Source organism: Patella vulgata, chromosome 5 (assembly GCF_932274485.2).
Source record: "Patella vulgata chromosome 5, xgPatVulg1.2, whole genome shotgun sequence".
NCBI lineage: Eukaryota > Metazoa > Mollusca > Gastropoda > Patellidae > Patella > Patella vulgata.
The window spans coordinates 63,934,405-64,078,583 of record NC_065883.2 but is presented as its reverse complement, the minus strand read 5'-3'; the positions used below and the strand labels follow the sequence as shown (position 1 = coordinate 64,078,583).

Here is a 144,179-nt window from a genome sequence, read left to right as displayed (position 1 = left end):
GGAACACAGCGAAATGGGTCTTTTAAAATGTTCACAAGTGTATCACAAGGAGGGTTTGCTTCTTCTCTATGGGACACCCGATACCACTTCTCAACGAGGAATTCAGTCACACAGCCAACACCATTTTGTATGTTTGTGTAATCTTTATTCAGTATAAATCAAGTAATACAAATAAAAAAATACTTGGATTGATGAAAACATAATTTTTGAGAGTTATTCATACATGTAGCATAATTGTTCTTATTTAAAAAATGTACATGATTACATGTTTGTCATAAACAACATTAAATAAACAATCATGTTTCTTCACGATAACAGTAACAGTATAACAATTGTATGAAATATATTTTCCTTTATTTTTTTTTATTTTTAGAAAGGCCACTTCCTTGGTTTAAAATATATCATAAATTGTAGTTATCTAACATATACTTCCATGTATGTTTATCTAACAGATTACCACGTCGCCTTATCTAACAGAGAGTAAATGGTATACAATATCAAATTATAATCTACCAGCATTACTTGTTTCAGTAATTTAATCGTGTGTTATTCTTGTATTTAAGTGAGAAGAGTGAATAAACTATCATGGGTTGAAACAAATATATTGGAGTAGAAATAAACATTGTATATTGGTTTGCAAATAAATAATTGGTACAGATAATGCAATGTCATACAACATACTTTTTGGATTCGGTACAAATACAACCTTTTTATCATCAATGAAAATAATGTGATTTCAAAGTAACGATGAATAAAAAAACATTGCTTATATAAAGTACATGTAATTGGGTTCATTTAATTCACTTTGTATCTATAATATACATGTAGTATTAAACAATAAATATATTGATTAATGCCAATTCTATACAAATCTCATAGTTGTATTCATGTTTTCTTTACCATAACAAGAAACAGTACAACAGATTTAGTAACAATATATTCCTTTCTACATCCGTCAGAGTGGTTGATGATTCATAGATTCTAATAACCCCTTTTGAAGTTTATATGAAAGCTTTGATATCTGCTATGCAGATCTAGTTATTATTATTATTATTATTATTATTACAGCATATTTATAGTGCACCCTTTCATATAACATGTTCAGGGGCACTTTACAAAGTGACAATGTAAAGCACACATAAACAACAAGATTATGGGCATGTTAACGATTGTATACAGAGTCAGTTAAAAGCCTGATTAAATAAATGTGTTTTAAGTTGTTTTTTTAAAGAATACAGAGATGTACAACATCTTAAACTAAATGGTAGATTATTCCATAAAACAGGTGCTTGATAACTAAAAGAGCGCTGACCATAGGAGACTAGTTGAACAGTTTTGGGCTTTAAAAGTAGTTTATCTGATGTACGTATAGGGGCCGCACCTGTACGTAAATAGTTTGAGTACATCAACAATTCACTTGGCTTGTCCATCATTTTCACCATTAGACGACCTTGACCTACGGACAGTTGTTTTTCTTTCAAAATGAAACTGAAACAAAGTGAGTGAGTCACATGAAAAATGGATTGCACATGAATTGCTTATTATTACGTCTTTACATTTCCTGCTATACACATGTAATTCAGTCATATTAACAGTTGATAAACTTGCCAAGAATCAAATTTAACACATTCTGTATTCCAATTGGTGATTAGCTTATTGTCCCAAAGGCCAGGTTTTCAGAAGATCCTATATCAGAAACGCATTAACAAAAGAAAAAAAAACTCTGGTTTTTAATTTGAATAGTTAAACACACAAAATTAGGCCTATCCATCGCAAATTTTATTTATTTATCAGGCGCGGATCCAAGGGGGGTCTGGAGAGTGCGCCCCCATTCTTAGGCTCAATTTTGGGACTCCTGACTGGACCCGAAATATCCAAAAATGGCGTCTTCATTCAGTGTTGCATTTTCCCAAATTTTGGGGGGTTGTATCTCGTCGTTCCATTTTGAAATAGGATCGCCTGCCTTACCTCGTGTGCCCCAAATTCCGCCTCACGAGTTTCACCAAAAACATGTTTTACAAACCTATTAAATATAGAAACTGTCAAGCCGTTTGGTTTTTTTTACGAAGACTAGTAAAATCCTTTGAGCCGACGTCACCTTTACCCAGTATATTCAACATATTGAGGGAGGGGGGGGGGCATTGGTGTATAAAAAAGATAAAATGGATTTGGGGCTTGGAACTCCCAGTCACATGTTGTCCACTTAACAGTTTTGTTTTTTTAAATTTTAAGTGGTTCCACAACTACCTTAAGTATAAATATAGAATTTATATAAATACAAATTATGCAATACATATTAAGGGATGGAGAGATTTATTACATTCTTCAAGGTTTGTCTCTATATCATATTATGGGGAGTTCACGGGAAAAATATATACTATTCAAAAAAAGTAGGGGATATTTGATTTTTAAGTGTTATTAAAGTCACCTAATGAAACTGACGAAGAAACAAATGACAAAATGAAATGAAGTTCACATTCATCGATTTATTCCAAATGATCGTTAGACTAAGTAAGGCACAGACTGACCATTATAAGGGTAAAATGATACCCGGGGTCAAACAGCAAAGTTACCACAGCATCACAACCAAGTCAGTAACGGGTAAATCCTCCTCTGTTTGCCAAACAAGCATTGATCCGACGTGGCATACTCCTAATGAGACGTCTAAGGTCATTTTGGTCCAGATTGTCCCATTCCTGTTGCAACGCAGCAGCAAGTTCTTGGACATTGGCAGGACGTTGTTGACGTTGACGTAACCTCTGTCCAAGCATGTCCCAGACATGCTCGATGGGGGAGAGGTCGGGACTCAGTGCTGGCCAAGGTAATGTGGTGATGTTCTGTTGTTGGAGGTAACCTGTAACGATCCTGGCCCTGTGACATCTTGCGTTGTCATCCTGGAAGATGAAACGGCGGCCATGACGTCGTGCGAACGGCACAACATGGACTGCCAAGATGTTGTCCCGGTAGTACTGGCCTGTAACACGCCCTGCAACAACATGTAAAGCCGTTCTTCCAGCAACAGTGATGCCTCCCCACACCATAACAGAACCACCCCCAAATCGATCATGTCTGATGACGTTAACGTCTTGGAAGCGCTCGTTTCGACGACGCCACACCCTCCTACGTCTGTCCAAAAAATCAACAGTGAACCTTGACTCATCTGAAAACATCACATTGCTCCAGCGTCGATTATCCCAGTGTTGACGATCCCTACACCAACGACGTCTTGCCTGAATGTGATGATCTCTCAAACAAGGGATCACGCGAGGACGTCGGGCGCGAAGGTGACCCCTATGCAGTCGATTCCGAATCGTCTGGCCACTCACTCTCACACCAGTGTCTGTTTGAAGACGAGCGCTGATCTGATTTGCTGTGATGACACGATTTCTCAAGGCCAAGGTACGGATAAATCGATCCTGGGCTTGAGTTGTCGCCCTTTGTCGACCTGAGCGTGGTCTGTCCTGTACAGATTGTGTATCACGGTATCTGGACCATAGCCTGCTTATGACAGACTGAGAAACATTCATCGGCCGCGCCACAACCGCCTGTGTTGTGCCGATCTGTAGCATGCCAAGGGCACGTAACCTTTCATTTTGAGTAAGCCGACGCATATCAAAATTTGTTTTCTGGTCACTAAAACAATTAAACTGATGTTTCCACCCTGGAATTCAATGCCACAATGACTGTAACATTCAAAGTCAGAGTCGTGCAAATCTTGGGTTGGACCCCCATGATGATCCCAAGCATCACCTGCATTCCATGCGGTAGCTATTGGTGCGTTTGGGCGTCACATGTAACTGGAAATGTTTCTTCTGTTAGGTTCTATAGTGACTTTTTTCGTAGTCATTTGCATATTTTAGTATTATGCCCCCAAAATCAAATATCCCCTACTTTTTTTGAATAGTATATATAGCGATTACGTGAAATTTCCCACAAACACCAATTTTAAAACTAGGAATGAATAAAATGTTTACCAATGCAATGACTAATAATGCCACATAGTAGTGAAATCTATAAATAGCAGATGACCTGATTTGAGGCTTTCACGCAGATACTTGTATATATTATCATTATGTTGTGGCAGGGGCGTGGTGACCCATGATTTTGCATAATACATGGTGATTCAAAGTTCTATTTTCGAAGCTACATTAAAATAATACTTCCGGTTTTCGAAGTTACAATTTTTCCGGTTTTGAGAAAACTGGGTATTCCGACACTCTGCGTAATCCGACATATTGTAACGATCCCGTACGATGTTTAGAACATGCTAGAGTCGATTTGTAGCATATCTGACCCACTGTATATGTTGGACACTGGTAAAAGCATTATGATTATGATTTTAATGTTGAAAACCGCATTGAAACCGCGTGATTTTTTGCCATGTGCGAGTGGGGCACAAAACCTCAAGGGGGTGCAAAAACTCAAAACCATGACGCAAAGCTCGTTATTGCGTCCCTCTCATTTAGCCCTTGATTTATATCCACTATAACTAGATAGAATAATTGGTATGCGTGATACTATTTGTTATACATCTAATAATATGCACCCTACTAGTATTTGGTTGTTGATTATCAAGTGGGCCAAGGGTTCTTAACCAATCGTCTTGAAACTTGGCGAATGTTGATTCCTTCTCCGAAGGGCGGTGCCACACCATATTCCTGAAGCAATGGTACCACACTAACTTTTTGTGTCTCGAGTATGGGCCTCCACTCATCTTGAAAGTTGACATACTTATTCCTTGTAGCCGAATGATGACAGCTATTGATTTGGGTCCATGCCCTATGCAGAGGGGTGTTGTCACATCCTTTTTTGGGTAAAATGGTGATTATTCAATCATATCATAGGCCTATTCCAGTCACACCAAACATCATTGATACCATTTTATTGATTCCGGAATTATAAAAAAACAAATAAGGGGTGTGCGGCCGTGTGTTGGTAACCCCGGACACATTTATGGTGTATAGAGTTCTAGTGTAATTATAGTCTTATGAAAATGAGTTTGGGAACTCACGGGTGTACTTGACCCCTCTCCTAGCCCAACGATCACAAAACTTGATTTACTCTGCTAAGAATTTAGTCAAATTACCATAGATCTTCTAGAGAGATTGCCAAGAAATTAATCAGTTAATTTTTCTCCCATATTTAGATTTAAGCTAATAAAATGCTCTTGAAATATGAGTGAATTCTTATCTGTTTAAACAAAAGTAAATTAAATAATTTTTGTAGCTCTGTGCCAGTTTTTACTAGAGGTTTGCCCATAAATCATGGCAACCATCAGTGTTGAAAACTGCATGTCTATCGGTGTGTGTTCGTGACTCGATGACGATTAGATCATCCCGCGTGGGATAACAATCTTTTATCACTCCACTTCCACGTAACAGCCCAGAAAATGCGTGTCAGTAGGTTAGTAGTGAAATCTATTAATAGCATATTACCGGATCAGACGTGACCTGGTTTATCTATGCTATTGAATATCACATTAATGAAAAATGAAATGAAATGGGGTTTAACGTCCTACTGTTCTGCTCCTAAACTGGGCTAATGAAAACGGGCATACGCCATACAGTGTGCTATGAGAGAAATTTTGCCCGGACAGCGGCACTACGGCCTACTCTTATATCGAATTCCAACTGTCAAGGGATCTTTTACGTGCACGCCAATATGTACACGGGAACTCGTTTTTTTGCCCCATCCCAACGACTAGACAGCTGTCCTTGTCAGGCCCTCCGTCCTGCATCACTGACAAGGGGAAACCACCCCGGAAAATCTGGATGAACTTTCTCGGCCAATGCAGGGATCGAACACCCGACCTCCAGGCTAGCGAGCCAGCGTCTTGCCCACTTAGCAACGTGATCCCCCACATTAATGAGAAATGGTTGTCATTTGAAATAATATCACACCACTCCCTTTCCTTTTCCTCGACACAAACAATTCCAAGAAAAATAAAAACTGAGCCCCGTCCAGTAATGCGCTGCATGGACAGCTGTCTAATCTGAAAGACATAACATATCAACTAATTCGACTCAAGTCAAGCCTGATTCTGCTTTATTCAAAACTAATCGGGCCGGAAATGACAGCTATAAATTCACAACCGTGAAAGATAATTAAGTTGATAAACATGGCCGTTATACATATCCATAAGTAAAATATGTATCTCTTGCTTATTAAAATTTGACGCACCTTAAATTTGTTTTTCGTATTGTAGGTATGTGTTTGACCTTGGGAAATGCCCGATTGTTGTTTACAGTTTAAAAATATTGGGCAAATAAGAAGGCTACAAATAGGTGGGATGATACTCTATTATTAGCTGTTATTAAATGACATAATTATTTCCTAAAATAGCTGGCGTGATTATATCCCATAACCGTCGTCCATCATTAAATGCCGCAATTTTATCATAAAATAAACGAGAATACAATAAAATATACATTTATTATACACAAAACAAACAATAAACAAACAATTTTTATATACATGAACTTAAAATTTGATCGATGATTAGATTGAGCAATAAATACAATTAAAAGAGTCATTTAAGGATGCATTATGTAAGATGTAGATCAAGAGCTGTATAATAGTTCAAAAATAGATAATGATATATAAAAATAAAGAAAATTTCAGTCAAATTACTTTATCCTGAGCGATGTTTTAAATGTTGGAAGATGTAGCGTAGATTATTTATTATTATAACAACTGCAATAGTCAAAATAGACTAATTTAAATTAAATCATTAAATGGCGATCATGTTTCAATCCGTTTAAATCTATGCCACCCGATGGTCTAAAGCGTAGATTATGTTTCTCATGTTTATATCTAAATAATAATTTATATAACATTTGGAGCCAAAAGAAAGGATTGTAATAGGCAGATTTGGCTCTTACATAATGCATCATAATATACATTTAATTCTAAATAAATAAAATGAAACACACATGCATGAAACAAATATAAAGATATTTATAAATAATGAATATTTACAATAAGCACTGACCATAATGACTATTCGATATTTAGTGAATTAATATTGTTTACTAAGTATCTTGAATATGTATGAACTAAAAATAAAAATTCATCTAATATCAGGGCCGTCGGAACGCCGGGGTGGGTGTGGGGCGAGGACAAGCTAGCAGAACCCCATTTTACCTAATTACGCTGACAGCACCCCTCCCCACCCCAATATGAATTTGTAAAAACTTATATATTTATAATTTGAAGATTAGTAATTATTAGTAATTATGTAATGATATATAGAACTTGGTTTTCTCTTTGGTCCACTAGTTTACCATGTTCCTGAAGCAACGATCGGGAGTTCTACAACATCTAGATGCACGGAGTTAAAGCGAGATCAAGCATTATATTAAAGATGCTAGTTTACATGAACCATGGGTTGTAGAGCTAAATTCCTATCAATTTATCTTTTAACAAAAATAATACTAAATTTTCAAACAGTTTGATTTAAACAAATCAAAGATGATATTTAAGACATGACATTAACTGAGTTTGATAACATGCAGGAATCCCTGAGATTTTTCTTTATCACCCAATAATACATTCTACAGTAGATATCACTTGTGTGATATATTTCATAATCTACTGCAATATCTCCTGAGGAGATATCGCTTTACATGAATTTGATTGGTCAGTTGAAAAGGAACTACTTTTTTTTAATTTCAAAGAACAGTTCATTTCTTATTAAAAGTAACTTTTTTTTTATTACAAATGAACTATTGTTATTCAATTGATCTTGATGGAAACACTATAAAGGACTTTGCAATGGTTGAATTGCGGTCAAAAAATGATGTATCACTACGCCGTAATGTTCAGTAAAAGTGAAATCTACAGCAAAGAATTATATTTATCAATTTGTGCATGTAAGAAGGGATTGGGTGATAAATAAAATCTCCTACTCGTCTTTTTTGATATCAAAAAAATATCAGATTCTCGTTTTTTGTTACTTTATCAACTTGTGTTGATATTTTTTGATATCAAAAAAGACTGGTAGGAGATTCTCTATTTATACATTGATACAATTACAATGCATTAATTAAGTGAATGCCATATCCGTTGACCTTTTCTAATCAAATTATGCAAATTCGACAAACAATGGTGTATTAGTTAACAGGCACATGATTGAATATGCATTTTTGTGAATTATAATGTATGATCTTATTATTTAAAAAAATAATTTTAGTATAGTGTATACGGTAATATAATGGTATGCGATATCACAGCGATGTCACTTAGGTTGAAGCGGACATTAAATAAAGCTATTTCACACACATTATAAAAGTAATATAAATGCACGGGAAAGGCATCACAAGATCTCATATTCTTAACCGTAGTTTTCCCTGAAACGGAAATGCCAATTTTTATAAATTATATCTATTATAGGTGACCTATTTAGTTTTGTCTAATCTTTATGGACAAGAAAACAAACGGGAATAACCAAATCTTATTATTCACTTTTCAAATTAGAAATATTACGCAACTCAGGTGGCATGCAATTTTGTTGGAGATAAATATTTGATAAAAATTGTTGACAAATCATAAGCCAATATTTTGATCCCAGAAAGGAAATTCAAGAAATATTTGTAATCATTTTACCAAATTAAAGCCCTTGTGGCTGCAGTAAATGTTAGAATTACTATATGACGTCATACGGATATGGCGTCAACATTTTTGGACTCACAAGTATCGACCGTCCGTAATACATTTATGGTGTTTAAAACCCAATAGTTTTAGAGATATTCGTGATTTTTGGTATACAGCCAGCATCTTGGATTTGACCCCACCGCCTTACCCCCTTTTTTAAAAAACAACTCAGAACATCATAATGAGTTAATACGGCTATAATAGATAATTTTATAAAAGTGGCCATCCTTAATTTCGTCACGGGGTCATAATGGGTATTTCCGTTTCAGGGAAAACCACGTTGCAATTTGTTCGACGTCAAATGGTAGTTTGACCAGCCGACGTGGGAATATTCAAGCTGAGAAGGTGTAACACTTAAGACGGTCATGAAAGAACAAGAGACATATTTAGGTCACACCAATTTGATTTTCAGTTTTTCTGGAAAACCTGTTACAATTTTGCTTCTTATTTCTTCAAGAAAAGGAATAATTTAAAAACCAAAAGTACTTAATTGCACGGTTCAAAATGTTTTAGCTGCAAATTTTAAGTTTTGAGATTTGAAAAAGAGCATAATTCACGAGATTTATTTATCATTATTCCGAAGAACTGAAAATTAAATTAGCTTTGCCTTAGGGTCTATTTTTGTAAATCAGTACTTCAATTTGACTATTTGTCAATGTTTTCATACCAAAGTACTGTGACTTTAAGAATTTATTATTGGCAGTTAGCATCTATTGACAGCAGTTGAGGCTATTTTGGCAGTAAATTTGTATCTTCAGTACTCATGCATGTCGTTAAAAACTCGATAATAAATACGGCTTTTCACACACACCGTTAATTTTCAGCGAAGAATAATTGTTTCTAAAACGACGATTAAATTTAGTTGCATAGAAAACGTCCTTGTCAGTTATGGTATTATTGTGAGTAAAATCGAATACGGACATATTGTTTTCGGTTTCTGACCTCACGGACGTAAAAATGACGACCCTAACGTTTCTCAAGTGTTTTAGACGACTAACGCAATACAGTTTGTTAGTTTTTAAAACTATCCTTTTAGACAGATTTTTCAGGCCCTTTATTGGTTTGACGTTCTTCATTGTAATAGTCTGGATAATACGACCGGCTGCTTTCTCGGTTTTGATGTCAATGATGGTGCCAACAAAACCTGAAAATAATTTTTAAAAATCATAGAAGTAAAGATAATAGATTATACACTAAAAACGGCTTGGGTGGCAAAAGGGACAAGATTATACCCTAATACAGGCATTAGGCGCATGTGGTATGATAAAATTTAATCTTAATGTCAATGGTTTCAGGTCAACTCTAACAAATTCAAGGAAACTGTTAACGGGCCTTACGCTATAGACTGTTTCTTAAAACCAGGTGACAAAAGTACTATCTTGAGAAGCTCTTACAACTTCCATGTAAAACGACCGAGGCTGGGTTATTATGAGTGCTAGATAGGCCTATACTTTTCCCCATGAAAGACAGATTACTTCCGGTTAAACAATCCACTCAAAATATTGGCATTTTCCTGTTTACATGACAACGTAGATTATAAATATATACCATGCAAAACATTGATTATACACAATCACTGAAATCGCCCAGCTCAAACTTATTTAGCACAGTTATCATGTAATATACACCTTGAGATAAATGGTATAGTGCCCATATCTGAATAACAGGGATGTTTAGCTTGAATGTGCTATTTAACCGAAGAACTGACCCGACATCTGAGCCAGTGCCGGTTTAAAACGGAAAACGGATGGGAATGGGGCCCTGACACGCGTAAACCCATACCCATACCCAAATACCCAAGTCCAAAAAAATAAGTTAAGTTTATATGGAAATTAAAGTTGAAATATAAATTTATAGATTTCAATATACGATATTGATTAAATAGCCAATGACCGAATGCTCAATGATCTGAATAGCCTGTAGTATGTAAACTTACCGTAAGACTGGAGGCAAGCTGGGGTAACCCACTCGAATATATCGGATCTCTTGTGAACCTTACTTAACCTACAAGTTGGAGTAAGGGGCTTATTCGGACACCGAGGACATGTTTTTCTTTTCACCACAGGCAGCAGCATGGAATCGCACCTTTTAAATCTAGGATCGTAAGGTAAGGTGTTGGCACAACATTTGGCTCGGTCTTTGCGTCCAATGATGAAATTATTGCAACATTTTGACCCGTATGGTATCACCTTGTTTCCGCAACATTTAGGAAATTTATTGTGGAGCCTTTTTGAATGAAGTCTGTTGTCACAATTCACAGCACAAGAACAGTTTTCATCTTGATAATGACAAGCTTCTAATCTGCAGCAACTAAAATAAATAAATCGCAGTGGTCTGGAATTATTCATTTTGTATTTTGTATCAATATAATTAAGCAAGCAGAGATTGGTCACTGTTCTTGCTTCTAGATTTCTATACAGAACCTATTTATAATAACAGAACACAGTTTTTATGGGATACAATCACTAGTTTATTCTAGAAGCACGACGTTTCGACAAGTATCCTCTTATCGTTATCAAGCACAAATGACAATTTAGTTAGTTAGTGTTAGTTGTATTTTACGTCCGCTTCCACCGAGGTGATATCGCAGACAATGACAATTTAGTAAACTTGTGGACAATATATATGAAATTAATAAGAAACCATCTGCATGGATTAAGAATAACAGTAATAGAAATAATCAAGGTGTAAAGGATATTTAACAATAACAACAAACATAACAAGGTAATTAGCTACTAATAAGCACTGATACTGCATGATTAGAGGGTTATTAACAGTTATGAAGCCCTTCAAAAGGGTAGCATGTATGGATAGTGGGAAGTTGATAAAGCACAGGTAGTGAGGCCATGTGCATGAAGTTAAATAAGATTTGCATTATATAAGTACAACTATAACAATACACAATTTGTACTAAGAAAACAAGAACAAAAATCCTCTAAAAATATAAGGGACAGGTTGGGAGAATCTATAATATCGAAAATTTATTAATGAGATGGGGTGGGGGCGGGGATTTTAGTACAACCAAAGATTAATAGTTAAATTATGTTGGGCATCTTAATTACATCATCATATGCCCTGGGGATGTAGAGCCCTAAGTCCCTATTGAGTTCAGGTGAATGTCTTCTGATATTTATAGCTTCTGATAATAGAGTATCAGGGATTTTTAACACCCGATCCTTCCCTCACCCCACTCCAAAAAAAACCCGAGGTGTGCCAGGTTTCTCTCCTTACATACAAGCCACTTGAACCAACTAAAGGGCACGTTTTAGTCCTTCCTCCCTCGCCCATTCGAATGTTTATAAACAAGATAATGGCGGTTGTTAGTCGTATTCAATGCGCAGATACTTGAATTTGAACGTAAATTACTTGAATTTAGACCGATGTAACCTGACATCTGGGCACCAAATCCACGCGAATTTCTTATTTTATTACGGAATTTTGCATTAACTTACATTCCATCTTTGGTTGGTATTTTATAAATCGTTTTACGGCAACACATCTCTATTGTTTCATCAATAGCGTCCACACCACAGCAAGTTAATCGACGACTGGTGTTAAAATGATGCAATACGTTGCCACAGCAAACCTTCTCAGACGGGGAATACTGATCAGAACCACACCATTCCCCTCCTTGCTTTTTCTTCACTGTTCCGTGATGACAGATCTGTTGAATGACAAAATATTTCAAAAATTAAAATTTAAGTAAAACGTATCATGCCATTTTAGATAAAATAACATTCCACCTGGAATGAAAAATTATATACATATTTCAATCTGAATATCTTAAGCAAGGCAATAAGGCCTTATCCTATTTTGAAGCCGCGGTGGGAATGTTCTGTGAGTATGGTGATGGCTCGCTTCTTCAGGATTGCCAACAGTGCAAGAGACCGAGTGTACCGTGTTGCTCTTGAAAACTGAATTCGAAATACGTTCTTTATTAATATTTTGGATTATAATGTTATGTGGGTGTGGGTGGGGTATTTAATCAAATCCTCTGATAGAAAGAGTATGGGTTGTTTATTAAATACCCCACCCCACCACATGGACCTGCATCAATCATGGACCTGCATACTGCACACAGAGAACTGTTTACTTCGAGATTAGATCTCTGCCCCAAATGGCCACCATATTGAAATAATACTATTTTGTTATATGGTTCTTATTCGTTTTACATCTTTACAAGACTAAATAAACATTTTTAGTTTCATTAAATATAAAAATTGAAACGGAATAAATATAAGTTTTTTTTTTACTAAACTTGCCGATGTAGGAGTTAAAATGTTGGTTAAGTAACTTCCCGACTGTTCTATAGCAGAGCTAATTATAGACATACAAGTTAGTATATCATACCTGATCTTTTGAATTAAATGTTTCCCCAGTAAATTTGAAACGATGGTAACAACAATCATCATCATCTGGTTTACTTTTCTTTACACCCTTTTCACCTTGACAACAGATTTCTCCTTCCTTTAACTCTTGTCCATTACAACATGTACTATTAATTGGTATTGGTGTTCGATCTGAAACAGTTATCAAATTTCCTATCATGTTTGTTTTAAGACGGCTGCACATCCGAGAAAACATAACAGAGTAAATGGCTTTAAAATTGCCAGTGTTAGGTGTGATCTTTTCTTTACAATATTTGGCCTTTGAAGATATCATTTATTCAACAGCTGACACAAATTTATCGATGGAACTCTAAACGAGATTTCCGCTAATGTATTTCTGCTTTCCTCCGCACAGTTTTAGCTAAGGGAGGGGGAGGGGGCTGTGGTCTCAAAATACCATGGCGGTCTAAGCTTAATTCTGAAAGGATTGGAGATTTTGGGGGGCATGTGTATCCAGAAGGTGATATCGTAGACAAGTTGTCTTATTTTTATTTTTTTATTATCTTAGCGCACGCGCAGGGGTCTTTCCTGTGGGAGGACACCGGGGTACCCGGAGTAAACCCACGAGGTTGGGAAGGCGCCCTTATCTCCAAGCCACATACACCCACACCAGGGATCGGAACCACAGCCGCAAGCCACAGGTCACCGACCAGCTACTAGAGGTCGAAGCCCGGTACTCTAGACCACTAGGCCACCCCAACCCGGATTCTGTCAGATCTTTACTAAAGTCTACACTGATATTCCTTTGATATTCCTACATGTGAAAATTTGCGGGTCTTTCAAGATCAAGCGATGAAAATACCCAGAAATGAAAAGACATCTGACATCACGGTTTCTCTATTGAAAACATTGTATGTACGAAATGGCATCTGCCATAAATGAACCCTTTTACTGTGATGGCGATATTTGTTTAAATTGTATTACCCTCAATTAATTGCCTAACCTGTGGGTTGTGTTTGAATATGGTTAATTACTATAAGTCGAAACCATACTTACGGGAGCAACATTTCTGTTTCTGTTTATCTTGTATAAGATGATATCCACAACGTTCCATCCCCTTCTTGTAAACTTTCTGACCAAGGCAAAGCGTATCATCACCATATATTTTATCTTTAGCTTTGCCGTTACAACACAACTGTGTATTAATATTGTATGTACCTTTTAAAACAACCATAAGAATGCAATTCATAATTATATATGCACGTCACTGTGTAAAACAAAATGGGTAATACGTATTCTTATCGATTATAGAAGGGAACGGCAGTTCAAGCGCTTCATTTGCCTGTTCATCCCTCACCAGTGAGTTTTATATCATAAGGTCTGTCAGTGGGTCCAGTGGCGCGGTTCCATTAAGGGATACGGTCGCCTGTGAATTATTGAAATAAAAAAGGCCTGCTTTGTGTTAAGTGAACGTTAAACCCTATTTGTTTATTTTTGAAAGTTTTAGTTTTACCTGTCCCACAACACTCGTCATATTCGTAACCTGTAGTCGAAGGCAGTTTGATAGAGATGGCTTTGTGGCAGCATTTATGCGTCGTGATATTTATTGCTGCTTTACCACAACATCCCCTGGTGTCATCAATTTCCGTCATACTATCAGATTTTCTGTATGGCCAGTCAGTCACGTGATCTGAAAAGGAGAACGCGTCACTTTATATATAATATGAATTAAGATAAGCCTACATATGAGGCCTGGGATTAGTGGTAGGTACAGCATACAGTAAAATGAAATGAAATGAAATGGGGTTTAACGTCCTACTGTTCTGCTCCTAAACTGGGCTAATGAAGACGAGCATACGCCATACAGTGTGCTATGAGGGAAATTTTGCCCAGGCAGCGGCGCTACGGCCTATTCTTATATCGAATTCCAACTGCCAAGGGATCTTTTACGTGCACGCCAATATGTACATGGGACCTCGGTTTTTCGTCCCATCCGAACGACTATACAGCTGCTCTTGTCAGGCCCCCCGTCCTGCATCACTGACAAGGTGAAACCACGTCAGAAAATCTGGATGAACTTTCTCGGCAAATGCAGGAATCGAACACCCGACCTCCAGGCTAGCGAGCCAGCGTCTTACCCACTTAGCCACGTGATCCCGTACAGCCTAAAACAGACGTAAAGGGGCCAGTTTGCTTCCAAATATAATCATTTAATAAATTGAGTGTTTTATGAACTTGCAATTGCGGCAAAAACATACAACAAATCCCTCATAATAAAACCTTTTTCAAATGCTCCACCCACGGAAAAAAGGTTGTCACTCAAATCGAGCAAAACAGACCAAAAAACTAACTAATCCGCGGTAAATTTTCGGTTGGTTGCTACTTAAGAAGGGTTTCGCATTGCGGTCCTTCTGTCTGCGATATCACCCAGGTGGAAGCGGACGTAAACCCCCACAAACGAACCTACGTTACGACCCTGGAACAGTCTGGCCCAAAATATAGGCATCCAAGTCACAACACTATCTGACTAAAATCAACTCTAGCATGTTAGGGGATGATATTCAAGTAAACATAACTACCACAGGATTTTTAGTTTTAAGACAGGCGTGAGATTGCGATTTGTAATCAGTTGTGTGTACAATTTATAGTTGTAAGAGATAACGTCATAGTCTAATAAGCCCAAAACGAATGATAATAAAAATCTTCATTACATTTTTCTATATCTAAGTCAGATTTCATTCACCCGTCTTCATTATAGCCTGGTTGAACAGAAAAATGGGACGTTAAACTCCATTTCAATCATTCAAGTCTACTTTTCTGTCCATTTCATATTTACATGGATAGATCAAAGAAATGCTCAGCAGGTTGTCTTACCATCACAGCAGGAGTTTTCATAGACGTTGATAGTCTTTGCGCCACATTTCAACTGTGACCGGGGCAGTAAATGGAGACCCTTTTGACACCAATGTGTCTCTAGATTGTATGCATTGTGTAAGCAACACTGCACCTTCTTTACTTTCTTTTGCTTGCTGTCCGGATTATTTCCACAGCAGATGTCTTTATCAGGATCAAGTAGGGTGTTGCCACAACATTCGTAACGCTTCGATGCATCTAAAAATAAATAAATAATGACAGACAATTATATATTGGTTCAACAATGATGAATTAAATGAAATGGTGTTTAATGTCCTACTGTTCTGCTCCGACTAGGCGAATGAAGACGGCATACGCCCTAGTGTGCGATGGGGGATATTTGTCCGGACAGAGACACTATGGCCTACTCTTATATCGAATTCCAACTGCCAGGGGATCTTTTACGTGCACGCCAATGTATACATGGGACCTCGGTTTTTCGTCACATCCTAACGACTAGACAGCTGTTCTTGTTAGGCCCTACGTCCTGCACTACTGACAAGAGGAGTCCACGTCAGAAAATTCCGATGAACTTTGTCGGCCAATGCAGGGATCGAATACTCGACATCCAGGTAAGCGAGCCACCGCCCTTCTCACTAATTGCCCCCTGACTCCATATATGTTCAACAAGTTACATGTATATTTATAAAATGTAAGACAGTAGATAATAGGGTGGGGCGGGTGATAGATGGAGAGTTGATCTGGGGTGGGAGATTGATGGAGGGTTGAGCTGGGGCGGGTGATAGATGGAGAGTTGATCTGGGGTGGGAGATCGATGGACGGTTGAGCTGGGGTGGGAGATTGATGGAGAGTTGAGCTGGGGTGGGAGATTGATGGAGAGTTGAGCTGGGGTGGGAGATTGATGGACGGTTGAGCTGGGGTGGGAGATTGATGGAGAGTTGAGCTGGGGTGGGAGATTTATGGAGGGTTGAGCTGGGGTGAGAGAGTGATGGAGAGTCAGTGGAACTGCGGATGGCAATATTACCCACTGTTAAATATTCATGGAATGCTAAGAGAGAGGGGGTGAACATATGCTGCGTCGTCAGGTTCTATAGTTGGGATAAATAAAAAATATTTTTGAAATGTAACGTATTTAACAAACCTGGAATGTCTAATGCCACTTTATCACAACAGATCTGTTCCTTATTAACGATGATTTTATTGTTGCAGCAGCTTATAGAATTATTTGAACTGTCGATTTTGTTGTATACCTTACCATTGCAACAAATACTGCTAACTTCATGATAAAACTCGCCTTTTCTATCATCTATAAATTAAAAGACACATGTAGCTATTTGATTATATTTATTAGTACAGATGTAGATACGTATCAGAATACAAAGGTCGTTGCGTATTAATTCAAATGTGAAAATGAAATGAAATGGAGCTTAACATTCTACTGTTTTGTTCCGACTGGGCAAATGGTGACTGGCGTACACCATATATAGGGCCTATAAGGGGAATATTGTCCTACTCTAATAACGAACTGCCAAGGGTTCTTTTACGTGAGCGTCAATCTGTACACGGGACCTTTGTTTTCCGTCCCATTCGAACGACTATACGTTGTCCTTTGTCATTAAATGTGCCTTTTCATGGAAGGGCGAATGAAATATTCAGGCTGAATTTAATTCAAAATTTAGATATGTTGAGTCGAACATACGGTTCATTTATCTTCTGTGGTGTGCAGTGGCGAACAAAGAATTAGTCATATCAAATATCCATTTAAAAATCCACTTTAAATGCTATAGTCTGGAATCATCTTTAAATTAGGAGCTAAATCACTAATATTTGGGACCTAGAAATTAACACAAATGGCGCTAGAACGCATTATGGTACACGGTTCGTGTACCAATGGTAAAAGGTTTATTTTGACTTAAATATTGGATATCAGAAGCCCATCTTTTCCAGGTAAGATCGCAGCATCATTCGTATTTTCAATGTCGAAGACGTTGGACGATTTTTGGTTAGAGACTTAGCTACTTTAAAGTAAAGAAAATCTAAGGTTTTGTGATCGCGTTGTATGACGTGATCAGTCAGTTGTTTATTTATTTCCGAATTATAAGGTCACCGGGAAAATATTTATTTATTATGAAGTCAGCATTATGTGACGTTTTGGTCAAAGAGGTGCGGAGTAAATCACGTGATCATATTATTTAAGTGCACGAGCAATGACCTCGAACTTTAGGAAGCGTGTAGATAAAACAATTAAAAAGGAAGTATTCTTTACAAAGGTGATAAGCATAGTCTACATATGACCTAGAAAGATCGTGACAACGGTATAAAAGAATGTCGGGTCTTTCAATAACATTTTTTTTTGTATTTAATACGATCTTTTAGAATGAAGTTACACTAGCGTAAATCGTGATATAAATGATAAATCTAATATATTATTATTGACATTTTTGATTACATAGATACACGACGTGCACAGGGTCAAAGATAACTTCCGCAAATGAAAAAGACATGACATATAAACTATATCAATATTTGCACTAAATAATACCCCCCCCCCCAAGATCACACCAAAATCTACCCCCCCACCCCACCCCAATACACACACGCACACAGAAACATTAATAAAACAAATTAAAAAAAAGCCCAAAACAACTAGCAAATCAAAACAAAAATCAAAACCCCAAACCACAACAAAACTAAAAAAATTCTTCTATTAAATGGTAACATATTAATTAATCAACTCACCTAATCTATCATAACAACACTTTTTCGAGGGTGCAGATTCTTCTATTTTGTCACAGCCACAACTTATCTCATGACTGCGTAGCTCCATTAAAGTTCCATTACAATGCTCACGAAGGTTACATAATACTCCTGAAAGATAGAAATGTATGGAATTAATTATATCGACATAATTCTTTTGAAGCCCAAAAATGGTAGCCTAATTATTGACACTATGATCGTTTTATAATTTTATAGTATTAAAAGTGAGTTTTCTCTTTCTGTTCATCTTTATCCCCCCACCCCCCCAAAAAAAATAGAAAGAATAAAATAAAAAAAAATAAACAACAACTCCCACCTCCAGCAATTAGCAATGATAATAATAATAATTAAAAAAAAAAAAACCCAAAAAACAAAAAAACAATCGAAATAAGAAATTAAACGTACATACTAGCAAACAAGAAATGAGGATCCGACTAATAATGGTAACAATTAAAACCTGAAATAGGCCTACTAATTCAGTGTAAATGGTAATTATTAGTATAGCCCACCTTTTATAACTAGGAGTATAAAAACAAGAAAAAGTTTCAGCTCCATCTTTACGTCCTGTGTATTTGAAAGTCTGAAGAAGTATGAATAATTGTGTAAATAAGTAAGTTCTTTTTACCTGTGGAATTTCCATTTTTCAACCGCGAGGTTGTGGGAGTCGTATTATCTATTTATAGACTGGGAAACCGTAGTGACGTCATGAAAGGGTTTCCCCAGATCTCCATATTGCTTTTTAGTTAATACGAACTCATCTCAATAATTTAAAATAATGAATGGTAAGCCTTATTGCCTATGTTAACTTGCTAAATTATAATGTATTCAGTTTCATGATGTTTTTAATAAATACGAGGCCATAATAAAATTTATATTTGATAAACAAGAAAGATAAAATGGCAATGATGAATGAGTTGACCCTGTCGTCAGACAACCAATCCATACAACTAGCACATACACTGTAGTTCAAAATGCCAGGAAAGAAACATACAGTTGAATTATATAATTGACGAAAAAACGATCCCTGATGGGAAATAGGCCTGCCTAATCATGCCACTGTAAAAAACAAAACAATATATTAATGGGGGGGGGGGGGGGCCCACAGGAAAAAAAGTAGTCGGTCGCAAAATCAGTGCAGTCGGTCGCAAAATAAGAGCAGTCGGTATCAAAATAAGTGCTCACTGCATACGTCACGTTACTCACGCAAAACTTTAGTATAAAATAACCTTGTGAACTTATCATGTTGTGTTGTGTTTCACTCTTATTCTGTTGTGAGTATGTTGGTCTAAGAACAAAATTTCCCCCAGGGAGAAAAATACATGTAGGCCTAGTCGGTCTCAAAATAAGTGCAGTCACTGCAGTCCGTCTCAAAATTATGCATCAGCAACTTTATGAATTAATGAGGTAAACAAACACTGTCAGAATAGATCCCAAATACTATGTATTTGCGTGAATGGGTGCAGGCTGTTTCGTACTTAGTTCATTCGTACCTCACTTCGTACCTCAAATTCGTTCGTACCTTTTCCTATGTTGTTGAAATCAGTTGAAAGAAATTGAAAATGCCAAACCAGAATTAGAATATGCACGAGATTTGTACCTCAAATTGATTAGTTCCTTTTCCTAAATCCAAAGGCTGCGCTAAATTTATAAAAATGGCTGCCTAACGAGAATTAGAATACACACGTGATTTGTACCTCAAATTGATTCGTACCTTTTCATATATGTTGTTAATGAATTTAAAGAAATTAAAATAAATATATATGTTGTTGAAAGAAATTGAAATAATAAACGATTACCTGCCTTTCTTTTAAATCTGATGTTGATTATTGAACCCATTCTGCTCAGTGAGTTGTGATTTTTGACGACAGTTGATTGGTGATTGTTAAAGTAGTTTAAAAAACGATTGAAAAGTATTTAATCTGGGGTTGATTATTGAACCCATTCTGCTGAGTGAGTTGTGATTTGTGATTATTGACGACAACTGATTGGTGGTTGTTAAAGCAATTAAAAATGATTGATTATACTAAGAATTCCAAAATCAATTTAACTCATTGTAAGGTGAAACTGCATGCTTTCTGATATGGTTGGGTTATTTGTGCCTAGAAACAGAACGCAGCAATTAAGTCTCCAAAATTAAGGTGCCTACATGTGAATATGGGCGTACCCGTTTCTTTCATCTGTTATATCATGGACCGTATATACGGTCATATCACAGGGTAATTCTGTTATTGAAACCCAACTGCATGAAAATGGCTTTCGATCGTAACCGATGTAAATTTAGTGAATGCTGAAGCAATCTAGTATAAATATATGTGAATTACTACTATTGGGCAGGCTGTGTAACATAAATTTAGCGTAGCCATTGGATTTGATCAAATCGTTTCACCTTTATTTCAATTTCTTTTAACTGATTTTACTGATTTCAACAACATAGGAAAAGTACGAATCAATTTGAGGTACGAAGTGAAGTACGAAACGACTCATGTGAGGTACAAATGAACTAAGTACGAAACCGCTAGGTTACGAAACAGCTGACATCTGCGTGAATCTGTGAGTGTGAGCCTAAATTGCACACGTCACACAAAACTATAGTATAAAATAACCATGTCTGCTTGTCATGTTTGAAAAAATGTTTGTCACTCTTATTCTGTTGTGAGTATGTTGTTCTATGAAATGTTTTTCCCCCATGGCAAAAAAATAATCAGTCTCAAAAAAAGTACTCACCGCAGTCGGCAAAAAAATAATCGGTCTCAAAAAAAGTACTCACCACAGTCGGTCTCAAACAAACAATCACAAAACGGGTGAAATTGACAGATAGGCCACAAGATTCTGTCCCATTTCTTATCCTCTCGTTAAGGAGAATTTGGTTCCATTTGCTATGACATTGACTAAAATTTTCAAGCCCAGTCCCGAAAAATTAAAAGCTTGGTTACATATCTTAAATTTGTTCGCGCCTGCGGCACTCGATTCCGTTATAACATCATTCTTCTACTCCTCTGTTGTCTTATACTGTCTCAGCACTATCATATTCACAGTTATAGTGAACTGCCTAGTTATACTAGTGTGTGGGTCGTGGGGCGTCATACTATACAAATTTTATGTCAACTCTTGCAAAACAGGCGGAATTGACAGGGGCAGATCTCGAGATTCTGTCCCATTGACTCACATTTCTGGTCCTCTCGTCCACAAGACTTTCTGCCAGCAATGACCTCAAATGCTAGGATATTGACTCAATTTTTCAAAATTTTCTCATGTTGCTCAGTGTTATAGGCACAATCATCATATATGACATAAACTTTATCTCAACTAGATCCGCTACTGCACATGGCCCCTAGAAAACTGGCACGTGTGGTGCACGGCTTAGACTGCGTCACTCGTACTGGGGGTATGTGCATCAGTCGGTTGCATTTTGGCTAAACCCCCCCCCCCCCCAAACAAAATCGTTATGTACGCCCCTGCCTGTATCATTTGAAAAAAAAAAACCTGTAGAAAAAGTAAAGGTTCCTGTAGAATTCTGTGTGATTCTATAGAATACTATAGGGAAAAAAAGAATTCATGCTGTAGCCAAGATTTGTTGACAATACTATATACAGATCTGAAATAATTTACTATACAGTAGTTTTGTAGGATCTGTAGTTGAGTTTTTCCAAGGATCTGTAGTTGAGTTTTTCCAAGTGTAATTTTTTATAGAATACTGTAAGAAACTATGGAAAAAAAATGAACCGATAGATTGATTTGTGCTGCTATAAATTGGTGGTAAAAACTATATTTTTCTATAGATCTAACTTGTATCCTGAAGTCTGTTGTGTAATCCTATAGTTTTCTATAACGATTTCTGATAATTACTGCCAGACTTATGGCCCTTGATCACTTTAAAAATATCTTGTGGATGCTCTATACAGACTACAGTTATTATCCGGAGGACGGATATTTCAGTGATTTATTATTGTTAATTTCAGATCGAGATCATTTAAGTATATCATGGCATGATACAGCTTGGATTCCGGTTTTAAATCAGAACAATGTACTTGATTATTTCTCGGAAAGATCTAATCCGTTCTATGATAGAATGTGTAATAATGAAATTATTAAAATGCAGCGTTTAAACACAGACCAGCTACAGTAAGTAGGCCTAGCATTATTCTAGAAAAAACTGAATTTATATTGATATGTACAAGCTTACGCATGGATTAAAATTTAAGTATGAAATCTTAAAGATTCAGTAGGCAAATGTAATAGCTAAATCTGCCTATTGCATGTCTTTTTTCTGGCTTCAAATATATACATGTACATGTATATTACTAGCAGATGACCCGGCACTGCACTGCTGCGTGGTTTGAAAGTAATCTAAGTACGAAACTGGAAGCAGTACCAGTAGGCCAATGCCATCTAGCCCATGTTACTCCCAGTCAGCCTCGGGACAGCCCTAGTGTAGCCACCAACCCTGAAATTCCTGAACAGACAGACAAACAAGCAGACAAACAAACGACAGTCACAAATATTAGTATAGATTATTTAGACATCATTTGCATAACAAGCCTATAATCAACTCTCTAAACCATCAGATATGGCTGAGATTTAAATGGATTTGAACACTTGAAAGATTTAAAAATGTAATAATTGTAGATCTTACATAATGCATCTTTTGCATGAATTAAAAAAAAAAAAATCCCAACAAATATTTGTTGAAAACAAGAAAATGGAAGAGAAAGAAATTTTTAGACTGTTATATAGTATGCAATAGTTAAAATAATTATTGGATGACGATTATATATAATTATGGCCGATTTATTAGTGCAAACTAGTTATTTTTATTCCATTCTTCAGAAATATGGTTGGAATAGAGTATGTTTTATTACATGTTCAAGAACCAATTCTTTATGTTATCAGAAAACAACATCGTCATTCACCCACACAAGGTATGGAATAAAATGGTGCTCATAATATTGAATGCTAGTTTTACTATTTGAATGTTTCAAATTGTGGAATTATTTGTCAGTTACACATTAAAGAATAATTATTAGCCAAGAATTATTTGTCAAGTACAGATTAAATAATATTATTTAACCAAGACACATGCTCACAAGTAATTCTACATTTGTACTATTTGAATATACGAATTGTGGAATTATTTGTCAGATACATAATAAAGATACTTTCCCACAAAAGTATTTATCGTGTGGTTATTTCCTATAAAAGTATGGCAATAGTTTAAAAATCCAATCTTACTAGAAAAAAAAACTGGATTCCCTGAAAAACACCATTAAGTGCACATAGGACAAATATATAAAATATAAGGGTTTCCCAAACTGGCAACCCGACGATTAAGGATGTCTGCTCAAGTCATGTTAAAGATTGCACACAAAGATTTTCTGATCTTTCAGCGTTAGAGAGCGCTTGTTGTATTGATAAACTTGATGGTGAGCTTAAACGTACAAGAGTTTCTGAGATAAAAAAAACACGGAAAAAGATGTGGGCAGTGGATAATCCGAGAATTTAATTTGGGTTTGATATTTATGATAAATGGACAGCGATTAAAGACAACATCGTCTTATATGCAATGAATTCTCCTTCAACTTCACACACGTTGCTTAGTACCGCATCAGCCAAGTCACATGACCCAAACATGACTTCTTTTAGATGATTTTTTATAGCAGGGTTGTTCCCTCACTAATACAATGTTTTGAGAAGGATTTAAAGCAAAATTTTGATAGATTAATAAGTTTAAATATGTTCCAAATATATCATTAAATCACCCAGTTTGTAAACAGGAAGGTATCTTTAAAGAATAATATTTCTAGCTAAGACATGACTTTAAATGATTTGTTTATTTCATCTTCACCTCTAGCACGGTGTTATATTATATTTTTTTTATTTCATCTTCATCACTAGCACGGTGTTATATTATATTTTGTTTATTTCATCTTCATCACTAGCACAGTGTTATATTATATTTTGTTTATTTTAACTTCACCGCTAGCACAGTGTTATATTATATTTTGTTTATTTTAACTTCACCGCTAGCACAGAGTTATATTATATTTTGTTTATTTCATCTTCACCCCTAGCATGGTGTTATATTATATTTTGTTTATTTCAGCTTCACCTCTAGCACGGTGTTATATTATATTTTGTTTATTTCAGCTTCGCCTCTAGCTCATTATTATATTATAGCTGGTATTGTATATCAAGCACCAGATCTATGTAGTGTTGTTAATTCCAGATTGGTACGTTTCTTTAATGTTAATTTATATTTAAAGGCATAATATGCCAGAATAAATGTCAAAAACTATTAGACCATAAAACAATACAATAAATGTAGTCTTGCTGAAAAAGCATATTGCTCCAAAAATGACTAAAATCACTCATTCCTAGCTAGTAAGTAGTAATTTAATGTCTTTGATTGGCATTTAGTAATTGATCATATTAACACAAGGTACAATTTTATGGATACACAAACAATTACTGAGTTTAATACAATGTGATGTTTCAGTAAACTCAGTAATTGTGTATCCATAAAATTGTACCTTATGTTAGTAATTTAATGCTTTGAGTCTTTATAATTAATTGCAATACTATTATGATTAATTTCTATTAAGATCACATTTTTTTTTTTTTTGCAGTTAAATTGTGTGTCTAGTTTACAGTCCGCTTTTGATGAAGGTAATTAAATATAACTCTAATTTAACCCGTTAAGTGTGTAGGTTGTTATATAACGTCCTGGACAACTGCCACTCACTGTGTGTAGGGTGATTATTATGCCTTGGAGGTATTTTCCCCAACCTATTCTTAGAATATAGTTCGTCACTTGGGAATTCCCCCTGGACAACTGCCACTCACTGTGTGTAGGGCGTAAAATAACGCCTTGGAGGTATTTTCCCCCAACCTATTCTTAGAACATAGTACATAGTTCTTCGTCACTTCGTCAAATTAATTACACAATAGGGGGTAGTTAACGTTTTAAAAACGTCGCCTGTCCAACCTTGTGGGTTTTTTCTGGGTCCTCCGGTTTCCTCCCACTGCTAAAGACCCTTACGCACAAGCGAATTATGTAAATAAAATTATACCATATGTTAGTCCCGAAATGACCTAGTTTGTGTCGAGTGGACGTTAAACCCCATTTCTCTCTCTCTCTCTTTAAAAATGTCACGCTTAACAGGTTAATAAAGAAAGAGATAAGCTGCCCTCATTTAAAGAGGCATTATAAATTTCAGTAAGAAAATAATTCAAAATTCATAATAACATATTCAAAATAACAGTCATCTGGGACTAATTATCATATATCCAAGCACTAACCTAGGTATACCTTATTCTGAATATGTTTGGAGGGGGTTGGTTGGCCGAATGGTTAACACGCCCGCGCTGTATCATACGGTCGGTCATTTGAGTCAACTGGCGGGGTTTCGATTCCCCGGTTGTACGTGACAAGGAGTAGGTCGCCTGTCCAACCTCGTGGGTTTTCTCCGGGTCCTCTGGTTTCCTCCTACAGCTAAAGACCCCTACGCGCAAGCGAATTATTGAAATAAAATTTAACCATGTTAGTCCCGAAATGACCTAGTTTGTGTCAAGTGGACATTAAACCCCATTTCTCTCTCTCTCTCTGAATATGTTTATCATTTTAGATTCTGAGTATTCATTGAAGATTAGGCAGAAACATTGCTATTATCTGCACATAGTTTCTCTCATAGCGTACTGTATGATATATGCCCATCTTCATTAGCCCAGTTGGTGTAGAAAAGTAGGCTGTTAAACCTTATTTCATTTCAACAGTTTCGATTTTTGGGGGTTTTCAAACTAATCACTTTTTAAACTTTTGTAATTCTTTATGATTTTTATTTTAGCTTCGGGTTATTCTAAATATTCGCCTTCTAAAGGATATTTTTGGCAGTTTAAAGAAAAAGAAGAAAAAGGTAACAAAAAAATATCATAAAATAAACAGTAAAATTATCATGGAGAACACTTTGACCTGATTGTAAATGACTGTGGTTGTTTGGGATGTTTTAAAATAAATTCTTTTGTATGTTTTTTTTTTTTTTTTAAATCCCCTTGACTTCCTTTTGTCAGAATATCAATGCTACCATTTAAATATTCTGTCTAGATTTGTACAAAACGTTTCAGTTGTGTCCCCAGTTTCAATGTAAAAGAGTTATTAATCATTCTAATAGATAGATTTATTAATTATTTTAATAGATAGATTTATTAATCATTCTAATAGATAAATTTATTAATTATTTTAATAGAGTTATTAATTATTCTAATGGATAGAGTAATAGAGTTAATAATTATTCTAATAGAGTTATTAATCATTCTAATTGATAGATTTATTAATTATTGTAATACATAGATTTATTAATTATTGTAATAGATTTATTAATTATTATAATACATAGATTTATTAATTATTCTAATATAGATAGGTTATTAACTATTCTAATGGATATAGTTATTAATTATTCTAATAGATTGAGTTATTAATTATTCTAATAGTTATTATATATTTATTTTGTGGATATTGATTATTACTTAATTACTTTTATAGATAAGTTAAGAGGTAATAATTGTTATGATAAATTACCATAATTAATAGATAAATTATGCTTATTAAATTAGAATTTTTGATTATTTTGATAGAGAAATTAGAGCACAAAGAAAAGAAGAAAAAAAAAGAAGAACCAAGTTCAACGTTCCAGAGACATCGAGTTGATTTATTATTGGGTGAACTGGGTAAAAAATTCCCTCCACCAACCATGGCACCACCTCCAGAGACTGTTATTAAAAGTAAGTAAAGCTTTGTTTATTATGTACAGTGTTTTACTATTACACTGATCTTTGAATCTTGAGGTTTACACCATGGTTTCTTCGTCATAATGCGGTTGGAACCATTATCTCTAGGGATGATAATTTTCCACTTCAGATGAAGGCAAATTCCATTTCAGATTTTAGTCACTTCTCGCCTTTTTAGCAGACGGTGTCAACTCTGTTCCTCATTCTTAAGCCAATGAAAGGCTTGCAAAAGTGTGACGTCAATGACCTCTAAGAATAGCCATGATGTACTCTCTCCTTGAGAGACAAGAAACTTACCTACATCATAGAACTAATGCCTAAATAGATAGTTTTGTAGGAATTTTGATAATTTTTTGGAAAAGACAAGTTTGATTTAGATGAGATTAAAATATTTTCTTCGGATGTTTCACTTTTACTGCTTGACTGCACATTTATTTATGAAATGTTTTGATATTATTACTTGACCAAGTTTGTTTAGCATTCGCTTCGTCTGTTCGGACTATGTGATGTTTCGTTTTCAAATTCATTGCACAGAATAAATTTCATTTTTGGACGATTCCGTGATATTCCGCGAATCCATTTGACAATGTGAATTCCACATTTTTTGCTGCTTTTCCATCATCCTCATCATCCCTATATCTCAAAATGTCACCAAAAACACTGGCAGACCATTATTCATTTTTCCAAATTTTTTCCAAATCTCCATTAACATGTGATGAATCTGTTCGAATCTTGTTGGCCTTACAGACATCCAATGGATTCATAAGAAGTAGGATTTTTAGTCTGGAAAAATTCACAAATATTAAGCTGCGGATTGCCATTTTTGATCCCTTTGCAAACGAAATATTGTGAATGTTTTTAATCTGTAAAAGGAATATATGTCCATTAATGGTTGAATTTTGTTCAAATTGTTTAAGTGGCATTTAGTAACTGAATGAGAACATAGTTCATTTTACCCACTGTTATAACTTCGTAACCTTTTGATGGTTTCCAAATGATTATCTCTGATGGTATATTAATGTTTTTCTTTGTTCCATATTTTGTATATATACTCTTAAAAAAAAGTAGGGGATATTGAAATGCAAATATCTATGCAGGTTATGATATGATAAATAGTCATGGATATTTGACATGCTTTGAGAGTATGTTCACAGATGAAGAACTTATCGCCCCAACAGTACCACTGAGCTGCATGTCAGAGGGGTTCATTGTCAAATTTGATACTTCAAGGAAGGGTTGATGAAAACTGCTGCTTGTGGGTTTATCCTATCCATGTTTGATTTCCTATCGGTTCTTGCATAAGATTTACTGGTTTTAGTTATCCTTTCTTTAGTGTGTTACGTTTAATTTGATCGATGTCAACGTCAACCGACAATACTGCAAGAATTGGCTGTGGCACTGCAAGAGGAGTGGGTCGGATTGCCCCAAATCATGAATGGATGGTTGATTAGGAGCATGTCTGAGCATTGGTTGAACAATTACTCATTATGTTAAGACAAAAATCAAAAATGTTCGTTTTCACTTTTGACAGTGTATCTCTTTGCGAGTGAAATGGGGCCGTCTGATAAGCCGCCCATATGAACTGTTTATGTTCATGTGTAGGCAATTGGCCTGTTATTAACATACACTGGTTACCTCTAATAAAAACAGCAGTGCATTTCCACAGTTTTGTATTGTTTCTGAATATCCCCTAGTATATATCTTCATTTGTACTATGGTTGTCATTCTTAGCTTGATGGGGGGTTGGATGGCTGAATGGTTAGTGGCGTGCGCTGTATCATAAAGTCTGTCATTGAGTCGACTGGCGTGGTTTTGAATCCCCGGTTGTACGTGACAAGGAGTAGGGTCGCCTTTCCAACCTCGTGGGTTTTCTCCGGGTCCTCCGGTTTCCTCCCACTGCTAAAGACCCCTACGCGCAAGCGAATTATTGAAATAAAATTAACCCATATGTTAGTCCCGAAATGACCTAGTTTGTGTCGAGTGGACGTTAAACCCCATTTCTCTCTGTCTCTCTTAGCTTGATAAAGACAGGAGAACCCTTGTCGAAACGTCGCTGAAATAAACTCTTCAAGTAACTTGTATTCCATATAATTGTGTCATGTGTTATTAGTTTTGTTTGTTTGTTTTTTACAAAGACGATATAATATACATGCAGGGCCTCATTTAATCCTAGTGGCCTAGAGTGTCAGGCTTCGACCTCTACTTGGCCGGTCACCTCTGGCTTGCGGCTGTGGTTTCGATCCCAGGTGTGAGCGTATGTGGCTTGGAGATAGGGGCGCCTTCTCAACCTCGTGGGTTTACTCCGGGTACTCCGGTTTCCTCCCACAGCAAAGACCCCTGCGCTAAGATCATTAAAATGAACTTGTCTGCGATATCACCTTCGGTGGAAGCGGACGTTAAACGCTAAGAACAACAACAAGAGATATTTTTTAAAAATTCTTAATTAAAACGTTAAAAATAACCAATTTGAATATAGTTTGAATAGGGAGCAATGGTTGCTCGAATGGTTAGCACGCGCGCGCTGTATCATACAGCCTGTCATTGAGTCAACTGGCGTGGTTTCGAATCCCCGGTTGTACGTGACAAGGAGTAGGGTCGCCTGTCCAACCTCGTGGGTTTTCTCCGGGTCCTCTGGTTTCCTCCCACTGCTAAAGACCCCTACGCTCAAGCGAATTATTGAAATAAAATGAAACTATATGTTAGTCCCGAAATGACCAAGTTGGTGTCGAGTGGACGTTAAACCTCATTTCTCTCTCTCTGCAAACCTGGAGGTCCCGTGTTCGATCCATACAGGACCATATATTTGTCAAATGGGACGAAAAACTGATGTCCCATGTACACATTGGCGTGCACATAAAATAACACTTGGCAATTCAAAATATCACTTGGCAGTTGGAATTTTATATAAGAGTAGGCCATAGTGCCACTGTCTAGGTAAAAATGTCTGTATGGCACAGACCCATCTTCATTAACCCAGTTGGAGCAGAACAGTAGGAGGTTAAACCCAATTTCATTTCATTTCATACAGTTAGAATAAAATATTATTCAGGATCAACGATTTTAAATGAAATCACTATATTGACTAATGAAGGATATTAATCATGCCTATTTTTAATATGTCAGGTGATATGGAGTCACCTAATATATTTCTCTTTAGTTAAAGATACATTATGGGAGATTTTTATAGAGAGTTGGCCATTCTTGCTATAACAGTTCAAAAGTAGATGATGAAAGAAGAATATATTGAAAAATTCAGTCAAATTACTTTATTCTGAACATAGTTATCATCGTTGTAATATTTGACTAAAAATGGTAGCGAAATGCGTCTTCACCTTCGCCGATCGTTTGATTGACAGGCGTTAACTCCACCTACATATCTCGATTATCAAGTAAAGTTTTCAATGGCATAAGGAAACGCTTTACAGCGGCCTTGCTAAGTACACTCTATCATTTAGCCTCGATCTAACTGACGTATTTTCATCACGTTACACCTTATTTGATTTAATCAATTAAAGAAATCCTATTTAAATACGAGCTGTAGCCGAGCCATCCGTGGGTCTACAGAGTTCATTTTCGTCTTGTTGTTTAAATAAAGATCTAATTTATAATTTCTATAACATCTGAAGCCTAAATTAAGACTTGCAATAATCAGATTTAGCTCTTGCATAATGCATGTTTAATGTTACTTTTTTTAATAGGTGAGGAGGGAAATAAACCAGAAATGAAAACAGAAATTAAAACTGAAAGACCAGATGATAAAAATCCTTCCAGTATGAAACCACCACCAGAAAAAAAGCCTAAAATGATGAGATGACATGAAATTGTCAAGGAAGTCTAAAGTCCATAATAAAGATATTGATCAGGAAACCATTTAAAGATGCATATGTAAGATTTAGATAAAGAGCTAGCCTTTCTTGCTATAATAGTTCCAAAACAAATGATTCCAAATTAATATACTGAAACCTTCAGTAAATGGCATTTACTAATTTAAAGATGCACATATGTAAGATTTAGATAAAGAGCTAGCCATTCTTGCTATAATAGTTCCAAAACAGATAATTCAAAATTAATATACTGAAACCTTCAGTAAATGGCATTTACTAATTTAAAGATGCATATGTAAGATTTAGATAAAGAGCTGGCCGTTCTTGCTATAATAGTTCAAAAATAGATAATGCAAAATGAATATGAAAGATTTCAAAATTTTAACAGTTGTGTATCAGTGCCACCATGGCAATATAATGCTTCATCGTATTTAAAGGAAAATGTAAATCCCTAGCTATCAATTGCTGCCCGGGCAAAATTTCCCTCATAGCACACTGTATGGCATATGCCCGTCTTCATTAGCCCAGTATAGGAGCAGAACAGTAGGTTGTTAAACCCCATTTCATTTCATTTCAACGATATATTGCAGTGTCATTGCAGAAACTGAAAAAAAATGAGTTTTAAATCATTTGAAGTTTCAGTGGCTTTGAAGTGGAATGCCCTGCTGTTAGCTTTAAAATCTGCTCCGTCATTTCCAATATTTAAATCTAAATTAAATAAAAGATTTTCCTGTTTTCTAAGTATATAAAAAAATACACAAAAGTTAACTCAGAATTAACTTTGTGTGCATTTTTAGCAGACTTTATTGTTTGGAGTTAAGCGCTATGTAAGAATCTTATTATTTTTATTATTATAATATATTGAAAATATCAATCAAATTACTTTATTCTGAGAAAATTTACCAAAGTTTGTAATTTTGACAAGATATGGCATAGAGTGTTTATTATCATAGCAAATGTACTTGTTAATCAAGACTTAGCCTCGATTCACGATTATCAAATTAAATCATTAAATGGCAATCATATTTTGATTCATTTAAATCTCTGCCATCTGATTATCTAGAGAGTTGATTATAGGCTTTTCATGTGAATAATGTGAATAAAAGTCTAAATAATAGTTAATATAACATTTAAAGTCAAATTAAAAACCTGAAATATACAGATTTAGCTCTTACATAATTGTTAATCTGGTCAGGAATATGTTACTCATCAGGGAATTGGCATTGTGAAATATTTAAATTAGGACAAATATGAAATTTTCCATTATAAAAAGAACTGTGTTCAGATCTAGTTAACTTGGTGGAAATTTCCGTTATAAAAAGCAATTATGCATGAAGTTATATAGTGGAACAACTGTTTAATAGTGCATGTACTATTAGATAATATTATCATATATCATATTTGTTAATATTCATTTATTCACATTCATTAAAATAAACACTTAGAAATGCATTGTTAGTTTTTGATAACAAGGATTTTATCTCTGTGAACAAGGGCAGATTGGGGAATGGGGAGCTCATTGCCCTCGGACCAACTGGTTTCCTTGGGCCCCTACAGCGATGAATATTACATGTAAGACGAGAAACTGAAACTAACTGATTCACCTTTTTTGCGCGTCACTCATAGATCATTCTTCATCTTCATTGAAAAACTATTAAGGGTTCTTTAATTTGCACACCAATTTGCACTTGCGGATAGTGGACCTTGGTTTTGTGTCCCTTCCAAACGACTAGACAGACTGAAAAATGCGAATCATGTTTTGAAAAACGGTGGACACTGCTCTACCACACAATCATCAATTATAGACCTGGTTGTCTGCCAAATCACATGGGCTCATACTCGACAGGTTGTCAGTGTATGCAGGCTAATCACTGAAATGAAGAAATTCTATGTTAGTCTCTGAGTGACTTAATGACATTTTGTTTTTCTTTGTATAATTCCAAACGGAGTGGTCAAGAGATCAGTATAGAATTATGTCATTACTGTAATTCTGAAAAAATGAGAGAGAGAGAGAGAGAGAGAGAGAGAGAGAGAGAGAGAGATCCACTTGACACAAACTAGAGCATTTTGGAACTAACATGGTTAAATTTTATTTCAATAATTCGTTTGCGCGTAGAGGTCTTTAGCAGTGGGAGATAACCAGAGAACCCGGAGAAAACCCACGAGGCTGGACAGGCGACCCTACTCCTTGTCACGTAAAACCGGGGAATTGATACCACGCCAGTTGACATAATAACAGACCTTATGATACAGCGCGCACGTGCTAACCATTCGGCCATCCAACCCCCCAGCTTACAGACAGATTTGTCAATTCCTATTTACAGGGGCTTACATAACGAATTTGTTTGGGTGAGGGGGGTGTTTAGCAAAAATATGACCGACTAATGCACATGCCCCTAATATGGTCAGTTGCCGATGCATCATTTTGAAACTGACTGCAGTGACTGCACTTATTTTAAGACCAACTATTTTTCACCCTGAGGGCAAATATTTTCTTAGACCAACATAAAACAGAATAAGAGTGAAAAACATTTTTTCAAACATGATAAGTTGACAAAGTTATTTTATACTATAGTTTTGAGTGAGTATTTTGATGTATGCAATTAAGGTGCACGAATTCACACAAATACTATTTTGTCACCCAACTCCCCCACATTTTCGTCCCTGCCTATTCATGGTATCTTTATTCATTGACAATAATAAGGTATGCCCAGTTTCCTGAGTCATTTTAATGACTTTGTAAATAACTATGTATAAAATGTATTCAAATCCACTAAAGATCCCAGGCTAATGATCTAATGTATAAAGACTTTGTAAATAAATATGTATAAAATGAACAACTCCAAGAGGGATTGTCACAAGTAATCAGGTATGTAAATATGAACAACAATTTACAAATTGTGTTATAAAAAAAATACCATGGTGCCGTATCAGCTTATATCTATTGAATAAAAACGAATACATTAATTTATGTGAATTAAATATGGAAAATATTCCGAATGGTGTACCTGTTTGTCGTTATTTTTGTGGTAATTACATGTAGTAGAATACGATATTTCTCAAAACAAATTACCAAGAATTGTTTTTGTTGAAGTCTGGTTATAATAAAGGGAATGGAAGCTTAAAATTTTAAAACCCAGTTCCTACCAGAACCTCATTTGACCCAATTCTGGCCTGTTTGTTTCAAAATGGATTAAGAACCCTGTGAACAACAACACCAAGAGGGATTGTCACAAAGGATCATAAAATTAATTACCCGTAATTCTTCTTTTTATACACCCATTTTGAAATATGGTTTAAAAAAAAGGTCATGGTATATCGGAATATTGATTGGAAGTCCATTCCTGAGCAATGGGGCTTGGATCGAGAAGGATTGCTCTCAATATGTCGATAGTCTTGCAGTTCGACGTTTGAGGAAATTTGGTTGTATATTGTTGTCACCCTCATCCGTTCTTCATCCGCAATTGGATGGGCTGAAATTTATGAAGTGTTTTATTGTCTTGATATGGATCTCATTGATCAGTTTGAAAAGCTTGGGGATGCCCTAAAAGCTAAAGTTAAGAGAGAGAGAGAAATGGGGTTTAACCTCAGCTGGACATAAACTAGGTCATTTCAGGACTAATATATAGTTCAATTTTATTTCAATAAATCGCTTACGCATAGGGGTCTTAAGCAGTGGGAGGAAACCCAGAAAACCAACAAGGTCACACAGGCGACTCGACTCTCTGTCACTTACAAGCGGGGAATCAAAATCAGGCCAATTGACTTGATCACAGACCTTGTGACTTCATGCACACATGTTAAACCACTAGACAACCCAACCCCGCTACCCGTATAACAAATAGGAAAAATTAGAAGCCAACCAAATTTTAATTATATCTGATAATTACTTCATTGGGTACTACTCTTGATCATATTTTAGTGTCTTTTAAATGCCCTATTACCTACAAATGAATTAGTGTGTTGGGAATATGTTAGGCCTGTGTCAAATGAAGAACCCCCACCCCTAAAAAAAAAAAATTGTGGGGTTGGGGAAAGTCTAATGACAGCCCTGTGAATAAGGTAACATATTTTAGTCTGAATACACTGATAATCACATCTGTTAATTTTGATATATTCGTACTAAATCACTTGTGGTAACACCTTAAAAACAATATGGGTTGATATTTAACGCTTGGAATAGTTCAACAAAATTTAAACCTATCTACCCAACCATACAAATGTATATCAATGGATAATTCATGCAATAGGTATATGCCCTGATTAATTTGCCACTAGACTATTGTATTTTAACAATGGATCACTTCTGACATCACAGTAAAGAGCACTTATATTATGATAAACAAAATTGATGCAATAAAAAGCAAAGACCTATACTAAACTGAGGCTGCCTGTCTACAGTTAGCTCCGCTTGAGAACAGGCACTAAGCTCTATATAGTTGACATTTTAAGTCCTAAATCAATGATTTTAGTCAAAGATATTAAGTATACATAAAGAAGTTTGAGAAATATTTATTTCGCTTACATTTAATTAAACTGAAACTGTTTATTTTATCGTGGTGTATATGACAGATGTATGTAAAACCACATTACAAAAAAGTATACTATTAAGTTTCTGATATGGTGGCCATTCAGGGAAGATTCTCGAAGTATGAAGTAGATATAACTGGGGTCCATATAATCCCTGAAAATTTGTTGGATATGTAAAATTTTGTAATATTTCCCAAGGTATCTGTGAGTGGAAAAAAGGTTGCAACTCATATTTAGGTTACAAATATACAAAAGTTTCACAAAAGAAATGATAATCTGCCGTCTAGGACATTTGAATCATTGAGTCACAGTGGCTCAGTGAGTAAGCCATGTTCGATCTCTGCCTTCATCAGGATATTCCGGCGTGGTTCCCCCTTATCAGTGGTGCAGGACAGAGGGCCTGGCAAGGGGGAACGTGTTGGACGAAAAACCAAGGTCCTGTTTATACATTGGCATGTATGTAAAAGATCCCTTGGCAGTTGGAATTTAATATAAGAGCAGGCCATAGTGCCGCTGTCTGGGCAAAACTTTCCTCATAGCACACTGTATGGTGTATGTTTGTCTTCATTAGCCCATTCGGAGCAGAACAGTAGGAGGTTAAACCCCATTTCATTCATTTTAGAAGCCAAAATTCTAATGATTCATTATGAGGATAATAATAATAAATGGAATGGGAAATCAAAACTAATTATTCTGCTTTTGTCAGCTTTCTTCACCAATTCAATTTTTCCATTTGAAAAAATCCCTTTTTAATAATCGGAGAGTTGTCATCAGGATGTTTTCATGTGTGTTTGAGGTGTTGCCATGACCGACAAATTATCACATGATTGACCAAAATGGAAGTTCCCTATGGGGAAATCTAAACTAATTATTCTGCTTTTGTCAGCTTTCTTCAACAATTCAATTTTTCAATTTGAAAAAATCCCTTTTTAAAAATAAGAGAAGTGTCATCAGGATGTTTTCATGTGTGTTAGTGTTGTTTGCGATGACTGACCAAAGTGAAAGTAGAAGTTCCCCACCTTTTTAAACAGATCCTGTTCAATAGATTGACTTGAATTGCACACAGGAAGAATTATTAGTGGATGTTGATTGGATGAGGGGCTAGCTATAAATAGCTATTTTCTATCCAGGAAGGGGTGTTTATTTCATTCAAAGGAAAGCCTTTATTAAATAAAGGTGTATTCTAAATATATTTGATACAAGATTTACTTTACAAATTAATTTTCTGACTGAATTCAAAAAGATATCTCAAATTATAGTTCAGAACTTTTCTGTTTTTCCTGGTGAAATACATTGATGTGTGATATAGATTATTAACCTTTTTACATAAAAACTTTACAACAATATATATTAATGGTAATGGTACCCGAGTTCAGTTAGAACTTTGCCTTACGTAGCACCATTTCACAAAATCTACTTGAATAGAATTGTTTAAATTTGAATAAATATGAATGAAGTGAGTCTCATATCCTACACTGTACTGAAATCAAAATTGGTAGTATGTTAGTTGTTATGGTTACTAGAGTTAGAATTTTGCCAGGGTAGCGGCATTTCAGGCGTTCAAAGGACTTTGATTTAAATAGTTAGCCTGCTCATTCAAACAAGTAATAAATAGAAATGGACATAAATGTCCTGTCGTACTTCACTTTCCTCAAATTATATTTTGACATAGCTGTCACAATTTCTGTCATCCTCAACTTTAGGAACCTGTCAGATAAATTTTGGGTTAAGTTTTTTTAAAACTTGGGAGCCATGGTATCTCAATGAATAAGACATTGACTTGCTAACCTGGAAGCCCTGTGTTAAATCCCTGCATCGCCAAAAAAGTTTATAGGGATTTTCCGGCTTGGTTTCCCCTTGTCAGGGGTGCAGAACAGAGATCCTGGCAAGGGACAGCTGCCTAGTCATTCAGATGGTACGAAAAATCAGAGGTCCCGAGTACACATTGGTGTGTAAGTTAAAGATCCCTTGGCAGTTGGAAATTGATATAAGCACAATTTCTCTCAAAGCACACTGTACGGCACATGCTGGCATATGCCCGTCTTCGTTGGCCCAGTTGAGCCAGTTTTGCAAAGCTCAAATTAGTCAATACTGTTATGCGTTCAGTAATGAAACAGAAACGCGTCAATGAACTAATGATTCTTGCGTGTGAGGGTGATCGGATGGACACTATTGATCTTGACAAAATTGCGGATCGATGGTCAAACTTGACTAAGCGTGGACACTTGATGAAAATATGAGGACATAGGCCTAGTCATATCTTTGCTAATTTATGTATATTCACCACAACAATATATTGAAGATATAAGTTCATGAAAATGATGTAATTATCAACACTTTCAGAAGTTGTCACAGATTCCCAGATGTGTAGTACACAATTTTACTCATGTTATAGGTTTTTTCTGACCATCAGAATTCTGCAAAATTTTCCGCCAAAGTCCAGGAAATGGCATTTCAGGGACTCTAGATGTAAAAATTTCCCGTGGGGAGCATGCCTCTGGACCTCCCTAGAAAGCTTGCATCTGCGGTGCTCGGCTTGTGGCTTCGTCACTTGTATCAGGGACCTGTGCATCAGTCGGTCTCATTTTGGCTGAACACCCCCCCCCCTCCAAAAAAAAAAAATTGATATGTATGCCCCTGATTCCAACTTGCAATGGATGTTTTACGTTCACAGTGATATGTTTAAGTGTGAAGTTCAGTTTTTCCATCCCATCCGAATGACTTGGCACATTTTCTTTGTTAAACCTGACAGTGAAAACCGTATATGAAAAATCCTAATGGTTCATCTCGGCCAACACTGGGTTTCAAACCAGGACTCAACAGACCTGCTACGACCCCCCTTTCTTTTACAATATAAATTTTCTTTATTAATCACACTCTGCACTTCCGCAGTTAAATTTGTTAATCGTAAAACGTTTTCAAACTAAAATGACAATTTAAATTGTTATATCATGATAAAATCTAATTGTTTTTACAACTCATACAGAAAAAGTAGGACCGGAATGTAAAATAAATCTTTAATGATAATTCTATGTGAAAAAATTCCATGATCTTTGACTGAGAACGGACGTGAGTCATATATTATATTAAAGATATAGGGTAACAATTTCTAGTAAACATATATAGGTACATACATACTATATCTATATAAGCATGATTTGAACTACATATATATCCAGGGGGGGGGGGGGCTAATGCATGTGCTTTAGATCATACAAGATCATACAGTATGTCATTGAGAGAGAGAGAGAGAGAAATGGGGTTTAACGTCCACTCGACACAAACTAGGTCATTTCGGGACTAACATATGGTTTAATTTTATTTCAATAATTCACTTGCGCGTAGGGGTCTTTTAGCAGTGGGTGGAAACCGGAGGACCCGGAGAAAACCCACAAGGTTGGACAGGTGACCCTACTCCTTGTCACGTACAACCGGGGATTCGAAACCACGCCAGTTGACTCAATGACAGACCTTATGATACAGCACGCAAGTGCTAACCATTCGGCCATCCAACCCCCCAAAAAAGTGAAACTAAAACAAAGTGAGTCCCTTGAAAAATGGATTGCATAAGATTGCTAACCATTCGACCATCCAACCCCCCATGTCACTGAGTTAAGTGGCATTTTCTCTCTGGGCCCTCAGTTTTCCACCCATTGCTAAAGACCCCTTTGTAAAAGCACATTATTAATAATAAAATTGAACTATATGACCTAGTTTATGTCGAGTGGATTTAAACTCCCCCCCTTTCTCTCTCTCTATCAAAATATTCATGAAAACTTATATATTTTATTTTGTTTCATAAAAAAAATTACCCCCAAAAGAAACATGCAAACTAGACAATTTTGGCTATAAAATGTTAGTTGTTGTCTTAGAGAAAAAAACCCCAAAACAGTCTGACTAATAAAATAATTTACTGAACTGGAAGTTCCAAAATTTTATTAACTACATATCCTGTTCTAGTATCCACACCCAGTTCAATAAAATGGTGTCAAAAACATGTCGATGATTCAACTTAAGCCCAGGTATATATATATATATATATATAGACATAGATCATGAATTACCTATCTATATCAGTATTAACATCCTGTTATGCAATATGTCAAAGTAATTGATATCAGTGACCCTGTATTCATTATGCATAGTGTACTTGTTTGGTGGGTCGAGTGATTACATTTAATCTTCTACCTACAGGTCTGTTCAATACTATATATAAGTCATGGGTTCAACTTCCATCCCCTGACAAGGACAGCTGTCTAGTCAATTGGATGGGTCGAAAAACGGAGGTCCCGTGTATAAATCGGCGTGCACATAATAGATCCCTTGGCAGTTGGAATTCGATATAAGAGTAGGCCATAGTGCCCCTGGTTGGGCAAAATTTCCCTCATAGCACACTGTATGGTGAATGCCCGTCTTCATTACCCCAGTCGGAGCAGAACAGTATAGTGGCAGGTTAAACCCTTCATCCTGCACCACTCACAAGGGGAAAAAACGTCGGAAAATCCTGATAACTTTCATGGCCAATCATGAATAAACCTTAGCGGTTTTCTTTGGTTATTCCACTTTCCAACCACTGTATACAAATCATGGGTTCTATTCTACACTTGGAATTTGACAAGGAGTGGAATCGCCTGCCTAACCTGGTCGATTTTCTTCGGGAATTCCAGTTTTCAACCACTGCATACAAGTGAAATACTGAAATACAGAGTATATGTCAGTCTCGAAATGACCAAGTGTTGAGGGGAGATTAAAGTAGTCAAGTCTTTAACTTAATTTTATCAACAGTCTTAGACATTGCAAACATGACTTATTGCTCAATTTAAATCAACATTGATGTTGTTATTTTATCTTAAAAACATTGACCTTATAAAAAGATAGGCTTTTGATATCTAATATTTAAGACACAGTAAACATTTTCAAATTGGCACACGAATCGCGTGCCAGAATGCTTTTGAGCGCTATTTGTAATGACGCGAATCGATAAACAAGGCTAAACATATCCCAGCGGAATACTGTCGAAGTAGACTGGCATAACAAGGCACCAAAGAATGCTACTCAGTCGGGACTCTTCGTGTATTTCGCTGAACATAACTGAATAGAAATTACAGTAAAAACAGAAACGATTGAATGAAAATCAGTTTATATACATTCATATTACATTATTATATGCGTTGCGACCCATTTGTGTCCATTTCTTGGTGCCAAAGAATAGCGATTTAGCTTCATTAAACACTCCTATCATTACAGAACATGGGAACTATAATCCAGATATTATTATACAAGACATAATAAACATTTTATTCAAGCAATCAATCAATAATTATAAAATCATGTATGTTTTTAAAGATAACCCTAAACAAATTTATGTCCCCTGACAAAGGAATTTAAAGCATTCATCTTGTACATCTTGTACATGTAAATAACCTGTCACTCATTAATGTCATGTATTGGATCTGAGTTGTAAATAATGTCCTGTTCTGTACTGTTTTTTTTTTAAGTATATCAAATCAAAGATACAAAATTTTATTAAAGATTTCTCTCAAAATACAAATTAGTAAATACCGTAAATTCCCCCCACCCCAACACTTATTAAAAATGAACTGAACAACTGAAAACTAAATGGGTAAGTGGAAATTCCACACCAATTTACTGACTTATCGCAACAGTTCATAGGGCACTGGCAGTACAAAATTTAGTAGTGAACAATTGAAAAAAACCTCAACTACATATATAGATATTTGATTGATATATATCCTAGTTTATAATTTATAGACTTAGATAAGATAATCCTTAATATACTAGAAATAAAAAATGTCATTGGACCTATTCCGGCTTTTTACCTCTTTCACTGTCATGGTCCTCTTCGATTGTTTTTGTTTCATACTGTTATGGCCCCCTTAGATGGTTTTTGATTGGTTCTGTTATGCCCCCCCCCCTCATCCCCATGATGGTTTTTGGTTGATTTTCTTGTGTCCATAATTGTCCAGACTACAGTCATGCCAAAAGTCCTGTTTCAGCTGCGGGGTCACGGTGGATAAGTGGGTAAGACGCTGGCTCGCTAGCCTGGAGGTCAGGTGTTCGATCCCTGCATTGGACGAGAAAGTTCATTCAGATTTTTCGGCGTTTTTTTCCCCTTGTCAGTGATTCAGGACGGAGGGCCTGACAAGGACAGCTGTCTAGTCGTTCGTATGGGACGAAAAACCAAGGTCCCGTGTATAAATTGGCATGCACGTAAAAGATCCCTTGGCTGTTGGAATTCGATTTAATAGTAGGCCGTAGCGCCGCTGCCCAGGCAAAATTTCCCTCATAGCACACTATATGGCGTATGCCCGTCTTCATTAGCTCAGTTTAAGAGCAAAACAGTAGGACGTTAAACTCCATTTCATTTCATTTCATTTCATTTCATTTCATGTTATCCCCTTGATATACAACCAAGGTTATAATTTATAGATTTAGATAAGGTTATCCTTCATACAACAGAAAAAGACATAATATTAACATGCAAACAATAACTCTAAATATTATTATATAAATGAAATGAAATGAAATAGAGTTGAACATCCTCTTGTTCAGCTCACACAAACACTCATGAAAACATCCTTATTTTTAAAAAGGCATTTTTTCAAATGGAAAATTACATACTTGAAGAAAGCTGACAAAAGCAGAAAAATTAGATTTGATTTCCCCATTCCATATATAATATATGAGACAAATTACTTGTTGAGGATGGGTTCCATATGGAAATTAATCATCCTCATAATCAAATAATGAGAATTCTCTTGTGGTTATTTTGGCTTCTAAAATGTAAGAAATGAAATGAAATAGGGTTTAACCGTCTGTTCTGTTCTGTTCTGACCTGCTCTGACTGGGCTAATGCACTATACAGTGTACTATGAGGGAAATTTTGCCCGAACAGTGGTGCTACTGCCTACTCTTATATCGAATTCCAACTACCAAGGGATCTTTTACGTGCATGCCAATGTGTACAAGGAACCTCAGTTTGTTGTCCCATCCAAATGACTATACAGTCCTGCACCACTGACAAGGAAGAACATTTCTCGGCCAATGTAGGGATTGAACATGGAACCTCCAGGTTAGTATGAGCCGGCACCTTACTCACTGAGCCACCTAAATGTTATAATAAGGGTGTAGAACAAGAAAGTCTGAGTAGCATTGAATAGGCTTTGGTGAAGGGGATGGAGGGTCATAGAGTACAGAGTATTACATGAATGAATTCATTGACTTTTCGTTCTAAAAATACCAAATTTGTCATTTATGATGATATTTTCTTGGAAAGGTTTAATCATAAAAGATAATTGAACCCAGTGATACTATAGTGTGTGTTTTAATTATGTGCGGTGGGGGTGGGGGGATATAAATTGAAAGATGACAAAATAAACCTTTGGCTGTCTTTGTCATTACATGTAGGAAATTTAGATGATGTAATTGTACTGCAGAGATAAATGATGTCATTGAGATTTATTTCATGAAAACAGGATGTTATTGTCAAAAGGATCATCGTCATATTAATTTTTTACCATGTTGGGTATTTAGAATGGGCAGCACCCAATCAAATTCCAAAATATGGATCCGGGGGGGGGGGGGGCTTATTCAAATAGGCATATTTTTATATACCCAGAAGAACCAGGTGTTATTTATTTGTGGGTGGGGTCGGGAGGACAGTCTTAGACATTGCAAACACAACTTATTGCTCAATTTAAATCAAGAAAGATGGGCATCTGATATCCAATATTTAAGACACAGTGAAAGTTTTAAAAAATTGGTACACGAATCGCAGTACCATAATGACTCGAATCGATAAAAAAGGCTAATCATATCCCAGAGGAATGCTGTCGGAGTAGACTGGATTTTATATTTATCCACCATGTTTACGCCTATACTATATATAATCGTTTCGATTGACTTTAGATTGATACACAGAGTTTGAGGTCTTGAGATGAACAAGTATATTGATTTTCATTGAATTTTGATAACTTTTGTCTTGAGCAATTAAATCCATGATATTAAATGTTTTGTATACTAAACGTTAGCATATGGGCCAAACAAATTCTAATGATTTTCTGATTCTTACTTAATGAGTTTAATCAGATTTTAGTGTATTATAAATGTTTCATTACCGACAAAAGTAAAAATACGCGACAACATACTCTTGTTGACTGCCCGAACGATTTAGCTGCTGAGGACGTATGTTTCGTTGACTGGCAAACGATCTTTTAATGTTTACAACCTAAAATCCTAAACAGGCTTAGATGGTATGCTATAAATGTATGTCAACTTTTGTTTGCTGCCCATGATGGGTGTAATGATGATACCATAAACTAATAAACTATTTCCTAATTGACTTTAATTCAAAGAATACCGGTACACGTGGTGATACTTTATAATTATAGCAAATAAAAAAAATCCCAGCTGTGTATTTATAGCAACCGCTACCGGCCGGCTGACAAACATATATTTCTTATTCATAAAAATAAAGTCGGTCAGCCGGCCTATTTTACACAAATCTAAATCACGTTAATTGCTGACTTGTGCATAGTAACTGCTTACTGCATGTTTCTATGTTTGATTTTATTCAGGTAGTTCATACATTTAAAGCCATTTCATTGGGTAATAATTAGGTATTAATTACTCAGCTGTATTTATAGTAATATTGCTAAATCATCACGTTACATTCTGAACATGACGAGGCCTTGTTCTTTTATTATGTCCGATTTTTAACATGACCGAGATATACTAAGTATGTCTTTGTATCAATATTATACCTCTTAATCATAGCCTATCCTAATTTGCACATCACCAGTCTTCAAGAAATATACCCTATTATCATCTGAACATTTTAAATCTTATTGAATTTAATTTCTTATGTCAACTATTAATAATTAATAAAGGAACGTCCCAATCCATTATTTTATTCATTTAAAAAAGTAGTCCAATATTGCAGTCCAATGTAGTTTTTTGAAATATAATTCCAGAGCTTCGCTTTTATCTGCACAGAACTAGGATAAATATTTGCATGGATCTTCCTAAATTATCCAGTTTCATCAGGGAGCCACAGTGGCTCAGTGAGTAAGACATTGGCTTGCTAGCCTGGAGGTTCTGTGTTGGTTCTCGGTATTGACCGGGAAAGTTCATCTGGATAATATCCAATGTGGTTCCCCTTGTCAGATAGGACCAAAAATGGATGTGCGATATACCTATACACAAAGGTTCACGTAAAAGTACCCTTGACAGATAGAATTCAAGTAAAGAGTAGGCCACTGTCCAGGCAAAATTTCCCTGATAGCATACTGTATGGTGAATGCCATTTCAGTAGTATGTTAAACAATAAGGAAGATCATTATTAAAGATAACATATTTATTCAGCATTGAAATAATAACAATTCAGATGAAATATTAATTATAATTTAATTTTTTAATAAAATACTTCAACAAGAAACATGTTTTAAAAAAATTAATAAGCTACCGAGACAATTCTTCATGTATCATGCATTTTATATTTGAACCAGATTTCAATGATATTTTCTTTGAAGACTGTTTTCAGATTACAAATGCCACTTATGCTATTTTACTGAGGAGACATAATGCCGCTGAAACTGGACTTATGGCATGACTGTAGCCTAGACAATTACGGACAGAAGAAAATCAACCAAAAAGCCAGTGTGTGTGTGTGTGGGGGGGGGGGTAACTTAACCAACCAAATACCATAACAGCAGTATCAAACGAAAACAAATGAAGAGGTCCATGACAGTGAAAGACATAAAAACCAAGTTGGGATAGGTCCAATGTTTGGAGATCTAGTACTCAGTTCGGCAGAGCGGAGTCAAGGACAAACGGTGTCGGCGCTGATGAACCCCTCACAGTAGCAGCTGTATGAGAAGCTGGCTGTATGTTATCCTGTAGGTATTGCTGGAAATGTGCCTGTCTTGTCAAATTCAGAATTGCAAGATTAAAGTGTTTCTCTCAACCATGGTTGCATTTCCATTGAGTCTGCCTATATATTATGAATGGAATGTACTTAGCATACAGTCGGGGCCTGGGATGGCCTAGTAGTCTAGCTGACCAGTCAGTAGTCACCTCAATTGTTTAATAACCTTAGCCTCTAGAGCATTCACAAAATATTTCAAAGTGATCAAGGGTCATAACTTTGGCAGTAATTAACAGAAATCTCTGAAAATCAATAGGTTTCAATCCCTGTAGTGGGTGTATGTGGCTTGGAAATTCGGGCGTGTTATTAACCCCAGTATCCACCCTGCCACAGTAAAATGAAATGAGAAATGAAATGGGGTTTAACGTCCTACTGTTCTGCTCCTAAACTGGGCTACTGAAGACGGGCATATGCCATACAGTGTGCTATGAGGGAAATTTTGCCAGGGCAGCGGCGCTACGACCTAATCTTATATCGAATTCCAACTGCCAAGGGATTTTTTACGTGCACGCCAATGTGTACACAGGACCTCGGTTTTTCGTCCCATCCGAACGACTAGACAGCTGTCCTTGTCAGGCCCTCCGTGCTGCATCACTGACAATGCCACAGTAAAGTTCCCTGCGCTGGATATACTACACTAAGACAAATTGTCTTCAATATCACCACTGATGGAAGCTGTCAAAGCGTACGAACAACAACTCAGCATCAATCCTGGACTCCATATGGGCTATAGGATAATCTACCATTGTAGGTATAACAAGATCTAAATAAAATAACTATTACAATTATCTCTCTCAACAAAAAAATATTTCATTATATTATTTAATTTTGCATATCTGTTTTAATAAACAATATTTTAATTAATTCTACAATTTTCAATGGAGAGTTGGAAAAACAGCCTATACACAAAACCCCTATCTCTAACAACATTGTAGTAATGTCTCATTTTTCAACCAAAAAAGTTGAAAAAAAAAAGCAGATCTTTATACATAAATAATGGTTTTATACGATATGTTTTATTCAAATAATACTTTAAATTATAATTATTAATGCTGTCTATAAACCCTATAACAACTTATTTGACAATTGTTTCAATGACATTTATTAATTAAACACATGACACAGTAATCAACAGTAATTGTATTCCATAGAACTGTGCCTTGTGTATAGCTTATTTATTAAACGTAAGACACAACAGTAATTGTATTCCATAGAACTGTGCCTTGTGTATAGCTTATTTATTAAACACAAGACACAACAGTTATTGTATTCCATTGAACTGTGCCTTGTGTATAGCTTATTTATTAAACACAAGACACAACAGTAATTGTATTCCATAGAACTGTGCCTTGTGTATAGCTTATTTATTAAACACAAGACACAACAATAATTGTATTCCATTGAACTGTGCCATGTGTTTAGTTTATTAAACACAAGACACAATAAACAGTAATCAACAGCAATTGTATTCCATAGAACTGTGCCTTGTGTATAGTTTATTTTATAGTGCTTAACAACCTTACTATCATTTCAAAACAAGAAAATTCACAGATATATTTTACTATGCTTAATAAACACAATCCTAAACATGAATATCAACTGACTGATTATGTATTGTATAGTCACAAAGCTTATCAACATTAATTTACTGATTACCTGTACCGGTATATGTATTGTGTAGTCAATTTAATGATTAGTGTCAACTTACTAATTGGTTTTAACACACAATATCAGTAGAAAAAATCAAATTGTTTGTGTAGTCCATTTAATGATTAATATCAACTAACTAATTGGTGTTAAACGAAAAACAACCAATTTCAGTAAAAAATTCCAATTATAGGTTGAAGATGCGGATCCCGATCGGGCATTTTTTTTGCTAATATCTAAATTTTCACAGCTCAGTCTACCCTTGAATGTACTCCTATTAATTATTTTATACTAAAGTATCAATGGTTGATAATTCCCTGTGTGGATTTGATTGGATTAAAAAAAGAGGCCCATCAAAAGATTTATAGATGCCACTTTAACAATACTGTAGTTTGCGAGAGATTATAAATACCTGAAACAATATCAGTAGCTTTAAGACTTCAAATATTTGTTGCGACGTGCCATAAAATTTGAATTTCAAAGAACACATTAAAATTGATTTATAAACTTTAGATAATGTCATATTCTGTTATAAAAAATATCTTACCAAGCTCAGCAGATAAGCCCATGAAGCCACAATATTGGCCAGCTAATAAAATCCTGATTATGTCAAATTTTCTCTTTCTAATTTTTAAAAGTTGGTACTGTGAATAAAGTACGCATATGTATGTGTGCAAGATATCTGTACAAATTAAATGTCAATGTGAAATTGTTCCAAGATACAAATGTAATACTGGGATAGGTTATCTCTCATGCCTATTAAAAACTATATTGGCTACTAAAAATAGGCCTACAGTATCTGAGAATCTGAATATTTATTTTATGTTGTCTAAAATGTGTGCACAAATTAATTTCTTTATTGAGTCCGTTTTAAGTTATGCAGCAGTATCAGAAAATTTGTATATCTTATTTTAATATGGTCTAAAATGTGTACAAAAATCAATTTCTTGTGTGATCTCGTTTCAAACAGTGTGTGTGTGTGTATGCACATGCTCACAGTTTAGATGGAACATAGGTAATGACGCATGTATGGAAGCGATTGTGATTTATTTTGTTTTGTTTGAATGAATGCAGTGATAAAATGAAGAATGTTTAGATGAATAAATATCCATGGAATAAATAGCTTATTGTAGTTCTTGTCCTTGGGTAACTTATCACATCACAGTCGATTAAGCTTCGTAACAATCAGAACACGTAAAGTTTGATCAAAAGCTGTGCACACACATAACCCTTCTTTGTCCGAACTCCAATCAAAACTACTGATTGGCTGCGTGGATAGATTGACATTCTGAAGAAGATTGACAGTTCCTGCTACTCCCTGTTCAACACCATCACTGTCTTTGGCTACTCTGTTGGAAGGATAGGAGCTAAAAGAAAAAGATATGTGAATTATCAAACAAGTTGATTTTCCAACCATTGTTAAATGAAAATTACATGAATATGAATAGGGGGTCTGACATAGGTATTTTGCCCATTTCCCGATTCATTTATATTGTATAAAAGATCTCTTACAAAAAAAGAAATGAAATGGTGTTTAATGTCTTTTTGTCTGCACCAGCCAGGATAGAGAGATATGGGGTTTAACGTCCACTCAAACTAAACTAGATCATTTTGGGACTAACATATGGTTTTATTTCAATAATTCGCTTGCACATAGGGGTCTTTAGCTGTGGTAGGAAACTGGAGGACCCGGAGAAAACCCACAAAGTTAGACAAGCTATACCACTCCTTGTCGTGTACAAGCGGGGAATCGAAACCACGCCACTTGACTCAATGACAGACCTTATGATACAGCGCACATGTGCTAAACATTCGGCAACCTAATCCCCCCCCCCCAAACCAGGCTAAGTGATATGCATAATTGATGAAGTTTACTATGAAGGAAATCAGATGGTTGTTCACTTGAACTTCAATAACATAAGAACATTCTACTTACTATTTCCAGAGATTTAATGAACCATTCCCTCCACATGTCATAAACACATCTCTATTCTGAGGTAGATGTCGGCCAAGCCATACTGTTGATTTATGTGCCTGTAAATTAAAACAAACATAAATAAAAAGATGAGATGAGAGAGACCACAATAGAATGTTGGAAGAAAGTTTATCTGGAACAAATATCTAAAGGAGCATCAATAACTTTGCCAATTGAAATAAAAAGATGAGACGAGAGAGACCACAGTAGAATGTTGGAAGAAAGTTAATCTTGGATCTAAAGGGACATAATAACTAGGCCAATTGACACATGTATTTGATTTTTCTTTAATTAACCTATCCCTGATCACGGCCCGATTTCACAAGACATTCTTAGACTTAAACATGCATTATGCAAGAGCTAAATCTGCCTATTGCAGGTCTTTCTTTAGGCCTGAAATGTTTTCTAAAGTATTAATTAGACATTAATTAACTGATCCAGGCCTTAATCAACCCCCGATGGCATCAGATTTCTCCGATATTAAATAGATTAGAATGGTTCAGCGATACTTTGATTTAATCAAATATGGAGGACCGAGACATAGCTTCGATCAACCATTACAGTGGTTGAAATTATTGCACACGTCTGTCAAACCTTCAAAGGCTAATATCTTCGCTTGCAATAGAGTAATTTGAATGAAATTTTCAAATTATTCATTTTACATCATCTACTTTCGAACTATTATAGCAAGAATGGCTAGTTCTTTATCTAAATCTTACATAATGTATCTTTAAGTTAAGAATTTACTCAACTTTCAATCACTGTTTATGACAAATATCTTTGATTTAGAAACCCCAAACTTTGCACATAGTTTCTTGTTGATGTATTTGATAGATTAAAACAACAAAAAGTTTTATAAAGGGCTATATTTTAGTTATAAAATAAGGCAAACAATTTTGAGTAAATTCTCAACTTAAGTCTGAGAATGTTATGTGAAACCAGGACCAGTATGATGTTTGAACACAATGTCAGCAGATAATGTTGTTGTCACCTCGGAACCCATGACCTTACCTTTTCTGACAAACTGGCAAATCCTTTTTCCGGATGTTGTGTCCTCATGTCAAATACATGAAACTTGGCTTCTAATGTAGCTGCTACTAATTTATTCATATTGATATCTTTTCTATCAAATTCAACACAACACACCTAAAATAAAAAATATCATTGTTTTATTTTATTAACTTTAAATTATGAATTTACAAATTATATTCAAATAACTAGACTTTAGCATACAAGGGAGATAACTCCAGTGGGGAAACCACGCCGGAAAATCTTGATGAACTTTCTCGGCCAACACTTGGAGCGAACCTGAGAACTCCAGAATAGCGAGCCAGCGTCTTACCTACTTAGCCATCGAGACTCCCCTTTTTTAGGGAATGCTCAATTGTCATTCCAGAATGTCCTGAATTGAAAGGGGTGGTGGGAGTAGAATCGTGACATAATTAAACACAACAATATGTTTCAGCATTGTAGCCCGAAATCACTGTTTTTCACCGGATTTTCAATATTTTGGGTGTTAAGAGAATTCAATTCCTGAAAGTTCAATCAGGTATCCCTTTAAGATAGCCCCTCTTTGGACAAGCAGAATTTAGTGCACACCAGAAGTGATTTGGAGGATTTGAATATACAAGGCATAATTTATGAACAAACTTGGCATTTACCATATTAACCATAAGATACTGGTTTATCAATTGATAAAAATACAGCATTTATTATAGATCCTAATCAAAGGTCTTGCTTTAAAATATAATCACTTACTCCATTTTTAATATTAGTTTCCCATCTGAGTGCCATTGCTCTTAAGTCAAAGAGTTTGATATCACCATTATCATAACCAGCACATACACATCTATCTTGAGCATTATAAGCATGACCTGAAAAATTTAAATGTTTAGTATAATGTATTGAGGTACACATAAATATATTCAATAAACCTCCAGTAAACAGTGGAAATAACATCAAGGAAATGCAATTAATAAAGAATCAAAAACAAAACATAATTGAGTCTACGGTACAATTCTGGATTCATTCGAATTTTCTTACAGAGTTAATTCCTGTAACTCATGGAAAACAGTATGTGTGGTACTTAAAGAAGCTAAGTTGCTAATATTTGGGACCTAGAAATTGATACAAATGGGTTGCAACGCATATCATAATGTAATATGAATGTATATAAACTGATTTACATTCAATCGTTTTCGTTTTTATGCTAAATTTATGTTCGGCGAAATACGCCAGAAGTCTCTATTGGCAATCTCCAGCGTCTTTTTATTTTGTCTTAAATATTGGATAGAAGACCATCTTTTCCCAGTAAGATCACAACATCAATGTTGTTTTAAATTGACAAATAATTTTTGTGTTCAATTTCAAAGACTTTGGATGCTATTGAGTTAGCGACTTAGCTACTTTAAAAGACTATTTATTATTTATAATTTTTGAAATTAAAACAGAGCATATGGCTTTTTTTAAGTGATACTTTTTTTTAGGTATCTAAGAACCAAGGTATTTTTTTTCATATGTTCTTGAAGCAGCTGACTGTCCCTGGATGGATTTGGAATCCCTTGCAGAATCATTATTTATCTACCGGTACTATTGACATTTTGGCTTTGTCATCTTAATTAAATGCTTAGAATCAAATATGATCTCTTTTGAAAATTGCAGGGGTTTAAGTGAAATTTATGTAAAACTCACCAAATGCTACAGACCAACAATCTCGTTTTGTTTCACCTTCACCAGGTTCCATGGTTGCCACAGGATCTGATTTCTGTCTTGGATCCCAAACTTTAACAGCACCTACAATTTACAATAAAATTTCCTTACGCATACACCTTATATTTTGTCATAGGAACACTATGATAAGCAGGTACATGCAGATATTATCACAAGAAAAAGGAATACAAATGACATAAAAATATTAGAAAATACTGTCGTCAAGTATTTTCTCTGCTAAATTCCAGCATGTTGTCAAGTACTGTCGACAAGTATTTTCTCTGCTAAATTCCAGCATGTCGTCAAGTACAGTCGTCAAGTATTTTCTCTGCTAAATTCCAGCATGTCGTCAAGTACTGTCGACAAGTATTTTCTCTGCTAAATTCCAGCATGTCGTCAAGTACTGTCGTCAAGTATTTTCTCTGCTAAATTCCAGCATGTCGTCAAGTACTGTCGTCAAGTATTTTCTCTGCTAAATTCCAGCATGTCGTCAAGTACTGTCGTCAAGTATTTTCTCTGCTAAATTCCAGCATGTCGTCAAGTACTGTCGACAAGTATTTTCTCTGCTAAATCCAGCATGTCGTCAAGTACTGTCGACAAGTATTTTCTCTGCTAAATTCCAGCATGTCGTCAAGTACTGTCGACAAGTATTTTCTCTGCTAAATTCCAGCATGTCGTCAAGTACTGTCGACAAGTATTTTCTCTGCTAAATTCCAGCATGTCGTCAAGTATTTTCTCTGCTAAATTCCAGCATGTCGTCAAGTACTGTCGACAAGTATTTTCTCTGCGAAATTCCAGCATGTCGTCAAGTACTGTCGACAAATATTTTCTATGATAAATTCCAGCATGTTCTCAGGTATTTTCTCTGCTAAATTCCAGCATGTCGTCAAGTACTGTCGACAAGTATTTTCTCTGCTAAATTCCAGCATGTCGTCAAGTACTGTCGACAAGTATTTTCACTGCTAAATTCCAGCATGTCGTCAAGTACTGTCGACAAATATTTTCTATGATAAATTCCAGCACGTTCTCAGGTATTTTCTCTGCTAAATTCCAGCATGTTACAAATATGTATGGAATTGTCAGCCAATTCAAGCAAGCGCAAAACTCTGCGGGCGAACTCCCTCATCTATATAATGTTAACTTACCATCTCTACTACCAGTAACAAGTTCTGGTGCACCTTCACCAATACCTAATCCACCAACACCATCTATAGCATTTATAATCTCACTATGTCCTGTTACAGAATAAACTGGTAATTCTGTTGACTCCAAGTTCCTGAAATACAATTAGGAAATTGAATGGAATGAAAATACCCATAAAGCCAACATGGCTCCCAATACAATTAGCGATACAAATAAAACAAATTGTGAATGATGACAGAGGTGATATTTGTCATTATGCATTCAAGATAATCTGTGTGTAGGTCAAATTAAATTATTATTATTTATTTTTTTTTTTTCCAACTTAAAGATACATTGTCCCGAAAGTACAGACACCCTATCTTACTAGAAAAATACTAGATTACCCAAGAAACACCCATGGCATGGGGCAAGCACTGGGCAAAAATGTCAGGGTATCACTAACTGGCAACCCGACGGCTTATTGTATACTAGCTTGACTGAAGAAGTGGTTGTTTTTATTTTTTGATCAAACGGTCAGGTGGTTTTGCGAACATTGAGGGGTGTAAATATAAAACAGACTCTGCAAGTAAACAGCAGAAAAAGAAGTTGACAGAAAATAATTCAAGAATTTACTTAGACCTTAATATGTTTGGTACAGGGACAGTAAGTAATGACACACATTCTAAAATGGCCCCTCCCTCAATCAAGTTAGGTGACAAACATGGTATCTCGCCACAAATACAGTTTTGAGAGGGATAGGGAGAGCAAGTCATTTCGGGAGTAACATATGGTTCAATTTATTTCAATAATTCGCTTGCGCGTAGGGGTCTTTTAGCAGTGGGAGGAAATCGAAGGGCCTGGAGAAAACCCACGAGGTTGGATGGGCAACCTTACTCCTTGTCACGTACAACTAGGGAATAGAAACCATGCCAGTTGACTCAATGACAGACTTTATGATACAATGCGCAAGCGCGAACCATTCGGCCATCCAATCCCCCGTTTTGAGAGGGACTTGAAGCAAATGTTTGGTAGATTAATTAGTTTGAATATGCTTTTAGTCCAAATACATCATCAAATAAACAGGAAAGTATCTTTAAAAATTTGGAGCAAAAGCTTTTGAGTAGAGCAACCAAGTAATTTATGTTTATTTTTAAATTAGCATTTTCCCCCAAAGATACATGAAATGAAATGGGGTTTAACGTCCTATGGTTCTGCTCCGACTGGGCTAATGAAGATGGACCAAAGATATATGATCAATAAGAAATGATTTTCTTCCTGAAGAACAAAAACTCAAATTGGCATATTAGCAATATATAGACAGCTTTGTACAAAAACTGATATATGTGTTTGACTCACATTATGTCTCATCAACATAATTTTGTAACTGAGTGTGACCCCTGTCATGTCTTTACAATGTTACAGAGAGAGAGAGAAATGGGGTTTAACATCCATTCGACACAAATTAGGTCATTTTGGGACTAACATATTGTTTAATTTTACTTCAATCATTTGCTTCCGTGTAGGGGTCTTTACCAGTGGGAGGAAACCAGAGAACCGGAAAAAACCCACGAGGTTGCACAGACGACCCTACTCTTTGCAGGGAGTAGTCGGTTTAGCAAATAAATAACATAATTACCAAATCTGAACTTTTCCATCAAAACCACCTGTAGCTAAATATCTTTGTTGTAGACTAGATGCTCCAAATGTTCCACATTTAAATGCTTTTGACTTCTCAATCTATTTTTAAAAAACAAAAAAGTTAAAACATCAAATTCTGATGCCCAGCAGCAGGTTTGTAAACAGAGGCACAAAAGAGGTCATAGAAATCTATTTAGTCAAAGAAGCAATGTATGTACCAATATACATGCGTTGTGTACAATAATGTTTTTGTGACAACAACAGCAATAAATCACAGCAATAAGTCTCTAACTCAATATCATCAAAAATCTTCGACATTGAAAACACAAACTATTTGTCAATTCAAATCAACATTGGTCTTGTGATCTTACAGGGAAATGATGGGCTTCTGATATCCAATATTCAAGACAAAATAAACATTTTACCATTGGTACACGAATCGTGTACCATAATGCGTTTCAGCGCCATTTGGAACAGGGGACTCAAAGAACAGGGCTAGACATATTCCACAAGTCATGTCAAATGGTGAGGCTATATTTTTATCTGGAGAGCATGCGCAATAAATACCATCGGTGTAGACTGGAAAAACCAGACGCTAAAGATTGACATTCACATGAGACTTCTGGTGTATTTCGCCGAACATAACTGATTAGAAATTACAGTAAAAACAGAAATGATTGAATGTAAATCAGTTTATATACATTCATATTACATTATTATATGCATTGCGAAACATTTTTGTCAATTTCTAGGTCCCAAATATTAGCGATTTAGCTCCTTTAACTATAATTTTCTAGAAGTTTTTTTTTTCTGACCAGCCAAACAATGCCGAAAAGTTTCCCTTAAGAAGTAGCCATAGCAAGAGAGAGAAATTGGGTTTAACGTCCACTTGACACAAACTAGGTAGTTTCGGGACTAACAAATGGAACTTCAATTTTATTTAGCAGTGGGAGGAAACCGGAAGTAGCAATAGCTCTGTACAAAATTACTTTGATTGGGTTCTTCCTTGTGATTAACTGAAAAAGTTTCAAAACCAAATACCAAACAGTAGGGCCTACACTCAAGTGTGAGTATGTACCGCCTACCGGTATCCCTTTTTCTGTTTATTTAGTGGAAGGGTTCACAAATGGGTCTTCCAGTATTAGCCTCCTATCATGTCTGTTAAATTTGTCTAGTTTCTATCTAATCTACGGTGTATGTCTACAAGAACATGAAAAGAATCAAATTTGCCAATCGGGTAAACACTTGTATAATATTAATAATAAAATAATGACTTTCTTTAAGAAGGGTTGAAGATTGGGCTATTGGTCTACGATATCACCCATGGTGGAAGTGGAGGAAAACTCTTGAACGAACGGGCTATATAAATATGAGCTTTTTACTAGTTTCAGACTCTACAATTACACATACAATTACAAGTACTCAAGTAGTGAGTACTGTACTGTACATAGTTATTATTGCAATATTTGGAAGAAATTTATAAATTGAAAAGAAAACAGAATAACCATTGCAATAATATTTTGAAGAAATAAATTGAAAAGAAACCAGAATAAGAATAAAGGTTATACTAACATCATGTACTAATTTTACGTCACCATGTGCTACTTCGTAAACTTGCATAGCTCCCGTACCTCTTGCATGGCTTCCCAACACAACAAATTTTGCACTGGACGGGATCCATTTTCCATCAAACAGGGTATAATTTACCGATTTTTGGATGTGTGCAATAATTTGTGGCTTATCCATCGTTGTCAGCGTTAGGATCTAGGGCAAATGAATTGTCTATTTCGTTTATAATGCCTAATAAACCATGTAAACAAATTTCACATGTTGAAACAAGAATTTTTCCAGTAAATTCTGGGATTTGTTTTCGTGTTTCTAATGAAGAGCGTCACAACAAAAGGCGTTAACTCAGCTAGCAAACCAGGGTAGTCTCGATTATCACGTCAATCATGATAAGGATTCAGACCGGTAGTTTACTTTCCATTTACTTGAAATCCATGTCATTTCGTATGGGCTGTGAGGTCGTTTTCGCACCCGATTTTACTAATTCATATCTGTTATAGGAGCTACCCCCTGAACCATCCGCCCTAAAATCATGAATATTCATCAAAACATTGGAGAAAATGTAAATCCAAGCACCTTGTGAACTATTTTCACAAAAACCCACCAATAACGGGAAAGACACGAAATACGCAATATGTGATATAAGATTTTCACAACCATCAAACAAAATTATAAATTGTACATCAGCATGAAAGTACCTAGCTTCTTTGGGCCAATATTTTGACAAAGTTATTTTTCAAAATAAAATAAGTATATCAAATTGTGTGGTCAAAATGTCCATTCCGTTACTTTGTAAAACTGCTCATTCTCAACTTTGAACTTGAAAATCTCAGTTAAAAATACATTAGCCATAAAACAGTGCTGAATTATAAATCGTCATATTAGCAATTTAAAGAAGAAATAACAATCAACTTTAATTATTGTTTCTGTCGAAATTTTGAGAACAGTTTGTCTTTCCGATAAAGATACATTTTGTAAGATTTAGATAAAGAACTGACCGTTCTTGCCATAATAGTTCAAAATAGATAATGTAAAATGAATATGAAAGATTTCAAAATTTTAAGATAGATAATGAAAAATGAATATATTGAAAATGTCAATCAAATTTCTTTATTCTGAGCAAAGTTATCAAAGTTTGTAGTTTTGAAAAGATGGGTGCATTGATTGTTTATTATCGTAACCACGGTACTGGTATCCTCGCATCTCCTTTTAAAAATTAAATCGTTAAATGACCGAGCTGTTCTAATCTACATAATATCGTAGCCATCCGATAGCATCGATGGCTGATTATGGTCTTGTCATGTTAATAAATGTTTAAATTAATCATACAGTATAATAATATATAATACTTGGGGCCTAGAGAAAGACCTGCAATAGGCAGCTTTAGCCCTGGAATAATGCCTCTTTAATGATTTGTTAGGGAGTTTATCATAGCCACATTATAAAGTTCTTCATCATGTGTCGCTATTAAATCAAAGATAGGGTTATAGTCAAGCAGAAAACACCGCATCATACGAAGAAAAAGTTTATAGAAAGGAAAATCCAAAAGATTATGTTAAACGCACACAGTTCACGCACAAACGATATGTCTCTTCGATTGACCTGTTTCAAGTCATAAAACACTGACTGATGGATACGTTTCCATTCAGAGAACCAGGAAATAAGGTTGTCAAATCACTATGTGAATATCATGCCTGTCTATGTAATGTGAATAGAAATGCTTCCACTACTGATGTCTTCCGTCTTGCTTCAGACAGGACGCGGCCGCAATATTTCAGCTATGTGAAGAGTTCAGACAACCAAAGTATGTCTTTGCCTTTATAAAACCAGCGGCTGCCAGGCAGGATACGCTCACATTTTCGAGAGATGGATAGAGAACAAGCTAAAAAGAAAGTGATTTTTCCTACAATCAAGGGCCATAATTCAGGAAATTACAATTCGATATGCGCATTACATTTCAAGTTTCAACAAAATCGGATAAAAATTGTGACCTCTATAGGGTCCACAACCTTGATATACCATATTTTTACGCTATTTGAGAACGAGGGGCGGCCATTTTGTCTGTCTGTTTTGGGCCGATTTTCACGAAATTCGAACTCAGCCGTCCTTATGGTTTAACGGTGATATAATAATACGTTTTTTTTTTAAATCGGATAAAAATTATGACCTCTATAGGGTCCACAGGCTAAAAACGCGATTTTTCGTACAATCAGGGGCCATCATTCAGGAAGTTACTTTCCGATATGCGCGAATATCGAAAGGAACCGAGATCTTTGGGTTATAAACTTACATTTTAAGTTTCATCAAAATAGGATTAAAATTGTGACCTCTATAGGGTCCACAACCTTGATATACCATATTTTTATGCTATTTGAGAACGAACGGCAGCCATTTTGTCTGTCAGTTTTGGGCCGATTTTTACGAAATTTGAACTCAGCCGTCCTTATGGTTTAACGGTGATATAATAATACGTTTTTTTAAATCGGATAAATATTATGACCTCTATAGGGGCCATAATCCATGAAGTTACAGTCCGATACATGCCAATATCGAAAGGAAGCGAGATCTTAGGGTGATAAACCTATATTTCAAGTTTCATTGAAATCGGATAAAAATTGTGACCTGTAGACTGTTCACAAACAATTGTGGACGGACGGACGTCCGGACGGACGGACGGACAGGGGCGACGACAATATACGTCGACATGAAAATGTGGGCGTATAAAAAATAATGGTAACGGAAAATAAAGCTTGTATCGGTATAGACAAAACAAATATTTTGTTAAAATTACATTGAGTAATAACGTTTGTTATGGTTTCTAATTCAAACATTTATTTTAAAAAAACTGGACTTAAATTAATGACTTTGAATTTTTGTCTTTTCCGTTATGTCTTTACTGTTTACATGGTTTTTCACATGATAACTGAAATAATATTCAGAAAATGTTTTGTTTTGTTACATTTTTTTTATTTTTAAGAGTCCAGCTGGGCTATTGCACAATATGCTTCTTCATGAAAATTTAATCAAAGAAAGTATGATTCCTTTTTAAAATTTGTCTTAACCGTTATTGGTTCGGGTTTTTTTTTGGCCCACATACCAAAAGCAAATCAACAACAATTGCCATTCCAAAGGGGTGGAAAAGCGAGAAAAGATAATTACTATAACCGCAAAGGAAACCTTGGCAGTTCAAATTCGTTGACGTTCAAATGCCGCTGTCCGGGCAATTTTATCTTCCCTAGCATTGCACACTAATTGTCTCTGTTAAGAGGCAAAGTATAGTCGTTCCGATGTGACGACAAACCGAGGTCCCGTGTACACATTAGTGCGCACGTAAGAAAACCATTGGCTGTTGGAATTCGATATCAGAGTAGGCCATAGCGCCGCCCCCTGGCAAAATTTTCTTCATCGCACACCATATGATATCCGTCTTCATTAGCCCAGTCGAAACAGAACATCAGTAGGACGCTAAACCCCCTTCCATTTCATTTCACCTACTTGGTCTTCGGCAGTTAAAGATAGGAGATTAGATAAAGAGCTGACAGTTATCACTATAATAGTTATAAACAGATAATGTTAAGGCAATTTGCTGAAAATTTCAGTCAAATTGATCTACTATGAACCAAGAATTAAGCGATTGAAATTTCGGCCTAGCCTCGATCAAAAACATACTTTCGATTATCCATTTCCAGATTAAATCATGAATGAAAGTTGAGCAGCAAATCAGATCATAATCCAATAAATATTACAGGCTAACGTTGACATCGAGAGTTGATTATGGTCTGGATAAGTTAATTAATGTCTAATTAATAATTTAGATAACATTTCGGGCCTAAAGAAAGACCTGCAATAGGCTGATCTAGCTCTTGCATAATGTATGTTTAAACAATCTCAGTGCTGTAAGAGTGTAAAATATATTGCCGAAATACATTTTAAAATACAGCTGGCTAAAATGTAAGGGCTGCACATGGATATTTTCCAGAAGTGATTTGAGACTCGATACACTCAGCACACCATTCAGTTAACACCTGGTACAATTTATTGTAATAAAAACTTAGAAAAGTATAAGGACATAGTTCAACTCGACTTAAGATTATATGCCTATTTATGAAACAAGTCTGTAGTCCAAGATCGAAAGCTGTAAAGGGCCGAGCATAATTTTGAGTTTACCATCTTTTGGACATTCGGAATATGGGTGTGCATACAATATAAAACGCGGCCATGTTTTCTCATGAATAAATAATAACACCTGTTCTAGTTGGCCACGTTATTTATATGACATGTATAAAACATTTAAATTCATTAGAATATTAGACCAGCTAAACAAAGCATAGTGTCGATGGAGGCTCCTAGGCTTATATATATGTGCGTCTGATTTCCTCAAACAATTTTGTTGTACAATTCTATCTACTCCACTAAGACCCGATACAATCTGGTTAAAACACAGATCCTATTTCGTTTCGTTTTTATAGTTCAAAATTTCGTTTTACATGTCTTTACTACACTTGTAGTGTAGGCGTTCGAAAGTATAAAAAAACGAAACGAAATATAGATCTGTATTTTAATCAGATTGGACCCGATAGAACATCCTTTCGAGTAAGTTGAATATTTTCACAAAGAGTAAACATTAACCAACATCTGGGCTTGCGCCCCTCGAGGACAGAATACAATATATAAAATTATAAAACAAAAGTACCGGCACAAACTGAGAGCACGTTCATAACCAGACAATACAAAGCACACATACAAGATTACATGTACGAGTATAAAAATACAGCCCCCCCCCCCCCGCCAAAACAAAAACATATGCGCCTATAAAATTAAGTAGCTAATGAAATGTCAATTGTCTTTCCGTAAAAAAGAAAAGTAAAAAGAAGGGATGCGTCACCTGGCGCTTTAATACACCTTTGGTTTGGTTGAAGTTGTGGTCGTTTATGCAGTTGTTCTTGTATGGAAGCCTATTGCGGCTGTTTTACAGATAGTTATATCAATTATTTAAAAAAAAAAACCCAAACAATTCAAGATAAAAATTCTTGAAAATTGGTCCACTTTGGTCCCAAAAACTTTTACAGACATCCAACAAGTCACATAATTCTAAAGATATTAATTTTGTAAACGCGGTTTTTATAATTCTTAAAATCATTTGTGTCATTTTAGGGCAAAAAATTTCAATTTATCAAAATAGCAAAAAGAACATGATTATTGACATAACGTAATTTGACCATTTTTGTTTAAATGTCACCAAAATTTAATATTTTTTGGACATAAATTTCTTAAAGTTGTTCATTTTACAGTTGACTCTTTCATATTTCTACTAAAAACGGAACCGCGTTGACTCGGCAAGTAAGACGTTGGGTAGCTATCCTGGCGGTTCCGTGTTCGATTCCGGTGTTGGCCGAAAAGTTCATTGGGGTTTTCCGGAGTGCCCCCCCCCCCCTTGTCGGTAATACAGAGCAGAGGGCATGGCAAGGGACAACGTATGAATAGTCGTTTGGACGGGAGGAAAACCCAAAATGAAATGGCCGCAACGGGCCTTCATTTAACCATAATAGCACCACGTACCTTTGCGCGTGTTAGTTCAGACTTTTCCTGTTAAATCCTGAGAGTATTATCTCTTTTCAATTATCTTACAAAGTCAAGCTTTGTGTCTTTTCTCTCTCACCTGTATTCATCAATGAACAATTGAAAAGTGCAAAACACGGAGTGAGAAACATATTAAAATCTGGTTCAATTTTCATAACACTACGGAACATCAACAAGGCCTAATCTATTTTAAATTACGCTATACTAGGAAGGAAAAGTGTTTGATGTCTCGTATCAAACTGATCTGTAGTGAATATTCGCTAGTCCTCTATATTCTATATTCATCATTTGACAACAATAAAACTTACTGACAAGCAACTGCTGTCCAGTAAAACATGTTTATCCAAAGTCACATTCACCGATGCAAACTTGAAAACCACTTTGGAATAGGTTGATCTATATATAACATCTTAAATATTTTACTCAAAACGAAATAAAATTTATATATAATGTTGCAGTGTTTTCGACGGTATGTCAGCCCGATCCATAGAACCAAATATAAATGTTTTTGGGACAATGTTTATAGTTACAATAATAAAGTAAATAACCTAATATTGAAAATAAATGAAAAATACTTAAATTTATTTTCGTGTGGATTCCTGTTTGGAATTTGAATTTGCCAGGTTTCAACAAGGTCGTTTCCTGTTTGATGGGTTGAAGGCGATGGATTGTTGGCAATCTCGTAAAATGACAGTAATAAAGATTTTGTCGGAACTACATGGACTGGATGTACAAGTTTAATGTGTTAGCAGTGTAGATAACTGACAATTGTGAATTTTACCCTCCGATGAAAGAAGTAAACTAGCCCTCTGCAAACCTCAGCAGATTCCGGTACCCTTCATCTAGCCTCGACTGTATGACGAAGTCTGCCATTGGAACTACTTTCACATTCCCGGATTACCAACGGCGTTTCCCATGACGACGACTTTGAAGAATGTTTTAGCATACAAATATTTCAAAGTCTGAAGCTGTTTTTCTTTCAAGTTTATCCGATTTTCCTCAAACTGAAATTCTACACATCCTTTAAAAGGACGCAATTTTGATAACTTCTTTTTAAAAGCGGCCAGTTTTCCTAACAAGTAAACCGGTGCCGCATCGTAATTGTATAGGTGTAGGTACATATCCCTTACCGCCATACAGCTAGGCTAGATAGTAGAGTAACGGAATCTGCCGAGGTTTGCCGAGTGATAAAGTACTAAAAGTAGTTATCAATTTTTGCGTCGAGCTTTTGAGTGTTTGGATGTTAGATGTTACGTCGCCAGAACATCTAACATGATGGATTAATTGCATGGCGTATGTCTATCTTCATTAGTCCAGTCAGTGCAGAGAAGCAGTACGTTAAACCCCATTTCATTTCATTTGACATTTAAACAGATTAGACCAGCATTATTATATTTACATTTGATTCAGAGCTGTACAAAGGACCGCCAAAATATCGTCGGCAGTACACACATCTTACTTACTTCCTAACTACTTTACTGAGGTGGGACTTTTTTTTCGAGTAAGTTAACAATTTTCACAAAGAATAAAGATTAACCAAAATCTGAGCTTGATCAATACCACTAGAACGAGCCCCATCAGCTGTAGAGAAACGTGTTTTATGACAAGCTTCACCAGCAAACAAAACAACTGGTTTGTTATCATCACTAAACAGGGGCTGACCTAAATCATTTCTTTTACTTTCACTTGATTCTTGTTTCATATAACTGTACGATCCACAACTCCATTTGTTACTATTCCATTTAGTTACTAAAACATCTCGAGGTTCTGGAATGGAATCATCATTCAGAAACATTCGTATCTGTTGAATACAAACTCGACTGACCTCTTCTTTATGTAAGTTTTCTATATATTTACCTTCTTCTCCTACGACACTACCAACTAAAACATGCGCATTGTTGTGGGGTTCATCGAAGGCGTGGATAGCTTTATACCATTCATCTTCACTTTTGATGTCTCTGTTTTTATCTGTCCACGCAAACCTGATGGTGCCTTGTCCTTTAGTCCAAAAGGGTTCATCATAATAAAGGAATATTTTATTGACGGTACCGTAACCTATTTGATATAAAGCTTGAGATTTATTTAAAGGAAGAGCGGGTTCAAATAAACTTTCATGATGCTTTTGAAGATAACCCAGTGAAAGCGTCACAATTACATGATCGGCGGAAAATTCAGCTCCAGAAGGGCAGACGATTCTAATTTCCGGTGTTGACCATTCGATGGAGGAAACTGGAGAATCGAGATGGACGGAATCTTTCGGTAAATAAGAAGCTAAAAGATCAGTGATTGTTTGAAAGCCGCCATTTGTGATGCAGACATCCTCGTCTTCGCCAACAGAAATGTATTGTCCAAAGTTATAGCTAGACAGAACCCGTAGATCATCTGCGTTGTCAAACCTGAGGACATTCAGAAAATAATTAAAACAAGCTTTTGCATGTTCCCTATCCTCTTTCCGAAATTTTGTGGACGCAAGTTTCTCAAATCGTCGGTCAAAATATCCGTATAAATATAAATCTTCTTCAGCTAACTTCTTTTTGGTTTTGAATTCTTCCTCAAGAGTTTCTTCAACTTCAAAAGCGAGATCCATAACCTTCTCTGAGATATCTTCGCTTATAACCTGGCCATGCTCAGTATTAAACTTTCCATCATACCTGTAAATAAAGTAGCAATGAATTGGTTCATATTTTCATCTATTGTAATTCGAGATAACGAACAGGGATGATTCAATAGTTGGACAAAATAGGTCGCTGGAACGTCGCCCAAATAAATTTGTAGGTCTTTTCCAAAAGTAAGCTTTCACGAATAAGACCTCTGAATCTCATCTTTCCGTTATTGTTATCACTTACCCTAGAATTCAAATGATAATTATTGCGTTCACAAATTAATGAGCCTCAACATAAATGGGGAGATTACACCGTCACCGGGCGAACAATTCCTGAAAATAAAACGTGAAAGGTTCTTCCAAAACAGACGTCCGTGGCCTCCGTGGCCCGTAATTTATAACGAATGCCTCTTACCAGTCTAATCTTATTAATGGATTTAAAAGATCATGTTCCATAGCAAAAGTATAAACTGAATTTTCTTTCCCTTCACCGTGGACCCACTGAGCGCCAAGTTCTATAGTTTCGGATTCGGTTTTTCCAAATGGAATAGTATGAATTCTTCCACCAATTCTGAAATACAAAAATATCATGTGGGTTTCGAGTGCACAATAGTCTCCTTCGCGTGAACCATTCTATTTTATTCCATACTAGCGGTTGACCCGGCGCAGGACGGATATATCCATAAACCGGAAGTAGCATACACCAAACTTTAGCCTTAATGTAGCCGCCAACACTCCACATACAGACAAGCAAACAAACGACAGTCACAAATATTATAGATTACCTTCCACCTGCAGGCTCGTCACGGGAGTTTCCCCGAAACGAGAGTGAATTTGATAATGACGAGGCCCAGGTTTGCTGTACAATTTTTTTGTAATGAGAAACATATGTGTAGACATATCATTGATAAATACAGCCCCAAATCAAAGTTCTGTATTAATAATATACAGTTTGGTTGCTGGGAGTTTTAAAAAAATGAAGCAACAAGATCAATGAATTCTTTGTTGTATTAAAACCAAGGTTACATATGCAAACATGGAATCAAGTAGATACGTAATTGAATGTTTTGTCACTCGGGTCAGAGCTAAAGCAGGTACTGAGTCAAACCGCAACACGGGGTTAGGGTCGGGCGGCGGGAGAAATTGTGGAGTGAGTGCTGTCGCCTGGGTCGGAAGAACAACAGAGGTCCCGTGTAAAGGATTGTGTGCACGTAAAAGAACACTTGCCAGTTGAAATTCGATAAAAAATTAGGCGGCAACGTCACTGCACAGGTAGGATATCCTTTCATAGTCCACTGCATGGCGTATACCCGTTTCATTACACTTGATTAACACGTTAGCGTGCACGTATCACAACCCTTGAAAAGGACACCGAATTTCACTCACAGCACACGGCATGATACCCGTTTCATTACACTTGATTCACCACTCACCTTGACGTTGCCTCTAAGATTGTTACGTTATTAAATCCAGCATCATGTAGATGTTTAGCTGCTGATAGACCAGCTATACCTGCTCCTACTATCACGATCTTTACATCGGCTTTACTCTTTATTCCTTTCTCTTCCATGACGTTGTTACTTTAATAGCTTTAATTCGTCTGTAGTTGATTTAATTCGTCTGTAGTTGCGTTACTTCGTTTGTAGCGTTAATTCGACTGTAGTTGCTTTTATGCTTTAAATCGCCTGTAGTTGCTTTAATTCGTCTGTAATTGCCTAATCCGTCTGTGGTTGCTTAATCCGTCTGTGGTTGATATAATTCGTCTGTAATATATGTAGTTATAGTAAGCAAAGATCGATAGTTAGTGTAGACTTCATTATGTGCAAAAATCGCCCAGTTGGGGGTTGGGGTAAGTTATCATATAGCAAAGTGCAAGGATATGTATAGGTAACCTACATTAAAATCACCTAAACCCACGAATTTGAATGTAGTCATTAATTTGCTTAAATTTACTATACGCCGCCATTTTGAAACATGTGATTTTCTTTGATTTTATTGCCCGGTCGTGGCGTTATGTGATTATTTCTTATATATTGTTTTTTGCTAGATGCTGTCACTAATCCCAATTTGCGAGCAGTACATGATAAACAAGAAACGTTAGATACACAAATCTGTTTCTGTTTAGTTGAACCAGCGTGGACCCGGCTTAATATGTGTCAATCCCAAGACATTGAAGATTAAAAACATTTCAGTGTGGATTGTATTACATATATATTATCGTATAATAGCTATACCGGTTTTGTTATTAGACTGTGTAATTGCAATCGAATGAAAAATTTAATATTTTCAAATATATATTTCTGTTGTCACCACCTGTCATGCCTACACGTAAATCAAATGAAAAATTTTTAAATTAAAATTATTTCAAACGAATATTGTTTCATCATAAATTCGATTATCTTAGAGAAAACAACGTACAACATTTTTGTCACTGCCTGTCATTCGTACAATTATACATCCACGTTTCCCCTCGCTATCGACCGACTAACTTTAAAATGGTTTTACTGTAAGATGGCTACAATTATATCCCGTAAAATGGCGATGTGTCTGTTATACAATATACTAGAGCGGTACAACAAACATGATCTAGCTAAATGTCATCCTTTAATCAGCTGTCTTTGACTTTAACAAGATCAATATGTGAATATGTGTAATTTATGTGAATTAATTACGTGATATTTCAGACTATATTTACCTGGTAAATCCTGATAGTTATGTATTTTATCGTACAAAGTACAGCTTTATATAGACCCTTAAATTTCAGTCTGTGACCCCATTTGATAAGAATAGGTTACCTTTAATAATATAAGCTATTTACACAGTACACACAAAGTAAGAAATATATAGCGACAGTTTAGTGGGGAGTACTACAGGGACAAACACAGACAGCGACAACTGTTGATAACTTTAATTGACGTGCCACCATTACAATAACCTAATAGATAACCCGGATGTCTCGTATCACGAGAACTAACAATGAACGAAGGGACCTGTAACCTACAGGGACTTGTAACATATATAATTAACTATAATGGCGCGACCCTTTTTTTCCTTTTCTTGTAGAACAATTTATGGAATTAAAAATAACTTTTAGACATGAAAACACTTAAAAGTCTTAATAAAGAACATAGTCTATTAGTTTTTTAGGCAACTGGCGTGTACGATTTCGTGGTAATCCTGGTATGTTAGAAGAAACACTTGTTGCTGTATTTGACAGGGTCTGGATGTTCAGGGTATCATCGATAAGATCAGATTCTGACGAACTGCTTGATGCTTCTGCCTCGCCACGGTCGGGTAGTTGAGCTGATGCAGTCGGGTCGAGTGGTGTGGTCAATACAGAAGGAATGATGACCGTATCATCTTCGCTATCATCTGAAGCAACGGAGCAAGCTGTGGGGGAAATATTTACCTTGTAAACCTCTGTAGGATGGACGGAGTATGTCTTCGAGCGGATTTGAGAGTTCCTCAGCTTATGAAGTTGTAGAAAGCCGTTCTGAACACCCGAGACAATATATTTGTCACGTGCCCTGTTTTTATCACGATCACAAAATAAATAAACTAAATCCCCAATACGGACGTTCTGTGGAGGACCAGACTTGCCAAGAGGGTTTTTTGACCGTTCACTGTAAGGATGATTTTGGTGACGTCGCACTTGTTGAGCATGTATGAGATTACTGTCATCGATGAGTAACTGCTCATTGGTGATTTGATCCCGCTTGCACCACATTTCCCTAGCCGACAAACCACTGGCCCGAAGACGAGAATTAACGCGCGCAATGACACAGCTTAATAAAACTGGGGTGATGGGGGATCCTGAAGGGTCCTGTCGGAGGATCTCATCCTCGATTTCTTGGATGGCGTGTTCAGCTACAGGGTTTTTATTTATGTTCTTTGTTCGGCCAAGTTCGACATAAACACCATGTTGGTTCAGTAAGCGGTCATTAACTATAGCTTGAAAACAGGGGCCTGGGTCACAGCGTATAATACTACAGCCTTCAACTGGTACCATCTCAATGCACAATTGGAGAAGGGCGTCCCGGATAGTTTGGTGCTTTTCATCCGGAACTAGGGTCGCAGAAGTTTTGGAGGTAACACATTCACGGAGTACGAGAATTTTCTGTTTGGCGCGACATAAAACATCTGCGGCGAAATAGGTTCCAACAGCTTTAGGTGGGGGTTCGCTAGTTTGTTGAATAATAGAAGATGGTATTTTGCGAAGAGCTGCACATTGTTGACAGTTTCTAGATACAGCGTCCACGGCTTGATCTAAATCCAATGCGTAGAAATATCTACGAACGATAAGACGTGTTTGGTAGCTTGAGGGGTGATCCAAACGAATGTGTAACGCAGTGAGTAGACCTAGTATCAGGTCCCTTGGGATGACGATTAAGTCTCGAGTCACAGCTAAAGGGTCAGACTTTTGAACGACTAGGGTTCCGTCTAATGCGATGGAGACGGTATTGAGGTACCGTTTGACGTCATGAATATTGGTAGATTTCTTTGATGGTCGAGTGCCCTGTGCAAGGTGGGCATGCACTCGACGCAGGTCCTTACAATCTTGCTGAGCCTGGCGCCACATGGAGCGATTAACAAATGGCAGCCTGACCGATCCATTCATAATATCTTTCACAGACACGGCACGAACAACAGAGTCCATGGTAACCGATATGAATGAGCACACTTGACAACTCATATCTTCACAATCTGGAGCATTTCGACTTCCAAAATCTGACGGAATGTTGACCTTGCCGGCTAGGTGGCGAATGAAAACTTGATATCGACTGGCAATGGATAGAAATGTGGTCACTCTTGGACTAGTAGAGTATTCACCCCTTTGTAACTTGGAATAAGCCTCAACACAAGGCTTACTGTCGGTAAGAATTTGAGCTACGTGACCAGACTGAATGATATAAGGAGCAAAGTGTTTGATGGATGCCGCAATAGATAAAGCTTCGATCTCACAGGGACTCCATCCATGTTTTCGTTCAGGGAGCTTCGCGCTGTAGAAACCAGCTAATTGTAGTTTGTCGTTTCTAATAAGGTATAATGTGGAGGCCAATCCAAAGCTTCTGACTGCCCCATCTGTGACTATCCATAACTGATCGTTGGGTCTTGGTAAAGTGATAGACTTCGCATCTTTTAAATATGCCTGTGCCAGGTGGAATGAAGCAGTCGTGTCATCCGTCCAGACGATTATATCTTTAGACTGAGCTCCTCCTCCCACTAGGCTATCGAGTGGACTCAAATATTTAGCACACTGCGGAAGTACACGTGAGAGGAACTTGTATGCACCTATAAAGGCTCGCAAGTCTTTAATAGTCTTAGGGATTGCACACGTCGATAGGGTGGCGATTCTGTGAGGGTTTGCAGTTAAAGATCCCTGACACCAGGTCCATCCAAGAATGGTAGTTTTTCTCGGTGCGATGATTGTTTTAGAGGCCTTTAAGTTGAGAGAGGCTGTGTGTAAGGCATTGAGAACAGCCTGCCAGTTCTTTAGGAGTTCTTCAGGAGTATTCCCCCCACAGTACAAATCATCGGCAATTTTGGCGACAAATCCCTGTTGTATCAAATCTCCCAGCACACGGCACATTAACTCTTCTAACGCTGTCTCTGAGCCCGGCATACCCATGGCACACCTAGTATATACCCGGATACCCTTAAATGGGGTAGCGACGCCGCAAAACTTCATAGAATCCGCGGATAAGGGAATTTGGTAAAAGGCATTTGACAAGTCTGTAGCAATTATGTAAGTCCAACTGGCAATTGACCGTAAGGTTGAATCGATATCTGGCATCAGGGATGGTTGTGGTTTAGCATACTTGCCGACTTCGCCAAACGCAGTCACCAGTCTGTATGTACCATTGGGCTTTTTGATCAAAAATGACGGATTTAAGTATTCGACTACCATATCCAGGTCCTCGGGTTTCCGGAAGACTCCGATGCTCTCAAGCTCATCAAATTTGGATTGTAGTTCATCTAGCTTATCTTTAGCATACTGGGGGACACGCCCTTTTCGTTGGGGTGGAAGGACTGGACCCATATTGACTTTTGCGGTGAAGTGACCAAATGCACCGTTATAGCCCTTGGGTGTTGTGCTGAAAACAGAGTCGTATTGTCGTAGTAGGGTGCGAAACTGCTTGTGAACAAGAGGTGACAGTATTTCATCCGGATCAAGCGTAACAGCAGATGAGGGCGGATTGGGCATGGATGTGGTCAGTGTGTGTATGTCATTGGCTGAATTCGGTGATACCAGGGGGTTATACACAGGTAGCACCTGAGAAAAGTGGCTGTTTCTGCGAACGATGATTGGTAAATCAGTAGAGTTAGGTATACGTAACTTTCCGCCTATCGGTCGTAAGACGGACGGAGCAGGCCATAATGCTTCGGTCTGATGGGGAGAGAGATCTAGCCGGGGTTCTACGGCCACTGTGTCGATGTTGTCGAGTTCAGCTGGGACATCTACTTCTATGAATTTACCAGGCCAAATAGTGGTAGCAGTATTCGATCTTAAAACAGAAGCTTGAGTGCGTCGTACCGATGGACTTGACTTTGGAGAAGAGGAACCGTATGGATATATATGGCCACCAATAAGTACGTGTTGCTTGGAAGGTCGCACGGCTACATCGTTGACAGACATGAAAGGGGTTCCTCCAAGTAGTTCCACATCCATAGAGGACACGACTAATGCGGTGAATGATAAGATATGATCGTCTCTTGTCAACTCAAAGCGAGTTTCTCCGACAACGTTTAACAATGTTCGGCCATCAGCCTGAGTAGCGTATTGTGTACTTTTAGTAACAGGAATGCCCAACTGGAGAGCGAGAGGATGACTTATCATATTCGTTTCGGAACCAGAGTCGACGGTTATGCGGATGGCATGGTGGTCGTAGAATGCATCAAGATAGGGAGACTGATCGACTTGGACTCTTCGTGATGAAACCGACAAAGTTGGCGTATCAGCATTATTGGCATCTGAAATGATATCAGTGTTCTCATCATCGTCAGAATCGACGATAACCTGCCTGGCTCGTGACATAAACTTTCTGTCGCTCTCGGGCAAATATGGACATAGACTGAGGTAATGGTCAGTGGAACCTCGGTTGGATTGTAAGCATAGAGGACACATTGTAGGCGATCTTTTTGTAACACGTTGTGGCTTTAAGGTTTGTGGCCTGGGCCTTGGCGGGGGGTTATGCAGTTTGGAGTCTGGGCGAAACGGTGGTCGGGAACCCATACGCATGCAACGAACCTCTTCAGCAGTTTCCACCTCTTCTAAAAGGGATGACAAGGCCATTGATATCTCTGGTTTAAGTGACGCGATAGTACATGTACGTAATTGGATTCCATACCGTTGCTTAACGAGCTTGGGCAAACCGGGGTGGATTAAACGAAGCCATAATACTGTTATCAGATTTTCTAAGGATGGAGACATTTCCTCCTCGGTAACTTGAGTTCCATAGTGTGTAAGACCGCATCCGACAGTTAATAGATTGTCATCAACGAAGGCGATCAGCCTCTGAAATAAGTCTTCTGGTTTTTCATCCATTTCTAGTTTCATATCACAGATGTCAAGGAACTGTGCCCCACTATTCTGAAATCCATAGTGAGCACGGATTGATTGCCAAACAGAGCTTATACTCACAGACTTGTGAATAATGGTGTTGCGGGCTATCACCGGGCAAAAATTGGCGATTTGACCCAACATGAGCTCTAAAAAAACCACCTTTTGTGCTGCAGTCTTCCCACGTTCGTCGGTAAAGCCTCGATTTGGGTTATCCCTGCTTTTCTTAGACCATACAATATCGGGAGCGAAGAATGGGGCGAAGTTGTCATCTAGAGATAAAATGTATGTAAGGTTCTGTTTCCAGGCCTCGAACGAGGTGATAGTTTCATCTTTTGTCAAAACACGCTGCTTTGGGGCGCGAGTTGAAGCCATTGATTGATAAATTGATGGGGGTTCGTCTTAAAAATAAAAATTATATGGCGCGCTTCTACGCGAGCCAACAGAAATCTATTTACAGTACACTGTAACCTGCCTGTTGAATGATATTTCTTGTTTGCCGAGTCCTGCAGTTCACGGAGACGTAAGGAATAAATCCACAATCAGCCACCACGACAGTTTAGTGGGGAGTACTACAGGGACAAACACAGACAGCGACAACTGTTGATAACTTTAATTGACGTGCCACCATTACAATAACCTAATAGATAACCCGGATGTCTCGTATCACGAGAACTAACAATGAACGAAGGGACCTGTAACCTACAGGGACTTGTAACATATATAATTAACTATAATGGCGTAGGGCAATCTCCGGTTCAAGTTTTACTATACTATGGAAAACCGACAATGTCACCTAATTTTTAGAATATGGATGTCAGGAAAGGAACAGAGATTGGCGTTTCGTCTATGCAATACTTCGGTTATTTTTGGACTATTGTACAGCTTCTCCTAATTATATTGGGCATGGTCAAATTTTAAATGCTTGGGAAGAGGATTTTGCCACTACAGCGACAGTCTACGTGCGAGCTAATCGTGCGATTTTCTCCGAATGTTATATATTGAAGTTACATTATGGGAGATTAGATAAAGAGCTGGCAGTTCTCACTATAATAGTTAAAAACTAGATAATGTAACGTGAATTTGCTGAAAATTTCAGTTAAATTAATTCTCTCTGAATTACTAAAGTCGGTACATAGTCTCGGTTATCATTTCTTGATTTAATCATGAATGAGCGCTGAGCAGCAGATCGGATACTAATCCAGTAAATATCGCATGCTAGCGATGACTTCGAGAGTTGATTATGGTCTGGATAAGTTAATTAATGTCTAATTATAATTTAGATAACATTTCAGGCCTAAAGAAAGACATGCAATAGGCAGATTTAGCTCTCGCATAATGTATGTGTACTATGACGACAAACTAAAGAAGAAGTCCCAGTTTTCACACAACCTCCAACAAACACCTTCATTAAGCCGAAGATGTTGAGATATAGATATAGCTTATTTACCTTGTTTGAAAGTTTCCGCTCAATGCAATGTATAATAAACACGGATAAAACATTTAGAGGCCCTTACCACTCAAAAGATTATAGTGCCCCTATCCAGATGGATTTCAATAAAAAGATACTAAGCCGTTAACAAAAATTAAACTAGCTTTATAAATAAACAATTATTATTAGTCGACTTGTTGTATGCTGTCTTTGGCTACACGTATATGAAATGAAATGAAATGAAATGAAATGGGGTTCAACGTCCTACTGTTTTGCTCCGAACTGGGCTAATGAAGACGGGCATACGCCATACAGTGTGCTATGAGGGAGATTTTGCCCGGACAGCGGCACTACGGGATGTTTTACGTGCACTCCAATGTATATATCAATATGTTTAATTTATTGTGGGTCTGGGATCGACTGCACCATATGCACTGCGGTAAATCCGGCACTGGTAAAAATACCGTCCTTTGATGCCCTAGCCACGTGAAGTTCGACAGGTTGTAAGCTATCCCTCGTATTGTGTCAACCCACACTGTTAAGGGGCCTAAAGCCCCTACTGCATCAGTGTAGATACAAAATGGCAACATACGAATTCATCGTTATACTTGTACACGGTATGAAATTTCTAGAAATAGTAAACATTTTCACATCAATGTAGAATTTTTTTTTTAATTTGTTACACCCTTTTTTAAATAGCCTATTGAAAATTAGGTGGCATACTACAAGTGATCTAGTCTTCCAACTGGCATCTTGGTTGCTACGGAAACAACTGTTGCCATTGGCAACCCATAATCAGGTTTATTTTAGTTCCCGGTCTACCTCCTAGATGTGTTGACCGATTAGAACAAACGTTTACTTGCCCATATGTCTCCCATATTGCTCTAACTTTTATCAAAACGAACTAGTCCTAATTCAATTAATCCAGGGGCATATTAATTTCGGAAGTTTCAACTGCAATTTCTCATTTCAATGGATTCGAAATAAACTGCACAGGAATGTAATAGATGATGTGTGGTAAAACATTTAATAAATTCAGATTTTCCAGCGTGGTTTCCCCTTGTCAGTGATGCAGGATGGAGGGCCTGACAAGGACAGCTGTCTAGTCGTTCGGATGGCGTGCACGTAAAAGATCCCTTGGCAGTTGGAATTCGATATAAGAGTAGGCCGTAGCGCCGCTGCCCGGGCAAAATGTCCCTCGTAGCACACTGTATGGCGTATGCCCGTCTTCATTAGCCCAGGTTAGGAGCAGAACAGTAGGACGTTAAACCCCATTTCATTTCACGAACCTTGCGGTTAAAGGTCTAATGTCAAATTATTGTGATTATCGCGAAGTATTCGCAATTCTCATTTACTACGGCGAAGGGTTTTACGGCTGGTGATCGAAGCTGTAGTCTTTTATCTATGTCAGCCGCTGTGCTTCTTTATTAATAAGTTTAGTGTCTCAAAAATAAAATATAGGTATTTGTATGGCTAATTAAATATGGCCATAGTAGAGCTACGGAACTTGCGCATAACTGCAGGTAGTGTCGTTAAGTTGAGTCACGCGACGTTTTTTAATTGTGTTTGAGACTCACCAGGCTGTGTATATTGCGTATTTTGATTGGCTGTTAGAGCAACATCTTCCGTTTTCGAATCAAAATGAAAATGTCTGCCTGATAACAGCTTCCCCGGTTCATGTCAGGTAGGATTAAATAATTAAATGAACTGTGGTGTTCAGCAAATGTCGCAGTGACTCATGTGAGCTAATTCCAGATAAAACCGATTTTGAAAGTTTCATGTATTTATTTCTTGATTCAACAGAGAAAAGGGATGCTGATTTACGTGTCAGTTAACAAAAAACAATGTTGATGTAGACAGGGGTGCCTAGGTTCAGATGTCCATCGGCGCAGATCCGAAATGAATTTTGACATATACTTTTTTTCAAAATAAATAATATTCATCTCCGTATCCACTGAAAAATATTATGGTCTATGAATTGGGTGCGGCAAAGGCGAATCCTGTTAGTTTCGTGTTCTGGTCATGTCACGTATTCTTCAACGTGATGGGGTACGTCTGAGGGCAGAGCTACCCAGTTCTTCCCTGGATATCAATAGATGAGTCAATTACCACCACGATATAAAGACCACCCCAGTATTAAGACCAATTTAGGCCCGTCTTTTCTTAACAGTGGGGTTTCACTGTTGGCTCGCTAACCTGGAGATGTCATTCCCATGTTCGATCCCTGTGTTAAGCGAGAAAGTTCTTCGGGATTTTGCGGCGTGGTTCCCCCTTGTCAGTGGTTCAGGACGGAGGGCATGGCAAGGGACAACGTACAGTCGTTCGGATGGCACGAAAAACCGAGTTCCCAAGTAGACATTGGCAGTTGGAATTTGATATAAGAGTAGGCTGTCCTGGCAAAAAGTTCCCTCAGTGCTTAACCTCATTTCATTTCCTTTTCTTACTGTTCCTGGCCTCAAGTGCACTTTTATAACTATGGATTTGTACGCAAATAATATCATCTGTGTAGGAGTGGTTTACTCGCATTGTTGCTTTTACATATCATAGTTACAACTTGTTGTGCAATCCGGGATGCACTGATAATCTAGGGTATAAATATATCCTGAGTTTTAAACGCACACAACTTCACTATCCAGCTATATAGGTTATTTCATATAAAACTATAGGCTGTATTTACACAGTGAGTATTAATTGTGTCGTGGTTTGATTGAAAAAAAAAAAAAAAACACGTTCTGATTTTCAATTATTTTAAATAGAGACATGACAAGAGAGAGAGAGAGAGAGAGAGAGAGAGAGAGAGAAAGAACTTGGGTCAGTACTGTTTATTTAAATTCCATGCATCATTGATATTCTACATGATAGAAAATCCATTAAAATCTCACACTACATCATCATGGCTCTCCTACAAATCAATGGGATCTACTCAATTCAGGTGGTGTCTCTTGAACCTCAACGACATCTCCCTCTCTCAATGCATGTCTCCTCTCTAAGAATCTAGCTGCTGTCTGTCTATCACCCGGAGCTCTGATGGTTTTCTACCCTTGTGTTTCAGCATTCAATTATCTAATTGGCCAAATATGACGTAATTAATTATAATGATTGGTTACTTGCCAAATGATGCAATAGTAATTTTCCTATCATAAGTGATCTGATTGTGGAAAAAAAATAATTCTGTCTGTTCACTTTTTAAAGGCCAATATTGGTGTCAGTCATTATCATATATGTGATAGAACTGGTTTAACACGTTCTATCATTGCTACGATAGATGCGTAATGAAGGTTTCAACAAACGGAAATGACGAACGCAAAAGGAAAGCACGAGTTATCGTTCTATATAACTGACTGAAGTGACGAGTGATATACGGGCAAATTTCTGCTCACTAATAATTCCTTTTGTTTTTCCATTTGTTTGCTTGCTTAAAATTTTCTGTCAAAATCGTGTACATCTGATTATTATTGCATGAGTAAAACTAAAATGTAGTACATGTATTTTGTTAGTGTTGTGTTAAATCTATGTGTCTGTGTTTTAGCAAAGTGACCTCCATTTTCCCAGATATACGCCAAAATGACGCCGTATCTTTTAAAAATCTTCGAGAACCCCTTCCACCCGCTGAGTTGCTTGTCCGAGGCACGGAGGGTCCTATGGCGGACCCTGCATACTTTTATAACTACAAATTATTAAAATTGGCAAAACAAATCAAAAGACTGCATCTTTAATCAAATCGACCTACTTTAATTTGTCACCCATTTCGTAGAGGTCACGTCCTTTTAAATGAACTTGAAACCTTTACTGTCAGTTGTCAGTTATTGTTGCATCTCTCATTAATGGGCGCCTAGAGTAATATTTATTATGTAATACCTCCCAATAACGTGTAAATGATTATAGTAAGTAAAATTGTATAATCCGTTATGACAGTCATAAAAGGCCATGCCAATTTGATGTTTAGTTAGTTGGGATGTTAAACATTCATTAATTAATTTGAAAATAAGCTAAAGGGTCCCATTTAATTAAGATCAAGGGAGGTAACTTTTGAATTCACTATTCGTCATATGGATTTTGTCTATGGGAGTAATTGTTTTTTTAACGCATCAACTGGGCTAATGGAGACGGACATATGCCATGGGGGATATTTTGCTCGAACAGCGGCGTGTCCACCTACTATTTATCAAATTCCAAATACCGGGGTTCTTTTACGTGCACGCAAATCTATACACGAGATCTCGGCTTTCGTCCCCGTCGAACGATTATAGGCGATGTTCCTTGACAGGGTCCCCGTCCTGCAACACAGACGAGGAGTTTTCTCGGCCCACACCGGTACCGAAACCTATATCTCCTGGTCAGCGAGCCCGTGCCTTACTCACTGAACGATCGCGACTCCTTTCATGTGTAAATACAATTAAACACAATCACATTGACACCCTTTTTATTACCTGGGCTTTTCCGGTGTAGTTTCCTCTTGTTAGTGGTGTAGGACGAAGGGCCAGGGCAAAAACAGTGGGGTTTAACGTCCACTCGACACAAACTAGGACTAGGTCATTTCGGCACTTTTATTTCAATAATTCGCTAGCGTGTAGAGGTCTGTAGCAGTGGAATGAAACCAGAGGACTCAGGGAAGCCCCACAAGGATGGACAGGCGACCCTACCCCTTGTCACGTACAAGGGGGGATCGATACCACTCCACTTGACTCAATGACAAAACTAATACAACTCGTACTCGTTAACCATTCGACCACTCAACCCTCCTCAATTCAGAGGAAAGGAATCTGTGGGGTTTAAACGTCTACAACAAGTCAACAACATATTGGGTCATTTCGGGACTTAGATACCGTATTTGTTATTTCGATATTTAGCTATAAAAAAAATCGAAGAAACCAAACGAGATGAGGCAAGTGTGCTTACTCCTTGGTAGATACAGTCGTGGTATTTAAATCAACATGAACCATCCTGAAGAATTTTAAAAACTCTAATTGGTATGGCCTTTGGATTTTAATTATGCATTGTATTAAAAACAAACATTACAGACCCCCCCCCCCCCAAAAAAAAAAAAAAAAAAAAATGTGACTTCGGTCAACATATATAGATAAATACATAGATGTCATTAATTATCCTAAACGTCAAGATAACTAAAACCAACAAATTGGCAGATGACCCTTGAACGACAATTAAATGAAGCATTTCTATTGGTCGATCGATTACCACCGCTCCGATCTGACAAGGTGTTACTAAGAATAGCCTGACAGTTCTAGTTAAAACCAGTCCACAGTGTTCTATCCTGGACGTTCTACTGCTATCTTTTCGTTTCAATTTGGGGTTTTCTTCAAAATTCGCCCAAACAGTTTAGTCTGTGTATTGTGAACAAATTCTAACTTACATTTTAGTTCCGATCATAGAATATTTTCATTGAACTGTGCTATTCTCGGAGGAAAAATCTCTCTGTCAAATTGTAAACACACGGATTTCTCAGTAAGTAGATGCTGCTTTGATTTTCTTCTCCCTTGAGAATGAGATTTTGCTATCATTTACTAAGTTTTATTCAATATTAAGTGTACATTTTATAACTGGAGATGGTTTAATTGTAAAAAAGCTTTTTATTTTCATTGAAGACCTTAGATAAAATCGATACGTAGAGTAGCGTACATGCTATGACTAAATATGGCACGCACGTCACATTGTTAACACAGATAAGTAAATCGGTTAGAATCGGAAAACAGCTGTTTCCCTTTAAAACGGGGTTGCTTCCCTTTAAGCGTAGATCTAACAACTGTTCAACAATAATTACAGACATTTTGTGAAACAGCATATTGGAATCAGGTCCATGGTTTTATGAAATAACATACCAGATTACATTACCATACCTTTGCTTAAATAATGGCTATATTTTGGTGGATATTTTAATCCGTAAAATCAAACGTAATGAAGAAGATATATTCAGTGTCTATGCCATCCCGTGATATAGTCCATAACCCGTGTTCTATATTAGTCAGACGCGCCATCTCGAAGGATAAATCTCATTGTGGATGCAAAATCCGTCTGACTGACCAATCCATCCATATAAAGTAGAAATACTTGTAACAGAAATCTATTTGATCAAGGACAAAATGATCGATTTATGTCTTGCAGAAAATCCCGCTTCTTCCAAAAGACTTAACAAAAATCGATATGGTCAACAAATAAACATTTGCCACCAATATCACCCTAGGGTATTATGGCCTACTTATATCTAGGATAGACCATTATCACGAGAAACCTAATTTCACAGTAACGTAGTCTTATTTTAGCTTCCTTTAAAACCTTAGGTAAACGAGAGAATAAAGTTTCAATTAAATAACATCAAGGCCATATACAGTGAAAAGTACTCTTAATAAAACTGTTCAGTTCTAATTATTCCAACAGCTAAATTCTAACTTAATAGTAAGTGCAGGGGGACTGCACCACACACAAACAAATTCACGGACAAAACACAATACGCAGAAATCACAAACAAACGTACATATCCGATTAAGTGAATGGATCCGGGGACTAGCCGTAAGCGTCCACTGCGCTGTACAGTCCCGGACCTTTAATGTTACAGACTAAATAAGAATAAGGAGGAATAGTTACCAAAACGTTGTATAATACTAGTAGTGCGAGCCATGATCTGCTATATGCCACATGAATTGTGTGTGAAATAGCTTTATTTAACGTCCGCTTCCACCGAGTTGATATCGCAGACAATTGCATGTTATATGTACATTATAATGAACTTATTTACAATGTGATTAGCGAAAAAGAATTAAAGGGATTATTAGATATTTATATATATGTACAGATAAAACAATAAATAACGGGACGTTATATAACAAGTGCTAATAAAAGAAGTGCGAATAGAGACATGGATATTTTACAGACAGACACACATCGTACAGTACAACACGAACATTTGACAAAGCAAACATGAATAGAGTCGAACATTTAGACAATTAAACATAGATTGTATACATATATATTTGTATAAGTCGTTTCTGTCGGTCTGGTCGATTTGTCCGGTTGAATGGCAGAGCGGTGCAACCGTTCCTTGGGACTTTTTGTTGAGTGTGGGGCCTGGTCCATTTTTCCTTCTATTTGGTCTTCTTGTTCAGTATGGTAGTTGATTAAATCTTTGTTTCTGTTGTTTGTTCCTTTTGTTATTGGTTCTCTGAAGGAAGAATTCGGCACCTGAAAAGATAAGAGATAGAAAAAAAGAGAGTATCTGGTATTACATTGATAAATGACGTTTAATAAGGGGCCCGGGGAGAGATGGGGTGTGTGTGTGGTGGGGGTGGGGTGGGGGTGATGGATAGACAAATAGAAAGTTAGAAAATATGAATATAAGCACGTTGAGGACAAATACCTAACAAGTAATAGCCATTAATTTAATGTTGTTTACATAAGTATATTGCCGTGAAATTAATTAACCATTTGTTTTTCGTACAAACGAGCCAAGCCCATTCCTCATGAACTTTTTTTTGTAATCTGGTGTAGTTATATATACTTACTTAAAGATACACTAGTTAAGAGTTTTATAAAGAGTTGGCCATTCTTGCTATATTAATTCAAAAATAGATGATAAAAAAAGAAAATGTTGAAAATTTCAGTCAAATTACTTTGTTCTGAACGGAATTGTCACTGTTGGAAGTTTGGACTAGAAATAGGCATCAATTGTATCTGCACCGTCTATTAGAATTGGCGATCGTTTGATTGACAGACGATAACTCCACCCACGTATTCTCGATTATCAAGTAACATACTAAATGGCTATGGTAGCCTCGTTTGACAGGTCTTTCAACACCAGTTTCCGGTAGTGACATCAGCGATTAACGGTAAACGTTAGCTTGGTCCGCCATTTATTGATTTAATTTTAAATGGACGACTGTTTAAATCCAAACTGTATCCAATCCATCCATGGGTCTACAGAGTTGATTTTGAGCTTGTCGTGTAAATAAAGGTCTAATTAATAATTTCTATAACATCTGAGGCCTAAATAAAGACTTGCAATAGGCAGATTTAGCTGTTGCATAATGTATGTTTAATATAGCAGTGTTTACATTAAATTTGTAAAGGTTTGTGCCTTTAAAAGAGGAAACATAAAATGAATTGTGGTTTAATGTCTTATTTTTCTTCACCAAACAAGCTAAATAGACGATTAATAGAAGAAAAATGCATCACAAGCCTAAGTTTTATGGATAACCACTAGTCAATATAGGGAGAGCAACTATTTCGTAAAGACAACCGAATCGTTTCGAAATATTGATTTGAATGAATTCACTAGTTTATATCCATAGTATCGTGCTTTGCAATTAAATTTTATAATTTAAAAGAGATGTTTTGGCACAGGGTTAGCGTATTAATCGAAATTTCGGAGGAAAACCCAGTCCACCAAAAAATGATGATAATAGCTAAATTAAATCGCCGCCTACAACTGACAGATTACCAAATGCTGACTGTGCAAATGTTTCTTGCCTTTTATGGTATTAACCTGAAATTCCTTCTATATAAACAGCAACACCGTGCGTGCTGAAGTGAATTAAAACCATTCTGTTCATGCTATACTAATGTTTATAAATAAGGCGAGTCTTACAACTCATGGCTAAATCACACATAAGAAAACAAAGTAAACAAAAACTAGCTCATGTAACAGTTATAGCTGCGTTTCCTATTGATTATTCGTGCCTGATGTTATCCCTTGCTGAATCGACATATTAAATAAAATTGTAAAAAGTCCTCGAGCAGATGGATCGTACAATTTCCACCCACTCGTTTTATCAGGACGAATATGAAAACGTGAGCTCTTAAATTGCTGATTTAGAATTGACAAAATTAGCCGAGAGGTTTTATCATTTCACAACGAGCCAATATAAAACCCGTAACTCCGGAATTATTCTCGGGCTTATCTCTCTGAATGAATGACAGTATTAAAAGTAGTAAAAGTCTGAACCGCGCTGGATCTTCAAGATGCGCATCTTCAAGATGGAACCGATTGTAAGCAATATGCGTATGTAATTTGCCTAATTCAGCCGGCCGAATGGTTAACGCGTGCGCTTTGTATCATAAGTCTGTCATTGAGTCAAATGGCTTGGTTTAGATTCCCGGTTGTTCCTGACAAGGAGTAAGGTCGCCTGTCTACCCCCGTGGGTTTTCTCCGCGTCCCCCGGTTTCCTCCCAGTGCTAAACACCCCAACGCGCAAGCGAATTATTGAAATAAAACTGAACCATATGTTAGTCCCGCAATGACCTAGTTCTCTCTCTGAATTTCACCAGTTCGCACGCGCAGGATTTCATGAATATTAGTTCGGATGTGACCTGGATGTTCTGAATGGAATTTAAACCGGAAGTGATGAGACAGTTTGTGTTACTAATTGCTAGAAACTATCTAAAACATTCAATAGAGAATATCTTTACGATGCAAATAGTCTCCACTCAAGAGTTTAGAAATGGATCGAAGAGACGCCACAACAAAAATGGACAAATGAAAATGGCAACCAAGCCTATTAGTCGTAAATGGATAATAGCTTGTTGATCTACAAATATATAATTTGAACAAGTGTGCGATTTGCTTTTCCAGATAAAATGGCTTCTAAACGAAAATCAGAAGTAAAAGTTGTTATTATTGGTGCGGGCATTGCTGGGTTATCGGCTGCTCAACATCTTCAACAAAATGGCTTCCAGAAAATAACCATATTAGAGGCATCAGATAGGTATGTTAACTTTAATACATGGTATACCATATTTTATTGTGGTGCTCGAGGTAGGGCATGCTGCCAGTTTCTAGGTCATCTGAGACCATATCTCTTTTATACACAAATCAATGGACAAACAGTGGGGTATATGGCTAGGGGCAGGTTGAGTCACGTTCTCTCCACCACCTCCACCAAAAACGTTCTTAACAGCCCCCGAATTAATGTAATAATATTGCTTTTATACGCCCACATATTAATGTGGACGTATATTGTCGTCGCCCATGTCCGACCGTCAACATTAATCGTGGACCCTCTAGAGCTCACAATGTTTATCCGATTTTGACGAAATTTGAAATTATAGAGATATACAACCCAAAGATATTAGCGCATATCGGACTGTCACTTAGTGGATTATGGCCTTGGCTGTAAAAAAAATTCAGGTGTTTTGTTGTTTTTTTTTTTTTGGGGGGGGGGGGGAAACCTCTAGGGGCCACAATTGTTATTTAGATTAAAAACCGTTCAAGTATATCACCGTTATAACCAAATGTCGATTGGGTTCGAATTTCGTGAAAATCAGACGGAAACTACCCGACAATATGGCTGCTTCCTGTACGGAAATAGTGTAAAAGGATGTAAAATCAAGGTTGTGGAACCTCTAGAGGTCACAGTTTTGATAGGGGATCACGTGGCTAAGTGGGTAAGACGCTGGCTCGCTAGCCTGGAGGTCGGGTGTTCGATCCCTGCATTGGCCGAGAAAGTTCATCCAGATTTTCCGGCGTGGTTCCCCCTTGTCAGTGGTGCAGGACAGAGGGCCTGACAAGGACAGCTCTGCTGTCTAGTCCTTCGGATGAGACGAAAAACCTAGGTCCCGTGTATACATTGGAATGCACGTAAAAGATCCCTTGGCAGTTGGAATTCGATAGTGCCGCTGCCCGGGCAAAATTCCCCTCATAGCACACTGTATTGCGTATGCCCGTCTTCATTAGCCCAGCATAGGAGCAGAACAGTAGGACGTTAAACCCCATTTCATTAAATTTTCACAATTTTGATGAAACCTCATGTTTATGTTTATTCGCATGTACATTTCCATCTACTTTTCCACCAAGGATTCTTTATTGTGCACATCAACGTTTATACGGAACCTTGGTTTTCCATCTTATCGGAACCACTAGATGCTGTTCCCTGCCAGACCTACGTCCTACCCCACTATTAAGAGGAAACCACGCTGGTAAATCCGGAGGAACTTTCTCGGTCATCAACAAGATCTAACCAGGAATCTCTTAGTTAGTGAGCAAGATCATACTCAGTGAGTCACCGTGGTTCCCGATATTGGAAACCTGAACCACGAGTTCAATTATTCCACAGAAATTAACACGATACATTTTGACTTTGAATACTATTGTCAGAGTTTAAAAAGATCAGATTTGAAAATGACCCAACAAATATCATGGCCATTTTCCATTTATTATATTTTTTAAAACAATATTTGCGTTCTGTATTAATATATATACATCTAAAATTTATTCTTGGCTTACAGAATTGGAGGAAGAATTCACACAATGGCATTTGGTAAAAGTGAATCAGATTTAGTAGATCTGGGCGCTCAGTGGATTCATGGCGAAGGCAAAGAAAATTCTGTTTATAGACTTGCTAAGAAATATGGAATGTTGAAACCATTGATACGTCTCGAATGGTAAGTTTTATTTTTGATTTTTATGCACCCACATTGAAATGTGGTCGTATATTCTCGTCACTCCTGTTCGTCAGTCCGTCCATCCTCCATAATTGCTCGTGGACGCAATTTCCGATTGACTGAAATTATATAAACAGTGTTTAAGTTCACGGGACGAAGAAGTCTATTGTTTTTCAACGATTTCCGATAATTACTGACAGAGTTATGTCCCTTGATCACCTTTTTAAATCTTAGGGTATTACATGTTTTGAATATTAAACGTTAACACGAGTCATAACTAAAAGCCAAACAAATTCTAATGATTTCTGAAAATTAGTTGTTAATCTTAATCATAACTCCACATTGAACAGAGAGTCAGCCCGCATTGAAAGTGACAAAAAGCTATGGCTTTTACAAACAGTTTTCCTCTCGCGGGCAAGATTTTGATCATATTTTGTCTTTTATCTGGACTAAGGAATGAAATAGGGTTTAACGTCCTATGAGTGGACTATGGGGTCAATTGTTTTGTCCAAACTTCGGGGTTATATTTTGTATTTTATCTAAGTAGTAATACAGAACTGCATCACCTGCCCATTCTTCAGTCATGTCTCGGGTTTGAATCTGGGTGATATGGATTTGGTCATTGACCGAATAATTGAATAACTGTGAGGTTTGCGGGCAAATAAACGGGGTGGATGTATTTTACCAATCATCTGAATCCATAAGGGTAGCCCAATTCCTCCAAGGAATATTTACAACGGCAATTTACAAATCTGTTTTTTTAGAAATTATTCCCTATCAAGGATAAATGTCAAATCGCGTATTTCACTCGTAAGCCCGGAAACTTGGTCGAGTGAGAGGTGCGAGCCAGCCCACTTCCCTAATTGAAATATCCTGGCGCCGCAACAGGATTGGCCGCATCATCGTTAGCCATTATATAATTGTTTTGTGTTTTCCAGGGGAACCGGGGTGTGTTGTAACGAGGAAGGTAAAGAGATCCGTCAAGAGCTGGTTGACGATGCTATTGATAAAGGTTTTGAAATTGAAACTGAGCTGGAGAAGGTCTACAGAAGAAATAGACACCTTCCAGAAGACGAGTTGACCATTCAGGATTTTTACAACAAAAGATTTGACCAGATCGTTGCAACGGAATTCCCCGAGGCAGATCGAGAAGACGCCAAATCTGTGTTTAATTATTTTCTCAACTTGATGAGGTTCGATAATGGCGACGATCTCCGCCATCTTTGCAGCAGAAATGTAGGCCAATACCGATCTATTGGCGAAAAGGAAGACGTGTGCTTACCCTATGGCTTTCAGTCAGTGATCAACGCGTTGTTGAGATTAATGACTAAGGTTAAGATAATCTTAGAGCGTGCGGTTGATAAGATTATATGGATAGATTCTAAAAATAGAACTAACGATGTCAAAATAATATGTGCTGATGGAACCGAATTTATAGCAGATCACGTGATTGTCACGTGTTCCCTTGGTTATCTCCAAAAATATCATGAAAGTTTATTTGAACCCGCTCTTCCTTTAAATAAATCTCAAGCTTTATATCAAATAGGTTACGGTACCGTCAATAAAATATTCCTTTATTATGATGAACCATTTTGGACTAAAGGACAAGGCACCATCAGATTTGCGTGGACAGATAAAAACAAAGACATCAATAATACGGATGAATGGTATAAAGCTATCCACGCCTTTGATGAACCCCACAATAATGCCCATGTGTTAGTTGGTAGTGTGGTAGGAGAAGAAGGCAAATATGTAGAAAGCTTGGATAAAGAAGAAATCAAAAGAATCTGCACCGTGCAGATACGAATGTTTCTGAATGATGAATCCATTCCAGCACCACGGGATGTTTTAGTAACTAAATGGAATAGTGACAAATGGAGTTGTGGATCGTACAGTTATATGAAACAAGAATCAAGTGAAAGTAGAAGAAATGATTTAGGCCAGCCTCTGTTTAATGATGATAACAAACCAGTTGTTTTGTTTGCTGGTGAAGCCTATCATAAAACACGTTACTCAACAACGGACGGAGCTCGTTCTAGTGGTATTGATCAAGCTCAGATTTTGGTTAATTTTTACACCAATCAATGTAGACGATCTTTTTAATTGTTGATATTTGTTACCCGCCATATTTACCTCTAATTTAGTACTAGGAATTCAGATCTATTTCTTAGCATAGAGGTAGGTGTCATTATGGTTATGGAATATCTCATCCTTCAGCATTAGGGAGAATGGGTTGTGTGTTCTATCATCTGCCGGTTTACATGATCTTAGTAACTGTTAGAAAAGCACCCTACCTTCCCTCTTTGTTAGTCCAGTAGGCCATCTACTCAACGAACTTTTGTCCTCACTTCTGTTCAGCTAAAACAAGGAGAGTTTTAACTTCTTCACGCAAACCTTAGTAGGTGTGTGGTGTTTGTACATTTAAGTGGCTCATTTGGTTATCTTAAAGTGTCTGAATGGCTTTCTTTCAAATTTTAGTAGGAATCAATTGATAAAGATAAAAGTGTGTTAGATAGAAAGAGTTTGGCCCTAATGGAACGTGTATATTTCAGGAAAGTTTTTTTTATGGTGTTTTTGACCATGTTTTATTGTCACTTTGACTTAAGCAAGAAATTTGCAACGAAAAAGTCTAGGTATTCATATTCATACATACACTTAACAAAAAGGCGAAATTGTGTGGAATTTTTGACTCCTTGTATATTCTCCTGCGACTTTTTAACATTACAACGAATTAAGTAATTAATCAATGATTTTAAATCCAAACCAGTAATTTACTTTATGGATCAGGTTGTCCTCCCTAGTGGTGCTTAGTTTAATGCTCGTCATAAATTGTCCTCCACTTAATGTCACATTATTTGTTTATTGATAATATTGTGCTACTGACGCATTTAGTTCACAACGTTGCATGTTAAACGGAACATTATAGAATTTACTGGGTTTTATAGTGCAAGTATGAGTGTGTGTATATATATATATATATATATATTTAATTTTTGTCTGTTTTGTATACTGTTGCATTTTGAGCGTTGTATTCACTCAGGAATTATTATTTAGATTCCACCATTGTGCACACTGAGAACTATCCACTTCAAGACTGTACCTCGGCCCTGAATAGCCGCCATATCAAAAACAATTAGTCTACTATTTCATAACACCCAAATCAAATAAACCTTTTCAATTTTATTAAATGGGGCCGGAATAAAATTAATACATCTCGGAAGTCTCGTGTTTTCGACTAAAATCGTAGATTAAGGACTTAAAATGTCGGTCAACTAGCTAAGTGTTTCTTCCCAAGCGGAGCTAATTGCAGAAAGGCAGCGTAAGTTTAGTATGAGATTCCACTGGTTCATTATAAATTAAACATAGCATCACGACCTTCCACATTGCCTGTTATACTTTATATATACATGAATTTGGTAAGTCTGTGGTTATTTTAAAATCTAAATATATTGGTTTCTGATCGGAAGAACTAAAACTAATGGTATGGTGTTTAGTCTTGATCATATCCATCATCCAGTAAGACGATACATATCGCTCCAGCCCTACCAATGTATAGCTACTGTATATAAGCAGACACATGGGAGGCTAGGATAACTCTAGTCTGCCAGATTTAATCCATTAGAAATCAATGTGCACAATTTTCCCGCCAAAACTGGTATACAGATGAAAGTACTGATATTACAAAACCAAAGACGTCAATATTGACCAAGATATACAATATTATATATACATGTTTTATACATAAATTTGTTATGTTTTTATGATGTTAATAAAATATATTAGATTAATTCCTTCTGTTTGTTAGTAAACAAGGACAATAACCAAGTTATTGAACATATTATTATCCTTAATCGCTGTTGGGGGGTGCGGTCTGTGGATCGGTTTGTATGACTTAAGCTCGCTGAAAAGGATTTCGCGGGTTTAAATATTAAGGATTTTCCAGTCTGGTTGTCAGCGGTGCAGGATGGAGGGCTTGGCTAGTAAATTGGACTAGGATTTTGATGGGACGAAATCCTAGGTCAGTTTCCTCGATCATCACGAATACCAAGTCTCGCGCTTTCCAGTTAAAATGTCTGCCTGTGATAATCGAAGAGCAAAGTTCAAGGTTCGTTCAATGTCACGATTTCGGTGGTGTCGTCACATTTTTGGTTTGAGTGTGTTGTGTCACAGCCTCCGATTGAGCACTATCATTCACGTGACTGCATTAAAAGGGAGATAACGTAGCTATAAGTTCGGGAATTGCAGACAAATCTAGCAACGTCTAGATGTTGTAAAACTCGCGGTTGTTGCTTCAGGAACAGGAGGTCCGGTGTGCACGTTATAGAGACCTTGGTGTAGAAAAGTAAGCTTTTTTAATTTTTAGTTAATTGCAAAGGTTCAGTGCCGTATTTTGTGTGGAGACCGAGAGGTACATATCGCATCGCAATTTAAATGTAAAATGAAATGGGATTTACGTCATACTGTTCTGCACCGACTGAGCTAATGAAGACGAGTATACGCCAGTAAGTGTGCTATGAGGGAAATCTTACCCGGGTAACGACCTACGGCCAGCTGTCAAGGGTTTATTTACGTGCAAGTCAATGTGTGCACGGGACCACTGAAGTACTTTCTCGGTCAACAACGGCAGCGAACACCGGGCCTCTTGGTTAGCGACTCCAGAGTCTTACTGGGCCACCGCGGCCCCTTTGTCGTAATTTAAAGCGACTTGACTTTTTTTGTTTGGGGTAAAAAATAACAATGTCAATTTAAATCACTTTGAAGTGTTGATTTGATTGGGTAAGCGAGCCTTTGTCTTCGTTTCGATTTTTTTTGTTTTGGGGGGGGGGGGGGGGGAGGGGGTGACCGAATGCCTTGTATCATAAGGTCTGTCATTGAGTCAAGTGGCGTGGTTTCGACTCCCCGGTTGTACGTGGCATGGAGTGGGATCGCCTCTCCAAACTCGTGGGTTTTGTCCAGGTCCTTCGGTTTCCTCCCACTGTTACAGACCCCTACGCGCAAACGAATTATTGAAATAAAATTGAACCATATGTTAGTTCCGAACTGACCTAGTTTGTGTCGAGTGGACGTTACCCCCCCCCCCCCCTCTATCTGAAGCAAACAGATACCCCCGTGTAAATCCCGTGAGCCAATGATAGCTCCGTGAGTATGACCCATACGCACAAGCGAATTATTAAAATAAAGCTGAACCATATCAAGCTGAACCCAAAATCAAAATGATCTAGTTTATGCAAAATGGACGTTAAACACATAATACCAACAAACTAACTTAAAACTTAGAATATATGCAAAGGAGGTGAGATTTGGATGTCAATCAATCAAACACCCGTAAGCTACACATTTATATTGCTTTGAACCTGTGTTTACAAATATCAAAATAAAGAATAAATTGTTGATATATGTCGTACTAGTCTCGGTCACCCAGAACCTCCTAGTCTTCAACATACGGAGGGTCTGGGAAAGTTGTCAATATTTGACGTAAAGTCCATTGCCCATGCGTAACCGGGAGTTTGGTTTTTAATGTTGTTGATTATCTAGTCTCTTTAGCCAAGTCAAGTAAGAGTTGCGCCCCTTCCCACAATAAATCCCATAATTCTTGCATTAATAATATAAACAAACATGAATCGTGACGACGAATTAGGATTAATTTTCAAAGCATAAATATGGCCCATGAAGAGAGAAATTTTACAATAAAAAATTAAGAGTGTTAGATATTGAACTCGCATGCAATAACATGGATGTTTTGAAATGACATTCTTAAATTAATTCCATGGGTGTAAACATCTTGTTTAAAAGGAGTTACCTCCCTTAGACGTTGTTTATGGCAATGTAATAGACCGGATTATCTAGCCAATTTTTCTCAAATGTTGACAACCCATTCAGACTAATATTCGTAGAATATTTTTCTGGATGATAGAAACTAATGTCGTACCGATCTTTTTCAAAGGTTCAATTTCCTGTCTGTACTGAAACTTTAACCATGCGCTAAATCTATTTGTAAAGGCCAGCTCAATTTTTGTCATGGTCGCTGAGAGCTATAAGAAGGTTATGGCACGTGATTGTTGGCGAGATTGTAGGTTAGGGTTAGGGTAAGCATTGGGGCTAGGTCCAGGGGTAGGGTTGTGATTAGCGCTAGCCCTGTTTACATCTCGTGACCTAGGACGAAAACTGGCCTTACCATTTAGCACTAACATTTGACCATGCGTTGTGTGACAACCAATGTGCCACCTATAATAATTACGACCCTGTCTATATGTGACTAGATCTATTTCTTAAGGCCAACTCAAGATTTCGTCAAGGCCACTGAGATGTAAATAAGGTTAGGACACGTGATTGTTGGCGAGATTATAGGTTAGGGTTAGGGTTAGGGTAAGCGTTAGGGCTAGGTCCAGAGTTGGAGTTAGGGTAGGGATTAGCGTTAGCCCTGTTTACATTTCGTGACCTTTGACCGAACTTGAAGTTGGCCTTAGAAATAGTTCTAACCCCTTCTATATGAAATTCTTTACTTCATTTTTTACTTCCTATTACCGGGTTATTGAGTACTGTATTATGTATATCTGCCATTTTGATAATTGCACAACAGTCACCTCTACATGAGGTGACGAGCGTATTATATGAACCAAGAGCTGAGCTTGACGTCATCGCAATCATCCTAGAATTGTGACGTCGAAGTCTGTCAATCGATGCCCAATTGTCCAAGGAACGATCATGTTAAGTTTCAAGTCGATCGAGAATTTGAATTTTTTTTTTCGAAGAGCGTTGATCCTAGAAACAACAAGAACAACAAGAAGATGAGTCCCTGGTCCAAACAGTTAAAGTACCTAACCAAACCGGGTATCGGGAAATGAAATGAAATGAAATGGGGTTTAACGTCCTACTGTTCTACTTTACCTGGGCTAATGAAGACGGGCGTACGCCAAACAGTGTGCTATGAGGGAAATTTTGCCCGGGCAGCGGCGCTACGGCCTACTCTTATATGGAATTCCAACTGTCAAGGGATCTTTTACGTGCACGCCAATGTGTACACGGGACCTCGGTTTTTCGTCCCATCCGAACGACTAGACAGCTGTTCTTGTCAGGCCCTCCATCCTGCATCACTGACAAAGGGAAACCACGCCGGGTATAACCACGCCGGGTATAGGGTTAAACCGCTTTACATATCCACTATCGTCACTCAAGGATTTTAAATGTATTAAAATACCACAATACACCTACATATGACAAATCGGTTATAAATAAACAATAAGACAATAAGACGTTGTAACACAATTATACCAGGAAATTTAATTATTCTGTTGAGTGCCACAGACTTGACACAAAGGTGTGTCATATATTATATATATCTATTCATATATATTTAACGTTTATTATAATTGTCCTTGTACCTACCAGCCTTGCCCACATACATACGTGACGTAAGATTACAAGTTTATCCAGGCGCTTTTTTAGCTCTTTATGACAGACAGCAGATCAGAAATTAATTGACTCAACTGTAGCTTCTACGGGTGTACATAATAGTGGCAATCGATATTTTCTAAATCACTTTTCATTGATTTTCATTCGCTTTGTTCGCTGGCGGGCAGGAGGTCACAGCTTGAGACTTGTAATTCGAGAGTGATAACAGAGTGACAGCCGAAAGAGAACGTGTCTTAGAAGGGATTGTTTGTAAAAGGTAGTTTACATTGCTTGTTAGCTGATGATATGGCTAAGAGAACAACGGCTGAAATAGCACATATCGTTGTAAACGTTGTGTGCTTTGTAATAGGTAGGTACCGTATTATACTAGTGAATAATTATATGTAATTAGCTTGTATCATACCCACATATCTCGTATGTAATGTTCGATTGTTTTAGTATACTAGTATACTATATACACCCTTATCTATGTGTTATAAGGGCACATATTACAAGTAGGTCATATTATTTACAAATTTAGGTCTACATATGTCAAAAATATATATATATGTGTTTGCTCTTATGTTACCTTGGTTTATATAGTTTTGACTAATTACATAGCCGTTGAATGTCGTATGGGTTCTTCATTGTGAAATATATTTATATTTCTTATAAGGTGACACGCTTCATTGATCTTTCGGTTGACCCCGTTATAAGGCTTTTCTCATTTGTCACAGTCCATGTTAGCCCACTCAAGAAAACGTTGAAAAAAGACATTTAAGCCGTATAATTAATTATTTTATTTCTTGTAGCGTGGAAGAATGGCAAGATTAATTATTGACGTCTTAAATTCTATATTTAAACCATGGCAATCCGAATTCTTACATGTTTAAGTTTTAGCAATATATCCGATAAATTAAAATGTTTATTGTATCGTTATATTCACCAAGGACAGCATACACAAGTGTGCCGTTGAAACAGAAGTCGATCATTATATATGAGATAGCATCTGTGGTGATCATATATGGATGTAAATAAACATCAAGGGGTTTATATAATTAATGAGAATCAATATAGAGCTAAACACGAGAATTATCTAAACTAACCTAGAAAGTAAACAACCTATATATAGAGAGAGAGAAATGGGGTTTAACGTCCACTCAACACAAACTAGGTCATTTCGGGACTAACATACGGTTTAATTTTATTTCAATAATTCGCTTGCGCATAGGGGTCTTTAGCAGTGGGAGGAAACCGGCGGACCCGGAGAAAACCCACGAGGTTGGACAGGCGACCCTACTCCTTGTCACGTACAACCGGGGATTCGAAACCACGCCAGTCGACTCAATGACAGACTTTATGATACAGCGCGTGCACGCTAACCATTCAGCCATCCAACCCCCCAGCTATATATACCTCGGTAATTAACGATACTAATAGTGTGTAGTAACCCCCCCCCCCACCCCACCTCCAATAAATAATTAAATAAAAAACAAAACAAAAATATATCCGAAACCTATAACACCGGGATGTATGGGCATGCATCCCCCCCCCCCTCCATTTGCACCTCAACAAAAAAAAACCCCAAACAAAACAGAAAAACAAACGAAAAAAAATAAACCCCAAAAGTAATTCCCTTATTAGAAAATGGTGATTTGTAATGTCCAATGAGATGTCTAAAATATAAGTGAAACTCGATGTCGAGTTCGTACACTCCCTTCAATGCGATGTCCATCTAAATACCGCAAAAATAAGGAACCCCCTTATTAGAAAATGGTGATTTGTAATGTCTATTCAGATGTCTAAAATATAAGTGAAACTCAATGGCGAGCTCGTACACTCCCTTCAATGAGCAGAATGCTCACGACCAAAGCTACAATGTAATGGGGTAAGATCTAATATTAAAACAGTGAAATGTCATTAGGCTATGTCTTATCTGTATATGTAATGATTAATTTCCCCCCAGTTTTCCCCAAGATAAAGGGTTAATTTAGTTATCTTGTTTATCTAAATATATTCTAGAAGCACGTGATTCAATTATAAATATGATAATTATAGTAGGCTAATAGGAAATGAATTTAAAAAGGAAATATTAATAAAAATTTTTGAAACACGTCATTTGATCATAAAATGATTCCCCCCCCCCCCCCAGTTTTCCCCAAGATAAAGGGTTAATTTATTCATCCTGTTTATCTAAATATATTCTAGAAGCACGTGATTTAATTATAAATATGATAATTATAGTAGGCTAATAGAAAATGAATTTAAAAGAGAAAAATTGATAAAAAATTTTGAAACACGTCATTTGATTATGAAATGATTCCCTCCCCCCTCATCTTGTTTATCTAAATATATTCTAGAAGGACGTGATTTAATTATATGATAATTATAGTAAGCTAACAGAAAATGAATTTAAAAGAGAAAAATTTATAAAAAATTTGATCATGAAATAATTTTCCTCCAGTTTTCCCCAAGATAAAGGGTTAATTTATTTATCTTGTTTATTTAAATATATTCTAGAAGCACGTGATTTAATTATTAATATGATAATTATAAATAAATTTAAAAAGAAATAATCGATAAAAAATTTTGAAACGAGTCATTTGATCATGAAATAATTCGACAAAGTAAGTCTATATTTATAGAGCTTACTCAATTGATTATTCTAAATCAATTTGCATTCTCTGTGAATTGAGATATGAACTGTTTATTATAGTTTAATCGAAGTATTTACACAGAGATTTATGATAATAAATAAACTACTAAGTGAGAGGTAGAAATGAAATGGGGGTTTAACGTCCTACTGTTCTGCTCTGAACTGGGCTAATGAAGACGGGCATATGGCATACAGTGTGCTATGAGGGAAATTTTACCCGGACAGAAGTTTGCCCCAACATCGACGATATGACCCACTCTTATATCGTATTCCAACTGCCAAAGCATTTTTTACGTTCACGCCAATGTGTACATGGGACCTCGGGTTTCGTCTCATCTGAACGACTATATATACGTTTTTCCTTACTCCCTGTGTCGTGTACGATACCATGACTACATAACGGATCAGTAGTTCGGACCAGGTTTATTAATCCAAAGCATTTGTGTAGAAAGCAAGACATAAAAACACGACTTGAACTAATTCTTCATATTTGTATATTATTTCAGTTGTATTGTTAGCTGCATTATGTGAAACGATCCACATCGAACCCTTTAAACGAGGGTTTTTCTGTGATGATGATACTATTAGATATCCCTATAATGAAGATACAGTATCAGTTGGACTGGCGTTTGCTCTAGGTTTCATCATACCTATCCTCTGTGTAAGTTAAATAATGTACATTAATTAGTTATCCGGAGAGCGATGGTTGGAGGGTTATCGCTTACTTTCAAACTCCTAGGACAGGGTTCCCAACTCTAGGGGGTCTTTGGCAGTTCTATCCCTCAAGCGCACGAATTTGTAAAATATGACTGTAAATGGGGCTTTCTATAGAACATATCTTGACGTTTCTAGCTCATGCACAAATTTAGGAAGACATAAAAACGGAACCAAATTCTGCCTACTAATAGACAGTTCAGCAGAACTGCACAAAAATCCATAGACAAATAGAATGACACGGGAACACAACATAATTAGCTACATATCTACACAGAGAAGGCAATTTAATTAGAAACCTAACATATACTTCTTTTAGGGACAAAGTTGTCCCGATGCGTTTGAAATGCACAATGTTTATAAACATAAATCCATCGCCATGACAACCAGATAGTCCCTATAATATACTATTCAAAAAAAGTAGGGGATATTTGATTTTGGGGGCATAATACTAAAATATGCAAATGACTACGAAAAAAGTCACTATAGAACCTAACAGAAGAAACATTTCCAGTTACATGTGACGCCCAAACGCACCAATAGCTACCGCATGGAATGCAGGTGATGCTTGGGATCATCATGGGGGTCCAACCCAAGATTTGCACGACTCTGACTTTGAATGTTACAGTCATTGTGGCATTGAATTCCAGGGTGGAAACATCAGTTTAATTGTTTTAGTGACCAGAAAACAAATTTTGATATGCGTCGGCTTACCCAAAATGAAAGGTTACGTGCCCTTGGCATGCTACAGATCGGCACAACACAGGCGGTTGTGGCGCGGACGATGAATGTTTCTCAGTCTGTCATAAGCAGGCTATGGTCCAGATACCGTGATACACAATCTGTACAGGACAGACCACGCTCAGGTCGACCAAGGGCGACAACTCAAGCCCAGGATCGATTTATCCGTACCTTGGCCTTGAGAAATCGTGTCATCACAGCAAATCAGATCAGCGCTCGTCTTCAAACAGACACTGGTGTGAGAGTGAGTGGCCAGACGATTAGGAATCGACTGCATAGGGGTCACCTTCGCGCCCGACGTCCTCGCGTGATCCCTTGTTTGAGAGATCATCACATTCAGGCAAGACGTCGTTGGTGTAGGGATCGTCAACACTGGGATAATCGACGCTGGAGCAATGTGATGTTTTCAGATGAGTCAAGGTTCACTGTTGATTTTTTGGACAGACGTAGGAGGGTGTGGCGTCGTCGAAACGAGCGCTTCCAAGACGTTAACGTCATCAGACATGATCGATTTGGGGGTGGTTCTGTTATGGTGTGGGGAGGCATCACTGTTGCTGGAAGAACGGCTTTACATGTTGTTGCAGGGCGTGTTACAGGCCAGTACTACCGGGACAACATCTTGGCAGTCCATGTTGTGCCGTTCGCACGACGTCATGGCCGCCGTTTCATCTTCCAGGATGACAACGCAAGATGTCACAGGGCCAAAATCGTTACAGGTTACCTCCAACAACAGAACATCACCACATTACCTTGGCCAGCACTGAGTCCCGACCTCTCCCCCATCGAGCATGTCTGGGACATGCTTGGACAGAGGTTACGTCAACGTCAACAACGTCCTGCCAATGTCCAAGAACTTGCTGCTGCGTTGCAACAGGAATGGGACAATCTGGACCAAAATGACCTTAGACGTCTCATTAGGAGTATGCCACGTCGGATCAATGCTTGTTTGGCAAACAGAGGAGGATTTACCCGTTACTGACTTGGTTGTGATGCTGTGGTAACTTTGCTGTTTGACCCCGGGTATCATTTTACCCTTATAATGGTCAGTCTGTGCCCTACTTAGTCTTAACGATCATTTGGAATAAATCGATGAATGTGAACTTCATTTCATTTTGTCATTTGTTTCTTCGTCAGTTTCATTAGGTGACTTTAATAACACTTAAAAATCAAATATCCCCTACTTTTTTTGAATAGTATATAGCATAAGATTAAAAGGTATACAGTAGTCTCCTAAGTCACGGATTAAAAAAAAGAGTTTCGGACACTAAGGATGACCCTAAAATTTGTAATCTAAGTGTATCAATAAAACTTAATCCTTTTAGGTTAAACTTGTCTATGAATCGGGAGCCACGGTGGCTCAGTGACTATGACGTTGGCACACTAACCTGGAGGTCCAGTGTTCGGTTCCTGTGTTCACAAGTTCATAGATTTCCCGGCGCGACTCCCCCTTGTCAGTGATGCAGAACGCAGGTCTAGCAAAGGCCAACTGATGGTTAATCGGACGCCCCGTGTACATATTGGCGTGCACGTAAAAGAACCCTTGACAGTTATAATTCGATATAAGAGTAGGCCGTAGTACCGCTGTCCGGGCAAAATTTCCCTCATAGCATACTGTATGGTGTATGCCCGTCTTCATTAGCCCAATGGCTACAGAACAGCTATGAAGCTGATATAAAAATATATTTTGTATATTTAGATTTTAGCATGTGAGTGGATCAAGTTCACTAGTAGAAGAGAAGAAGAAACCAAACTACATTATTACGGACGATTTTTCTGGACTTTATGTGTAGAATTTGGGATTTTTTTGTTTGGTGGAGCTTTGTGTCAGTTATGCGTCAGTATCATAAAGTTAACAGTTGGACGGTTGAGGCCTCATTTTGTAGCAGTCTGTAACCCGGATTTTTCAATTATAAATTGTTCAGTTGGCTACGTCACTAATTTTGTCTGTCGTGGAAGTGGACCACAGCTCCGCGAAGCAAGGTATGTCTTCGTCATCTGTTTTATTTCTGTTGTTTCTTATTCCTGGGTCCTGTTTCACGAAATTTTAACTAAGATAAAATCCAAATTTTAGTAATTTGATTGGATAATATTAAATTGATTTTAGTGCTTAACCAATCAAAATTGAAGTATCTACTAAAATTGGATTTTATCTTTAGTTAAGATTTCGAGAAACAGGGCTCTGTTAGGATTAGTAAATCGCAGTTTTAGTTCATTACAACGTATGTTATTAATCTATAAAGACTTTGGCAAGTGGATTTTTTTCCCATCCGTATCAGGTATCCATATCGTCACGTGATACGTCGCGTCAATGTAGTTTTAGAGTTTTGACATATTTCTCACCGCGTACGTATGCGTAGCTGAGATGAGCTTAGTTCTATTACAGTATGATGGCAGTTATCTACCAAGATCACCATCAGTACTAGTCCAGTGAACTGGCCTACACATTTCTGGAGGGAGTAAAACTCGCTTGACAGTCGCTTAGCTATTAAAAAACATTTAATGTCGAATCTTTTTAAACTCGATTTCGATTCGACAGCAATTTTTGGTTTCACTAATGTATCATTTCAGAAACTTTACACCCCTTTATCATAGAATCACGTCATTTGCAGATTTGCAAGGTCCCACCTCCCTCAATTTGGCACGTAGATCAACTAGCATGCAAACAGACAGAAAAAATATGAAAATTCTGAGAAAAACTCATCATAAATAATGATTAAATTCCAGTCTTTATCATGGTTAAAATCACATCAAATATACACCTTTGTGTTTTAGGATACACATAGATTCATAAAAACGCTATGGCACAACATTCCAGTGTCTAAAAGTAGCAAAAAAAGACGGTAAAAAGATGATGATGTTATACGGACATTTTTCGTATGAAAGCTGTTCGATACAAATTTCTGTATCCGTGTGCCGTATCGTGTATGAGAAATACACACACATTGATGACGTCACAAGCAAAATCGATACGGGAACGTGATAGGGACCAGGAATTTACCTTGCCAAAAGTCTCTAACGAACAACCTGTTGGGACCGTATAGTAAACTTCTCTGATCGTCATCAGCGAGTGTTATTTACAAAAATGATGAGTTGAAAATTTGTTAACGTTCGGTATCCACTGCAGACGAGAGGGTGCAGTTAAATCGAGTCAGCGCCACTTTTGATAAAATGTCTGGAGAGGCAGTGTTTGATCCGATTACTTAATTCCCAGTCGGAACCTTATCTACCATCGATGTGTTGATTAAACCGTGTAAACTTAGATCTTGTCAGTACCCCCCCCCCCCCCGCCTCTCCCCTCAGCATAAATGTTGTCTCTCCGAGTCGAGTATTGTTCAAATGTAGTCGGGGTTAACGCCCTACTTTCTGAACCAACCAGGGGGTGGATGGCCGAATGGTTACCGCGTGCGCGTGGTATCAAAAGGTCTGCCACTGAGTCAACTGGCGTGGTTTTGATTCCCCGATTATACGTGACAAGGAGTAGGGTCGCCTGTCCAATCTCGTGGGTTTTCTCAGGGTCCCCCGGTTTCCTCCCACTGCTACTATAGACCCCTACAGGCAAGCGAATTATCGAAATAAAATTGAACCATATGTTTTCCGGAAATGACCTACATTGTGTCGAGTGGACGTTAAACCCCATCTCTCTCTCTCTCCTATATATAAGTGAAACTGTGGATATTGTTTTAAAATGGCGCCATTCAAAGGTAGACAACATCAGTGTTCTCTAGGGCATATTTCTATCTGGTTAATTCTAAGTCTTATTTAGAACACTTATTGTTTAGACAATCTGATTATAATACAGATCTATATTTCGTTTTGTTTTTTATACTTTCGATGGCCTTACAGTCCTACACTACATGAAGATCTGACCGGTTGTAGCGATAGGCCGCGTCAGAGGTCATGCTGGCGGCTTTTGACCTATGACGTCAGACATTTGATTAACCAATAAGTATTGGTGTTACTGGTGAATTACCCACAGTTCCGTGCAAAACACGCCTAAAGCTCGCCGTAACAGACCGTTTCATTAGCTAATAGCTCAAATCATTTGTCTGCGATATCACCTCGGTGGAAGCGGACGTAAAATACAACTAACCCATCATCATCATTCAGAACACGTCAACGATAACTCTTTCAGATCCTAGTATAGTAAAGTCAGGTAAAACGAAATTGTGAACTATAAAAACGAAACGAAATAGGATCTGTGTTTTAATCAGATTGGTTGTTTAGACAGATAATTCGATCATCTAGATTTTTATTTGATTTCGGATTCACTGATTTGGGTATCTGGATTCCGATATGAAACAAAAAGAATAGATTCTGAATCCACCAGAAAGAATCTGTTTGAGTCGTGCAACCAAACAGAAATATGTGATGATTTTCGTCATAAAGATTACACTTTCTTTTTTAATTTTCAGATTGTCATTCCCCAGTGGTCATTCCAGTTATATCGGTTACACAATGATGTTTACAGTGGTGAGTTGCTGAATCTATTAATTTCGGAGTTACCCCCCTTTGATCTTTATACTTTGTCAGTACATTTTTTGTCTGGAAGAAAAGTTTGACGCTTTAATGTCTGTTCGCCCTGCACCAACCAGACTGACAAATCCTTATGAGCCTTCTCGGCTATCTCCGGAATCGAAGCAAGCACTTCCAAGTTAGTCTGAAAGTGCAATAGGGACCTACTCACCGAGATTCTTATTTGAATTTCCCATGTAAGAATTTGGAAATGCTGTGATGTTTTCTAATGAAATGGGGTTTAACATCCTACTTTTCCGCTCCAGTCGGGCGAACTAGTTAAATAGGTGTAGGCCTACACGGGACCACGGTTTTCCATTCCACCCGAACGACTAAAGGCTGTTTCTTGCCAGACCCCCCCCCCCCCCCGTTCTGTCCCATTTACAAGGGGAAACGATTCCGGAAAATCCCGAAAAACTTTCTTGGCCAACACCAGGATTGTACGCGTGACCCCCAGGTCAGAAAACGATTGTCTTGTTCACTAAGCCACCGACTTCAGTGCCTGGTTTTACTTGAAACGTCATAATATTATTATATTCCATAAACATTCAAGAAGATGTTGTATTTCTTATTATCGCGCATGATTTCTGCATCTTCAGTCTTTTTGTTGATTTATATTTCAGTTATATTTACACGTAAAAGCTGAAAGACGACATTGTGGTTTAGTGAAACACGTCATACAGTTCGGAGCGGCCATGACAGCAGTGTATGTATGTGTATCACGTGTAGCAGATAATAAGCATCACTATACTGATGTATTGTCTGGTCTATTTATTGGAGCTTTGTTTGGAGCTTTAGTGGTAAGTAAAGCTGGGCATTTTTAAGGAATCTTAAGCACCGAGACATAGGAAGTTCCAACTGTGCTCGAGCGCGAGAATGCTTTTCAATTTTGGGCATAATTTAGAGTGAGTTTGGGCTATACCCAGGTCTCTACTAGAGACAGCACTTCAAAGTAAACTTTCCTGTCCAAAAAACTAAGCAGCAGACATCGTCGGCAAATGAAACCAAAATGATATGAAATGGGGTTTAAAACACCGATTGCGCTAATGAATACCGGCATACTCTATACAGTGTGCTATGAGGGACATTTTGTCCGGACAGCGTCGCTGCGACCTACCCTTCTTTCGAATTAAAACTGTCAAGGGTTCGTTTATTGAGACAAGGGGGGAACCACTCGGAAAATCATGATGAATTTTCTCGATCAACATCGGGATCGAACTCGGGACCGCCTGGTTATGTTTGTGGAGACTCTGCAGGTCACAACTTTTATCCGATTTCGATAAAACCTACCATATGTATGTTTATATCTGCAGATCTGGAATAGGGACAATTTTGGCAGTATACAGTAACTTCCTGGATTATTGCATGAAAAATCACATTTTTAGATTGTGAACCCCCTAGATGTCACAATCGTTTTAAATTTTATTTTTTGAAAAGCTCAAACATATGTACATATCTTTGTTCCACCATAATCACGGATTGTTGCGAATTTCTTGAAAATCTGACATCAAAATGACCCCCCCCCCACCTCGACACAAATACTGGAGTTATGCCCCTTGCCTTTTACACACAAAATGAAAAATATGTAAAGCTTTATTTATCTAGTTCAGACGACACCAATGAGACTAAATAACACTATTGTAGACATTCATATTCTCACTAATTAATAGGACACATTAGGCGAAATTTTACCGCGAATTATTTGGGCGAACCCTTCGCTTGTTAAATATGCGACATTTGCCCGAGCTTCGGCCGACACCATTCGCCATTGGTATTAAATTTTGTCGCTGAGGACCAGTGTGTCCACTACGTCTAAGCGTATCGCGACTCCTAAAATTTCTCAACCAATCTAAACAAAAAATGGTAACCTCCAACGATATAATGTGGCCAAAAGCGTAAAAGCGCATGCATGAATTAAGTTTCAGACGAGTTATTCGCCGAGAAATCAGACACAGGCATTCGCCTTGTGTGTCCACGGCGGTGGCCATGTTACTTCGGTCTAACTATAGGCCAACAGAATTAACATAGTGTGTCAAAGGCATACAAATCTTCAATACACACATATTCTTTACCAAATGGCTAAATACAAGCGGACGTTACACCCTAGATATAATCACCCATCCTATTATTCTAAGGGGTTATCCAAGAAGTTTTAAAATATATGCACGCATTAACCCAAAATAAGATGACCTTCTTTACTAGAATTATGATACCAATACTAATTTGTTTATTTATTATTTCAGAAAATTATACTAGCAACTCATTGGAAATCTGGTAGTTTATCAAAGACATCATCAAGAGACGTGCTTCCATTACGTTATAAATCATCGGAAACAGTACATACTATTAATAATGACTAACCATATCATGAATACTTTACTTACTGTGATATATCTACAAATATTCGTACATATCAGTTAATTATAAGACGGTGTCTGTATGTTATGTTTTTTTTATTATTTAATATTTAGAATCAAACATTGTTTTGACGTGTACTGTGATTAATCATGAATTGACTAATTTAAGTAGTCTAGTATATATATTTTGTTTGAGAATATAGTCCGACAATCTAACTAAAATATAGATCTATATTTCGTTTCGTTTTTTATACTTTCGATTGCCTACACTACAAGTGTAGTAAAGACAAGTAAAATCTAAATTTTGAACTATAAAAATGAAACGAAATTGGTTCTTTGTTTTAATCAGATTGATAGTCCGAAACAGTGATCAAAATTAATGGGATTGGGAAGGAAAAAACACCAATAAGGCCGTTTTTGGCTTAATTTTATGTGAGTTCAAAGCTACCATGAATATTTGTCCTTAGGGCAGCTCTATTTATAAAATAGTAGACCGGACCGATCTCCAGCTGAAAAAAAAGTAAAAACATTAAATTTGATGACTATGTGTTCTTGCCATATAAATTAGGCGTGGTCACAAAAGGTATAAAAAACTGACGACTTTGATATAGCAATATTTGCCGACTATGTACATTTAAAGGCAATAAGAATACACATTTTTGTTTTTTCGTTACATAAATTTGCAATACACTTTTTATGATATTAATGTATATACAGTTGAATTTCGTTATTACGAACTCGTGTCAGTCGATATTACCGAATTATTCAAAGGCAATAAAAATACACATTTTTGTTTTTCTTTACATAAATTTGCAATACACTTTTTATGATATAATAATGTATATACAGTTGAATTTCGTTATTACGAACTCGTGTCAGTCGATATTACCGAATTATTTCGAAAAAGAATCAAATAGACTAGATATGTTGAATGATGATTTATATTATATTATACATGTACATATATCAGATGCTATTTATTTGTTTTTAAATATTTTAATAAATGGTCTATATGGCATATTTAAGTATTTATTTTAAAGAGAAAGAACAGCCTGAACGTTTATTATTTCAATATTATGCACATATTTTTTGATCATATTGTTTCTACCTAATTCCAATGTTCATCTCTTTAATTTTTGGTTCAAATTTGTTCTATAAACACCACTTCATATAAAGGTTGTGACGTCAAGAATTTGTTCTGATAATGTAACCAGTTCTATATCGGTTCGATTGTGCTTGGATGCCGAATATTCCCCCCTGTGTTTCATGAAATAAATATTTTTATATATTATTTTGTTTATATTGTTGTTTTTTTGTTCATCATAAATCAAATTGGTTTATTATAGTGTTGATTCGTTTTAATCGTCGCGGATTTCAGATTCATTATTCAAAAGAATAACAGTCACAAAAATGTTCAATCGTAAAATGGGGTCAAAAGAACTGTATAATGAGTTTAAACAGACATTATGCAAGAGCTAAATCTGCCTATTGCAGGTCTTTCTTTAGGCATTAAATGTTATATAAACTATTAATTAAACATTTATTAACATGACAAGACCATAATCAACACTCGATGCCATCTTGGGGGGTTGGATGGCCGAATGGTTAGCACGTGCGCGCTGTATCATAAGGCCTGTGATTGAGTCAACTGGCGTGGTTTCGAATCCCCGGTTGTACGTGACAAGGAGTAGGGTCGCCTGTCCAACCTCGTGGGTTTTCTCCGGGTCCTCCGGTTTCCTCCCACTGCTAAATTCCCCTACGCGCAAGCGAATTATTAAAATAAAAAATGAAACCATGTGTTAGTCCCGAAATAAAATTAAACTATACGAGTATGTTAGTCCCGAAATGACCTAGTTTGTGTCGAGTGGACGTTAAACCCCATTTCTCTCTCCCCCCCCTCTCTCTCTCTCTCTCTCTCTCTCTCTCTCTCTCTCGATATGGTCTTGGTAAGTTAATTAATGTCTAATTAACATACAATAGGCAGATTTAGCCCTTGCATAATGCCTGTTTAACTATTATAGCGAGAACTGTCACCTCTTTATTTAATCTTCCATATTGACGTTTTAATAAGAGCCGTGTTGTAGTCGTGGGTATGGAACTGGCTCTGGCTCACTAGCCAGGAGGTCCTGGGTTGGATCCCGCTATTGACTGAGAAAGATTCTCATCCAGACACTTTTGAGTAAAAGATAGGTTACGTGCCCTTGTTTTGAAATTAGTCTCGCTTAACCAGCCTATCGACCATTATACGTCTGATTGACAGGTTGGGATAATCAAGACTACTTTTTTACGAAACATAATAGAAAGCTAGAACAAGAAATTGAATTTAGAAATAAGCACGTTAGGTAGCTCAACAATCGTTTTAAGAAGCTTGTAAAAGTAAAATGAAACTACTGCTACACTGTAACAAAAATTTCCGTGAAAAAACGTAAAAAATTCCGGAAACAAAAATTACCAGGAAAATTTTATCCGTATTTGTTTTTCCTGTAATTTACAGAAATTCCTTCAATTAACATAAATTCCATTTTCAAATACAGAAAAAAAAAATCCTGGTAAATTTTGTTTCCTGACCATGAAGGTGATAAAAATTTCATTGAATTAACCATTGACTTTATAGCGTGCGTGAAATAGCTTTATTTAACGTCCGCTTCCACCGAAGTGATATCGCAAATAATTTTTAAACGTAACCTCTTTTCGCTATTATAAGAATCGAGAGCAAGGTATCACACACCGCTACTCGTCAGTGGTTGGAGGCTTTCAGATGTAAGTTTGCGGTATTATCTATTCGCAGGTATGCAGACCCTGCCATAGAGACAAACCGACTTACACTGGCCAACCGGTTGTACTATCCGGACTTTAGCGTGCTTGTTTACCAGATATTACAACATTAACACCCGCAGCATTAAAACATACTTTTACATATTTATGAAAATACTTACAATCTGATTACCGTGTGATGAATAACAATACACTTTATAGATCTTATAAATAATGGAAATTAGATATACATGTCAATTAATATACCAAACGTTACAAAATATGATTCTTCATATTAGGGTTAATAAATTGAAATGAATACTATAACATGATGATTATTAGGAATGATTATATATGTATACGATTACTTATCGTTGCACCGTTTATCCCGTAAAACAACAGAATTAAGTCCATTACAGAACGGAATAAAACATTTTATCCCTAAATTTCACGGAACTTCCTTGTCATTCCACCGTTTATTCCGTAAAATAACAGAATTAAGTCCGTTATAGAAGGGAATAAAACATTTTATCCCTAAATTTCACGGAAATTTCCTGTTTAATACTGAATATTCCACAGAAATACATAAAACACGTAATTTGAAGAAATAATTCAGACAATTAACACAATTTCTCCAAAAAATCCATCGATTAACAGAAAAAAGGTATTAAATTACGGAATTCGGCCACATAAAAAATGGATATTTTTTACAGTGTAGTATCATGTTCCTGTCTAACCCGAGTGACTCAGAGATATTATTTGTACTAAACCAAAAGATGCCGCTCTTAACGGTACAGTTAATGATAAAGCGATTTAAAAAATGAAACGAACGTAATTTCTAAATCTGCTGTAATAACCAAGAAGCTTAATTTTACTGCTATTCAAAATCGTCAACAATAAATTTTTTACGGCTGTAATAGTTGATAGATTTGTAAAGAATTGCACGTGCCATGGCTATTTATAGTATCATACTGTCAGAAAGTTGGTCTCGGCACGGCGAATGTGCACGCTTCAGTGGTAGTCTCGAACTATCAGCGGTGGACTGTATTTCTGTGAGTACATGGGTCACCCTACCATGACACCCTGCATCTCTCACGCCCGTCATTTTTAGTCCGATTGGTGCAGAAAAATGGGACGTTAAACCTCCATTTTATTTCGATACAACATCTATCAATTACTGCCTAGGACTCGATTGTCATTATTGGGTAAAAAGTCACATAAAACATAACAGATAGGACAATGATGATGATGGATCGGTAGTGATCTAATTGAATGTGTTTGTTAATGGCGATTATCCATGTATTCTCTGTCGCTTAAACTGTTGGAAATAAAACCTATATATTTATAGTTGGTGTTTCACATCAAGTGGAAGTATAAGGAGAAGGAAGTATAATACGAAAGTAAATATGGTACTTTTGGACATACACATATTTTCATAGGCCAGATGAAAAACAAATTACATTCTGTGGGATAGAGTGTATAGCGACGTGTTATAGACTCGAAAAAAAGGGCGTTGAATTTACATTGTACATTTTTTTGTTCCGTTGTGTTGAATTTTCATCATTTTGAGGCGGAAGGATAAGAGGGTTAAGAGTCTGTGTATTAACATGTTTGTTCATTTCAAAATTTCCATACTGAACTGTATACCTGCTTGTGAGCAAATGTTGATCCATCTATGGTAGAAAGCGTTCAATCCATAGAAAAAACGGGAAAAAGTTAGAGTTCAAGATTAACATTAAATTCTGTGGGGAAATCTATGGTGACATGGAGACGGATGTACCCCTGTCACCCGAGACTGAGTAAAGACGGCCAGCAACCGGCCTGGGACTAGTTGCTGGCGGTCAAAAACCAGGCCCCGAGTTCACAAAGCATTCTCAGGCTTAAGTTAAGAATTTACTCAACTTTCAATCACTGTTTATGAGAAATATCATTGAACCAGAAACACAAAACTTGGCATATAGTTTCTTATTGATGTATTTGATACATTAAATCAACAAAAGTTTTATACGGGACTATATTTTAATTGAAATAAGACAAACAATTTTGAGTAAATTCTTAACTTAAGTCTGAGAATGCTTTGTGAACTCAGGGCCAGTTTTAGACACGTGTACTCATGTCTCCCTGGTTGTTCCGACTAGTCAGTTTTTCTAGATCCTCGCTAGTACAGATATTCCAGATACAGCTAGTTTTTACTATTCTTAAGGACAACATAAGCCAGGCTTCAGATAGTTTAAAATCTTAATTTCGAAGATGGCGATCCAAGTCAACATTTTGTTGACAACATAAAGATAACAAATATAACTGCACGCTGTGAATGTACTATGATTGAAATTATGAAAATAGTAACGTCCTACTGTTTTGCAGTGTCTCGACTGCAAATAATGTTTTTGAGTTGGCAAACATTGCGTTTCAAATTGTTTTCCTGCAGTTTTTAATCTGGAAAGATAAATGATATGAAATGGGGTTTAACGTCCTACTGTTCTGCTCCGATTGGGATAATGAAGACGGGCTTACGCTATACAGTGTGCTATGAGGGAAATTTTGCCAGGACAGCGACACTACGGCTTACTTTTATATCGAATTCCAACCGTCAAGGGATCTTTTACGTGCACGCCAATATGTAAAGGGACCTCGGTTTTTCGTCCCATCCGAACGACTAGACAGTTGTTCTTGTCAGCCCCCCCCCCCCGTCCTGCATCACTGACAAGGGAGAACCACGCCGGAAAATCTGGATGAACTTTCTCGGCCAATGCAGGGATCGAACACCCGACCTCCAGGCCAGCGAGCCAGCGTCTTACCCACTTAGCCACCGTGATCCCCTTATATTGTTATGAGACATCTTTAATCCAGTGGAATATTAGATAAGATATTGTTATCTTGTTTGTTATTAATATCACAATGGCGAGGTTAAAATAGTTCTGACGTAAATCAATATTGATAACCAATTTGCGGGGACGGGAAGATTTATTTGAAAGTGGCGAGAGATTACCTCTGTTCCAATTTATGTTTACCAATAGATGATGTTTACCCATAGACGGTTGTAATATGACACGGGGTTTAAAGCCCTACCTGTATGTTAGTCCCGAAATGACCTAGTTTGTGTCGAGTGGACGTTAAACCCCATTTCTCTCTCTCCCTACCTGTATGCACCAATTGCCCTTATAAGGACAGGCATATGCCATGCAGTGTGCTGTGAGGACAATTTTGGCAGGACAGTGGCGTTCCCGTTGTCAACGGTCCTTTTACGTGCACCCAAACAAGTACACGGTTGGACCTTGTTGTTTTGTCCTTATAAACAAATCTAATGGAGCTTTACAATAATGTTATGAATGAAATTGGTTCACGAATTTTGAATTAGCCATAATAGTTTTGATTAATATTTGAATTAGCATTAATAGTTTTTATTGATATTCGGAAAGCGTCGTTATTATTAGCCCCGTGGTTTGGTGATTCGGCTAGAACCCGAGGATGACTACCGTAAAGTAACGCTTCACGGTTAGAATTTACTCCCCGGTCATGAAATGAAAATTTAACGGGGTTTAACGCCCTGCTGTTCTGCACCGACTGGGATAATGAAGATGGACATAAGGCGATTCAATGTGCTATGAGGGAAATGTAGCCCCGGACAGCAGCACTGTGGCCTTCTCTTATATCGAATTTCAACTTTCACTATCAAAGGTTCATATACGTGCACGCCAATGTGTACAAGGGACAATGGCTTTTCGTACTATCCAAACAACTATTCTAGGTTGTCTCTTGCCAGGCCCTCCGTCCTGCACCGTTGACAAGAGGGGACCACGCCGCAAAATCCCGATAAGTTTTCTCGGCCAATACCCGGATCGAACACGGTACCTCAACCCCTACCCCCTTTCCCCAGGGAAAATATGTTTGCGTGCCCCTGATCTCCGGTCAAATGTCTACTCCCCACAATGGCGACAAATAAACATATAAAGACCACAGGCTGTTATATATTATATACAACACATATTATTGAACCATCCTTCATGTACCTAATCAGTAATGGCTGACGGGGAAAGGTACACGCGACATCCCCAACTGATACAATTATATGTCCTTAGCTTAACGAGTAACGGTGTGTCTAGTTGACTCTACACTCATTAAACCAGTAAATATCAACAATAGACAAACAAACATTAGTCAGTCAGTTGGTGGGCTACAACATAAGTACACGTGTTACGAAACTAAGTAGGTGAGTCTTTATCAGATCACCTATATGTCGGTTAATTTGTTTACAACATCTGCGCCCTCCGCCCCTTACAAATTTATATTAACTACGCAAAGGAATCTGGTCCCCAACATCTGCCCCCCTCCCCTTTTCAAATTTATATAACTCTTTATATTAACTACGCAAAGGAATCTAGTTCACAACGTCTGCCCCCACCCCCACACCTTTTCAAATTTATATAACTCTTTATAGTAACTACTCAAAGGAATCTATTGATTAGCAATGAATAGGATCGAAAACGCCCTGCCTTCCCACACTAGTCAGGTTAGTGGACAAGAGCATACGCCATGCAGTTTGTTATGGGGAAAGTTTGTACGGACATTGTTTATTTCAAATACCATCTGTTAAGAGTTATTCTTGTTTTCGTGCCATCCGAACGACACTCGCCCTGCACCACTGACATAGGGGAAACCAGTGCCTTGCTATTGTTGTTGTTCTTATTGTTTTAACGTCCGCTTCCGCCGAAGGTGACAAGTCTTGTTTCTCATTTTAAATATCTTAGCGCACGAGCAGGTGTCTTTCCTGTGGAAGGAAACCGGAGTACCCGGAGTAAACCCACGAGGTTGAGAAGGCGCCTTGCTACCTAAATTGCAACCATTTGTGGTATGATCGCATTTACCCGCATGACTCACTTGGCGGGAGGTCTCGGTGATGGCTGAGAAGGTTCATCGGTATTTTATTTAACCTCCAAATTTGGGACTTTCCGGTACTCACATTTTGGTAAACATTTAGGATGTCATTTAGTACACCCAACGCAATCAGAAACCATCCAAAAAACTTTTCTTGCAATTTTTGAGAGGTTGACCCCTTTTTTTTCGTAAATTGACTGGTCCGATAGTAGAGTTTGAATCAGGGGCGTAACTATAGCTCAGAGCGACGGGGTGGGGGGTGTTCTCAGGGGTGCTGTAAAATTGACGGACATTGTATATCTATTGTTTTTATAGTCGACAATTGTTTCACGGACCTAATTTGAATTTTGATTTTGTGCCCACTTTGTTTAATAATGAGAAAGTTTTTCACTAGAAAACCCTGCACTCAGTCTTATAAACATGGTATATATGATTTTATAATCCGACATAATTAACCTTCTCCGTGCATTTTCGAGAATTATCTACCTCATTTGGTCAAGCAGGCAGTTTATACGATAACCGTTAAACAGATGGAAATGACGTCAAGTAACAACAATTTGACGCTCTTTGAACTTTGACCTCTCTTCTAGAACCGACCAAGATATTATCCCCTCTTCCTCTTTTTCGGAAATTGAAGAAAATATTGACATACTCAAATCCCCAACGTTTCCTTAATCAACACCTTAAGCTGTTATTATTTCTGTGGCCTGCTTAACATTTCACCAAATATTTACCCTAAAAATAGCTTACTGTAACAGGGTTATACGTCTTTTGCAATGCACGGAAGTAGACCTACTACTGTCTGTTTTAATCATATTTTACAAATAAATAATAATATGTTTAATAAACTTAAATATAACACGGCATGACACGTAATACGTCTTAGCCGAACGCAGACGATGGAATATTTATGTGGCCGAACAAAAACTCCGAGCAAATACTTTTGTTTTTCTTATCGGGAGTGTTATTGGGGGAGGGGGGTCTGTGCCTTGGACTAAGCAGACACAAAACGACTGAAATTCAATTGGGACTGTTCTCGCATTTCACCGAACATAATGATTAGAATCCCCCCTCCCCCCCCCCCCCAAAAAAAAAATAAATAAATAAAAAAATGCAAAAAACATAAAACTCGACACTGTTAATTTCTTCTTCAGATAACACGACGAAGAACTGGCTTAAACCTACACCTTCAGATGTAAATAACGTAATCAAATCAACATGTCCGTAATATTATGTATAATGTTTGGATGTTAAATTTGTAATAAACAACAACCACAACAACTACAATAAGAACAACTGTCTGAATCAAATACAATATCACCTAATTTAATATTTAAGAAAAGTTTTTGTAGATTTGTATTTGGAAATTTGTTGTTCGAGATTTGTTTTTCGTTGTAAATTATTGGCTAATTTTGTTTATTTTCTAAAATAAATGTTATCTTTATATTAAATTACAATTTTAAAAAATCCAATTTACAAGTCTGATAATATGACAAATGTCTGATTTGTAAAACAAATATTGATTTAAAGATACTAATGTTAATTTTAGTGTACAAATGTCGGGATGCGACAACAAATGAAGAAATAAGAAATAATTGGACTATGAATTAAAAACTAAGAATTAAGAGCTGTTTGGTCTTCCATACATTGACAGCGATCAGATTATGTTGACGCTTCCTCGCTTGATTTGTTATTTGTTGTGCGTGGTTCGGTCCTACTGTACTTACTAATAGAGATCTTTTCTAAAACCCCAAATTGAGTAACCTTTCGACTTGTGACAAGACAAGGACTGTATAGTACGACTGCACTACACTCTGGATAATATACAACATGATTTATCTAACGTGGGAATTTTAAAAACGAGGTTACCAATCATCCTAGGATGACGTTGACACATCGATATCAACAATTTGAAATATATAACTACTTTACTTATCATGGCTATCAATAAATGTTATCAGCTTCTTGATAAACACCACGCATTACAATCCTTTGAGCCATTGTTTATTAATAAAATAAAAAAAAATAACAAAAGCTTATCACAAGCCGAGAAATTGTGAATAGAGAAAATGATAATGTCCTTCTGGCCCATCGTAATTTTAATTTATTATTTAGATATTTATTTACATGACACGCCCATAATCAACTCTCTATTGTCCCGTTTATTTTCGTAGTAATGCCAATCGAGACTACTCTGTTCTTGTCGAAATTCCAAATATTCATTTGACTGAAATTTTCAATATATCATTTTTTTATTATCTATATTTAAATTAGTATAGCGAGAACTACCAGTTCTTTATCTGAATCTGACAAAATGCAACTTTAATTAATTTGAACAATTAAATGTAACATACAGTCTCAATTCCTCTTGCATAGCCATTTTAGACTGGATAAGTGTAATGAAATGAAATGGGGTTTAACGTCCTACTGTTCTGCTCCGACTTAACTAATGAAGACGGGTAGACTGGATAAACGTAAGTTAAGAATGCGATCCGAAGGTAAGCAGGGGAATTAAGGAGCGCTTTATCCGAAGAAGAATCCAAGGCAGCAAGAGCTTTTCGATTTGTGTAAAACCGCTGTATATGACACACGGGAATGGAAATTATGATATAAATTCATTTAACATACATTATGCAAGAGCTAATCTTCCTATTGCAGCCTGTGATATTTACTGGATTAGGATCCGATCTGTACTCTACGCTCATTCATGATTAAATCAAGAAAAGGATAATCAAGACCATGTGTTTTATCGTACCGACTTTAGTAATTTAGTAATCGCTAAATTCTCGGTTCAGTCTCGATCAATTTGACTTAAGTTTTCAGCAAATTCCCTTTACATTATCTAGTTTTTAACTATTATAATGAGAACTGCCAGTCCTTTATCTAATCTCCCATAATGTATCTTTAATATCTAAATTTAAAAAGACGTACGGAGTCCCCGACTGAAGTTTTCTACTACTGTCTTCTTTCTATTTTTAGGGAGTAATGAAAGTTACTTAACTGGGTTAAATATAACGAAAATCCTCAAGCCGGGTCAAATATAATGGAAGTCACTTATTGATAAAATAAAACATTACAAAAGCTTATCACAGGCCCATCACATATGATGAAAGTTACCAAACCGGGACAGATATAATGAAAGTCACGATAGTCGGTACGTATAATAAAGGAAATGGGGTTTAACGCCCTACTGTTTTGCTCCGACTGGGATAATTAAGACGGAAGGGGGGGGGGATACATATACATGTATAATGAAAGGCACAAAGTCGGGTCAAATATAATGGAAGTCACATAACCGGGTCAAATATAATGAAAGTCACCAGGTCGGTACATACACAATGAAAGGTACAAGGCCGGGTCAAATAATAGAGTCAGTAATAAAGAAAGCCAGAAGTCGAGTCAGTAAGAAAGAAAGTTACCAATCCGGGCCAGAATAAAGAAAGTTACCAAGCTGGGCCAGACTAAAGAAAGTTACCAATCTGGGCCAGAATAAAGAAAGTTACCTTGCTGGGTCAGAAATAAAGAACGTTAACAAGCTGGGCCAGAAATAAAGTTACCAAGCTGGGCCAGAAATAAAGAAAATCACTTAGCCGAGTAAGATATAATGAAAGTCACAAAGACGAGTTAGATATAATGCAAGTCACAAAGTCGGGTGAAATATAATGCAAGTCACAAAGCCGGGTGAAATATAATGCAAGTCACAAAGTCGGGTGAAATATAATGCAAGTCACAAAGTCGGGTGAAATATAATGCAAATCACAAAGCCGGGTGAAATATAATGCAAGCCACAAAGCCGGGTGAAATATAATGAAAGTCACAAAGACGGGTGAAATATAATTAAAGTCACAAAGCGGATGAAATATAATAAAGGTATGTGTGTGTGAAATAGCTATATTTAACGTCCTAATCCACCGGAGTGACAAATGAAGGTACATTTAGACAATGGTATATAACCCTTAAACACAAATCATTAGTTACAACAACATGAAATATAGTTTTCGTTATTTGGGGTTTTTTTGGTGTGGGTTTTTGTGTGGTGTTTTTTTTTTTTTTTTGGGTGGGGGGGGGGGGGTGGAGGGGAGGGTGAGGAGTGTCTTTTTTTCGCGTGTCTTGTTATTGTGTAACGTTGGTTATATTGTAGTTATGTATATAACTTTGTGGAAAACTGCACTTCCGCGGACACTGCCAAGGAATCGGACATACGTCTTTATACTTTTGCACGGCGAATATGGTTTAACCTACGCATATATTTAAGGCTCCAAAAAAGACCGGTAATAGTCTCTTACATAATGCCTGTTTTATTTTTTGTTATTTTTTTTTTTAAATATATTATAAAACATTTATTTTGGCGGCAACTCTATCAACTCACGTGGATGAAGGTATTCACCAAAACTCAATATCGCACGGCCACTGACGGAAAAGCACATTAAGTAACATATTGCACTCACGTGGATGAAGGTATTCACCTTTTTTGTATCACTTACCGTAATCTTGGTAAAAGTCAAAATAACAATTTTAAGTAGGTGTCACGAAATTATAATAAAGCTTACACTAAAAGGTTAGATTTCTTAATATTTGTACGACTGTGCAACTTATTAATACCCTTTACCATAGCACGTTCAACATGTCACCGAATCTGCTAATTCTAATTAACAAGAACCCCCCTTTGGTATTTCACATTATAACTTTTACCCCCAACTAAAATTAAAAGTCATATTTTCTTCTATTAATATTGTGCTAAAAGATTTGTTCAATGACAGCTGAAGTTCATGTCTTTCAGATCTTCTTTTTAAATAAAAATATTGTTTATTTGAATTTGAATTTTTAAATATTTTATGTTCAAAAGAATATATATATTTTTTTCTAAATCGTCGTGTTGTGTGGTGTTTTATTTTAAAATGATAACATTATTGTCAATTCAGATTTAATTTTTTGTCTAAACTGGCTTAAACCATTTAATTAAGTCCAGCAGACAATAGTCCTAGTTTCGGGCAAAGGAGCAACGGACGGCGTATAGTCGTTCGGATGGGACGAAAACCCAGGTCCCGTCTACACATTGACGTGCATGCAAAATAACCCTGGAGAGTTGGAATTCAAAAGAAGAGTAGGCCGTATCGTCGCTATCCATTGATAAAATTTCCCTCATTATATATGGTATACTTCATAGGTCCAGGGGATCTTGTGGCTAAGTGGGTAAGACGCTGGCTCGCTAGCCTGGAGGTCGGGTGTTCGATCCCTGCATTGGCCTGACAAGTACAGCTGTATAGTCGTTCGGATGGGACGAAAAACCGAGGTCCCGTGTACATATTGGTGTGCACGTAAAAGATCCCTTGGCAGTTGGAATTCGATATAAGAGTAGGCCGTAGCACCGCTGCCCGGGCAAAATTTCCCTCATAGCACACTGTATGGCGTATGCCCGTCTTCATAAGTCCAGTCGGTGCAGAACATTTGGACGTTTATCATCAATTCATTTCATTTCATTACATTTCTTCTTCTTCTAAAATTCTTAATTAGGCTATGGTCTCAAGTAGGTTATCAAGTAAAATAAGCCATGGCTGGTAAGACTCGGTGCCGAACAGTAGGACGTTAAATTTCATTTCATTTTATTTATATCCAACCTCGTGGGTTTTCTCCGGGTCCTCCGGTTTCCTCTCACTGCTAAAGACACCTACGCGCATGCGAATTTTTGAAATAAAAATAAACCATATGTTAGTCCCAAAATGACCTAGTCTGTGTCGAGTGGACGTTAAACCGCATTTCTCTCTATCTCTCTTATTTTATTTATAGGTCCACATAATACATACCTATAAAATAATGAACCTTACCGTGACTGAACCACGGTTTATTAATATTCATGAATGAACCAAATTACCGGCTTATTTTATTATAAGTTCTTGCTGATATATACAGTTAGATCAGCTGCTTAGCATGAGTGACATTTGTTCCGTATGAAAAATTATGCACGAATATAAAATTAATTCAGATTTAGAAATGAATAAGGGGTTATCGTTTATCTAAGACGAACATAAAATCATATAGGTTCCTATGGAATAAATAGTGCCCAGACAGCGGTACTACTTCATTTCAAATTCTACCTGCCAAACTAAAGGTCTTGTTTAGGTAGACGCCATGTGTACGTGGGACCTTGGTTTTTCGTCAAATCTGAACGACTCGATCGCTGGAAAATCCCCGGGAACTGTCTGGACCTTCTAGTTAGTGAGTCAGTGTCTTACCCACTAAGCCACCGTGTCCACCCAATCCCACCTCTTAACAAACTATAAATAGTGTTATGGTTATTGAGTGTAAAGCCATATTTTAAAAATGGTCATTATTTCACATAACAACCATGAGTGAAAAGAACCTACTTTGTATCACTCTTCGACATCCCGCGTGTTGCATGCCGTTTCAGTTGTGATTCACTGATGTTGAAAGAAAAAATCCGACTATGAAATCATGTTGGCAAATTTATGTATCATATTAAAATTGTTTAACTGTCAGATATCTAGTATATATTGTGTTAAATTCATTGTAAATCCATAGGAAGTAATGCAGGCTAAACTCCTTTGTTATAGTCTTAGCGGAAAAACAAAGCGACGGACAATGGAGAGCATATAATAGTATTGTTAACCGCTCTATAACTTGTGTGTGAACCTGTAAGCTTGCTGTTTTATATGTTTAGCAATATTTGACGTAGTTTGTCCATCTATTATAAAGGAGACAAACAAGAAATTTATAGATCGGAACAACCGTTAATCTTATTCTCAGTAACAAAAATGGACACGCTATTTTGTTGGGTGTTTCCCTGAAAGCACTCCTACAGCTATGGCCTACGGGTAAGTTTTTTTCAGATCTCTGTAAGAACTAATTTGGTGTTATATCTAGCCGCAACATCACAATTTCTCACCGTAAACGTACTTTGAAAGTATCAGCTCTTTTGGTGTCGTGGTGGTGAACAGTCCATTTGCTGATTACACCATTTTTTTAGAACTTCGAATTTTGTCTAATGGTTTGGATTACTTGGTTTTATTTTATTAAATGAATTAAATTTGTTGAAGTTACAGATTTCAAGGATAAACCCTCAGGCAGTGTCTCGACTGCAAATAATGTTTTTGACTTAGCATACATTGCGTTTCAAATTGTTTTGCTGCAGTTTTTAATCTGGAAAGAGAAATGAAATGAAATGGGGTTTAACGTCCGACTGTTCTGCTCCGATTGGGCTAATGAAGACGGGCACACGCCATACAGTGCGCCATGAGGGAAATTTTTCCCAGGCAGCGGCACTATCGCCTGCTCTTATATCGAATTCCGACTGCCAAGAGATCTTTTACGTGCACGCCAATGTGTACACGGGACCTCAGTTTTTCGTCCCATCCGAACGACTAGACAACTGCACTACTGACAAAGGGAAAGTACGTCGGCTGGAAAGAGAATGAATCTTGCATAAACTTTTTATTAGTATGGTGTTAAGAAACCGTATGTTTGTACACCACTAGTGGGTCGCCCACACAGTAGTAGGGGGTGGTTCCAGGTGACGGCCACTGGTTACTATATGTGTATTATAACTCAATCTCATATTTCCTTAACAACGTGTAAGTTGAAGATGTTCGATGTGACGGCCCCGAATGTCTGCCAAGTAAGTGTAAGTCTATTATAACACCACAACACATTTCGTAACAGCCTGTATGTGGGAGTGGTTGAGGTGGCGCATCCAAACGATCCCTGTTAAGTTACTATATTCAGTCTATAGTATGAGGTTGGATGTGACGCCCCAAAACGACTGTCATGTTACTGTATGTGTATTATAACACAAATACATCTTTCGTAACAACGTGTATGTTGAAGATGTTCGATGCGACGCCCCCAAACGACTTCCAAGTTACTGTAAATCTATTATAACACAAGTACACATTTCGTAACGACTTGTATGTTGGAAAGGTTCGAGGTGGCGCCCCCAAACAAGAGAGAGAGAGAGAGAGAGAGAGAGAGAGGGGGGGGGGGAGATGTGGACAGACAACCCTACTCTTTGTCACGTACAACCGGGGAATCGAAACCACGCCAGTTGACTCAATGACAGATCTTATGATACAACGAGCATTCAGAAATCCACCCCCTTGCCCCAAATGATAAAACATTTACTGTAAGTCTATTATAACATAATCAAACCTTTCGTAACGACTTGAATGAATCATAGCACATGCTTTTGTCCTTAATTAATATCTTTCTATTTTACATTTTGTTCGGTTCGTGTAAAATGAAATGTCATCCAATTTCCGACCAAATTTATGTCTAAATTCCTATCACGCTTAACCCCTCCTACATTTCCATACATATATAAACTAAATTAAGATTATCTTTCTATCACGCGTGACATTAAAACTAATTTATTGTAGGTTTATTCTACGTCATGGATTTATAAATTGAAATGGGGTTAATGACTTACTTTTCTGCACCGACCGGGATAATGAAGACGGGTATATACGCCATGCAGTGGCGCTACGGCCTACTCTTATTTCAAGTTCTTTTACACAGGGTTCTTGTATCAAGAGAGAGAGAGAGGGGGCATTTAACCTTCTACTCGATACAAAGCAGTAGGAGGAAACCGGAGGACTTGGAGAAAACCCACGAGATTGGACAGTTGAACCTACTCCTTGTCACGAAACAACGCCACTTGGCTCAGTGACAGAGCTTATGATCAACCGCACGCGCGTTAACCGACATGGTCTCCACTTTAGGGGATGATGCCCTTTCCTTTTCCACAGTAACGAAGCGGACTGTGGAATTTAAGCGTGGCACAGAGAGCCTTGACGATGACCCGCGTCCGGGAAGGTCATCAATTGCAATTCAAGAAACCTTTACCTGGGTTACGACATGGTGATGGCTGATAGACGATCGGCCATGTGTGTATGACTATATGTAAAATATCAATGGAACCATCAACTTTGTACAGGTCTTTGACAGGTATGTTTACAACCTTTTAGCCAGCCCTCGTAAATCTCTGATCTGTAGACCCCTTGCCACATTGCCAATCGTCTTTCCTCCCTCACGCTCACGATTTATTTCCTCGGTCTATCATTACAACATTTTAATCTGTAAATAATGATGTTTCATAGTGAAAGATGACTTTGTTCTTGGAGGAGTCGCGATCAGATGAAGCTTTCTTCATTGGGATCGCAACCAACAAAAGGTTGGGAACCACAGCCCTACATTAAAGTCCCATAGGCGTTCTGTGATGTCTTCCGGGCGCTCATGGGCGTTGCCTCATATGGCCGAATCCGTTTGATAAAATGTGAGAGCTCATCGCAATAACACCACCGAAAACAAATTTGGTAACAATGTACATTGTCATTTACCAATCTGAAGAACAGTAACACCCCAATGCCTAATGTCGACAATATTATAAATAAGGTGAAAATGAAAAATAAATTGTAATATTATCGCAAAATTGCTACCCTTCAAAATATGGCGTCGCATACTATGAAGACCTACTCAGTAAAAAATTCAACATTCCCGTTATCACGATTGAAATCATGGTTTTAATCGTGGAGTAATCGTGTTGATCCTATCATGTCTTATCATATGTCAATCGTGTTGACTGTATCGAAACGTATCCAAACGTATCTGCACGTAGCAGATCGTGGACTCAGCAAGGACAATCCTATCGTAACGCATCGGACGACAGTGAGAACCTAGCATAAGCGTCGAAACCTTCAAAATGAAGCTTGTTCCCCGATTTCTACCCGAAAAGTCGACGGATTTACAATACGGACCGGGCTATTAATCGAGATTACCCCCGTTATACGTGTTACCGCCAGTATGCCCAACGCTAGGATCATACCCTTCGCTAGCACCCTGATCATCGTAAAATTCGACAGAAGTAAGAGTGAAAAGCTCTTTTATTGAAGATTTTATTTTCACCTAATTATTCAGTTTTCATATTTGCTATATTTACAAAGATTTTGTAAAGGTCAGATAAGATGGAATATGGATGTCACCGATACAAGCTCGCTATTTCTGTAAATCCACAATGATTCCGAACTGATTAAAACACAGATCCAATTTCGTTTCGTTTTTAGAGTTTCAAAATTTCGATTTTACTTGTCTTTACCACACTTGGATCTGGAAGCGTTGTTATTTAATTCGTGTTTTGCTTGAAATGAGGGGTCAGCCAATCAAATGGTCTGTCGAATCGAGCGTTTGGCCTTTTTTGCGCGGAACTGTGGGTAGACATTAGCGGCAATAGAAATCAAAACAAAGCAAAAGTAGATAAAAAATACATGGCGGTCGCTAATTAGTTAATCGAATGACTGACGTAATCGGGTCAAATGTCGCTTGCTTGGTATAAACTGACGTCATAGAACATGAACTCCCACTATAACTTGTTAGATCTACATGTAGTGTAGGCCATCGAAAGTATAAAAAACGAAACGTAATATAGATCTATATTTTAATTAGATTGCAATGATTCGGACATTTGTTTTGTTACATAATAAATAAAACCTTTTGTAAGACAAACGAGCTTACAGTAATCAGTGGATGTTCTGCCAATCAACTGTTTTGGATTATTAAATTGATTTTAAAACAAATCCTTTTTTTTATTTATGTCACCATTTTCTTCTGTCTCCTATAGCTCCATATAGGGGATCACGTGGCTAAGTGGGTAAGACGCTAGCTCGCTAGCCTGGAGGTCGGGTGTTCGATCCCTGCATTGGCCGAGAAAGTTCATCCAGATTTTCCGGTGTGGTTCTCCCTTGTCAGTGATGCAGGACGGAGGGGCTGACAAGGAAAGCTGTCTAGTCGTTCGGATGGGACGAAAAACCGAGGTCCCGTGTACACATTGGCGTGCACGTAAAAGATCCCTTGGCATTTGGAATTCGATATAAGAGTAGGCCGTAGTGCCGCTGTCCGGGCAAAATTTCCCTCATTGCACACTGTATGGCGTATGCCCGTCTTCATTAGCCCAGGTTAGGAGCAGAACAGTAGGACGTTAAACTCCATTTCATTTCATTTATAGCTCCATATAAGTTGGTCTGTTTATTAAAAGCCTGATTTTTTAGGAAATATCAGGATTAAGCTTCAATTTTTAATCTAAACACAGATGGGGTTTAATTATTGTATTAACCCGTTTCAATGATAAATAAACTCAAACTAGAAATGAAATGGTACCTATGTAAAGTTCATAATAACACAACTTTATGGATTTACTACTTCTTAGTTTATTACATGCAACGTTTCAATACTCTTACAGGCATCTTTATAAAGCAATGAATAACAACCTTACATTTATAGTACATCCATGAGTAAAAACAATATAACAATCAAAATATAACATTAATTAAGATTTATAACAACAACTATTTCCCTTTGAATATGACTTCACTATCTCTATTAAATATACAGATTAAATAGGGGACTGAAGCCACCAACTAATAAAATTTTATCCTACAATCAGTACGCCCTTATCTACACAATTAACTAGGTTGGTGTCTTTAAGCTTAGGTTGATTCTATTCCTCTCCTTCCTTATGATCACAATGTAAACTAACCACTTATAACACGTATATGTCCCCATGCATAATCATACCACATTCACACGTGTTATAAGTGGTTAGTTATATTTTGATTGTTATATTGTTTTTACTCATGGATGTACTATAAATGTAAGGTTGTTATTCATTATTGATCATTGCTTGATAAAGATACCTGTAAGAGTATTGAAACGTTGCATGTAATAAACTAAGAAGTAGTAAATCCGAAAAGTTGTGTTATTATGAATATTGTACCTCTACTTCTAAATGTCATTCAAGGAACCTATGTAAAGTGTTTAAGATATTTATGAAAACCATTGCCGATTTTAATACATAGCGTTGGGCTAATGTCCTGTCCTTGCTGAAAACCGACTACAGATAAGATAATATTTGACCAGTCTTTATTTGACTGTGTACTGGACTGTAGTACAAGTGTGCTAAAAGAGGTATTAGCGCTTTAATGGGTCTTTATTAGTTGTTAAAAAAAACCCACAGTGGTTTGACGAGTAAGCGGTGACTCGGTAACCTGGGGGTCTCGAGTTCGCTCCGTGTGTCGACTGAGAAAGTTCGGGCCTGACAAGGAGCGTCTAATCGTTAGGGTGGGGCAAAAACCGAGGTCCCGTGTATAAAATACTCGTTGTTAAATTTTCACTAATAGCACACTGCATGGCGTCTTAATTAGCTCAGTCGATGCAGAAAAGTAGAATGTTAAACCCCATTTCATTTCGTGTGGTAAAAACATATCCACTGTTAGATAACTTACCTTTTGATAACCATATTAATATAGACGACTTTTGATAACGGTTATCAGTATTATCATCCTCGTGTAATTCACCATAACTACTCTTCTCCTGTACCCAATGTTTTCTGTTTATTTATTTTTTTTGGACTTTGCCCCTTAGCCCTCATCAAAGAGCGATTTGTCCTTCGAATTGACATTTTTGATTTTAATTACGTTATGTACTTTTATTTTTATAAAAGGACCGTTTTCATTAGCCCAGTCGGGAAAAAACAGTAAAACCCCATTTCATTTCATTTATAAAATGGCTTAACACCAGTAACAATAGAAGCGTTATGTACGTAGTTCTTTTAACTTGTAAGAAGGCCACTAGCTACTGCAATTTAAAGTTAACAATGCTGAAAAAAACCGAAGAATCTTTCAGAGACGTTCATTTTAGTCAAAAATTACGCTTTTACAACCGTTTATGACAAAACTATTGTACCGCTTGTCAATATCTATAGGGGACTTCGATCACAAATGAAATGAAATGAAATGGGGTTTAACGTCCTACTGTTCTGCTCCGACTGGGCTAATGAAGACGGGCTACGCCTTACAGTGTGCTATGAGGATAATTTTGCCCGGGCAGCCGCACTATGGCCTACTCTTATATCGAATTCCAATTGCCAAAGGATCTTTTACGTGCACGCCAATGTATACACAGGTCCCATCCGAACGACCAGACAGCTGTCCTTGCCAGGCCCTCCATCCTGCAACACTGACAAGGGGAAACGACGTCGGAACATCCCGATGAACTTTCTCGGCCAGACTTCGATCAGATTCTCTATTCTCTATCATTTTATAATCAAAAATAGGTTATATTTTCAATAAGATTATGTGACTAATTATTCAAATGAGATAACGCTATAAACCAACAAAAAGATATTGAATAGATTTTTATCAAAGGTTTTAAGTGTCAAGCCTCGTGATCTGACTATTTTGAAAAATATATTTTCAAGGCCTGGAATATGGGGCCTAGCATATTATTCTATACTTTAGACAAAATGACTCAAATTTACAAGTGTTATATCCAACAAATTATTTAAAAGAAAATTCCCAGGCCTATTTTTTTGCGAGAGATATTGGCGTCTGGATAATAGGGAATTACATATCTTACAGAATACTTGAAAGTCTAAGTCTGGAAGCATTGCAACACCCATCTGTACCGTATTAAAGGTGCGGATCTGCAGACAGGCATTGCGATATTTCTAACGTTCTTCCAAGATACACAAGATTCCTGGCGGTGGAAAAGGTTGGTTGCCAGAAAACAAAAATACAATCACAGACGCTAAGTCGTCCGGAGAAAACTATAAAGGTTGTCACGTTCACTCTTTTACCAGTATCGAGACTTTTTTCGAGACACTTAAAAGGGCATTAATCTGAAATTGTGTTACGATGTGACTGGCTGGAGCCTGGTGACCCATTATTTTGCGCGAGGAATAAGATCTTGTGTTGTTGGAGGGGGTGGGGTGCAAAAACCAAATATTTATGTCGATTTGTAGCATATCTGAACCACGCGCAATATGTTTGACACGCACTCGTTGATGAGTGTGACTTCAGAGTGCATCATCAACTGCAAAATTATAGACTTCTGGCTTTCGAGTTAACATCCACCGAATTCCCGGGGGACGTCACTTGTCTGTGGTAAAAGTCCGGGAATATCCGTGATGTACAATGAGCTAACATTCTAATCGGGTTGGCCATAATGTCTTTGTGTTTTCCAAACTGTTAGTATGTTCACCATATGGAAAGCTATCATGAAATACGCAAATTTTGTAGTCAGTGGGGACTGTCATCCTAGGGACTATTCAATGATATTTGGTCTGTATATGATCTCACATTTGGAAATTTAGCTTACTGATCTCTTATGCCTAGGTCCAACTGGGAAAAAGTCATCGGCGATGTGGAAATAAACGAATTCCCCCCCCCCCCAATGGTTCCACAGGGCTCGCTACGCTCCCGAAGCGTCCACGGGACATTGGGGAACCTGTTTTCAACGCCTCCCGAGGCTCATCAATATCCATCGGTAGTACATCCCCTCATTAGCTTGTCATCTACCGCGTGGTGGATCGGAGTAGAAACCAGCAAGTATAGGTAGGCTCGATGGTCCCTTAAGAAGTTAATATTATCACTAGTTTGAGGGCTCTTCTAGTTTCGGATATACGTCTTTTGTTAATGACTCGGTAAGATTGCTACATGCTAAATTCGTGCATAAGCTAGAGACATCTAGATATACTCAGGAAAGCAACATTTACAGTCAGTTTTTTTCAAAATTTCAGGGTGTGTGTGGTGGGAGGGGGGCGGGAGATACGCTTACTCACCCTTTCTTTCTGGACCCCGCCCCCTCATAGGTCTAAGTTGTTGAGGTGTAAATAAGGCTAGGGCACGTGATTGTTGGTGAGATTGTAGGTTAGGTTTAAGCATTAGGGCTAGTTTCAGGATTAGGGTTGGGATTAGCGCTAGCCCTGTTTACATCTCGTGACCTAGGACGAAACATTGAGCCGGCATTATCATTTAGCACTAACCCGCGCGATACGTTTGATTAACTAATGACAATGCCATTGGATATGAATGTTAAAAAATAAACCGTGACTATAATTTAATTACATGAAATCATTTTTTGAAAAACATGTCCTTTAAAGATGTATTTCTTTGAGATTCAAGTGCACAACATATCAATCTAATTAGACGGTAGGGGATAGGACGATTTACCCAATGATACCTAATACCACCCAATACCAACTAAATGCAACCAAATACCACCACATACGATATTTATGCATACGATACGATTATAAGTAAAAAGATGCATATTTTTCGACATACTTGTAGAGCATTTTTTTAAGGGAAATGAAATGGAGTTTAACGTACAACTTTTCTGCACCCATGCAATACGCTCTTGGGGAGATATCCGCCCAACCTTCATGAAACCCAACACACAGTCAAAGGATCTTTTAGCTGCACGTCGACATGTGACATACCACTAGTCGCTGTATCTTGCCCCCCCCCCCCCCGCCGACCGGCACCACTTTCTTACTCTTTATCGAAATCGAATTTGGGACCTGATTAGAGAGCTAGCACCCTACCCACTCAGTCACCGATTTTTTGACAACCACAAATCTTAACGTAGACGCTATTATGTTAATTAAATGAATTAGCGTTTAACGTCCTACTTTTCCGCACCAACCGGACTAATGAAGATGAGTATACTGCTTCAATTCTCCACGTCTCCACAATGTCCCGCATTGAATTGACCTTTGATAGAAAAAAAGTAACAGTTCTATGCGTTTAAAATTGAGGATGAAGTTTTGTGTCCACGAGAATTAATTCTTATTCTTTTCAGTCTGTTGAACGAACTCCTGAATGAAACGGATTTGCGTCAATGAACGCTTTACGTCCTCACGTGTTTACAGTATACACCGCTAATGGCGCACCGGAATTGTTTATTTTCAACCAACTGATAAAATTAGTAGGCAAACTGACTTCCACTTAATATTTCGAAATGAAAAACTAGAACGGTTAGATGTTGTCCAATCTTTAATCGAATTAAAATTTAAGACAAACCCAAGTCAACACTATATTTTTACATAAATCAAAAAGGTTTAGTTGAGTGATTTTGGAAGTATAAAATAATAAAATTTGATCCCTGTACAACTTGTGCATAACATGTCCACGTCGTGACTGGATCCTCCGAGTATGGCGAAGAGTCCAGGGGAAGAACGATCTAAGTCACATTTTTGTCTTTTCACATAAAAGGCAAGAGAGACTTTTGGACGAGAATGCTTGACGCGAACAGAACAACGAGTGGGTTTAATTACAACTTCAAAATGATGTTTAATACGAGTCATAATTCCAGTACAACACCTGACTTCCACTTTTCGGCCAAATTAAGGTCAAATAAATACGACGGGCTTGTTTTTTTTTTTCCGGGAGGCCATTTCAGAAGGGCTTTGGTGACTCCGATCGTTTTTACCTGAAATTGATTGTTCCACAGAAAGCTTATACAATTTGCTACCAGATGGCGCCATTAACAGGGGTTCATTGAAAAAGTGACTTAGATCATTCTTCCCCGGGGCTCTTCAGGTATATTATAATAATCCAGGCCCAGGGAGAGGGGATGCAGCCGGTACATCACCCTTGGGCCCATGAATCCACATGAGGCCTATAAATATCGATTTATTTATTTCTACGTCGGCATGGTGGATATTGGTGCCGCAGGGACCCTAATCTTATACTCTACTCAGGCCAGCGTTCAAGTTAGAAACTCCAGCTATGCTGGGGTCATGTTAGAAACTCTGGCTATGCAAGAGTAAAGTTAAAAACCCTATCTGCACAGGTGTGGCAGGGGGGCCCATAATTTGCCTTGCTCCGGCACATACAAATTCTCTCGATTCATGATTACTTTTATCACTTACGGCTTGGTTGTATGTATTATCCAGTTGTACAAGACAGTGAGCGATTACACTTTATTACGGTATCCTTTGGGAAAAAACATTAAAAAGAACAAATACTACAGATCACTGCACATGTCAGGTGGATCACTGCACATTTCAGGTTGATCACTGCACGTTATGGGAACATTGCACGTTTATTTTATGAAATGGATTGCGAATTTCTTAGTTTTAAAGGATTTTTTTCTTAATTATTTAGAATAAAATTATCTAACATCCATTGTTGAACTCTAATAATATGTGGTATTTTCACTTTACTTGTCAACTAGACACCAACATTAGAGTTTTAACATTTCAAAGAATCATACCCTTTGCTAATAGCGGTGTAACCTATAGCGTCTTAAAGATACATTATGGGTGATTAGATAAAGAGCTAGCAGTTCTCACTTTAATAGTTAAAAACTAGATAATGTAAATGGAATTTGCTGAAAATGTCAGTCAAATTGAACCACTATGAACCGAGATTTTAGCGATTGAATTTTTGGCCTAGCCTCGATCTTCATTACTAAAGTTGGTACGATAAAACATAGTCTCGATTATCCATTTCATGATTAAATTAGGAATGAAAGTTGAGCAGCAAATCGGTTCCTAATCCAGTACATATCACAGGCTAGCGATGCCATCGAGAGTTGATTATGTTAATAAATTAATTAATGTCTAATTGATAATTTAGATAACATTTCAGGCCCAAAGAAAGGCCTGAAATAGGTAGATTTGGCTCTTGCATTATGTATGTTTAATATTTCTAAAATATGATGATCACCTATCAATACACACGCTTATTAAAGTAAGATGTATTTACGAAATGGCTATAATTCATCATAGTAATAATTGTAATTACTTATACTATATAATACATACATATATGAATGAGCTATCAATCATTTTTTATACATCTTGTTTTAATAGCTGATAAAAATGCCTAAAAAGAATGGGATTGTTTATGTGTTATTGAATATAGACACGAAAAAAGTATCGTCATAAATTATAACCCAGTAAATGATTCAATAATAGCTTAGTTTGTCACGAATTTGTTATTCATTTAAACAGTGAGTTGCAATACTGACATTTTAACGTTCGTGGATGAGGTAAGTGAGGAACGAAGGTCATGGGTCATGGCGTCCACAGGCTTTAAGAACGTCAAACAATAGTCTATTGAATGGACTTCCCTTCCTCGAACTTTAGTGGGCTGTAGCCTAATGTTAACTGTTTTGTTTCTCTTTACTTTAGGTGACAACAAATTGATTGCACGGTGGTCTGGACTCTAGTATTCTTTTACCAACAGCGTTACTGTAACAATACCACGTGACAGTTTCCAGATAATCCGAGCATTCCAATTGGAGAAGAGGGTGTATATTTTGTTCCTGATTGCGGACCAAAGGTGTGCTATATAAATGCGCGGTAAAAGAAAGTTTGAACAGTAAAATATCGATCATGAGGCGAGAAAAACGAAGTCGGCAATCAGCGATATATTTTGATAACGAAGTGGATATAACGGACGAACTAGCTGGTCCCATGACAGTACGGACATCTAGGGTACAACAGCCAAGAAGTTCAATTGAATCCATTGAGAGCGAAATCAGCGATAGAATTATAGAAATGGATATAACAGATATTGATGCCAACGGTTAGTGTTTTATATCTTAACTATTCACAGTTGTTTCTAATACTAGGAATGGTTTAATTTTATTAATTTGTCATTTGGTTTCATTTTATTTAAAGATATTTCACTTTGGAGTCTTTATTTCGTATAAAACTTACAAGACTAAGGAAATTAATTGGTTTAGTTACGAAAAATATCGCATACAATTCTGTTGGGTTTGTTTTGTTAGTATTACAATGTTTCTGGTAATATTAAAAGTTTTTTTTTGTGGGGGGATATAGAAACTGAATTGTTCTGTTATGTGGCATGGCCACAGATCGTGCAACAGCAAGCATACCAGCAACTGTTGGTGAATAATAACTGTGGGGGACTAATAATTTAGACATTTGCAAAGACATAAAAATGGAGTTAGCCACATTAAATGTAAGACGTCATGGAAATGGTATTTTGAGCTCGGAAAATGATTGCCTGAGGCAATGGTTGTCGTTTGTCACATGATGGGTATTTTAGTGGATCGACGTTGTGACTAAAGTGATTTTAATAATGAGATCGGGATTCAGTATTATATATAAAAAAAATAGAATACAATTTCAAAATTATTATTTTTCTCTTTTTTCCCACCTTTTGGCGAATACACGGTCAAAAGTTGTCCATTCCAAATGCGGACAGGGTAATAATATACATGTATGTAAAATAGTTCTTTCCAATTGCATTAGGATCAATCGCACTATTATATAAACGAATTGCCCGTATCGACCGTATTGATACCAGTTTGACGAAGGCGATGCCGTCACTTTCAATATGAAAAGTATTTATCAATATGGCGGTAAAGATACCAATTTTTGTTCATTGGATATCGAGGGGTGGGGCTGAATGCTCCAAGCATGCGCTTTAGATCAGGAGCACGGTCTACCGCCTAATGTTTGTGATTTCTCCGGGTCGTCTGGTTTCTTCCCACTGCCCAAGATATCTCTCTCTCCCTCTCTCTCTCTCTCTCTCAATAATCGGGCTATTTCTCAATTTTTCCATAGATAGTGCTGCGAAAAGACGAAATGTTACACAAATCATAGAAAATAATATTCTCTTTGGGATAGTGCACCTTTTTTCTTTAATACGAGTCTATAGATATTAAACTCTTGGCAGGTTAGTTATAAACTGGTTAATATTATCTATTGCACTTTGTCACAGAGGAATGGAAGATATCGAATAATGGGATGGGTTGAAATATTTCATGTTTAAATCTTAAAGACTCACCTGTAAATTTCGATCAGTGCAAATTGTTACTTTCACTGATATTATTGTATTTTTATATATATATTACATCATTGAGTGGACTGTAATACTTTAAAGCAGTTATAACCCATCCATCAGTTTTAATGACTCATTGTTCGTGGCTGGTGTGAAGTAAAAATAAAAAAAACAGCATAAAATTAGACCTTGAAAGGACATCAAATGTTTTGTATGTTTTTGTAAAACTGGAATTGCGCGTTGACTCTTGAGCGAATTGCTCTTTAAGAATTTTGCCACCCCACACCTTCTCAATGAATTATTTATAGCAGCCATCGACGCATTTTATTTTTACCGGAAATCCAATCCAAACAATAATTGTCATTCATCTGGAACACTTTCTATTATTTCCCACATAATAACATCAATTTGAAGAAATGTCGTGCACAAAACTATGCTTACTCTTTCAGAAAGACTTCGTGTCACTTCTTATTCATTTGTATTTGTACTTAAATCTAGTCATGGTCCGTGTATGACCCACTGTTTATAGCGCTCGTACACTAACCAGAGAATCCTGATTTCATACGGGTGTCAGCCGAAAACGTGTCTCGGAATTTCCAGCCTGATTCCCGCTTTCAGTTGTACAGGGCAGAGGTCAAGGACATGGCGTCTAGTCGTTCAGGCCCGGTCGGTGCAGAAAAATAGGACGTTAAACCCTATTCCATTCATTAATTCCTTATTGACTCTTATTATTTACCTAAAGCGGGAAATAGAAAGAATGGCTGTCATGCTGAGCGGGTACTAATTTTGTTCAGTTCAGTCGTATAAATACCGGTGAGGTTGATGACCACTGGTAGACTATTTTAACATTTACCTGTAACTCCTACGAAAATCACTGGAATATCAAATAGTTAAAGGTCAAAGGCTGAATGCACCATAACGAGGTTACCATAACCGAACTTTTAGTGTCTATGTTTGCACAATCATCAGATTATGGTAATAGAATTAGTGACGACTTGCAAAGAATTAAGTTTGATGAGAAGGGGTCATCTCGGGGCTAAACAATTACAACAAAAGGATCTGGGTCGTCGGAAAAATTGTAAGTCGTGAGCTGTTGTCTGATTTGTCATTAAGTTATTCATTGTCTGATGTGAAGTGAAGGTCGCATGGATTCACCTGAGCAGACGTATTGGAGAAATCGGTGTTGTATTGTCTTGTAAATTTGAACTTCAATGCAGGTATTATTGTGGAAAAGCCACAAACCCAATCAGGCCTAAGTTCTGTCAATTACTTCCCCCGCTAATACATGGATAAGGATGTCATGGATTATGTTCAGTCACCGTGTTAGTATAGTACCCGCTAGCATGATATAGTAGCGTTTGTTGTCGTATACAATCTGGCGATGCTTACCCTTTCCTTTACGAGAAAATGAAATGGCTGAAGACCGACATACGCCATATCGGCCCTATGGCCTACCCTTGAATCGAATTCCTACTGCTAAGGGAGCTTTTACATGTACACCAATGTGTACACGGGACCTAGGTTTTGCGTCCCATCCGAACAGTTGTCCCCTGCCAGACCCTCCGTCCCACACCAGTGACAAGGGAGAACCTCGCCGGAAAATCTCGATGAACTTTCTCGGCCAACACAGGAATCGAACACAGGAACTCCAGGTTAGCGAGCAAACGTCCCACTCACTTAGCCACCGACGCCCCTACAACGAGCCCCTAATACACCTCACTGGGATCCAACGGGTTTCTACAACTCACCATCTTGTATACCAGCTTTTGGTTCTTCATTGGTGCTATGGAATCTCAGACGACATCCTAGAAATATCCATCATCCGCACACATCCATCCAGTACAATTGACTCATGCAGTTGTCTTGGCAGTTGCGTGGATTAAAAGATATTTCGGGTTTATGTAGTGAGACCCTCCCTCACTCCCACACCTCACTTAAACTAGTCATTACGATTGTTGTATTTGGACACGCAAACCTCCCTATCTCACTCTATATCCTAATCCCACGCTTTGCACCTCAGGCCCAGCTTTGATTTCTTGAACCCTGTAACTAGGCAAATGGATGACCCCCCCCCCCCTTCTTGTTTTTGTTGATTTGTTCGATTTTTACAAAGATCTCCTAAAACGGATGGATTCTTTGTGCTGCTGTACCGCATTATATAAAAACCTGCCCAATGTTTTGTCAGAAACGACAGTAGTCTAGGTCGACACCACATATTACGTCATTTGAAAAACAGCAAAAATGTATACGATTTCGGACTTTTTTCTATTTAGCATATTTTACATACATTTGACAAGGTCATAGAAAGTTAAGGAAAAGGAGACCTTCGTTTGTTTATAATGAGTGAAAGACGATAGGATCAACATTGTGTCAGACATTATACTGACACAACTACTAGACTAAACTATAATATATCGCTTGTTGTATATTGCTTATCGCCATACTATGGAAACATACAACTACCATTAGTAATTTCTACTTTGCGCCCCTTCAGAACACAAAAATTGATAAGTCGAAAAGTAGAAGTTACGACAAAAGGTTAAGCGACATTCGCACGCCAGGCAAAAATCGAAATAGGATATCGGAAATTAAGAAATAAACACACAGCGATATTAGCGTTCCTTGTTTTGTCGTGACTTCTACTTTTCAAGTTGCATTTTGGCTTGTGTAGCGTGATGTCGGCTTTCGGCTTAGTCATATTTTACATATTTTTGTATTTATTCATGTGAGTCAGAAGTCGCCATTACGCATACCAAACGCAAATGCAACTCGAAATGTAGAAATTAGAAAAATTGACACAACGCGATATTAGCGACCTATCATTTAGGCTTGCTATCGTGCTGTCGACTTTTCGAGTTTCGCCTCGGAAACTGTTGTAGACTCTATATTCCAGGTCACATTTAAATACACGCAATTCGCGTTGACAAAATGGTCTGTGTGATAGAGTCTAGTATTGAAGGGGCAAAAAGTAGATATTATGAATGGCAGTTATAGGCTTCCATACTATACACACTATTCTCGTTGTTGAACGTGTTTGTGGTTAGAAATGTCATGTTCCGTCCAACTTATCAATCAAAAAATGACATGTTTTGTAATTGATATGTATTGGGACATGTTAACGTAAAGTGTGGTAAAGCGAACTTTATTTATATTATTCGATATTAATTATGTATACATGTACATAATTATATCGATGTAAAAAGAACAAGATAGGTAAAGGTCATCGTACACATTGGACAGTTGTCGCACATATTAGACAGTTGTCGCACACAGTAGGCCGTTGTCGGGGGCCACAAAGATGTTAGGGGTCCAAGATTCATTTTAAAACAGAATGAGCATAAATATTTATTATTGGGTGTTAAGCGTCAAATAGTGTTAAGGCTGCCTTGGCGCACACTAAACTTTATTGAACTGGCCGAAACATCGACGGTTACAAACCATAAATCCGCTTCATAATGACCGCTTAGATAATCGTATTTCGATACATTTAAGGGAGGCGTCCATGCGTGCTGTAGTAAACTACTACAATAAGTCGAACTCTAAAACATGCTTTTGTGTGCACTGCACTATTCCCCGACTGACTGTGTTGCCCTAATATGAGTCGACTTGTCATACTCATCGATACTGGTGCATTACATTTTCTCTGTCTGTAGGGCTCATGAAATACATGCGTGATATTTTGTTAAATCGAATTCTGTATTTGTATTAGAAAACTACTATGTAATCTTACTAATCACGAGTAGTACTAAAAATACAATAGATTGTTGATGAATTATAAATATCTGTCTTATGATTGATGGAAAGAATAACTTTATGTAAAAGAAAAGAACATCACTATTAATGTCACTTACGCTGACCTACATATAACAGTAAAACATTTTACGAGTTCAGAAAACTAAGAGATTCTCCTGGAGATACATGTAAATATGATTTTAAGACATGTTCACTCTAGGCTACAAAATAAAGGCCACAGTTTTGATTCGCGATGCTATTGTATACGTCATATCACGATTCCTTGCTGCCAACATAACTGTGCTGGGGGTTTAGCAGTCGGGGGAAACAAAGGACCTGGAGGAACCCCACGTTATGATCTAACGTTCACGCCATGGGCGTACGGGCTCGATGACAGTTTGGGGGGGGGGGGGCAGAAACCCGAATTGCCCGAAAAAATTTCGGGTTTACAGACAGCGGCGCGGTCTTCCACGAGAGGCGAAGAATCGGAGCTTAAGTTGTGTGGATCCCCCCCCCCCCCCAAGAAAATTTTGGAATATCTGACTGTTGCAAACACGTTTTCCTGCTATTTCAGCCCGTGAACAAAGCAGCTTCAAAGTGGTCTATTATAGGCTAATTAAAATGGCTGGCTCAAATTCCAATCAAAAGATCAATCATTTACAGTCCACGTAGACGGGACCGTTGGGAGAAAATTTAACCACCGCAAATGCATTTTCTGCTATTTTAGCCCATGTAAGCAACTCCAAAAGTATCCAATGGTTTTGTAACCGAAATCCCAGTCTGAATTCCAACCATCCAATCAGACTGTTGCAGCTGCATTCACAATAATAATCGATGCCTGAAAAATATCGCACAAAGTAGAGTGGCTGCAGACAAAATGTTTTAATCCATAGCCAACTCAGTACAAATTCGTGGTATTCAATTAAAATAAATGTAAAATTAGTGTTTTATTAGGGCTCGATGACAGTTAGGGAAGCAAAACTAGAAATGAACCAAAAAATTTCAGGTTTACAGACAGCAGCGCCGGTTTTCTTCGAGAGACGAAGAAGCGGAGCTGACCTTGTATGGACACCCCCACCCCACGACCCAAGAAAATTTTGGAAGATTTGACGTCCGCAAAAGCGTTTTATGATATTCCAGTCTGTAAAATTAGTGATTTATTAGATTTAGGGCACTTTATTTGGCCAAGTAGACGAAATAAAAAATTTTTTCACTTTATTTCCCGTCTGCCCGAAAAGTCAGCTTGCCCGAAAGTTAGGGGGGCAGCTGCCCCCCTGCCCCCTGCCCCCCCCCCCTGGCTCGTACGCCTATGGTTCACGCGCTAGACCATTCGGCAACCAAACCCTTCTTAAATAGAAGCTGGTGGGAATCTATTTTGAATGACTGTATAGTTTATTTGACATATGTGAACTCTGCTTTAATTTACTGGTCGCCCAGGTAAAGTTTTGTCACTAAGGGGACCTTTACCTAAAATGGAACAACATATGTCCCAAGGGCAGCCCGGAAGTATGCAAATAAGCAAAATTTGTACGGTAGTAATTGCACAATAAAAACAAAGAGAACTTATGTATATAAAAAATCGCAGTTTTAAAGTCGGTGCTAAAAAGTAGGACGTTAAACCCAATTTCATTTCATTTTGTTTTATTGTTTCAGGATCCCCTAAGATGGTGAAATCCAGCAGAAGAATTTCTATGGCTATACCGAAAGTGTATGTTAAAAAAGTGGAAAGTACCCAACAAGTGATCCAAGGACAAGATTCTGAAGACCGTAATTCCTACTCGTCTGAATCATCTGCATCAACCACATCAACCGCATCCACCCAGTCTTCTCCTATGTTACCTCGTTCGCAGTCCAATCTTCTACACATGATACAAAGAACTGATTCTATCGTGGAATCGTTGGTTGACCAGCTCGAGTTCAATGACTGTGATAGTATTTGGGACGAGAAAGAAGATTCGAAATTTCACGTCAAATTTTTTAATCGGTATGGACGAAAGGGCAAAGAGGATGAAGAACTTCAGAACGCGACCAATGTTTCGCATGTGTATAAAGATGCCACGCTTGTCACTGATATGCTGAACAATAAGGTCCTCCTATATGGTCGAAGTGGTCGACCACGAAAATCATTCGTGGCAGAAGAATGTTCTGAACCTTGGGCAGCAACAATAACACCGAGGGGTTACGTTGCAGTTACGTTGCGTAGAAAGAAATACGTGGCCCTGTGGTCGGCGTGCGGAGAAGAGATTGCGCAAATTGGAAAAGATCAGTTAAAATGTCCGACTGGCATTGCTGTGGACACACGTGGACGATATATCGTAACGGATGAAGAACTCAATGACGTCTTTCTATACAGTCCCGGGGGACATTGCGTGAGATCGTTAGGGGGTGGTTTCAAGCAACCACGTTTTGTGTGCGTTGCGAACAGTGGTAAGATTCTAGTTTCGGATTCCGGCAATCATTGTGTGAAGGTATTTGATAATCACGGTACATTTCTCTACAAATTCGGTAAATATGGCTCGCGGGACGGGGAGATGAAGTTCCCGTATGGTATCTGTGTGGACCAGGATGAGAACGTGATAGTTGCCGACCATTACAACGATCGCGTATCTTCATTCAATATTGATGGAACTTTTGTAGAACACTTAGTGACATCCGACAGAGGACTTAAACGACCAAGAGGTGTGTCATTGCGGTGCGCTCACAATCGTAAACTCTACATCACAAACGGTGGATTAAATGCGTCTGAAGTGGTAGTCTACCGGCTCATACCAATGGATACCCAATATCAGATACATCTCAAATGTGAAATTTAAAAACTTAGTAAGATTTCAAATGAGAATTAATGCATCCAGTGCCGGATTTAAATGAAGAGGGGCCCTGGGCTATTTCACTTATGAAGCCTTTCCCGGGTGAAGCCGAGAATGATAACGGGTGTGAGAACGGTTTATGATAGTGTTAAAAATATACACCATAGACCCCTAGATCTTGCCTCTCTTGAGGCACCAAGCTTCAGCCTGTCAAGCCTATCATAGGTAAATCCGGCACTGCCTGTGTATTGGACTACTGACAATGGTGTCACATTGAAGACCAAGTTATATACACAAATACAGAGGCAACATTTAAATAACATTTTTTTACATTTTTTTAATTACTATAACGTGTATTGGGGATAAATTGGTGCTCATTTTTTAAAACAATTTACCATTTTTAATTATACTATTGATTGAAATGTAGGCCAATGTAAATATCGTTATTTCTTTAATTGTAGTTATATAAAATAAGCGTGCTGACCCCTCGGGGACTTATCTAGTGGAAAACGCATTTTATTAGAACATGGACACCTTTATTGGATGTACCGTCTTCATCAGCCTAGTCGATGCAGACAAGTTAAACCCCATTTCATTTCATTTATTAGATTATTGCTTATAATATACTACTTACGAATACTATTTTGAGATTCAGGTACTAAGCAGCAATATTGCTGCCTGTTATAAAAACTAAAAGATCCCACTATGCCCGAACAAATTAGGCGAAATTACTTTAGGGGACATCCTATATCGCTCAAATGCAGATGTTTGCGAGGAATGTTAAATCAATGTAGGAATTTATTTACCATTGACCTGTGTGGCTGTACTAATTAACCCCCGCGTGCGATAAAATAATTTTCAATATCTAAACAACATAATATTCGGAGAATATCTCAGCCCATCCTTCGATCTACTGCATGTGTTTTAATATAGATCACCTTTGAGGAAGGGTATTTGGCACACGGACCATTTTTTCAGAACAAACTGTATATCGTGTGTTTTATTGTCTGATGAATGAATGAAATGGGGTTTAACGTCCTACTTTTCTGCACTAAGCTAACGTTTCTAATGAAGACGGGAACACGCCATACAGTGTGCTATGGGGTTGGGGAGGGATGTTACCCGGACAGCAATTGAATTCCTTCTGTCAAGGGATCCTTTGCCACTATGCCAAGGCGAACACTTAATCTGGCTTTTACGACCCATCCGTAAGACTAGATGCTTGTCCGTCCGCCTTGTATCAATGACAAGGGGAAACTACACTGAAATATCCAGGGGAACTTTTTCGGCCCACGCCGGAATCGAACCCCAGACATCCTGCTTCAGCGTGTTTGGCGTGTTTTGTTTTCGATTCGTTTTGAATTTGAGCAGAAGCGATGCACTTTTTTTTTAAAAAATTTGTCTGGACGTCCAGGAACCAACACCAGCAAAGACTTTGGACATTTTATTCCACTCGTGTCCCCCGTTACACCTAAGGCCCCAATCGTCCTCAGGGTATACTATCGTAGTGATTTACTTTTTTTGTTATTTTACCAATCATAAAGAAATTAATTCACTCATAAATTATATACACCCATCAAGACCTTTGTCTAGTCTTCCCATTTATATCATTTGTTACTATTGCACATACCATTAATTTATTTAAATATTGTTAATTTATGAAATTTACATATTGTGTATATAATGTATATTTATATATATTGAAATAAAAGCATATTTTTAATTACTTTTTTTTAAAAATACCCTATTATAAGAACGTGCTTTACTAAGATGATACGAACAACGCGAGTATGTTTATGTTACTCGAATCGCATGATTGATTCAAAGATGGCGTTCCATTTTAAAATCTAATCTGATGCAGAAATGCGGACTGGATCAGCAGCAAGTTTAACGTCCTGCTGTTCTGCTCCCTCTGGGCTTATGAAGTTCGGATGGGACGAAAAACCGAGGTCCAGTGAACACATTTGAATCGGAGCAGAACAGTAAGACGTTAAACCCCATTTCATTTCATTTCATACGTCATGCAGTATGCTACGAGGGAAAGTTTGCCCGAACAATGGCGCTGCAATGGGGATAAAATTAACATGTTGCCGATGAGACCTTGGTTTTTCGTCTGATTTGCTTTGCCAAGTCCCCCGCCCTACCCTACTGACAAGGGGAAACCTGACCAACATCAGTATCGGACCCGTAACCCACGGTGGCTCCCTCGACGTAATTTATGATGTCCGCTGAATGTGAATACCATTGAACCGCCTGGAATTCAATCGGCATTAAAAAATGCAAAGCCACAAAAACAACACAAACAGTTCACAAATAAATTTAAGTTCCGAAAAAACACTAGATGCAGTTCAGAGCACATTTAGTGATTTTTGTCGACTAGGATGTTGCCTTAAAATATCGGCTAACGGAATTCGACAAAATTTATATTATCGTAACAATATTCACCAAAGTCAGTAGCCTGAAATATTTTTATATGAAAAGGGAGATAATCCTAATTATATGAAAGAAGGACGCAGACCACCATTATTTTCCCATTGACTCCATTGTTAATTCTGGCTCTTTGCCCGGCTCCAACTCCCCCCCCCCCCAAGTTTTCGTTGGGCCGAATACTTTTCACTACAGACAGAGAAACAAATGGGTATGGGTTTGCATCTAATTTTGTATGATGTTGACCACCAAAGATTTGAAGACACAAACTTAAAGTAGCATTCAAAATGCACGGAACTTTTCCCGTACATATCACCGTAACCAACCTCTTCTAAATATTGAATATTTACAAAAACCTGACAGAAAATGTTAATTGAAACCCCGCTTTTTTATTCTAGACCACACAATCAACAAAAATGGCCAAGCAAAAGGGGAGAAAAGAGAGAGAATTGCTATAAATAGATGAAATATAATTTGTCGCTAACGAGACGGTGAAATTTAATAGTGGTCTGCTTCCAGACTGTCTCTTTGCCCGGCTCCAAACTTTTCCATATTTTTGTGCTGAACGGTTTTCAGCACATGCAGAACAGATGGCCATGTCTTTGCTCCAAAGTTTATATTAGGTTGACCACTGGAATTTTAAGAAACACAAACTTGAAGTATAAACTAAAAGCTATCCGCCATATATATCACATGTTATCCTTCCGACTCTAAACCACGTATATTTACCCAAAACCTGACAGTATTGGAACAAACTACATTCGTTATGAAATAAAATGGTGGTCTGCCTCCAGACTACAGATTTTCTCGCCATTGAATTAAATGTTAAATCCGTAACATTACCTGACTTCTAACATTATTTTGAATATTCCGATGGATGGTCTCATTGTTTAAGAAAGGGGGGTAACCGTTTCAATATTTTCATAGGCAGTGATATCATTTTAGTAGACGATTTGGTTAGTTCATGTCAGTTTACTACCTTATCCTTCCACCCCAAATCACGACTATACACCTAAGGGTCAACAATAATTGCCATGCAAATGCTGAGGGAGGGGGGCTGTTGCGAGAGAATGAAACCACCGGCACCATAGCACACCACAAATGAAATGAGGTTTAACGTCCTACTGTTCTGCTCCGACTGGGCTAATGAAGACGGGCATACGCCATACAGTGTGCTATGAGGGAAATTTTGCCCGGACAGCGGCACTATATACGGCTTACTACGGCTTACTCATATCAAATTCCAACTTTCAAGAGATCTTATATACTATTCAAAAAAAGTAGGGGATATTTGATTTTTAAGTCTTATTAAAGTCACCTAATGAAACTGACGAAGAAACAAATGACAAAATGAAATGAAGTTCACATTCATCGATTTATTCCAAATGATCGTTAGACTAAGTAAGGCACAGACTGACCATTATAAGGGTAAAATGATACCCGGGGTCAAACAGCAAAGTTACCACAGCATCACAACCAAGTCAGTAACGGGTAAATCCTCCTCTGTTTGCCAAACAAGCATTGATCCGACGTGGCATACTCCTAATGAGACGTCTAAGGTCATTTTGGTCCAGATTGTCCCATTCCTGTTGCAACGCAGCAGCAAGTTCTTGGACATTGGCAGGACGTTGTTGACGTTGACGTAACCTCTGTCCAAGCATGTCCCAGACATGCTCGATGGGGAGAGATCGGGACTCAGTGCTGGCCAAGGTAATGTGGTGATGTTCTGTTGTTGGAGGTAACCTGTAACGATCCTGGCCCTGTGACATCTTGCGTTGTCATCCTGGAAGATGAAACGGCGGCCATGACGTCGTGCGAACGGCACAACATGGACTGCCAAGAGGTTGTCCCGGTAGTACTGGCCTGTAACACGCCCTGCAACAACATGTAAAGCCGTTCTTCCAGCAACAGTGATGCCTCCCCACACCATAACAGAACCACCCCCAAATCGATCATGTCTGATGACGTTAACGTCTTGGAAGCGCTCGTTTCGACGACGCCACACCCTCCTACGTCTGTCCAAAAAATCAACAGTGAACCTTGACTCATCTGAAAACATCACATTGCTCCAGCGTCGATTATCCCAGTGTTGACGATCCCTACACCAACGACGTCTTGCCTGAATGTGATGATCTCTCAATCAAGGGATCACGCGAGGACGTCGAGCGCGAAGGTGACCCCTATGCAGTCGATTCCGAATCGTCTGGCCACTCACTCTCACACCAGTGTCTGTTTGAAGACGAGCGCTGATCTGATTTGCTGTGATGACACGATTTCTCAAGGCCAAGGTACGGATAAATCGATCCTGGGCTTGAGTTGTCGCCCTTGGTCGACCTGAGCGTGGTCTGTCCTGTACAGATTGTGTATCACGGTATCTGGACCATAGCCTGCTTATGACAGACTGAGAAACATTCATCGTCCGCGCCACAACCGCCGGTGTTGTGCCGATCTGTAGCATGCCAAGGGCACGTAACCTTTCATTTTGGGTAAGCCGACGCATATCAAAATTTGTTTTCTGGTCACTAAAACAATTAAACTGATGTTTCCACCCTGGAATTCAATGCCACAATGACTGTAACATTCAAAGTCAGAGTCGTGCAAATCTTGGGTTGGACCCCCATGATGATCCCAAGCATCACCTGCATTCCATGCGGTAGCTATTGGTGCGTTTGGGCGTCACATGTAACTGGAAATGTTTCTTCTGTTAGGTTCTATAGTGACTTTTTTCGTAGTCATTTGCATATTTTAGTATTATGCCCCCAAAATCAAATATCCCCTACTTTTTTTGAATAGTATATGTGCACGCCAATGTGTACAGTGTACACGGAACCTCGGTTTTTCGTCCCATCCGAATGACTTGTCAGGCCCTCCGTCCTGCATCACTGACAAGGTGGAACCACGCCGGAAAATCTGGATGAACTTGCTCGGCCAATGCATGGATCGAACACCCGACCTTCAGGCTAGCGAGTCACCGTCTTACCCACTTAGCCACCGTGATCCCCAGCACACCACAAGGACTGGATCTCGAAGAAGGCTATCTGTAGTTGGGGGTTGGATGGCTGAATGGTTAGCGTGCGCGCGCTGTATCATAAAGTCTGTCATTGAGTCGACTAGCGTGGTTTCGAATCCCCGGTTGTATGTGACAAGGAGTAGGGTAGCCGGTCCAACCTCGTGGGTTTTCTCCGGGTCCTCCGGTTTCCCCCCACTGCTAAAGTCCCCTATGCGCAAGCGAATTATTGAAATAAAATTAAACCATATGTTAGTCCGGAAATGACCTAGTTTGTGCCGAGTATACGTTAAACCCCATCTCTCTCTCTCTCTCTCTCTCTCTCTCTCTCGCTATCTGTAGTAGATTGGCTGTTTGATTAATTATCGTCAACTTTCGTCAGTGTGATACTTAATATTGCCATTCGTTTCACTATTGATGGGAAACGGCAGATAAGTGATGATGCTTCAACCTACACAGTTTCAATATCCCGATTGATAAAGAGAATTGTCACGATCACTGCTAGCCTGCCTGTGGATCCTCGCTATTTGGTCCAGTGAAAAAAATTTCGTATCCTGGTCAGTTCGACCCGATTAGTTTTATAAATGAAATGAAATGGTGTTCAGCGTCCTACTGTTCTACTCCCGTTGAGCTTATAAACAGCAAAGATACGGCCTACTCTTATATCGAATTTATACTGCTATAGGATCTTTTACGTGCACACCAATGTGTACACGGGATCTCGGTTTTTCGTACCCGAGCTACTATACGTTATCTCTGTCCTGCACCACTGACGAGGGGAAACCAAGCAGGGGAATCCCAATGAACTTTCTCGTACAACGCAGGAATCGAATACCTGACCTCAAGGTTAGCTAGCCAACGTCTTACTCACTGAGCCACCGTGACTCCCCGATTAATTGTATCGACGACAAAGTTATTACATGGATTTGCGAGTTCAATGACAGTGCGGAATGAATAACAAGATTCTAGAAAAATTGGTGATTCTTTGTACCCCATTGATTGCTATATTCGAACTCTTCTCGTGCGCGTTGTATCATAAGGTCTGTCAATGAGCCAACTGCCGTGGTTTCGATTTCCCGGACCGGTTGTGCGTGACAAGGAGTAGGGTCGCCTGTCCAACCTCGTGGGTTTTCTCCGTGTCCTCCGGTTTCCTCCCACCGCTAAAGACCCATAAGTGCAAGCGAATTAATGAAATAAAATGGTACCATATGTTAGTCCCGAAATAACCTAGTTTGTGTCGAGTGGACGTTACCCCCCCCCCCCCTCTCTCTCCGAACTCTTCTCTTACACTCTTTAACAAGGAACACAACTCGATTTCTGGCATCCTGGCATGTCGCCGCTATTTTCTGCAAAAGAACGGGATGATTAAGACCGGCATACACCATTTAGAGTGAAATGGGTGACATGATGCCCAAATAGCAGCGTTTCGACCTACACTTGTCGAATTCCAACAGCCAGGAACACGGGTTTTCGTCCCATCCGAAAGACAAGACTATATTCCCCGTCCTGTCGCCTCGTGTTACCTTGCTGTATGGAAAGACATAATTGATTTTGTGATACCATCTAAGGTCTCGATATGAAACATTAGGTGATAAATAGTGCATGAAGAAACAGTGTGTAGCATGAAAGTAGTTGTATGTAATTATATTTACACTTCGTTTTCATTAAACAATACAAAATGCTATT

At 37.6% G+C, this 144,179-nt stretch overlaps 7 protein-coding genes across 7 annotated transcripts; 4 read left to right on the top strand and 3 right to left on the bottom strand.

The window, feature by feature from the left end:
• Positions 1 to 6,415: 6,415 nt before the first annotated feature.
• LOC130010304 (uncharacterized) lies at positions 6,416 to 19,184 on the bottom strand. The gene is made up of 10 exons (XM_050548161.2): positions 19,121 to 19,184; positions 18,594 to 18,722; positions 16,996 to 17,160; positions 15,855 to 16,091; positions 14,494 to 14,670; positions 14,037 to 14,198; positions 13,003 to 13,172; positions 12,105 to 12,316; positions 10,589 to 10,962; positions 6,416 to 9,796 (listed from the first exon to the last, which is right to left on the bottom strand). Exons 1-10 carry the CDS (start codon positions 19,164 to 19,166, stop codon positions 9,426 to 9,428), a joined length of 2,043 nt encoding a protein of 680 aa, XP_050404118.2. The 5' UTR covers positions 19,167 to 19,184; the 3' UTR covers positions 6,416 to 9,425.
• Positions 19,185 to 19,318: 134 nt separating this feature from the next.
• On the top strand, positions 19,319 to 32,671 carry LOC126820326 (mediator of RNA polymerase II transcription subunit 6). Its single transcript, XM_050548193.2, has 8 exons — positions 19,319 to 19,393; positions 22,571 to 22,733; positions 23,439 to 23,530; positions 24,756 to 24,838; positions 25,235 to 25,274; positions 26,453 to 26,521; positions 27,243 to 27,389; positions 31,094 to 32,671. The coding sequence occupies exons 1-8, from the start codon at positions 19,387 to 19,389 to the stop codon at positions 31,207 to 31,209; spliced, it is 717 nt and encodes a 238-aa protein (XP_050404150.1). The 5' UTR covers positions 19,319 to 19,386; the 3' UTR covers positions 31,210 to 32,671.
• Positions 32,672 to 49,277: 16,606 nt separating this feature from the next.
• On the bottom strand, positions 49,278 to 56,547 carry LOC126820327 (dynein axonemal assembly factor 10; the record flags this gene model as incomplete). Its single annotated transcript, XM_050548194.2, has 7 exons — positions 49,278 to 49,376; positions 50,329 to 50,463; positions 51,076 to 51,191; positions 52,009 to 52,110; positions 53,172 to 53,302; positions 54,785 to 54,885; positions 56,359 to 56,547. Coding segments are annotated over 7 exons (873 nt in total), but the record flags the coding sequence as incomplete, so codon positions are not given.
• A 5,049-nt stretch (positions 56,548 to 61,596) lies between these two features.
• LOC126820312 (spermine oxidase) lies at positions 61,597 to 67,352 on the bottom strand. The gene is made up of 4 exons (XM_050548176.2): positions 67,230 to 67,352; positions 65,968 to 66,297; positions 64,950 to 65,105; positions 61,597 to 64,583 (listed from the first exon to the last, which is right to left on the bottom strand). The coding sequence occupies exons 2-4, from the start codon at positions 66,102 to 66,104 to the stop codon at positions 63,449 to 63,451; spliced, it is 1,428 nt and encodes a 475-aa protein (XP_050404133.1). The 5' UTR covers positions 66,105 to 66,297; positions 67,230 to 67,352; the 3' UTR covers positions 61,597 to 63,448.
• An 11,436-nt stretch (positions 67,353 to 78,788) lies between these two features.
• Positions 78,789 to 88,703, top strand: LOC126820310 (spermine oxidase). The gene is made up of 4 exons (XM_050548174.2): positions 78,789 to 78,990; positions 83,108 to 83,240; positions 84,760 to 84,915; positions 85,854 to 88,703. The coding sequence occupies exons 2-4, from the start codon at positions 83,113 to 83,115 to the stop codon at positions 87,016 to 87,018; spliced, it is 1,449 nt and encodes a 482-aa protein (XP_050404131.1). The 5' UTR covers positions 78,789 to 78,990; positions 83,108 to 83,112; the 3' UTR covers positions 87,019 to 88,703.
• A 3,625-nt stretch (positions 88,704 to 92,328) lies between these two features.
• On the top strand, positions 92,329 to 104,578 carry LOC126820324 (phospholipid phosphatase 1). Its single transcript, XM_050548190.2, has 6 exons — positions 92,329 to 92,677; positions 95,470 to 95,624; positions 98,115 to 98,398; positions 100,831 to 100,888; positions 101,554 to 101,730; positions 103,174 to 104,578. Exons 1-6 carry the CDS (start codon positions 92,614 to 92,616, stop codon positions 103,288 to 103,290), a joined length of 855 nt encoding a protein of 284 aa, XP_050404147.1. The 5' UTR covers positions 92,329 to 92,613; the 3' UTR covers positions 103,291 to 104,578.
• Positions 104,579 to 117,597: 13,019 nt separating this feature from the next.
• On the top strand, positions 117,598 to 138,684 carry LOC126820313 (tripartite motif-containing protein 3). The gene is made up of 3 exons (XM_050548177.2): positions 117,598 to 117,749; positions 128,900 to 129,296; positions 135,906 to 138,684. The coding sequence occupies exons 2-3, from the start codon at positions 129,104 to 129,106 to the stop codon at positions 137,063 to 137,065; spliced, it is 1,353 nt and encodes a 450-aa protein (XP_050404134.2). The 5' UTR covers positions 117,598 to 117,749; positions 128,900 to 129,103; the 3' UTR covers positions 137,066 to 138,684.
• The last annotated feature ends 5,495 nt before the right edge of the window (positions 138,685 to 144,179 follow it).

Bases quoted from the DNA above. Each gene is read 5' to 3' on its own strand.
- LOC130010304 (XM_050548161.2), bottom strand. From the start codon at position 19,166: ATGGAGCTGAAACTTTTTCTTGTTTTTATACTCCTAGTTATAAAAG. The intron at 18,723-19,120 runs GTGGGCTATACT...TCTATCTTTCAG, and splicing joins TATACTCCTAGTTATAAAAG to GAGTATTATGTAACCTTCGT. The intron at 14,199-14,493 runs GTAAAACTAAAA...TTGTTTTAAAAG, and splicing joins TGACGAGTGTTGTGGGACAG to GTACATACAATATTAATACA.
- LOC126820326 (XM_050548193.2), top strand. The intron at 22,734-23,438 runs GTAAGTAGGCCT...TCCATTCTTCAG, and splicing joins TTAAACACAGACCAGCTACA to AAATATGGTTGGAATAGAGT. The intron at 23,531-24,755 runs GTATGGAATAAA...TGTTTATTTCAG, and splicing joins TCGTCATTCACCCACACAAG to CTTCGCCTCTAGCTCATTAT.
- LOC126820312 (XM_050548176.2), bottom strand. From the start codon at position 66,104: ATGGAAGAGAAAGGAATAAAGAGTAAAGCCGATGTAAAGATCGTGATA. The intron at 65,106-65,967 runs GTGAGTGGTGAA...TTTGTATTTCAG, and splicing joins ATCTTAGAGGCAACGTCAAG to AATTGGTGGAAGAATTCATA. The intron at 64,584-64,949 runs GTAAGAGGCATT...CTTTATTTACAG, and splicing joins CCATTAATAAGATTAGACTG to GTATGATGGAAAGTTTAATA.
- LOC126820310 (XM_050548174.2), top strand. From the start codon at position 83,113: ATGGCTTCTAAACGAAAATCAGAAGTAAAAGTTGTTATTATTGGTGCG. The intron at 83,241-84,759 runs GTATGTTAACTT...CTTGGCTTACAG, and splicing joins ATATTAGAGGCATCAGATAG to AATTGGAGGAAGAATTCACA. The intron at 84,916-85,853 runs GTAAGTTTTATT...TGTGTTTTCCAG, and splicing joins CCATTGATACGTCTCGAATG to GGGAACCGGGGTGTGTTGTA.
- LOC126820324 (XM_050548190.2), top strand. From the start codon at position 92,614: ATGGCTAAGAGAACAACGGCTGAAATAGCACATATCGTTGTAAACGTT. The intron at 95,625-98,114 runs GTAAGTTAAATA...TTGTATATTTAG, and splicing joins TCATCATACCTATCCTCTGT to ATTTTAGCATGTGAGTGGAT. The intron at 100,889-101,553 runs GTGAGTTGCTGA...TTTATATTTCAG, and splicing joins ACACAATGATGTTTACAGTG to TTATATTTACACGTAAAAGC.
- LOC126820313 (XM_050548177.2), top strand. From the start codon at position 129,104: ATGAGGCGAGAAAAACGAAGTCGGCAATCAGCGATATATTTTGATAAC. The intron at 129,297-135,905 runs GTTAGTGTTTTA...TTATTGTTTCAG, and splicing joins AACAGATATTGATGCCAACG to GATCCCCTAAGATGGTGAAA.